At 46.9% G+C, this 142,660-nt stretch overlaps 1 protein-coding gene across 3 annotated transcripts; it reads left to right on the top strand.

Annotated features, from left to right (window-relative positions):
* Positions 1-247: 247 nt before the first annotated feature.
* On the top strand, positions 248-65,842 carry Dicer1 (dicer 1, ribonuclease III). Of its 3 annotated transcripts, XM_042692466.1 has the most exons (29): positions 256-452; positions 11,557-11,622; positions 12,437-12,537; positions 20,594-20,782; positions 21,385-21,547; positions 22,403-22,533; positions 23,525-23,659; positions 24,350-24,510; positions 28,259-28,427; positions 30,130-30,602; positions 36,046-36,178; positions 37,672-37,914; positions 38,645-38,799; positions 40,121-40,253; positions 41,335-41,410; positions 42,225-42,364; positions 43,947-44,126; positions 44,323-44,536; positions 44,722-44,875; positions 45,877-46,059; positions 46,278-46,383; positions 47,081-47,256; positions 48,435-49,221; positions 52,225-52,380; positions 56,040-56,928; positions 58,415-58,683; positions 60,829-60,991; positions 61,082-61,157; positions 61,513-65,842. In XM_042692466.1, exons 4-29 carry the CDS (start codon positions 20,639-20,641, stop codon positions 61,676-61,678), a joined length of 5,775 nt encoding a protein of 1,924 aa, XP_042548400.1. In that variant the 5' UTR covers positions 256-452; positions 11,557-11,622; positions 12,437-12,537; positions 20,594-20,638; the 3' UTR covers positions 61,679-65,842. The 3 variants fall into 3 exon arrangements, with proteins under 3 accessions (XP_042548402.1, XP_042548400.1, XP_042548401.1); XM_042692467.1 differs by lacking the exon at positions 12,437-12,537; XM_042692468.1 differs by lacking the exons at positions 11,557-11,622; positions 12,437-12,537 and having other exon boundaries at positions 248-452.
* The last annotated feature ends 76,818 nt before the right edge of the window (positions 65,843-142,660 follow it).

Below are 142,660 nucleotides of genomic sequence, written 5' to 3' on the forward strand. Positions count from 1 at the left end.
CCGGCCCACGCCCGCTGTGTCCCGGCTTCTCAGTGGCCAGCGGCCCGGGGTTAACCTTTCACCGCGGCGCGCTGTCCAATCGCAGGCCCGCTCTCATTCGGCCGCGGGGCGAGCGGAGCGTGGGGGCGCGGAGCGGCGTTGCGGCTCGGTAGGATTCTCCAAGCGCGTGTGCGCCGTCGCCGCGGGCCGAGCGCGGGCTGCGGGCAAGCCGGGCGCTGCGCAGACTCCGCAGGCGCCGGCGGGAGGGGTCGAGGCGCGGCGCGGCGCGGCGCGGGCTGCTCCCGGGCCCAGGTGAATGGAGTAACCTGACAGCGGGAGCGTGGCGACGGCGAGCGGCAGGAAATGGCGGCGGCGGCGGCGGCGCCGGGCGGCACCGGGAGGCCTGGGCTGTGACGCGCGCGCCGGAGCGGGGTCCGGATGGTTCTGGAAGGCCCGCGGCGCCCGTGCTGCAGGTGAGGTGGGCTCCCCGCGGGGCCGGCTTTGTGTCCGGGGCGGGGGCGGCTCCGCCTCCGTCTCCGCGAGAGGCCCGCGTGGGCGCCCGGGGTCGGGCTGCGCGGGGCCCGCCGCAGGCCGCGACGCGGACCTCGCACTCGCGGAGTCCCAGAGCCCCGGAGCGCGGATGGCGCGGCCTGCGGGCCGGGGCAGCGCCGCGCGGCCTGCGGACCGGGGCTGGCCGACCCCGGCTCCTCCGGTCCCGCCGTTCCCGGAGCGGGCGCCGGTGCCTCCCGCACCGAGGGAGCCGCGTCCGCACTGCCACCCCACCCCGACCGGACCCAGGGTTTTGACAGACCGGGCTCTGCGCACGAAGCTGGTGCCGAGCACCCGGCGTGCCCGCGCTGGACCGGAGTCCCCAGAGCGATCCGGGCCTGTGCCGGACCCCTGATCCGGGGGACCCAGTGGACACCTATGGGAGGCCGCGGCGGGCGCGGGGCAGGCGGCACGGCGCTGGCCTCAGGTCCCTCCCTGGAAGGACCGTGTGTTTATTGGCAGGTGACCAGATCTGGCCCCAGGGGGGGCGGGTGGCCGAGGCCATCTTTGCCCCTCCCCTCGGATGTTTTTGTGCGGGCGGGGGCGGGGGGAGAGGGAGCTTGAGAAAGAAGCCTTTCCCATGCTTTTGAATCTTGGGGGTAAAAGTCAGTGCGTTCTAGGTTAGCACGTTAGGAGAATGTGGACTGTCTGTCAGAGCGGAGCCGCAATCATATGTGCCTGCAGGACAGAGCTCGTATCTTGAAGATTTGCGAAAATTGGATGAGTTGGGGAGCTCCCGTCTGTGGTGGTTCAAGGGATAAGTTACAGTTCTCTGGATGGTCAGACTTTGAAAACCTTCATCTGATTACAGTGTATTTCTCAATCTTTACAGTTGTGGTTGGTAGTTGTCTTCTTGGAGCTCGTTTTCAGGTGTAGGAGACCATGAAGAGGGGCTCAATTAAGAGTCTGGCAACTTAGAAAAAAAAAGGTTTCAGAAAAACGAGCCTTTTAGGGGGGAATGATGCTAGGATTTGAACTCAGAGCCTCTTGCCTGCTAGTCAGGTGCCCCACCACTTGAGCCACCCCCTGTACCCCAAAGTGCTTTCTCTAAAAAAGGATTAAGTAAGCTGGAAATGTATTGGTATAAATATTAAATTCTGTAAGTAAAAAGAGCTCACATAACACTGAAAGATGAATTCTCTTAACATATAGTAACTTTTGACATTATTATTATTATTATTATTATTTGGGTCCTGTCGTGGGGCCTGAACTCTGGGCCTGGATGCACTCCCTCAGCTCTTCAGCTCAAGGCTAGCGTTCTACCACTTGAGCCACAGCGCCACTTCCAGCTTTTTTCTTTTTGCTTATGTGGTGCTGAGGAATCGAACCCAGGGCCTCAGGCATGCAAGGCAAGCGCTCTACCACTGAGCCACCTTCCCAGCCCAACATTATTAATGTTTGGAAACTGGGTCCTGGAATAGTCTGTTTTGCTCCCTTTGGCTCTCTGTATGTTGTAGACACAGTATACAGATACATATATCCATATATATATAATTACTTTTATACTTTATTTAGAGCACATTATGTAAAACTCAATAACAATATTGCTTTTAATGGGGTTGCCAGGTAATGCTGTTTATAGATTTACTTGTGGCACTGACATGTTTTAGGAAAAGCTGAATTAGTCCATTTTAATAAGAGCCTTGTTCTTGAAATGGTTTTTGTAAGAATTTCCTTCCCATGCCATCATCATTGTTGTAGATCAGGTCTGTGTAGATTGTTGTAGATTGTGCCTGTGGTTCTGCTGTTGTTGATTTTGATTGACTTGGCATTATGTGGTAGGCAGTGGAGCATTGCTTTCTAGGGAGCATAACACTGCATTAGGATGTTTTATTCTCTGCTTTTGTCTGTTTTGGAAGATGCTTGTTTCATTTGAGGAAGCAGGTATTCGTAGACAGTCTCTCTGTGATCTTAATGTGGTCACCTGAGCAGAGAGATAAGAGAAACAGTTGAGCGCTTCATTATTGTGTGCCAAGATGTGTCAGGCCCTTTATATGCATTCTTACTCCATTGTCTTCTAAATGTGACATACAAGTGAAGTAGGACACAGGGCTCATGGCCCTGAGTTGGGAATGTGTAGTGGCAGAGCCAGACTGAAGCATGGCTTGATTTCAGAGTCTTCCAGCATGGTCTTTGCACTGCGCGGTATCCCAGGGCAAACTGTGCCGTGTGTGAGTGTTCACTTCCCTGTCCAGCCTCAGGTGTTCTCATTGTGGCTTATCTGAATACTTCACGTTCTTTTTAGTATAGTAAAATATAAGCTATGACTTCAGCCATTTTACCTATAATACAGTACACTTAAAATGGAGTAAATTGACATCCTTTTTCTTCTTCCCTAATCAAAAGTCTACCCATTAACATTAAACTCCTCTGTCACTGCTCCACCCCTAGGCAACCTCCATTCTACTTCTCCATGAATCTTACTGCTCTGGCAATTTCATCTAAATGGAATCATACAGTAATTGTCCTTTCCTGCCCAACTTGCCTTCAGGGTTCGTTGGTTCATAGCATGTTACTTTCCCTCTTTTGAAGACTGAATGATATTCCATCTGATCACCAGTGTAGGATGACTTAAGAATTTTTAGCAATACATATTCTGTAGAAAGTGAACTTCAGATTTGATCCTTTCTTGGCCTACCACTGTGAGGAATGATATGTCCTCACCAGTCACATGATCACAAGGGTCTACAAACAATACTGTAGGGTATACTTGTAAGCTAGGGAGTTTGGTAGGATAAATTTATCACATACATTTTCTACTTAGTGTACTGTGGGCTTCTTGACTCCTGACTGGATGGAGAGGGAGGAGCTCCTGTATATGCCTTCTGTGTTTGTCATTCATTCATGTGTTGGTCTTGACTCCTTTGAACAGTACTACTGGGAATGTAGATACACAAATAGTATCCATTCTAGTCCCTGCTTCTCTTCTTTGGTGATAAGCCCCAAAGTGGTCAGATTGTTTCTTGATTATCAAAACACTGGAATGTTAAGTTTTCTCAGGATTCTTCTGGACTTTAGTGGTACAAATAGTTCCTATGTGTTTAAAAAAAAAAAGGCTAAACCCTTTTGAAAACTAGGAATTTCTCTTTAAAAAAAATTGGTCTTGGTTTCTATCACCTGTCTTGCTATGCATATGACTGAATTCATTCAGCCGCTTAAATGTAGAGTGATGTGCTCTGGTGAATGCCATAGGAAGGAACTAGTGAGATCTCTCTCTCTCTCTTTTTTTTTTTAAATAGGAGGTTGGAGCCACATGATTTATTTTACCTTTTCCTCTGCTTAGGGCAGTCCAGAGTTTAGCTTCTCCATATGCCAGCATGTGTACTATTCTACCTGATGGACAGGGCTCTCTGTAGGCCTTCTCATGTACAGTGTAATCTTCAGTTGGTAGCGTTACTTCCTTAATATTCTCCTTCCTAAACCTGTGAGGCTTGGACCTTTTCCTATTTGTTTTTTGACTCACTGACGTTTACCAAACCCAATTTTCACTTCTTAACAATCTCTGGTTAACATTAGAATCTCCTCTGCAGAGACAAGTGTTTAATACTTTATAACCTGAGAGAATCATGTTTTAGAAGACCACAAAAATACCAGTGAAGGTTGGTGGCATGAGGTGTGGAGGTTGAGAATTAGATGAGGAGCTTAGGGCAAGGATAACTCAGGGCCCACATATAATTAAACTCCCTTTTGTTTTAATTTGCCAAAGTGAAAGAGGAAATGAGACTAATTCTAATTGGCATTGATTAATGAAAGGAAGTGTACCAATTAAGAGGAAACATTTCTTTGTTAAGAATAATTGATGTAGTGTGCTTAAAATAATAGCAGTGTGGAAAATGTATGGTCATAGATGACAGAAATGCTTTTCACATATAGTTGTAAAGAAACTGGATAAAAGCTATAGGCATAATGAAAAAACATAATGGGGTAGAGTCTTTCAAATGGCTTATGAGAAGAAATACTTGAGCAAAACAACTTAAGGGAGAAGGGTTTATTTCAGTTAGGGTTTTAGTCCATACAGGGGAGGGTGGGGCAGAGCAGCCCAGCTCAAATCACTGGGGTTTGGGGGCAGAGGGATCCAGTCAAGGCGCTGTCAAGATGAGCCACAAGTAGGCACTGCTCAGCCAAGCTGTGATGCCAGAATAACCATCTATTGAGCAGTGAACTCCTGTGTAGACCGCGTGGGCTCTTTCAGGTAATGGGTGCCTTATGTGTTGGTCTAAACAGCAGGACTGCTTGGTGGGGCTGGTAATCCTGTAAATGAGAGAAGACAGAGAGGAGACATTATTTTTGAAGTATAGCAAATGAAATGGAAGTTTGGGAGTCATGTAAGAAAGCCATTGTTAAAATAAATTCCAAGTACAAAACTGCTTTCCCATTTACCTAAAGTTGTCGGTACTCAGCTAACCACCACTTATATACTATTGGAGTGTTTGCCACAAAACATTGTCTGAGAATGTCAGCATGACTGTTACCAGAAATAAAATGTGACAGGCTCCAGTTGGGCCTCAGGGTTTTGGGTTTCGAGGTTTGCAGTGACATTAGTGCTCTTGGCTGGGACAGGATAGAAGAATGAGAGTAGTGTTCCTGCGTATCCACTGCCAGGACAGTGCCTGGCCTACAGGATGGGCCTAGTATTGTTGGGCAAGTACATTAGTTAACTTTATAATGCTTTTTGAAGTTTTTGGAATCTTAACACAGTTGGGTGGAATAAAATTGCCTTCATATTAACATTTTTAGAAAGAGTATTACTACTCTAAGTAGCCACCTGGTCCTTCTTCATTTGGGATGTACATACGACTGCATAGAAGTGTTACAAAGAAAGAGGTGGTAAGAATCGCAGGGCACAGTTGCTGTAACAATTGGAGATGTATTGGTATTGTAGACTTTCCTGTTGTTCATATGGCCTACCCCTAATCTTTTTTTTTTTTTTTTTGGTGCCAGTCCTGGGGCTTGAACTCAGGGCCTGGGCACTGTCCCTGAGCTATCAGTATCCCTGAGGGGTAGGCTAGTGCTCCGCCACTTTGAGTCACAGCACCATTTTTGGCCTTTTGGTAGTTAATTGGAGATAAAAGTTTCAGAGACTTTCTTGCCCAGGCTGGCTTTGAACTGTGACCCTCAGATTTCAGCCTCCTGAGTAGCTAGGATTACAGGCGAGAGTCACTGGCTCCTGGCTTCCGGTTTCGTCTTAAGTGACAGCTCAGTATCACTTAAATATATTACAAAAGCAATTATGTCACAAAAGCATATCTGAAAAAGTTCTTTTGTGATTAGAAAAGTCAGTTAATTCATCTAGAATTTTGGAAAATGCTATCTTTGACTTATAATAAGAAGGAGCTCACTGGGGATGCAGTTTCGTGGTAGATCCTTGCCTAACCCCAGATTTGGATCCTAGCACTGCAAAAAAAATACAATTCCAGATGATCCAGAGGTGGAGGTTACTGATGGAGTGGAATCAATAGCATAAAATGAGCCAGGATTAAGATACTTCCATTCAAGTCGGGCCTAGTTGTGTCCATTGATACTCCTAGCACTTAGGAGGCTGAAGCTGGAAGATCACTAGTTCAAGACCAACTTAGGTTATGTAGTGAGATTCTGACTTGTCCCTCCCCCTGAAAAGAAATCTATGTTTTATTTTAGTTTGAATTTCAGTAAACTCAATTTATGATTAAGGACAACTTGCCCTGGACTTTTCTAGACTTGGTTTTAATTTTCTCAGAAGTATAATGAGAAAAATGTAGTAAGTCTTATATATCTTACGGTCAAAAATTTCTGGAATGCCCATATAGTCCAGGGACACCTGAGTGTGGACAGTCTGAGAGTGGAAACGTGCAGATGTCAATGCCTTTTCAAGCACTGAGGTTTGAAAATAGTGAGCAGGGTGGAGTCCTAACTTGTTCTGGGCAGGAAATGGGGGTAAGAACCCTGGGAAGTAAGGCTTGCATGGGGCGATCAGATCTGGGAGCAACAGGTGAATTTTCTGTCTTCACCTCTAGATCAGTGTAGTGTTTGTTGGCTTAGGAAAATCTGACAGAATCCTTCAAAACTTTCCACCTGGTCGGTATGTCAGAGGGACAGGAACCCACTGAGCGATGCATCGAGTAGGCACCTAGGATTGTCTATTTTATTTTGCCAGTCCTGCGGCTTGAACTCAGGGTCTGGACACTGAGCTTCTTTTGCTCAAGGCTTGCACTCTACCACTTGAGCCATAGTGCTACTTCTGGCTTTTTCTGTGTATGTGGTACTGGGGAGTCAAACCCAGGGCTTCATGCTTGCTAAACAAGCATTCTACCACTAAGCCACATTCCCAGCCTGGGAATGTGTATACTACTGTACTGCTACCATCCATTTTTTTCAGGGTTATGCCTATTGTATACCTATACATTAAAAGGGGGAATAAAAAAAAGGAGACTCTAAATTCTAATTCTTCATTTATGTGTGTTTTAGAATTCTCAAGTAATCTTAGCCCAGTCAGAATTGGAGAACTTTAAGGACAAGGCAGAATTCTTGGATAAAAATAACAGAACACCCTAAGGTGGCAAAGAAGTGCCATGTGGAGAGAGAAGTAACACTGAGTTGGATTTTGAGCAGGGGGAATGTCTGACCAATAGAAAGAGCAGAACTGATTTTGTACTGCTATTTAATATGTGCTCTTAGTCCAATCCTCTTCAATCAACTATGTGAAGGCATTGCAGAAGAGTGCTTTCTTTTGCCATATGTTTAGAAGACTGAAATTCCACTGACATATGACAGACCTCTGAAGGAGAGTTTACCAAGTTTATGTAAACCCCTAGCTTTCTGTTGCTGAATATTTGAGGGTTCTAGGACCGATGAGACCATTCTTGGGTTAGGAACTGGGACATGACGGCTGGGAAGGTGGCTCAGTGGTAGAGTGCTTACCTTGCATACATGAGGCCCTGGGTTCGATTCCTCAGCACTACATAAGCAAAAAGAAAAAAGCTGGAAGTGGCTCTGTGGCTCAAGTGGTAGAGCTCCAGCCTTGAGCTGAAGAGCTGAGGGACAGGGCCCAGGCCCAGAGTTCAGGCCCCACAACTGTCAAAAAAATACAAAAAAACAAAAAACCGAATTTGATATGTGATGTATTTTCAGATGACAAAGAAATGTTCTCAACTTTTAGCCCTAGAGAACACGCACGCGTGCACACACACACACACACACACACACACACACACACACACACTATACAAGTTGTGCTTTGTCTAAGTAACAAATGCTCTGGCAAAAATGCTTATGAACGGTCTATTGTAGTTTCAGCTGTATTTGTTTATCTATGTTATTTCTCTGTGTATATAATAACAATTTCTCTTAAAATAATACTTGTTATTTCACTGGAGGAAGAAGTTGTTATACAGACTGAGTTCAGGATCGTGCATTGATTTAGCTGTCAGGCCACCTTATTCTCTTACTCTGGAAATTTCTCAGCTTGTATCTTTTATAATGCTGACATTTTGGAAGCATTCAAGCCAACTGTTTTGTAAAATGAACCTTCAATTTGTTTTTTATGCTTCCTGTGGCAGGAAGGTTACATGAGATACATGCCAGTTTGTCTTAATACAGATGATCTTTGTTACTTTGATCTTAGAGTTTCCAGGATTTTCTACTGTGTAAAACAGTGGAAAAACACCAATTTTAACTATTCAGGTAATCTGTCCAGGGAGACTTTCAGAGGTGTGTAAGCTTTTTGTCATCTTTATTCAATAGTTTTGCTATCTGTTAATGACACTTACCTTAGTTACTAGTGTGATGGTGATTTTTTTCTGTCATTCTGGTTACATTTATTACACATTGAATGTTTTACCAGAAATAATTGATTTGGCAGTACTAGGATTTGAACTCAGGGTCTTGAGCCTGCTAGGCTGGGGTGATCCCATTGAGCCATGCTGGTTCTGCTGGTTACTTTTAGGGGATAAGTTATTTTTAGGGGAAAGTGTGCATGAGCTGTGATCAGCCTGCTTTAGGCCTCCTGTTCTAAAAGGGATCACAGGTGGGAGCCACTACCTCTAGCTTCTCTTCTATGGAGAATCTTTCATACGTTCTACTGGACTGGCCTGACCCCAGTTCCTCCCAATTTCAGTCTCTCTTGGGGGCACTGTGGTGTCCTGAGGAGGGCAGACATAGGGAGTGTGGCACAGCAGTTGTGAGGCTCTGCTGGCCCCCTTGCCTGGACTTGGAATGTTTAGGTGGTCTCTAGGTGGTTCTTGGATGATCAGTCCTTTGTTAGTATTTTTCTTATTACACTGTCTTAATGTACAGAAAATGGAATTCCTTTTGTAGATAATTGTTTGGTGTAAAAGATGAGCAAAGGATAATCACGACTTGAATAAAAATTTTACAACTTGTTGCTGAAGAGTGAGGTACAGAGACTTGGAATTGTGTTAACCCTAAAACCTACCATGAAAGCTGGTGATGTGTTAAGTACTTAACCTATCTCAAAACAAAACTGGCCAGTCTGTGTCATTGTGGGTCACTAGAGGAAGGAGGAGGGTGTTGGTGCTGTTTTCCTGTTGGGACATTTTTTTGTTGTTGTTGGTCATGGGCCTCAAACTCAAGGCCTGGGCACTGTGCCCGAGCTCTTTTGTTCAAGGCTAGCACTCTACCACTTTGAGCCACAATGATATTTCCAGTTTTCTGGTGGTTAATTGTAGACAAGAGTCTCATAGACTTTCCTGCCTGGGCTGGCTTTGAACTGTGATCCTCAAATCTCAGCCTCCTGAGTAGCTAAGATTACAGGTGTGAGCCATTAGTGCTGGGCTCATTTTTTTTATAAAGTAAATTTTTATTTATTTTGATAAAATAAAGTATCTCCATATGGAGATATTTTCCATGTGGAGATTTTGGTGGATGGAATTGGTTAAAATGGTATTTGACTTATGTTCGTTTTCACTTTTGGATAAATCTAATTTTAGGCATGATTATGTTGAAGTCTAAACATAATAACATTTATGTTACAGATTTGGAAAACCCCAGAAGTTTGTTGAGTTCATAGAGGAATGTGTGGACAGAAGGGCTTTGAATCGGTGGTTTACATGACAGATGTTGAATAATTTATCATTTAAAGGTTTAGGAGGGGAGCCTTCTTTTTAAATTTTCTTTTTTGGCTATATGGATTTGAACTCATACTTGCTTAGCAGGCACTATACCACTTGAGCCACTCTACCAACCTCAGGAAGTTTTTTTTTATTAACCCAGAATCATATCTCTATAAACCGTTGTCTTTACAAAGGTCACTCATAGCTTGGATTTTTATTTCTCAGTTCTAAAACTAATATATTTCTGAATTGTAGGATAATTTAAAATGTAGAAAGGTTTAAGGAAAATGAAATATTCAACACAGGAATCAGACATAAATTGGGTGAATAGTCCTCTACTTCCTCTATTACTGACCTTTTCTTTAGAATTGAACTAAGATACTGTCATGGTCTCACTGTAATAAAAAACATCCTGCTCTTTTCATGCTATAGCAGCAAGCTGGCACTGGGGCTAAGTCCTCCCTTGATGGCCTTTCCACTTCATTTTGAAAGGCTCTTTCAATTAACTCTTGCTGTGGTTGTAATCATTACATCCCCATTGTCAAGATACAATTGCTGACTTTCTCCAGTGGCAGGTTTTACGGTTTGGACTCAGGTGACAAATTAGGCCCCTCCTGTGCTAGTAAAGTGGGAAATGTGTATCACCTTCCTGGTACTTGAAGATACCTTCCTTCTAGAATTGTGAGATCAGAGCTTTACAGTTCTGCATACTGAAGTCAGGGAAGAAAAAATAAATTCTGGAAAAGGAAAAGGGAGTTTTCTTCCCCTTATTTCCAATAGGGAGAATTGTATTTTTATTTTTACTTTGTATTTGCCCTTCTGCCATATAGCCTGTCCATAGCCATGATGCCTTCAGTGACCTAGGCTTAGTCACAGTTAAAATAATGCTTTGGATCTCCCAGGACACTTTTGGTGTTAGGAACTTAAGCCCTTCAAAGATTTTTAGTTTTCCTTAGTAGGATGTTTGTTGGAGTTAAAACAGAGTGTTCATAGTGTGTGTGTGTGCGTGCGCGTGCGCATATGTGTTTCTCTCTTACCATGGGACTTTTTGAGGATAGGCTGAAATTGATCATATTACCTGGAAATTAATTACGTCAGAATCTGTCACATGCTGAAATGGATGAGGTTAGAAGTTCTGCTCATTCATTTTGAACATTCATACTAGGAAGCTGTCTGCTTTTCACTTCCACATTGGAAGGTTCTTGCTACTGGTCTTTAAAAGATACACAATACTACTTCATTTAGATGGTAAAGGAGTTGTCTGATGGCTTGTATTGAAACTTAGCCTAAAACTTAACATCAGGTAGGTAGCTTGTCTATTTCAGAGTTATCTTAAAGGATATGAAACAGGATCTCTCAGATTTGTAATTTAAGGCATGGTTATGAATAAAAGTTACAAAGTCATTTATTGGCTTTGTATTACCAACATAAATAAGCCATAGTTATAGTTACTGTGTTATCTTTCTGAGATATAAACTTTACTGCCTAGGGAAACAATTGGATAATTTTGCAATAGTTATCGGATAATCCAGAGTAAGACACTCTAGGCCATGTTCTTTGTTCTTACCAAAGGACAATACAAAATGAATTTAAGTCACGATGAGGTAGCTAATTTAGGAGATGCACACGGACATGCTGGGATATGGGAAGATGTGTCCTGTGAAGCATGGTGGCTTATGTACTGCAGTGTTTGCTGAGTAATTTTAAAGCCAAGAGTGTTTAATGCCAAGAGTTCTCCTGTGTATCTAACTGGATTGTACTAACAAGTTTTTTCCCTCAGTGTATTATGATGCAGTACTAGTTTTAAACAACAGCCCTTTCAGAAATGTACTATCTTCTTGTCCCCAGTTGCTAAATTATTTTATGAGATCTTAATCCTGATAAGGTGAATATGAAAGTTTGATTAAGTAGTCAATTTCTGAAGATTGGTTTTTAAAGAATGAATTATCTCTTCTAAAATATTCTCTCTGATTGTTTTTAGGTTACCTAGGGTATGAATTAATACAGACTTGGAAACTCTGAAAGAACTTAGAATCAGCATTTTGAGGTAAATATGTATATACTAAAGTAGTGTGAAGGATATCCCAGTCTGATCTGTTTAGATCATAGGAGAATACTTGGTATGTGAAGTGAGAATCTTCCATCTGTAATGATGTAAAGGTCTGGGAGTAGCCAGGTGAGAGGAGACCACTACCGATGTGTCCTCATGACTTCCAGTGAGCAGGGACACAAGTCTGCCTCATGGCTAACAGACCACTACTTTTCCATAGGAATATTCTATGATCTCACTCCCAATTGGATGCACTCCCAATTGGAATTTCTCCCCAACACTAACATTGTTAACTGTGTTCTTGAACTTCGTTAATTCATAAACTAATAATTCTATAAGAGAGCCTAATTTGTTTTTAACTTTGTTTTGGGAAATTGGGATTGCTGGTAGATTTCATGCATGTATGAGATTATTACAAGATTATTTGGATTTTCAGCCAAGTACCCCTACTGGTTACCTTCTTTATTTTATCTGTAAATGTAAATATAGGAATAATGCATAATACTTTAAACTTTTTCTATTTCTAAAGCTCAATAAAGTGTGATCTTTGAAAATGTACTATTTTGAGTTCTTTGTATTCGGTTTGAAATCCTCCCTTGATGGCTTGTCTGGCCTTCTCTGGATGGTAGGCTTGCTATTGTCGCCGCTTATTCTCTTGTTCTTTGTGTTAGTGTAAGATATGGTGTCTTTTGTTTAAAATTTGATACAAAATAATGGCCTTTTATTCAGCTATTCATCTCAGTGGGTTCTTTGGTGTGTGTATTGAGTTTACAGGAGTCTTATACTTGACTATTTTTGCATTTATTTTTAGAGCAGAAGCTTGGGCATGCTGTGATTTTCCAATAATCTGCTATCACAATGTCAAAATGCAGTTCAGACAACAGCAACACAGAGCCCTCAAACACTAAAACGGTAAAGCTGCGTTTTACCATGTGTAGAAGGAGAAAGAGAGTTTATTCATGTGTCTTATTTCTCTTTTTGTTTGTTTTGTCTTGTTTTTGTGGTACCCAGGACGCAAACCAGGGCCTTGCACATACTAGACAGTTGCTCTGTCATGTATTTCTGAGTGGACAGTCTGTGGAAGCTGTGAGACAGCTTCATCAGTTTCATGACTATAAATTACTTGACCAGAAACTTAAAACCTGCAATGGAAAAACAGTCACCAGGAGCGACTGCCAGAGCAGTTAACGACAGTCAGTTCATCTGTGAAACTGTAGAACTTTTACTACCAGCAGGAATTCAGAGCTTTTCACTAAGGCCATGTTAAAAGAGCTCTGTTAAAAGTTCCAAAAGAACGTGGAATTGGGAATATCATAAGCTTCTGTTTTTACATTATTAGATTACCTATTGATTTAAGCATTTTGAGTTTGCTTTCTCTTCATAGAAAGTATGTATACTGAGAAAGTATGTATACTGAAAATTAATTTAAATATTACAACCTTATGGAAAATAAAATTGGGAGGGTTAAACTGTTGTCTTTCATTTCCTTATAAAGAATCTTCTTTGCTCTACCTACCTGTCAGGACTGGTAGGAGGGAAGTAAAAGTATATTTCCAGACCAATTAGAAATACATATTGAGCTGTCTAGTGAGTCTGCACAGTACATTACTGTGTAGATACTCACTTATTGGGTTCATTTATATGTATATATTGAACATTACAATGGGAAGTTTGAGATAGAAGAATGAGATATATGTCTTTTTCTCTGGGAGTCTGTGTTCCAATAAAGCATGTATGTATGTGGGTCTGTGTGAGTATATGTAAAATGATGTAAATTATGGAAGACAACTAGAAGCTATTTCTGTCATTCAGGTGATGTTTTCTTTCCACATACCTGCTCCCCCCTCCCCTAGTACTGGAGTTTGAGTTACCATGCCTCCAGGTATAGTTTAGGTATATTTAAATAAAGTCCTGTGCGTTTTACTGGAAGTCAGCCTCAGATTGATCCTCCTACCTATATCTCCTATTTAGCTGGGATTACAGGTGTGCACCACTATATCTAGCTTGTTACTTGAGAGTTTTTGCTGACATTTTTTTGCCCAGACCCACCTCAAACCATGGTCTTCCTGTCTCCATCTTCCAACAAGGTTGGGTTGGCTTCATGAACCACTGCACTCAGCCTAAACCTGCATTTTTTGTTTATCATATTCTGACTGGTTCAGTATAATGGGTGATAGGCTAAATACAAGACGTAGCTCCTGTATTCAAGGATATCCTAGTGTAATGGATTGTTTTAAAGCAAGAGTAGAGATTTAAAAGAAATTATCTGAGTAAGAATTGTAAAATTGCAGACGTGTACTTGGGTTTACAGATTGGTGAATGGGATTGAGCACATAGGATTTAAAATATAGGCATCCAAAAAAAAAAAAAAAAATCGGGGCGCCGGTGGCTTATGCCTGTAATCCTAGCTACTCAGGAGGCTGAGATATGAGGATAGTGGTTCAAAGCCAGCCCAGGCAGGAAAGTCCATGAGATTCTTATCTCCAATAAACCACTAGAAAACCGGAAAGTGGCGCTGTGGCTCAAGCAGTAGAGCGCTCAGCTTGAGCTGAAGAGCCAAGCAAGGGTCAGCGCCCAAGCCCAGAGTTTAAGCCCCACGACCGACCAAAAAATAAAAAAAGTAAAAAAAATAAAATATAGGCATGAATATGTTTAGATAATCATTTAGGGAGTATTAGGCCTGTAGCTGGCAGAGATGATGTGTGATGTAGAGATGAATGGCGCTGTAGGAAGGATGGTCTGGTAAGCTGGGCAGATGATCTCAGGAGAGGATAGAGATTGCAGGGTTACATAATTGTGAGCAGGACATGATCATGTTTAAAGCTTCCTTTTTTTTTTTTTTTTGTTGTGGAGCTTGAACTCTGGGCTTGGGAGCTGTCCCTGTGCTCTTCAGCCCAAGGCGAGTGCTCTACCGCTTGAGGCACAGCACCATTTCCGGTTTTCTAGTGGTTTATTGAAGATAAGAGTCTCACAGACTTTCCTGCCCGGGTTGGCTTTGAACTGCGATCCTCAGATCTCAGCCTCCTGAGTAGCTAGGGTTACAGGTGTGAGCCACAGGTGCCAGGATGTTTAAAGCTTCTTTGGGACCATATGATCACAGATGAATGTGTTTGAGTTCCCAATTTTAATAGCACTCTGTTTAATAAATTACCTTGTAATAGTTTGTTTTACTGCTTATGCATTTTTTGAAAACCTGATAGAATCATTGCCTTTTTTTTTGGCCGGTGGTGGGGTTTGAACTCTGCCCAGGGGCTGTCCCTGAGTTCTTCAGCTCAAGTCAAGCACTCTACTGCTTGAGCCACAGCGCCACTTCTGGTTTTCTGGTGGTTTATTGGAGATAAGAATCTCATGAACTTTCCTGCCTGGGCTGGCTTTGTTTTTTTTTGTTTTGGGTCCGGTCATGGGGCCTGAACTCTGGGCCTGGGGGCTGTCCCTCAGCTCTTCAGCTCAAGGCTAGCACTCTACCACTTGAGCCACAGCGCCACTTCCGGCTTTTTTTAAATTTTTGCTTATGTGGTGCTGAGGAATTGAACCCAGGGCCTCAGGCATGCAAGGCAAGCGCTCTACCACTGAGCCACCTTCCCAGCCCCTGGGCTGGCTTTGAACTGTGATCTTCAGATCACAGCCTCCTGAATAGCTAGGATTACAGGTGCGAACCACCAGTGCCATCTTCATTGACTTTTTATTGTAATTTACATGTTTGCTTTCTGTTTTGCTACATTGATATTTCCTTTTACAACATTGTTTCTATTTCCTTTATGTAGAATCTAAATGCTGATAAATGTATACTTCCATTGTTGTTTGATGTTTCTTTCCAACACTTTCATTTTCAAATTGATTCTTAATAGCCAGCCACCTGCACTTTCCATCAAACTCTGCTGATTGTGGGCTAAGGAAATATATGTGAAATGTCTTGTTCCTAAGGGGGAGCGTGGGTGGAATGACTTGCATGTTTTGAGAGACAAGTAGTATAATCTGGGCAGTCAGTGAGTTAATTTGCACCCGTTCTTTTCTCAGGCTATGTGCCTGGGCAGTCAGTAAGATAACCTTCACTACTCCGATCTCAGGTCCTGTCCCTGCTGGCCTGCAGGCCCGCACCAGGACGGTCCTGCGTGGGTGAAGTTGGTGTTTGGGTTCTGCTGGGCCTGAGGAGCGGTGGGGCTCAAGGCTTGTTTACTTTTAGAATGTAGACCAGCTTCCCTGGGCCATCCTGTTTTCCTTTGTGCTCTTATTTTGTTTTCAAATTAGTCATTTTTCTCTTGTTTCACTAGCAAGGGAAAACTGTCCAGATTTCCCCCATTTATTTCTGAAATAAGCCTTTGCTCCTCTGCAGTTTAAAAAATGATTCACCTAACGCAGAAAGTGGGGGGCGGGGGAACAACCCTCATCGGCCGAATGGGCTTCCAGCTGTGCGGCGCTAGCTCTTAGGGTCATGCTGTGGGGCTTGCTTGTTATCTCTCTTTTTTTTTCTGTTCTGGTAGCTTTTGTTTTTGTCTTATCCCTGGCTTCTTTTTCTTTTTCTCTGTCCCTCTTTTCTTTCTTTCTTTCTTTTTCCTATTTGCCTCTTTCTTTTTTTTCCCCTTTTCTTCCTAAAACTTTTTACAGGAAGTGATAATGACAAAGTATCAATTGGAATACATTTGTTCTTGAGTTGCAGAAATTTCATCTTCAGTTAGCTTTGGTAATAAGGGAATTTATGAGCTCATGTCATTTTCAAGACCAATGTTATGCTGGACTTGGAGGTTGATCGATCCAGTAACCCAGTTTCTTTATTTATGTGTGCTATCTACTGTGCTAGTTTCATCCTAAGCCTGGGTCCTTTCATGATGGTAATTTCAACAGCAAAGGAGCTATTTCCTGACCCATGTTCATAAGGAAAGAAAGTTTGTTTTTTTTTTTTTTTCTCAACTGTCAAATGAAAATCCTGAGCATTTGGGATTAGCATGAGCCAGTTCCTCAAGCCAAGGGAGAGTCATGTACCCAGGGGCTTGGGTCTAGGTGATTGCAGATAGCAGAAAGCTAGAAACTGGGTCTAGTGGGTTGCTGTTGGACTGAGAATACACAGAGTGGGGAATTACTGTTACTTTGGAAGAAGTACAAAGTGAGTGTTTGAGGAAGCCACAAAATCAACTGATGTAGTGCCTGTGGATATGTAAGACATGAGTTCTTTTTCTCTCTTTCTTCCTTTCCCTTTCCCTTTCCTCCCTCCCCTCTCTCTTCCTTTTTTTTTTTTTTTGTGCCAGTCCTGGGACTTGAACTTAGGGCCTGAGTGCTGTCCCTGAGTTTTTGTGCTCAAGGCTTGCACTCTACCACTTGAGTTGCCTCTCCACTTCCAGCTTTTTGGTAGTTAATTGGAGTCTCACAGACTTTTCTGCCAGCAATGGCTTTGAACCACAATCCTCAGATCTTAGTTTTATGAATAGGTAGGATTACAGGTGTGAGCCACCAGTGCCCAGTGACAATAGTTATTTCAGTGATAATATGGATTTGAACAAGGGACTAACTAATTCTTTGTGAATAAGATCAGATCTCAGAGGAATACTGTTACTTGGAGGTTTAGTTCAGCATTATTCATAATAGCCAGGACATTGAAACAATAGCATGTCTTTATCAGCAGACAAGCACAGGAATAAAAGTGAAAAAAATATGTTGCAAGAATTAGAAAAGGACAACAAATGTGTGCTTTACCCATCAGCCTAATGTGCTTTTCCAGTGTCTGTCTCCCTATCTTCCGCTTCTCTCCCCTTTTCTCTTCTTCTCCTGGCTTATTCCTTCCTTCCCTTCTCTTCTGCCTCCACTTTTCTCTCTTGCTCTTAGTAATTCTTCATATAGGTTTTTTTTCCGAATAATTTGAGAGTAAGTTCCATAATTATGGCCCTTTATTTCCAAACATTCTAGGGTATATCTCCTAAGAATAAGTGTATTCTTTGACTTAGCTTCATTTCTATTACCAACACTGCTCTTACCAACAGGGATTTTTGTTTGAACATTCTCCCCCCCCCCTCCCCCCCCCCCCCGCCCCACCTCTGTACTGGGATTCAAATTCAGGGTCTTGCTAGGTAGCTGCCCTACCATTGGACCCATACCCCAGACCTAGTTTTAAAAATGCTTTCAATAATATCCTTTATGAATGAGATTGGTATCTAAGAAGTACTTGAGTTTGCATGTATAATGTAGCATTATTCACAATAGCCAAGATAATGAAACAACCAAAGTTTTTGTCAATAGACAGATGAACACACTCTGGAATATTGGTCCTGAAAAGGAAGGACATAGATTAGCATGGAAGTGAGATAAGCCAGACACAGAAAGACAAATACTGTAAGGTCTCACTCCCACGTGGAATCTAAAATGAGCATTCCTACCGACAGAGTAGAGTGACAGTTACAAGGGCAGGAGGTGGGGATGTGGGGTGATGTTGATCAAAGGTACAAAATTTGAGTTACATATGAATTAACTCCAGAGGTCTACCATATAACATGTGGGCCCTGCTTACTAATGCTGTGTGTGTCAGATACATGGATTCATTGCTCACACCACACCAGACAATGGAAGCTATATACAGAGATGTTTCCTGTGCATGTTTACATCAAAACACTGCTCTCTTCACCTTTAAGACAGTCAATGTCACCTTGAAAAAAGTCCTGTATGATGTTGTTCTCTTTTCCTGCAAAATCCAGACTGAGGTCAAGTATTAGGTTTAGTTCTCATGCTCATGCTTCTTAAGGCCTTTTTAAATTTGGAACATTTTCATCCTTTTTTGTTTGTTTGCACTTTATGATAGGGAACTTATAACAAAGACAGTCCCTCCTCTTTAAAACAATAGTATTTTCTTCTCTTTGATGTTGTAGACTATTTTTCTGAAATTAATTCTTATCCTAACCTGAGAAGAACAGGAGACAGTTGTAGGAGGGGGTGCTGCTGGTCCCTGGATGTACTGGGGCATAGCAAGTGGGCAGATGTGCTGCCATCTACATCACAGCCCTCTCTTCTCTCCTTTCTGTGCTCATTCCTCAGGGCTCAGGCTTCTACTCCATCATAGATCTGGTTTAAGCATGTGTGCTGAGTGAGAAATGAGGGGGTCAGGCCTGAGGGTGAACAGTTCCCGTCAGCGAGCAGCTGTGGTTGTGAAGAAGTAGATCAGCACCTTGAGAATGGTGCGGGGCGGCCAAGTCAGTGAATGGCTGACCCCCTTAGTCCTGGACCTTCAGGGCAGCCTGTTGACTGAACCTGAAGTCCACATGAACTAGACTTCTCCACAGAGCTTCCTGGCAGCTGTGCAGAGAGAAAAAGTAGCCAGTGCCATGAGCCCACCAGTCCTGAGAACCTGGGAAATGTGGGTGCCAGGTGTGGGGTGAAAGGCTTTGGTTCTGTTGAAATGAGCAGATTACTTCTCATGAGGAACATAGGTTCTTTGATCCAGGGAAAATAATGGCTCATTTCTCGTGAAGTATTCTGCCAGACTTTGTGTATATCCTTCCTTCCTCTGAGGAGGGCCACAAGAATAACCGTTGGCTGTCTGGCCGAGATGCTCAGTTGTGGGGGTGGAAGGAAGAGTCTGAGATGACCGCCTTGCTACAGCACTTGCTGGATTCTGCTTCAGTGAAGTGAGCTCTGGAATTGGTGGTGGACCTATGCATGAAGAAACTCCTTGGGACTGCTTGATGGATTAGAAGCAGCAACTTAACCCCATTTTGTGTCTGGTTGTAAATTTAACATGTCAGGAAGAGTCAGATCTTTTGGTTTTCAGGCAACAAAGAGCTGGATTTTTTCCAGAATAATGGCTGTATGCACTGCTAAGCTTTGAAGGGAGAAAATGTACATCTGAGAGGCAAGTAAGGGAAGCTGGTAACTAACTTTCTACTCAACTTTGAAGCCCTAGTCCTCTGTTCTGATTAGGCATTTTAAATTGAAAGACTCAATTTTTATTTTACTCTTTTGCAAAATGAAATTCATTTGTGGGGGGAAAAACCTGTGAACTACAGAGAAATGCTTAGATAATATGAAAAATTCCTTTTTTTTATTTTTTTAAATCAGTCTTGGGGCTTGAACTCATGCCTGGGACCTGTCTCTGAGCTTCTTTTGCTCCAGGCTGCCACTCTACTACTTGAGCCATGGCACCACTTCTGGCTTTTTCTGTTTATGTGGTACTAGAGAATTGAACCCAGGGCTTTATGCATGCTAGGCCAACTCTCGACCACTAAGCCACATTCCCAGTCTCCAAATTTTATTTTCTGAACAACCTGTTTTGTATATTTTACAATCAAAATAATAACTTAAGTAATTACACAACAATTTACATATCAAATTTTCATGTCAAAATAATTGGTGAGTTGTACAATTTGGTGGGTTGTCAATGTTCATATGGCCTTTGATGAAATTTCATAGGTTAGGTGCTCCAATCTTTCATTATGTATAGGTACCATGTTAAATGCTTTTATGTGTTGTGTCATTATCGATAATAATATAGAATTAACAAAAATATATGTATATATATATTTTGTATACTTATATATACATGCGTATTTAGGAAGGCATCTTATACAGGTTTTTAAAGGTGTTTTATGGACACTTCTGTCAGAAAATATAGATAGTTATTATAATCTTAATAGATTTAAAATATCCCATAATCTATTTAAAGTATACCATAATCTATTCAGCTGATTTTTCTTCATAGATTTTTTTTAGTTGTTTCTGAGTAATAATGCAGCAACATGTTTCATGTACATTCATCTTTGTGCAGTTGTCTGATTCATTTTTGTAGGCAAGATTTCAGGTGCACAATGACTGGCTAGATACCGTATTTTTTGGCTTTAAAGCAATCCTTTTAAATCAAGAGAAAGCTAGAGCAACTGTGAAGCATTTGAAAAACCCCTAGGAATGATATTCTGATGTTTTTCTTATTTCTGTGCTTTCTTTTGTTTTAACCCTGCATGGTTTTGTAATGGTATTCTTTTTCCCTTTGTAGTAAGCTGTGCTAGAACAAAAATGCAATGAAAGAAACACTGGATGAATGAAAAGCCCTGCTTTGCAACCCCTCAGCATGGCAGGCCTGCAGCTCATGACCCCTGCTTCCTCACCAATGGGTCCTTTCTTTGGACTGCCCTGGCAACAAGAAGCAATTCATGATAACATTTATACGCCAAGAAAATATCAGGTACTAATGAAAATACTAATACCGGAGCATTTTTCACTAAAACAGAATAAATAAGCATATAGTTGACTCGGCTTATAAAACCCATTTACTCTTTCCAGCCTCCCTCTTCGGTTTTCTCCTTCAAAATCTTAGTCTTAATAGTCCTTGTCTTTCCTAACATCTGCTGGGGAATTGATTTATTAGGTGTATTGTGATGCTCCTTATTTTTATCCTTTACTGTAAACCTGGCCGTCTTAACGTGCATTTGGGTGTGTCAGTTGCAGTGAGTCGGGTAGGACTTGGGTTTGCTTTGAAACTGTTCAGACATGATCTGGTAGAACCACAGTTGATGTGAGTTTAGTCCCTCCTGCTACAGCAGGAAGTCATTCTTAAGAAGAAAAACTTACAAATGCTGTTTCAAAATAACTGCATAGCTGCCACAGCAGGTATTTATTCCTCCGAGTGTTATTCTCCTGTAGGTGTAGAAAGTTGTTCTTTGTCTGTTTCTTCTCTGTTACTGGCTAAACATTTTAGAAAACATTGTAATTTCCTAATTTAAACCAAATCCCATGTCCTTGGTGTTGTACTTAGGTAAGACATATGTGTCTTCACTCTATCTCTAGGTTGAACTGCTCGAAGCAGCTCTGGACCACAATACCATCGTGTGTCTAAACACTGGCTCAGGGAAGACATTCATTGCAGTACTACTTACTAAAGAGCTGTCCTATCAGATCAGGGGAGACTTCAACCGAAAAGGAAAAAGGACTGTGTTCTTGGTCAACTCTGGTAATAAAAAATTATTTTATCAAATTCTGTGGAGGAAATTGGATGTGACTTTACACTTAAGCAGATTGGTTTTTTTTTAAATATTAAATCATGGAATGTAAAGAGAGTTGAAGCTCTGCTACTTAAAGTACCATTTTATTTCCTTATAGTACTTCTTCCCATCGTTCTGATTCTGTATTTCTCTCAAATGAGTTATGTTGACCTGAGTTAAGAGTCAAGTTTATTTTTGATTCTGTAGCTTCACATTGTCAGAAGGTACTTGATTTTGAGATAGATGCCTTTTGGATTTATGATTGTGCTGCTTCATTTGTTAAAAGGAAGTTAGGTATTTCTTAGATGTTAGATGCTGAGTGAAAGTTTACTGATTTTTTATAGATTTAGTATTATATTAAAAAAAAAAATAAAAAAACAAGCTGTGAGCCTAAGCTGTATGATTCTCAAATAACCATGGTCTCTTCTCCTTTCCTAAAGATTTTCTCAGCATGGCTCTGTGCTTTGTTATATGAGACTGTCTGATTTCATGGTGGATGGTGTGGTTTTATTGAAGGGATCAGGAGGGGTGGATCTGGACTGAGAGCATTCACCCAGAAGGGACGGTCTTAGTTGGAGCAAGCCTACTGGAAGGGGGCTAGGTAATATGAGGGTCTCTGGGATGAGTGACAGAAGGCACAGTGGCAAGTCTTAAGTACATCTTGGAGGCTGACATTGGAACTGTGACTTTAAATTGGCTATTTAAAGAGCTGGTGGTTAGATACAATAGTAATAAAGATGTTCATAGCTGTATTTAATCATTCATAGTGCAGAGCCAACGAGGTAAGATTTCTCATTTACATGAAATATTGTATTTGTAATCAGCAAACCAGGTTGCTCAGCAAGTGTCAGCTGTCAGAACTCACTCAGATCTCAAGGTTGGGGAATATTCAAACCTAGAAGTAAATGCATCTTGGACAAAAGAGAAATGGAATCAAGAGTTTGCTAAGCACCAGGTAAGGCTTGCAGAGAAATTCTGCTCTGTAACTCCTACAAGTCCTTGACTCAGTTATCTGAGTTGGGTTTGAAGATTTTCTTTTCTTGGTCTTTCTCAGTCTAAGAAGTAGCCTTTCTGTACTCTCTTACTGTAAGGTACATCTGAAAATGAATAGTTAGTCATTAGGAAGAAATGGCTTTCATTGATATTTATTTGCATGCAGAGTTGCTGGTATGGTGGTTAACGCCTATAATCCCAGCACTTAGGAACCGTTGACAGGTGCAGATCTCAAGTTCCAGGGCAGCCTGTGATCCACAATGAGACAGTGTCTCAAAAACAAAAACTAAACATACTTCCAACTTGCAAATAATCTGCTTTTAGAAAGTTTACTCTTCAGATAATATACCAAAGGAGAAGTTTGTTAGTTGAGTTCCTGGTTCCCTGTTACCTCCGTGTTTTCCTGTAGCCAGCATGTGTATGGTGCTGGGAAACAGAAAATGCTTAAAAGCTGCTTCTTAACTCACTTTTGCCTACCCATACTGCACCATGCTTCTCACATGCTGAGATGAACTCCTGTAAATAAAGCACTTAAATGTCCATAGAATGACAGGCTAGGAAAAGAACACGTTGTCTTCTAGAAAAGCTTGTCTATTCAATAGAGGGGAATAATTCAAAACTGTGTGAATTGTTTTATGATTTGGCTAAGTTGGCAGGTCCCATCGGTCAAAATACAGCTATTGAAAAACCTGAAGTCATTTTAGTAGCTTTATCATAAAGATATGGTCTCCTTTATCAAGAGTTTCTTTCTTATAATCTTTTCTCATGGTTTCTTAATTTATTTCTTGGTTCAAATTGTGTGAAGTTGTACACATATGAAGTCTTTGTTTTCATTGTGTCTGGTGAATTTCTTAATCTCACCTTTGATATGGTGGCTTAATTATCTGTTCTCATCTAAGTATATCCAGGCAGGGGCACGGCTTGTTTGTATACTGATGCCTACTTTTTTTTAGGTTCTCATAATGACATGCTATGTGGCTTTGAATGTTTTGAAAAATGGTTACTTGTCACTGTCAGACATTAACCTCTTGGTGTTTGATGAGTGTCATCTTGCAATTCTAGATCATCCGTACCGAGAAATCATGAAGGTAGGTTTTTTAGACATTTTCAGATTTAATATTTCACGATCAAATGACTGAATATATACAGATTTTCTTTAAGATATGAAAAATAAGCCAGGTACTGGTGGCTCATGCCTGTGATCCTAGCTACTCAGGAGGCTGAGATTTTAGGATCATGATTCAAAGCCACCCCAGGCAGAAAAGTCCATGAGATTCTTATCTCCATTACTCAGAAAAAGCTGAAAATGGCACTGTGGCTCAAATTGTAGAGCACTAGCCTTGAGCACAAAGAGGCTCAGAGACAGCACCTAGGCTCAGAGTCCAAGCCTTAGGACCAGCAAAAAAAACCCCAAAGATAAGAAAAATAATATTAGTTACCACTGTTAGAAACCTAATTCCAGAGTATAAATGAATGAATGAATTTTAATTTAATTAAGTAAATATTTATTTAAATGTACATTGTTTTTAAGCATTGTAATATAAATGAATTTGCATATAATAATGTTTTAGAATATCTAAATATGTCCATATGAAAAGCAGATTTTTAAACAGACTACAGAATTCTGTCATATTTTACTGCCCTTGCTTGTACTGATGTTTCCACTGAAGAAGCTGATTTTTAGTGTTTGTCAGTGGTTGTGGTATTTTTTAACATGTTAGCATTTCTAGTATGACCTTCAGAATGAAGTGTTCACTGTCAGTGTTTTATTATGTTAGCTCTGTGACAGTTGTCCATCATGCCCTCGCATTTTGGGGCTGACCGCCTCCATTTTAAATGGGAAATGTGACCCAGAGGAACTGGAAGAAAAGATTCAGAAACTGGAGAAAATTCTTAAGAGTAATGCTGAGACTGCAACTGACCTGGTGGTCTTAGACAGGTAAGTGCTTCTGATTGCTGGCTTTCTGAGCCTGCTTGTGCCCAAGTTACCCCGTCCAAGGTGTCTGCCCTAGTGCCTTGTGGGGAGGCCAGTTGAATTGAATTGAAGGATTGAGACAATTCCATAGAGAACAGATGGAGACGAAACCGGGTCTGTAGACCTCAGGAGTCCCACGTTAGGTTCAGCACTTACCCCCATATAAAGACAAGGTGAAGGGCAGAGAAAGGAAAGTTACTGCACAGCAGCGATGTAAAGACAGCGCTTTTAATACACTTTTAGCTGTCTTCCGAGGTACTGACATTGGCTTCAGGTTAAATCATGGGGACGGAGTCTGGGGCTGGGAAAGATGTTCAGAGTTAGCATGGTTTCCGTCACAGGATGGCAGTGGACTGCTAGCTTTGCCTTTGACTCTGAAGGCCTGGCGGGTGGTCTTTGGCCTTCTGGCTGGCTTCTTAAACAAGATAAAAAGAAGGCATTGCCCTTGAGTGGCACAGATGCTTCCGGTGAATCTCAGGTGTTCCTAAACCCCTGGATGGTTGTATTTTTATTTTTATTTTTTATTTTTTGGTACTGGGGATTGAACCTAGGATGTTGCACTTGCTAGGCAAGCACTGCCATGGAGCTGTGTCTCTGCTCTAAATATTAGCTCTGTGTGTGCGTGCGTGTGTGTGCACACACGCGTGCATGCATGGATGCTAGTAATGGGACTTACTTGAATTCAGGGCCTGGGCACTGTCCCTGAGCTCTTTTGATCAAGGCATGCATTCTCCACTTGAGCTACCCCTCCAGTTCCTAGATGGTTGCTTTGTGATGCAGCAGGGAGTGTGGTCAAGGTTCAAAGCCACAGATGCTAAGGAGGGGTGGACTGGGCACTCAGCTTTCAGTGAATTCACAGACCCAGCAAAAGCATCTCTTAGGTTGCCCCTTGTGGAGGCATCTCACCATGAGCCCTTGTATCGCCTCACAGTTAGTCAGTTCTTCCTTGTTCCTGGTGCTGCTGAGACCCCACACTTGTCTGCACTTTTCTTTTGTGCTGATGTGTGTTTGTGTGTTTTGTTATTATGACCTAGATGTCTCACACTATGCTAACTTACTTGGAAATTTTTGGAAACACTATTATAAATATAGGTTGTAGACTTCTGAGAAGTAGGTTCTTCTGATTTGTAGGTTTGGCTCTTTTGGAGGTTATGTTTTTGACCTTCAGTAATTTAGAGAAAAACATATGCACACAACCTTCTTGATTTGCTAAAGTTGGTGGAGGGGAGCCTATAGAAGGAAATAGCTAGTTACTTTTTTTTGCCAATCCTATGGCTTTAACTCAGGGCATGAGCTCTGTCCCTGAGCCTCCCTGTGCTCAAGTCTAATGCTCTACCACTTGAGCCACAGAGCCACGTCCAGCTTTTTCTGAGTAGTTTATTGGAGAATAGAGTCTCATGGACTTTCCTGCCCCGGCTGGCTTCAAACTGCGATCCTCAGATCTCAGCCTCTGAGTAGCTAGGATTATAGGTGTGAGCCACTGGCACCCAGGGAATCTAGTTAAATTTTTAAGCAGGGGCTGGGAAGGTAGTTCAGTGGTAGAGTGCTTGCCTTGCATGCATGAGGCCCTGGGTTCCATTCCTTAGCACCACATAAGCAGAAAAAACCGGAAGTGGAGCTGTGGCTCAAGTGGTAGACCGCTAGCCTTGAGCTGGAGAGCTGAGTGACAGCACCTGGGCCTAGAGTTCAGGCCCCATGACCAACAACAACAACAACAAAAAATTTAAGTAAATGTGACTAATTCAGCTCATATCAAAATAATCGTTATTCTAGTATGAGTTAAACAACTTTGTTTCCCACTGTGGTGGTTCTCAGGACCGCTGGAGTAAGTAGAAAAAAAACTGACTGCTTTAGGGAGTTTAATAAGGCATGCATTTTATATTAATAATCAAACTTAATAATCAGCTAATTAATGATCACTAATAATCAGGTGTGTGACCACGGTGAATCACTTCCCTAGGCCTGGAAAGTGGTACACAGTGGTTTCATAAGATTCCATGATACCAGTTGCATTGGAGCTATGGAAAATACTTTACAGTGTTCTGGCATTTAGTAGGAATTTGGGAAATGGTCTTTGTAGAGCAAGAAAAAGATAACATTTTGGGCTCCACCAGTTTCCAAAATCCAAATCTGTGACTCTTGGGTATATGAGTTTTGATTTTGCCTCTACTAGCTGTGATCTACACACATACATCTTACATGTTTTTTAGAAAGTTATGCTTGGGCTTTTATCTGACCCGAGATTGTGGTTTGGCTTATATGAACAGGAGCTTTGGGAGAAGTAGTTATTAGAGTATGCAAGTAATGACTTCTTAATAACTTATGGCTTAGCATTATCTAATTCTCCAATGTTTTAGAGAAGAACATTCTCTAGTTAAATGTAAATTCTGATCAGGGTTGAGAAAAGTGAGCACTGTAGTATTAAATATCATCGCTGTAGTTCTTTAAAATCATCACTGTGTTTTTAAGATATTGATGTGCCATTCTGGTAGTCATGTGATGTGATCCAAGGAGTGATATCACAAATGAACGAATTCTGTGGCAGTTTTCCTTACAAGGGTAATGAAAATAAAGTATACATTTGCAGGTGTTAAAACTTCAGATAGTGTGGAAGTAGATATGCTTTATGATAAAACTGGGAGAGTAATGAAACCTGTCCACACAGGCAGTTCTTTGAACATCAGCCTCATGATAAGCTTTTATTCCTTGTAACCTAACAGGTGAACATGGTATAGATAAAAACAGGTAGACTATTCTAGGAAGCCATGGGCTGACTCTGCCTTTTGGCTCAAATGGAGATACACATTGAAACTAGGTAGAAATGTAAAGGGATCAGAATGTTGTAGTGTGTGTGGATAGGTTACTGGGGCTTAAATTCAGGACCTGACACCTTCATTCAGCTTTCCCACTCAGGGCTGGCATTCTGTTTGACTCATATCTCCAGTTATAGCTCTTTGCTGGTTATTTGGAGATAACAGTCTTGGAGTTGTCTGTCGGGTCTGGCTATGAACCCCAGTCTTCAGATCTCAGCCTCCTGAGTAGTTAGGATTATAGGCATGAGTGACGGATGCCCAGCTCTCTGCTGTGAACTTAAAAAACAAAAACGAGGTGTCAGGGGAGGCAGTGGGTACAGTGGAGTTAGCTGATAGAGCCTTCCGAAAAAGATAGTCCCAAGCTTTGGTAGATAGAACCACTTAGTATGTTTGGACTCTCATTTCCTTCAGAAGCCTCCCTGTGTGAGGATTAAAGTTTGAGGCCATGTGAGGTTGCTGCTGTGGTTCTTGCAGTGTAGTAGATGCCCAATTTGTATTCCCACCTCCCTCTCCTGCTTGCCCTGGTTAGTGTTCTATCTCTTGAGCCACAGCTCCATTTCTGGCCTGTTGGTGGTTAATTGGAAATAGAAGAGTCTCATGGATTTTCCTGCCCAGACTGGCTTTGAACTGCGATCTTCAGATCTCAGCCTCTTGACCAGCTAGGATTACATGTATGAGCCATCAGTGCCTGGTTGTATTCTCCTCTTTGCCCTTTCTCTCCTAAATAGTACTTTATTGGCTTATGGAAAACAACAACATATTTTCTGTGGGGAAATTTAATAGTGCAGAAAAGTAATAAAGAAAACTCTAAAATTGGTAATATTTTGGAATATACTTGATTCTATTTTCTTTGCCTGTTCTTTGTTTTTTCACCATTGTGAGCCTGACAACACTTGCAGGTACACTTCCCAGCCATGTGAGATCGTGGTAGATTGCGGACCATTCACCGATCGAAGTGGGCTCTATGACAGACTGCTCAAGGAACTAGAAGAAGCACTTAATTTTATCAATGACTGTAATATATCTGTACATTCAAAAGAAAGAGATTCTACTTTAATTTCAAAACAGGTAAGCAATACAGAATGTCAACAATATTGTTTCTTTTTAATACTGAAATGAAATATGCTTCTAGTGATGCTATTTTTTATACATCTGATTGTCTCCTTGAACATCTTTCATTGAGAAGATCATATTAGGTTGAAGGTTGGGCTTACCTGTTTGATCTTACATTATTAAGAATAGGCCTCTTTGCAGGACTTAAGGACATGAGATAGGGGGTCAGTCATGGTTATATAAGTGTGAAGAGTAGGCCTGATGTTTACTGGCTTGTTTTTGGCCAAGTAAATTAGTTCTTGTCCAGACACTTGGAATAAATGAGCCTTTTGCCCTTTTCTGCTGTGTTTAACTGGACATGAGCCTGTTGTCCCTGTGGTACAGCTTAGAAGAAATCCTTTAAGGCAGCAGGGTCCCACCCTCTCAGCTTGTTAGAAATGCTAATCATGGGGCCCACTCCAACCTGATGAGTCAGAAGTTCTGGGGTGGGGTCTAAGGAGCCCTCAGTGATCTTTTTTTTTTTTTTTTTGGGTCCAGTAGTGGGGCCTGAACTCTGGGCCTGGGTGCTGTCCCTCAGCTCTTCAGCTCAAGGCTAGCGCTCTACCACTTGAGCCACAGCACCACTTCCGGCTTTTTTCTTTTTGCTTATGTGGTGCTGAGGAATTGAACCCAGGGCCTCGAGCATGCAAGGCAAGTGCTCTACCACTGAGCCACCTTCCCAGCCCCCTCAGTGATCTTGAAGGCACTGAGTCCTGAACCTCACTCTATGGGTGTGCATCCATGCTGAAGGCCGATGTTCTATACAGTCTTCATTTCTCCCATGCTTCTTATTCCTAGAGCAGCATGGCTGGACTTTTTCACCCTATTGTTTCTTGCTTGTTCCATACTTAACTCACTGTATCTTTCATTGCTATGCAGTTCCCCTGTTAAAACTTGGCTCTGATCTAAAGTTGTATGTGTGTGGGGGTAGGGCACTCTGGGTAGGTTCCAGGCTCAGAATCTGGTTTAGCTGATCTTTAAGGATGAGCCCCACCCTTGGGGTGGGCAGAGGACGGTGCTATGGTGGGTTTGGGGTACTCCAGTTACCTTTGCAACTGCTGGCAGGTATCCTTCCAGCATTCATCCAGCACTCATAGTATTTCCCTTCATAGTACTCACTGTGATAGAACATTTAAGACCAGATAGTGCAAGGAAAATTGTAGTGTCTTTAAAAAGAAGTTTTTTTTATTATTGTTATATTTGTTTATAAGGAGTCAAACCCAGGGCTTCTTGCCTGTGAGACAAGTATTCCACCAGTAAGCCACATTCCCAGCACCATGCGGTGCTCTTTTTGAAGGCCTAGAACTTCTAAAGTAAAAACTGCCTGCCCAGTTCTTTGAGTAATTTGACAGGAAGGGTAGGATTCAGTTGTGGTTCTAACTAATCAGAGATCTAATATTAACTTTACTAGATTTTATTAGCCTTATTAGCCTTGCATCTTGTAATGACTATTTCATTATTTTTGTTAGAAAAAGACCTAGTTCCAAGTATAGATCCATGGAACTGTAGAGAAAATCTGACTTTTTCCTGCAAAGCTGGAGACTGGACCTCACTGTTGGTAGTTATTGGTGGTGGAATTGATTTGGAAGGGGCATTTAGAATAGGAGTAGGAGTAAAAGCATATGGAGTGAGCTGGACCATCAGCTAGCACCTGGCTTTCCTCCACTTTTCTTTGTAGATACTGTCAGACTGCCGGGAAGTGCTGGTGGTGCTGGGACCCTGGTGTGCTGATAAAGTGGCTGGGATGATGGTAAGAGAGCTTCAGAAGTATATCAAACATGAACAGGAGGAGCTGCACCGGAAATTCTTGCTGTTTACAGACACTTTCCTGAGGAAAATCCATGCACTGTGTGAAGAGAGCTTCTCACCTGCTTCCCTTGACCTGAAATTCGTAACCCCTAAAGTAATAAAACTGCTTGAGATCTTGCGCAAATACAAACCATATGAGCGGCAGCAGTTTGAAAGTGTTGAGTGGTATAATAATAGGAATCAGGATAATTACGTTTCTTGGAGTGACTCTGAGGATGACGATGAAGATGAAGAAATTGAAGAAAAAGAAAAGCCAGAGACAAATTTTCCTTCTCCATTTACCAATATTCTCTGTGGAATTATTTTTGTGGAGAGAAGATATACAGCAGTTGTCTTAAACAGGTAAATGTCCGAGGTTAATGCCTGTTTGCACTGGAAATAAGGCAGCTTTTGTGTTGTGAAGCAGTAGGTCATAAAAGTCACTGTAGGGGGGCGTGTGCCCACGTCAGTGTCATTTACACAGTTCCTTCCTCAGTGAGGAAGGTGAGGCTGAGCACGGAGGCTTATGTCAGGGAGGCTTATTGAAACAGGTACTCTCCCTAAAGGCTTATTTTGACATGACTGACATTTTAATTCCTCTAAAATAGAGAACAAGTATAGAAAAATTAAGTTACATTCTAGTGAAGCATTGCTTGCTTTTTATTCTATCACATAATTCAAGTCAAGTATTTATTGGCCTTTATACGTTAGGCTTGTGCTATTAAGCATTCTACACAAAGCTTTTTCCTTATTAGGTACATTTTATCTGAGTATTGTAGCTCATTTTTTTCTGTGTTGCGATATTGAGTTATCTATATGTTTTTATTGTTGGGTTCCTGGCAGCAAAGTCCTAAAATCCTTACAATCTTTTAAGTGATGTTTTTTGTATGTTAATGAGTCAGTTTGTGGCTAGCAACTACTGGATTGCTTCTGGATCATTTGGTCACTGGGAATTCCAGGACAGAATTAGTGGAGGGGAGGAGGCTGAAGGTGAGTTGAGCATCAGAAGCCAATCTTGTCTTAATCAGTCATGCTTACTGAGGAAGCCCCCATAAATTACCCCACAGGACTGGGGTGGGGGTCACTCTGGCAACTTCATGAAACCTGACAAGTGGGTGTGGGAGGCCTGATTTCACTTGGGGTTTGCCATTGGCATCTGATGAACAAGCATGTCCAGGATGAGTGGCTGATGTAGCAGTTGACTCAAGGTGTAGTAGATTGAACATCTTAGTGACTGAGCCTTGTGGCCTTTGAGATCTCATAATCTCTCCATGTAGATAGCATTAGAATTGTTTAAGCTAGCAAACACCCACCAGGTATAGGCTTGTTTGCTTGCCTGCAGCAGGAAAATCCTGAGACCTTTCCAAGTCACAAGTCTTCTGAGGTGATTGTTGTGGTTCAAGTGCAGAGGAAAGAATTTCCAGCATACTTACTGTTGGATTCATGTTGTCAAGGCTGAATTGGAAAAAATTAGGAGCAACAAGGCTTGCAGTTGGCCTTGGTTCAGACTGTGTATTACCGTTTACTGAATGGGAAGGGAGAACGTTTGCAGCGGTGACAGTGAGTCCACATTGATTGTGGGCTCCAGCCCTACCTCATCTTCAGTGAAGGCTTATTTTTCTCTGATTGTAGTCCCATCCAAAGAGCTACACTTTCAGTATGTGGCAAATGATCACTTAATGTACGGTCCTTTGGGTTTGTGGGTTGGATGCTCTATTACTTTCTGCCAAGAAAGAGTCCATATTTTATATTTAAAGACGATGTACTTTTCAGTGAGATCCATTAATTGGCCAAAGTTGATCTCTAAGAGCCTTTTCTGAAAATAGCGATCTCTGAGGAAATTAAGCTTTGTTTCCTGAGGTAATTTCTTTTTCCTTAACTGCTTCTGAATGTTTAGTCGTTTTAACTTTTTTTTTTTTTTTAATAAATGGAAATTAGACTCAAGGGTAGTCGTCTGGCAGTTTTCAGTCTGGTAATTTTCATAGTCATTGAGCCTGAACCTTCCGACGACGATGATACAAAATAACGTCAGGTGTGGAATGACCTTCAAATCAAATTTGAGGTTGGAAGGGGACCCCAATGACTGTCTCGTCCAAGCCACTTAATTTTTATTTTTAAAAAAGAAATGCCATGAACAAAAAATGGTTTGCTCTGAGTTAAACTAGTAGTGAGTGGCAGGGATAATTCTAGTATCCCAACAACATCCTAACCCCCAGCGTCCACCTTCTGTTCTCACAGTGCCCCCTGGGCATCTCTGAGTGCCAAAGGCAGTGCTTTGCATTGGGAAGCACCAAGCGGAGGCCAGTAGCTCAGGGCAGCAGATGCATTGTTTCTTAGAACGAAGAAAGGCATTTCAGGGGTTGGAAATCTTGGCACACTTTGTACATCACACAATAACAAATTTTTTTTAAAACTGCACATTTCTAAGCCCAGTTATAGGCATAAAGGATGGCACAAATATTCAAATGTTAAGGGGTTTGGGAAGGATGAGAGTTGGTTTTCTTTCTTTCCTCCAGGTTTTTGAACGCTCCCCACCATTCTGGGGATTGATCTTTATGCATGTGGATGGAGAGTCGTGTCAGTTTTCATAGCAAGGTTATTAGCCCAAAAAGGTTTATCTAAAATCAATCAGCTACTTCCTATTGACTCTAAGGATCAGATTAATTGTGATCAGCTTTCATAAATGTGTCTGGCATTTAGTGTTCCAGAACGAATCTAGAGCGGTCTGAGGGTTGACTTTATGGGCAGCTAATTACACATACAATAGAAGTCCTGTTCCAGTAAGCTTTCTAATAAGCTTAGAAAAACTTCCTGAAATCCACATTCTTTCCTTCCCTCAGTTAAGGGGGCAGTTTTTTGAGGGTGTAAGCTGTACAGTGCATGGCTGTTCTCTCCTGATGAAATAAAGGATTGGCTTCGCGCGTGTGTGTGTGTGTGTGTGTGTGTGTGTGTGTGTGTGTGTGTGTGTGTGTGTGTGTGTGTGTGTGTGTGTGTGTGTGTGTGTGTGTGTGTGTGTGTTGTGTGGATTGTCTGCTTTTGTTTGCCACGCCATTCACCTCAAGGAGTTATTGGTTGCTCAGCTATGCTTCAGCACTGCCTGATACAGACAGAATGAGACACGTAAAGTCTGTGACCCAGCCAGATTTGCAGAAAAGGCTCCCAGACACTTTGTTTTATCACTGGGTGATTTATTAGTGGCGTATGATACCGATGTTGAGCTAGCCCAAGTTCACTTCCTGTCTCTATCTAAAAGATAGTCTTCTCCTAATAGCATTTTCTTCTGGAATAACTTGAGACTTTTGGAAAGCTGGTAAGATAGCCTAGCATTGCCACATGTCCTCCCCCAGCCTCCTTGGCTTATATCATGTCACTCTATGTGTCAGCTAAGAAAACTCAACATTGTTTAATGCAGGGACTACACTTCAGACCTTATGTTGATCTGCCGTTTTTTTTTTCCCTTCCTGTTTTCTAGTTGTTTTGGAAACAAGAGTCTTGCTATGTAGCCCAGGCTGGTCTTGAACTCACGAGCCTCCTGCTACAGCTCCCTTGTGCTAGGATTACCGTGCCTGATTCCACTGCCTTCCTCTTTTGTTTTTCCTGTCTGCTCTTTCATCCCAGGGATCATAGCTCCTTGCTCTCCTGTCCTCCATTTCCACTTATCTGTAAGAAGTTGTTGGTCTTTGCTTGGTTTTGATGAGCACTGATCTGAGCATTTCACATTTTTATAAAATTTTACAAAAATATTGATTTCTGATGCATGGGAACTTTCTTGTTTTTTAACTTGGTTGTCTATAGATAGGATAAGAAGCACTGTGCACTAGAATACAGGATAATTTACCAAATGGCTTGTTGTGGAACAACTCATATCAAGAGGTGAGATTTTCTTTGAGCCATTCCATGGTGGCAAGAAGGTGCTGATTTGTATTTGTTTTGTGAAACTCCTTGTGGGTGGCGGGTGCAGGTTTTACTCTCTCAAAGCCCATGGCTTTGTCTTGGGGCATGGCTGGGCATCCCCTAATCCATCCAGTAGGGAGACGGCTTTCCTCTAAGTGCTAGCGGGATGGGCGGCATTTGACGTCATCACCGCTGTGGTGTCTCTTCAGTCCTGCAGTTTTCACGCGGGACCCATGTTGTTCAGGAGAGACACGCCAGCACTAGAGCGCCCTTCCATTTCTCAGCTAGTTGGAATGACAAGATTGAACATTTTGGTGAAGTCTTTGCTTTGGTTACAAGTAATTTGAAATCTGTTTTAAAAAAAAAACAACCAAAACAACCAAAAGAACCTCTGTTACATTCAAATTTGGAAGTCCATGATGTTTCTAAGGTGATCTGTTACAGGTTTTAAGCATTAGGGTATATTATTTGTTTGCACGTAATTCTGTCATCTGTTATTGACACCACACATCCACTGTGATAATGAAACAGACCTGGGACATGAGGAACTTTCTGATTCTGACAGGGTGAGTACTCGCCAGCTATCCTGGACACACCAGTGTTCTACCGATTAAGGGCAGCAGAGACCTGGTGCTTTGATATTAGCCTGTTTCATGTATTCAAAAGGAAAAAGTGGTTTGACTTAAGAATGCAATTTTCCATTAGGAATTTATACGGTGTGGCGTGACTTCAGAGAAACCATGTGGGATCATTTAAGTCAGGTGTGGAACCATTTATCCTGTGTGCTGAGTTCTCCACTGAGGGGCTTTCCAAAATAGCTGTAATGGCAGCACTAACTGTTACCCTTCGGCCTCCGTGTAATGTGATCCTGTCCTGTAGCTCTTTTCCATGTCTCAGCCAGAAGGCCATGTTTGGTTTTCTGGCACCCTGGGTTAATACAGAGGAGCAGGCAGGAAGGGGCTGCAGCCCTGGGTAGCTTTTCTCATGACTGGATTGGTGGGAATTTTGTGACACTGTTGTGCTGAAATCTATACTCTGCTGAACTCTGGTTAGCAGCCTGGGGAGCAGAAAGTATTAGTACTGCACTTCTTTCCCAAGAGCTCTGTTTGTGTCCCATGATACAAGGTGCTGGGTGAGATGAGAGAAGCAGCTGTTTTTTGTTGGAAGCAGCTGGCCTGCTTTCTTCCCTGTGGAGGGTGGGAGGTGTTCTCTGGAGTATCAGGATCATCCCTCCTTTCTCTGTGTCACTGTGACCATGTGAGAGATTGTAGTAGCTGCTGAGGCCAAGGCGAGTGAGGACTGTGCTTTTAGCTCATAACATGGTCCCATCTTGGGCCACATTCCTAGGTCACCATTGCCACCTCAAGAGTTGGAAATAATGCAAACGTTTCACTGCTCAGTGTCAGTCAGCCTTATATTTGGCAGGGTAAGATCTGTTTGCCAAAACAGGGCTGCAATTTCTGGTGGAGCATGATAGGATTAAAATAAAAAAATAAAAAAGAGCCAGGCTCCAGTGGCTCACACCGGTAATCCAGCTACTCAGGAGGCTGAGGTCTGAGGATTACAGTTCTAAGCCAGCCCTGGCAGGAAAGTCTGTGAGACTCTTATCTCTAATAAACTACTAGAAAATCAGAAGTGGTGCTGTGGCTCAAGCGATAGAATGCTTGCCTTGAGCTGAAGCACTCAGGGACAGTGGCCAGGCCCAGAATCAAGCCCAACAACCGGAAAAAAAAAAAAAAAAGACCAAGACTTTTGTTAGGTATGAAGATATAGGTAAAATCAAAATAAAACCAATAAAAAAAAACCCCTACACTGTACATGTATTTGAATTTTAATAGAGACCTTAAAAACAGAAGTTTAAATGTTTTTCCTTTCACTCTATTTAACTTCCCAATGTGTATGATTTTCTTAGATTGATAAAGGAAGCTGGCAAACAGGATCCAGAGCTGGCTTATATCAGCAGCAACTTTATAACTGGACATGGCATTGGAAAGAATCAGCCTCGTAACAAACAGATGGAAGCAGAGTTCAGAAAACAGGAAGAGGTAACTCAATTCGCAGCGACTGGGATATCAGTCTTCTGAACATGAACTGACTAGCTGCCCAGAGGGACTGGACTCTACTCCCAGGGCCCTAGCAGTTAATCTCCTCCTCAGCCCTCCTCTCTCCTCCCCTCCCCTCCCTTCTTTCTTTTCCTCCTATCCCTCTCCTCTCCCTCCCTTCATCCTTTCCTCCCTCCATATAAGGTACTTGTTCATGTATAGATTGACTGTCTCATGAGGTGACTGCAGTTATATTAGCTCAGAATTAAAGTGGCTATTAAGTAAATGTACTTGGTGTGTAAACAATTGATTTCCCTGTGTCACACACAACTATATCTCATGGAAAAAAACAGGACTTTGTGGCTACAGATCAACAAGCTGAAATCTCTTAGAATATTCTTTTCTTTTTCTTTAAAGGTCCTCATTGGTTGGGTACTTTTTAAAAATACTATGTATTGTCTTTGTTTTTTGCGGGGGTCAGGTAGCAGAATTAGAATTGAAACTCAGAGTCCTGTTCTTCCTAGACAGATACTCTACCACTTGAGCCATGCCATCAGCCTTTTTTTCTTTATTTTTCCAATGAGGTCTCATATTTTTGTTAGTCCTTCTGTCCTTGTCTTCTAAGTAGCTGAGATTATAGATATGTACTCCCACACCTGGCTTATTGGTTGAGTTTTTCTTTTTCTTTTTGTATTAGGCTAGTGTTGACCTGCAATATTCCCAATCTCTGCCTCCCGAGTGGCTAGGATTAAAGGTGTGTGCCACAACACCTAGCCTTATTTTGCCATTTGCTTTTTAAGGTTTTATACATTATAGCATTATAAAGATGCTGAAAGGTAAAATAATGTTCTTACTTGCAAATAAAAACTGTCACTGAAAGTTTGTTATTTACCTTAAAATTGGCAAAATTAATTCCTGGTAAAGGAATTTTCCACAGTGTTTTGATAATAGCCCAGATTTGGGGTAAACTGCTCTAATAGATCTGACTATCTGAAGAAGTTTTCTGTATTTTGTGTAAAAAGCTTTCATTTTGTTTGAATTCTGGCTCCTTGAGAATTTCCCAAGGTTCCAGGAGTAAGCAAAGCTCTGCTTGTTATTTTTAATTCCACGTGCCTTCGGGATGCTAGTGACAGAGTTTAGCATCACTGGGGAACAGACCCCCAGGAGTGGCTGTTTGCTCACTTAGTTGGTTGGATGTTGTACAGCCCTTTGAGGCATGTGGCTTTCTGTGATGTGGGGTGGGACATGATTGCTCTGTAAAGTAGAGGTACTGGGGTTTCCCACACCTGTTGAGTTGAAGATTGCTGTCATTACATCACTTTCTTTCCTTGTGGCTATGTGCCTGTGTTTTGGTGATGCTCTCAATCTTCTCTAGGCTGACCTTAGAAATACAGCTAGGGTATGAGCCAGAAATGACCATTGTTAATAATTTTTATAATAATTTGTTTTCTTTGGCAGATTTCTTAGGATTGCTATTCTTGATTAATATTTTTCAGGTACTTAGGAAGTTTCGAGCACATGAGACCAACCTGCTTATTGCAACAAGTATTGTAGAAGAGGGTGTTGATATACCAAAATGCAACTTGGTGGTTCGTTTTGATTTGCCCACAGAGTATCGATCCTATGTTCAGTCTAAAGGAAGGGCAAGGGCCCCAATCTCTAATTACATAATGTTAGCAGACACAGACAAAATCAAAAGTTTTGAAGAAGACCTGAAAACCTACAAAGCAATTGAAAAGGTAAGATCTTCATTGTTGTTTGTGTGCATGGAAATAGATAGGAGCACTTTCCCTACAAAGGAATCCCAACAAGTGTGCATCACAGACTTTTATCAGGACACTGAAGTATGTCACAGAGCCCAGCACCAGTTATCAAAGTGCTTGCACCATTGGTACACTGGTGCACAGAGATTGCTGGGGAAGGGACCCTCAAGTGTGGACAGTAGAGTGTCTGTTGGTGGGATTGTATTGTAGAGGGAGTATGGTGACATCGTTATACTTGAGGGGGATGTGTGTGTGTGTGTGTGTGTGTGTGTGTGTGTGTGTGTGTGTGTGTGTGTGTGTGTGTGTGTGTGTGTGTGTGTGTGTGTGTGTGTGTGTGTGTGTGTGTGTGTGTGTGTGTGTGTGTGTGTGTAGGGCATTGTAGACCTTGGACTGTATGGGGGGGTGTCTCCACATGATGGGAGCTGGGACGATTCTGTGGTTGCAGTTTTCTGCAGCAGGTAACTTTGGAGTTCCAAAAGTGTGTTCAGGAGAGGTTGATATCATATCAAAAGAACCTTCATTTTTGGGGGGTTGGTCTCACCATGTAGACTTGAACTTACCATCCTCCTGCCTCAGTCTTCCCAGTGCTGAGATTACAGGTGTGCACCACCACCCCTAGCTGAAAGAGATTTTTTTTATAGGTACAGCTAATGTATGGCAAAGCAGGGATTTATTCTCATCCAAAGTTCTGTTTTCACACTTCCAGATTTTGAGAAACAAGTGTTCCAAGTCAGTGGATACTGGCGAGAATGACGTGGACCCCATTGTGGATGATGATGACATTTTCCCACCGTATGTGCTGAGGCCTGACGATGGGGGCCCGAGGGTCACAATCAATACAGCCATTGGGCATATCAATAGGTAAGGTAGCTGGAATTGGTGTGGAAATACTGGTATTGCAAAATTTGTCAGTGTTGTTGCTTACATTACACTGTCACCAGTCTTTTCATTTATGGCTCACAGTATTTTGATGAAAGAAAAGTGGCATTTTTCGTGAAACACAGCCTTTGTGTATAGCCAGTGTTCAGTATGTACAGTACTTTGTCAGTACTGACAAAGCTGACACAATGTACTCCTCCTCCTTTTAGAGTTATTTTTATAAATAACTTTTTTTCTGATTTCCCCCCCATGTTAGTTTTTTTATTTGCTCCATAAAATTTAGATAATACTATAATTTTCATTAGCAAATGAACTTTTGATCTTTTATTAGAAATAATCTTATTATAAATTAATTTGTATTTTTGATTATGTTCTAATTTATTTTGTTCTAACGTAACATTTCTCAGACATAAGAAAATACGTTTACCTATTTAGTTTACCTATCAGGATGGATTTCATTCATGGGCAAACTCATGGATTTTCTTTAACCTTGTCTCCCCTTACCCAGAGTTGCCATTCAGCTTTCACAGGCACATTCTTTGTAGCCAGTGCAGCCAGTCTAAAACCAGGACTCCCTGCTTTCCATCTCCTTGGTTTCCTTTAGCCAGGAGCCACTCTTCAGCCTTGACCTTGAAAGTTTTTTTTTTTTTAATTGTTTGTTTTAATTGGTTATTTTGAGATGGAATCTTGCTATGTGGACCAAGCTGGCCTCAAACTTGTGATCTTCCTACCTCCTCCTGAGTGCCAAGTTCACAAGAATGAATCACCAGACTCATTTGGCTCTGACTTGAAACTTGGCTGTGGTCTAGTTATTTTGTAGTCTGCCTCTCCACTGGAGTCTATAGGATGTTGTCCACATTATGTAAGTCCAGGTTGTATAGTTTGGGCCATTACCTGGCTGAGTGATGCTGTGTTCTGATCCTGTCTTACCGTGGGACTTATGCCCTTACATGTCACTTGAGTGAGGTCCAAAAATTTGCTGTTGTGAAGTGACCATTTCCTTACGCTTTAAGCAAAGACTGGGACTGTATAAGATTTATTGTTTCCCAGGGTGACTCCCTGGCCATGCAGCCATTGGTGGTTTGGTGGTTCTTACCTAACTGATGACTATTCTATATATATATATATATATATATGTATATGTATATATATATATATGTGTGTGTATATATAATTATTAAGGTGTTGTATAAAGGGGTTACCATTTCACTCGTCAGTCAAGTAATGAGTACATTTATTTTTTTTGGACACTGTCTCCCCTTCCTTCACTTGGATCCCGTATTTTTCTTTTTTTTCTTCATAGATACTGTGCTAGACTACCAAGTGATCCATTCACTCACCTAGCTCCCAAATGTAGAACCCAGGAGTTGCTCGATGGTACATTCTGCTCAACCCTTTATCTGCCCATTAACTCGCCCCTTCGCGCCTCCATTGTTGTAAGTGTGGAAAAGAAACAGTTGTGCATCTTAGTTTGTCACTTCTAGCTTGTTCTCATTTTTCTAGTACATGTAAGTTATAAAACTGATTGTGACATCCACTTTGAAAACTAGATTTTTATCTTGTAATCAGCTACATGTTCAGATTTTTAATGAACCATATAGTTGTCCCCCTCTTGGAATGGGCTGAATGACCTCTGACCTTCCCTTACTGAGTTGTGGCTTTAACACATACAGTGACATAAAATCATTACATATAGTTGAACTGTTCTCACTGTGTTACTGACAACTCAAATAACATTCTTTTTGTAGCTCTTATCCTTTCTTTGATCCCAGCACCAACCTGCAGGTTCTGTAGATGAGCAGTTTCTGCTCATAGAAAGCTGCTCAGTACTTGAGTCTGAGTTATAATTACATATCAGTGTAGCATCATCTTTTGTTGCATGTCTGTGGATTCATGAGAATAAAATTCTTTAAAATCGTACTGAAATATTTATCAAAATTGTAAACTCTTGTTTATAGTTTAGTTCTTTACTGGGCTGGATTTTTGTGTGTATATGCTGGACCTGTGGCTTGAGCTCAGGGCCTGGGCACACTATCCCTGCACTTCTTTTGCTCAAGGCTAATGCTCTCCCATTGAGCCATAGCTTCACTTTATCTTTTTGGTGGTTAATTAGAGATAAGATTCTCATGACTTTCTTGCCTGGACTGGTTTTGAACCTTGATCCTCAGATTTCAGCCTCCAGAGTAGCTAGGATTATAGGCATGAGCCACTGGTGCCCAGCTTCTGGGCAGGATTTTTAAAGATGATATCTCAGGGCTGAGGATATAGCTCATTGATTGAACACTTACCTAGCATGTTTGAAACCTTACTTCCACCCCAGCACCACCACAAAAAAGAAGGAAGACTATTTCAAATATGGAAGTTAGGCTTTTTAAAACCGTTTGCTGCTGTCATTTTTCAAAATCAGGATCTTGGTCTTATTAAATTGAACTTTAAAAACTCAGAAGTAGAGGCTCAGAGAGTGCATGCTGTGGTCATAAGCTGCAAGTATGTGATGGAAGGCTTTGTCGTTTTCAGGGCCCACCAATGAGCTGTGTACGATTGGCTGAAAGAGTTGTGGCTCTGATCTGCTGTGAAAAACTTCACAAAATTGGTAAGTAAATGGGGTTGGGAAACATTTGTGATAGAACTAAATTGGAAATGTAAAACAAAAAGTATCTCAAGGACTTCCCAGGTTCTGAGGGGTTTTGTGGACCTGGGAACTGCTGTTGTTGCTGTATAACTGTTGGGTCAGGTCTTAAATATTTCCATTTCCCTTCAGTGTATTTGTCAGGTTAGTCTCTAATAGTGCACGTGTGTGTATTGTGTGTGTGTGTGTGTGTGTGTGTGTGTGTGTGTGTGTGTGTGTGTGTGTGTGTGTGTATGTGTGTATGAGGCTTTTTTTCTGACCTGTTTAGAAGGGATGTATGCTGATATGCTCTCGAGTTGTTTTTTTTTTAATTTTTGAATCTTAGAATTTGCATTCCACTGGGCACTGGTAGCTCACGCTTATAATCTAGCTACTCAGGAGGCTAAGATCTAAGGATCGTGGTTTGAAGCCAGCTCAGGCAGGAAAGTCTGTGAGACTCCAATTAACCACCAGAAAACTGGAATTGGTGCTGTGGCTCAAAGTGGCAGAGCACCAGTGTTGAGCAAAAAGACCTCAGGGACAGTACTCAAGCCCTGAGTTCAAGCCCCATGACTGACAAAAAGAAGAAAAAAAATTGCATTCTTGCTCCTATTGACAGTATGAATGCCTGAGAAGAGTGTGTGGTGTTGCGTTGTAAATGTGTTTGCAGTATTGCAGGCAGAGTGCTGTAGCTTGCATGACTCTTCCCTGCTTCATAACTTGATGCTTTGTAGAGTACTTACTAATCTGAGAGGCAAAATAGGGTTGTTTATGTTAATTGTCATTCTATGTTTTTTAGGCGAGCTGGATGAACATTTAATGCCAGTTGGGAAAGAGACTGTTAAGTATGAAGAAGAGCTTGATTTGCACGACGAGGAAGAAACAAGTGTTCCTGGAAGACCAGGCTCCACCAAGCGGAGACAGTGCTACCCCAAAGCCGTTAGTATTGCTTAGAACTGAGTGCAAGTACAGCCTTTCTTTCTGCCTGGTGCTTTCTAGATTCCTGCCTGGACCCTCAGTCTGCTCTCCAGTTCACAGCCCCTCCCACATCTGCCCTTTTACTCACATGTCAAATCTCTCCCCCAGCCCCAGCCTGGCAAAGGGAGTCTTGGACTCGTGTATCAAATTCCACACAAAATAGATTTATTTCACTTGAGCAGATATTCCTTCTTCCATTCATTTTAGCAGTGGCTAGGGCAGGAGCACTTGTGTGGGTGTGGAAGGTGCTCCGGGTGGTGGGCATGGTAGGTAGAGCACGCACCATCCCCCTTTAGTGGGAGATAGGCATGGGCTGCAGGTCAGAACAACACCTCTGAATCTCACTTCAGTTCCAGTCATGCTTGGCTTAAGAATTTATTTTTAAACTATTTGTTAATATTTTCTACCAATAAGAACCCCAAAGGCAATATTTTGCCGTGTACTTAGCATAAATGTGGGGTTTTTGTCTTTTTCAGTTTTTCTTTTAAAATAATGCACCAGGCTAAGCATTTTCAGTATTCAAATCCTTCTGTCTTTCTCTCTCTCTTCCCCTCCCTCCCTCCCTTTCTTCCTCCCTCTCTCCTTCCTTCCTTCCTTCCTTCCTTCCTTCCTTCCTTTCTCTCTTCCCTCTCTCTCTGTCTCTGTCTGTCTGTCTGTCTGTCTGTCTGTTTCTCTCATTGCAGTATTGGGTTTGAATTTATGACCGTGTACCTGCTTGACCAGTTGCTCTACCATTTGCGCTGAGTCCCAAGCTCTTTGTTAAAAATACATATGTATCACTTTTTTTGGGTGAAATGCTTGTTTCCTTCCTATCCAGTGTTCTATTAGACTGATTTTTAAGGGACCAGCACCACTGATGCTAGCCAGTGTTGGGAGAAGCCCACTCTGCCCACCTCCTGCTCATACATTCTGGCTGTGCTGGTAGACTGTTAATCATAGCTGCCTCAGGCCCAGAGTTCTGGATGCTGTGATTTATCATTGCCTTTTAGAAACTGCAGGTCCCTAATCTGTAGGGTGTATTAGTATTGAGAGCTTAGAAACCATTCAAGACCATTTAACTACTCAGATAATGAGACAGTAATACTGATGGTTTTGGTTCAATGAAAGATAGTTTCATTAAAGTAACCACTTATCTCAGATACAGAGACATGCACAGACACACACCAGTCTGTCTTGTGGGATTGTGTATGTGCTGGAAAATATATGTAATGTCCACATATATGAAAAGGTGAAGAGATTATACAATATATTACAAATGATAGTGAGGTTCTCTTTGAGTGCTGTGATTTTTTAAATTGTCTATCTTTATATAAAGCCTGTTATTTTATAGTGAGTAAGTAAGTTAGAAGTCCAAGCAGAAGAATTTCCTAGTCAGAAGAAATAGGTGAAGTGAAGGTGAGAAACTCTGACTTCAGCAGCAGGTGGCAGAGTGATGTAATCGAGAGTTCTTCCCTGAGTACTTTCTTACCTTTTATATGCCTGGGAATAAATCGAGGCTATTTGTATTTGAGCACAATGCTTCATTGTTTCTTTCCAACTCTAGATTCCTGAGTGTTTGAGGGATAGTTACCCTAAACCTGATGAGCCCTGCTACCTGTATGTGATTGGAATGGTGTTAACTACCCCCTTACCCGATGAGCTCAACTTTAGAAGGCGGAAGCTCTATCCCCCAGAAGACACCACAAGATGTTTTGGGATACTGACTGCCAAGCCTATACCTCAGGTAGGCCTTGCCTGCTCACAGGGGCCTCTCACCTTAGTCTGTCACCTGAGTCAGTAGTAGAAAACAGCTTACTCTGTGCATTTGATCTCAGCCAAAAGGCCAAGGAGTGATCATCCTTGTCCTCTGAAGTTTACTGTGTTGGAATAAGATAAGATGCCAGTTGACTGACACCTGCTTTATTTTTCTTTTGACCCAGATTCCTCACTTTCCTGTGTATACACGCTCTGGAGAGGTGACCATATCAATCGAGCTGAAGAAGTCTGGTTTCACTCTGTCTCTCCAAATGCTTGAGCTTATCACAAGACTTCACCAGTATATATTCTCACATATTCTTCGGCTTGAAAAACCTGCACTCGAATTTAAGCCTACAGATGCCGACTCAGCATACTGTGTTCTACCTCTCAATGTCGGTAAGAAGGATCTGGCAGTACAGTGTCCCTTCACAGTAGCTACAGAGCAGAAGTCATTTTACGGTGTTTACTAGGAGAGCCTCCAACTGTGATAACTAAATCAGACATGTGTCAATGTACCCCAAATAGGAATCTTATCTGTATTATATTTTAACAAGTTAAAGAGTCTTTTTTTCCCCCCTAAGTTAATGACTCCAGCACTTTGGATATTGACTTTAAATTCATGGAAGATATTGAGAAATCTGAAGCTCGAATAGGCATTCCCAGTACAAAGTATTCAAAAGAGACACCTTTTGTTTTTAAATTGGAAGATTACCAAGATGCAGTTATCATTCCAAGGTAAGTATTTATTACCATGATTACCAAGATTATTATGTTGGTGCTATTGAGGCTTCAGTGCTTGCTAGACAGGTGCTCTACCACTTGAGCCACGCCTCTAGCCACCCACTCCAGGTAGGCATTTAAACAGGAAGGAACATGGTGTGTTTTCAAAGCTACTTTGTTGATGTGGGGCCGCATGAGCAGTGACGTCAGCATTGATAGTGTGGATAGGAAACATAGGTGTCTTTTCCATTGGGCTGTTCTCTGCGGTCACTCACCTAAGAAACAAACTCAGCACCCTGAAGGTAAAGGTCAGATCAGCTAAATAATACTCAGTCTTTCCTCTTAAAATCTCTTCCTTTTAATCCCCAAAATATTATTACAGAATTCACTTATGAATAATAATTTTGTTTCTTGAAGTTTCTATAAGGAATAATGTTATTGAGCTCAATGAGGATAATAATACTTATTTTGAAAAAAAATACACAATAAAATTTTTGAGTTTTGAGCCATAAAAAATAAAGTACTTTTCCAAGAATTAGAGTGCTGGGTACAGTTAGATATTTCTTCAATTATTTCAGACATTAATTATCACTAGACTATCATTGTCACAGATGCTTTAACATATTTTACGTGGCAAGTATTCAGCATCTCGTGTTTTGCATTAGTAACATTCAAAGTGTTTATTCAAATATTTGGAGATTCTTGGTCTTCTGTATTGTGTTGATGATCAGACATGTTAAAATACTAATTAGCTTTCATGTGTTAGCAAAGTATAAGTTTTTAGAAGAATAACAGAGTAGGGGAGAATGGTGAGTTAGTTTTTACCTGATAAATACAATTTTTATTGTCTCAGATACATTTAAAATACCACCTTTGGAATTAAAGTTTTTATTATTGCTGTTTATATTTAACCTCTTGTTAAATTCTCAATCATAATTTGTGTTTCCATTTTAAAACAGTTGTTTTGGGAAAAGCTGATTTAAAGGAAAAAGCAACCAATTGATTTTCTCTTTTAGATACCGCAATTTTGATCAGCCTCACCGATTTTATGTAGCTGATGTCTACACTGATCTTACCCCTCTCAGTAAATTTCCTTCCCCTGAATATGAAACATTTGCAGAATATTATAAAACAAAGTATAACCTTGACCTGACCAATCTCAACCAGCCACTGCTAGATGTAGACCACACATCTTCCAGGTAAGAGCTCCAGGAGTGCCATTTCCACTGTACTTGAAGTGTTCTTTGCAGAAGTGTTACTCTGTGCCCCTGTGCACTGGTGACATTAGAAGGCATTGGCACAAAACCTAGCCGAGGGAGTCAGCCAGTACCCTAGATGTGATTTGTAGGCACAGCTGGAAAACTACCATGACATATATATTTCCATCTGTTTGATGAATTCCTTTTGAATTTTGTAGACTTAATCTTTTGACACCTCGACATTTGAATCAGAAGGGAAAAGCACTTCCTCTAAGCAGTGCTGAAAAGAGGAAAGCCAAATGGGAAAGTCTGCAGAATAAACAGGTAATGAATTATTACTGGCATACTTTTTTTTTTTTTTGGTGCTGGTACTGGGGCTCAGGCATTGTCCTGCTGAGCCACATGTCAAGCCCTTTTTGTACTGGTTATTTTTATGTCCAATGCAGGCTAGGTGGTGATCTATTTTCAGCTGCTTTCCATAACTAGAACAAAAGATGCATGCCATTGGGCCCAGTGCTTGGTTGAGGAAGGGTCTCAGAAACTTCTCTGCCTAGGTTAGCCTCGAACTATGATCCTCCCCATGTCAGCTTCCCTAGTAGCTAGGATTATAGTGAGAGCCACTGGTGCTCAGCTTACTTATTAATTGAAGACTGTTTCAATGATACATTATCAGATTATCTGGGTGATTTATAATTTTTGGGAAGCCACCCAACCCTTAGACTTTATTTCATGCCATCTTCAGTAATTTTGAGAGTTTTGCTTTATCTGTGGACCATTGTTGTAATTACATTGTGAAATCTTCGTCATAAATCCTATTTAGACTTGAAGGATTCCATTTATACTTGAAAGATTACTGTTTTCAAATACTTTCTAAAATTAGCTTTTATAGCATTTATGATTTTTATCCTCATCCATGAGTGTGAAATAACCTTAATTTTCTTTTTTTAATTCTGTGACTGCACACTTGATCATGTATGTTTACATTTTGTATTGATCTACTCAGTTGTTTCCTTACTAACAGATCCTGGTTCCAGAACTCTGTGCTATACATCCAATTCCAGCATCACTGTGGAGAAAAGCAGTTTGTCTCCCCAGCATCCTTTACCGCCTTCACTGCCTTCTGACTGCAGAGGAGCTAAGAGCGCAGACAGCCAGCGATGCTGGTGTGGGAGTCAGATCCCTTCCTGCAGATTTTAGGTATGCAGATGCTGTAGTCAGAAAGAGCATGGGTTGTGAAGTCCTACGTGCAACAGAATGGAATCAACTTAAAATTTTATTTTTCTGTTGACTTAAATGACTGAAGGAAAACACAGATGTCTAATACACAGAAAATGCATTGTCTGGCATGGTAGGTAAATCACCAGCACTCTGGGTCACCGGGCCCTCCGTTCTTGAAGGTGAGAGGTAGGCAGAATTAATATCTTTTTTTCAGTGGTGACATTGAAATGGGAGTGCAAATAGTTAAGACTGCCTTTCTCTTCTTTTTTTTTTTTTTGGCCAGTCCTGGGGCACTTGAACTCAAGGCCTGGGCACTATCCCTGAGTTTCTTTTGTTCAAAGCTAACACTCCACCACTTGAGCCACAGTGCCACTTCTGGCTTTTTCTGTGTATGTGGTATTGAGGAATCAAACCCAGGGCAGGCTGGGATATAGCTCAGTGGCAGTGCACTTGCCTAGCAAATACAGCATCCTGGGTTCAATTCCAAGTACCAAAAAAGCAAAAGCAAAAAAAAAAAAAATGTTAAAAAAACATAAAAGTATATTGTGTGTACTTTTGTCTTCACTGTTTTCTTCCCATTAGTAGACTATTCTGGGAAGTTTTTTTGCTCATCCATTGAAATTAATTTCATTTACCCAATTGAAAAACCAGATGGCTCTCAGGATTGAAAGGACTTTGAGCACAATGTGAATACTGTTATTTGTACTTAATACAGTGTGAAACATCAGTTCAAATGATATTCCAGTGATATTCCTGTATTAACTCATTGACTTCTCAGGATGTTCTGGTGTGGTAGTTGCTGTTGGCTGCATTACACAAGCAGAGGCTGAGGCCAAGCAGCAACGAAAGTTGTCCAGAATTGCTTGGCTGATTGATCAGAGGCCTAGGTTCCACCATAAAGTCTGTGCCTCCGAGTCCTGCAGGCCACCTTCGCGCCTGATCTGCTGAACCACTGTGCTGTGCTCTGGGGCAGTCATTAAAGCAGCAACATCCTGCTTATTATAATTGACCTAGTGTAGAATTTCACATTATGTCCTATTCTGACTTGGAACTTGTTTCTCTTCTAAACTAGGGAGTATTTCTCATATCGTTGCTTTTTAGTTCAAAATGCTATCACTAGTCCTTTTGCAAAATTGTAAAAAAAAATGTCTTTGCAGGTATCCCAACTTAGATTTTGGGTGGAAAAAATCGATTGACAGCAAATCCTTCATCTCAATTTCTAACTCCTCTTCGGCTGAAAATGATCATTACTGTAAGCACAGCACAATTATAGTCCCTGGAAATGCTGCACATCAAGGTGCTAATAGAACCTCCTTAGAAAACCACGACCAAATGTCTGTGCCCTGCAGAACGCTACTCGGCGGGTCCCCTGGTAAGCTCCAGATTGAAGTCTCCACAGATCTGACAGCAATTAATGGTCTTTCTTACAATAAAAACCTTGCCAATGGCAGTTACGATTTAGCTAACAGAGACTTTTGCCAAGGAAATCAGCTGAATTACTACAAGCAGGAAATACCTGTACAACCAACTACCTCATATCCCATTCAGAATTTATACAATTATGAGAACCAGCCCAAGCCCAGCGATGAATGTCCTCTACTGAGTAATAAATACCTTGGTGGAGATGCTAACAAATCTACCTCAGATGGAAGTCCCGCAGTGGCCACGAGGCCTGGCGCTGCTACAGCCAGTGCTGTTGACACACTCAAGGACAGGATGGACCGCGAGCAGGGCCCACCTGCTGGGCTGTCCTCGAGGACGCTTGGCCCTAATCCTGGGCTCATTCTTCAGGCTTTGACTCTGTCAAATGCCAGTGATGGGTTCAACCTGGAGCGGCTTGAAATGCTTGGTGACTCTTTCTTAAAGCACGCCATCACCACCTATCTCTTTTGCACTTACCCTGACGCTCACGAGGGCCGCCTTTCATACATGAGGAGCAAAAAGGTAAGATGCGATGCTCTCTGCTTGAGCAGGGAATTGGTCTTTGGGCCTGAAAGTGGTTGGAAGGGTCAAGAAACTTCAGAAGATGGGGGGCAAGTGCCGCGCTGGACAGAGATTGCTCAGGCCACTCGGGCTGCCCCACCCTTCAACCAGACCAGCTGGAATTAAGCCGCCAGCAGGGGTCAGGTGCTTTCTGCTGATGACAGCTCAGGTTTGGGGGTTAGCTGATATATTTACAAGTATTCTTGTCTCACTGTAAATATTTGTGAACGTTTATTTTCAGCTTACTTATCAACAGATAAGTTCGAATAAACCTCACGGTACAAGCACTTGTGGCCCAGATCCTAGGCACAGAAGTTAATTGGGGGAGCGAGGAGGAGGAACAGGTAGACACAATAGTGAGATGCCATCTTTTCTGGCAGAACTCTGCCACATTCCAGGATTCCTGCAGGGCGGAGTCCCGGGCTTCAGAGACTGCAGGTACCCTCCAGTGTTGAGCAGAAGAAGCCACATTAAGAGCAGTTGCTGGTGGTTCCAAGGAAGGGTGTGCTTCTATACCTTGTGTGGGAGAATAATGAATAAAAGAGGTGCTAGAGCTCCCTTAGCCAACACTACCCACCCAGCATACAGAGGAAGGAGCATCACCCTAGAGTCAGAGAGGGCACTCATGAAGGACGGAAGTTTAGAGTCTTCTGTGTCCCCTACCCCCCACCCCACTGAGCAAAGGGAGCTGAACATAGGCTCTGAGTGGGGCCACACAGGGCTGTGTGGAGATAGAAAATAGCTGGGCAGAGGCTTGTGCCGGTGGGGCTGAGCCAGGGCCAGGCTGAGGACTTGCACCTAGTGCGAATGCTCTGGAACTCTTGAAGGATGTTTGAGCACAGAACTGTAAATATTAATGAGATGATCTCTTAAAATACTAGTCTGGTAGCAGACTAGCCATCAGAACACCCCAACCAAAGGCAGAAGCTGAATGTGAGTTCTGTGTGTGACCGCAGCAGACACCCTTGAGCTAACTGTTTGGAGAGATACATGCTTTCATTATCCCAGAGCAGAGATAGGGCACCAGGCTGGAGGCTGGCCTTGCCCTGCCCCAGGGCACGTGGCAAGCCAGGGGCAGAGCTGAGATCGAGCCCACACAGAGCTGCTTTGAGGAACTTGGTTTTCACTGTTCCCTTCTGATTCTGTCCAGCCCCAGGCATAGCTCGGGGCCCTGTACAAATGTCCTCTCAAGTCTTTCTCCCCGCTGGGCTCTGTGGGGGAGCTACCACAGTCCCATTTTGCACTAAGTGCGCTCAGCCCGTGGGAGGGCAGGCACTCTCACCCCAGAGAACCTGAGACAGACTGGGAATGCCCACGAATCTGTGTGGGCTGGAAAGCTGGGGACCGCAGCAGGAGTGGGAATGCAGGGAGTTATTTAAGGTTGGGGGTTGTAGACCTCTGGGAATATCATGTGGAGACGTTCAGGTAATTGTGAATTTAGGAGTCCAGTTTGGTTTTGGAAGATAGGTCTCCTTAACTTAAGTGAATGAGTTTTCACAGGGATGGTTACAGGAAGGAAGTACAAGGCTGAGCAGGAGTACAGCACTGTTCAGTAAGAATAGCCCATTTGGTTAGAAAGGCAGTAACTTCTACTGGCAAAGTGTGTCCACTCATCGGGTCAGCCCCCCCCCCCCCCCCCCCCACCGCGTTTCTGCAGAACACCTGTCCCTGCCTCCATTGCTGAGAAGGCCTGCTCCGAGGGCTCCTCCTTGGCGGGCTCTGGCCACACGCTGCCTGCTTCCCTTACTCTATGCTTTGCCCATGCCCAGCCCTGTCCACACTCATCTCTCTGCCTCCGCTGATACTCTTCTCTCACCTGCTCACCTGTTGGATTCTTTCTGCCTCCTGTGAGTTTTTGCCTGTTACCAAGACCCTCTCTGCCTGTTACCAAGACCCTTCACTCTCTGTTCTGCTCCATTTCCACCAGCTCTGGACATGCTTTCCTTCCTTAGGGTACTTTGTTCTCATAGCATAAGGGAGCCCAGCACTTACTTGTATCGGTTCCTCTGTAGGCAGCTAGGAGATTGCTTTAATCCTGAATGCTGGTTCCTACAGGCTCTTTTTCCGACAGTCTACTGTGTACTCCACGAGAACTGTTCTTCTGGCCTCTGACTGGTTCCTGCTGGGCTTCCTAGCCAAGGGCCTCCCCCAGGCAGGTACTTGGTCTGTAGCTGCTGAGTCACAGGGACAGAGCTCATGAATTCTTCAATAGCAAGTCTGAGAAAATGGAATTGAGGTCAACAGTTCTAGACCAGAGTCTCCAAGAAAAAAACTAGGGAAAACTACAAAGATTGGAGCAAATTAGGGAGGGGATAGAAAAGAAAATTGAAATTGACCAGAGGGTAAATAGTAAGACTGTTTCATTGATGTGAATAAACAAATGCTTTTTGTTAGCTTTTGTTCTATTTAAAAATGGTTGGACAACAATGTCATAAAAAGTTATCCAAAACAAAAGATAATTTTTGAGAGAATGTTATAATTAAAATTACATTTCTGTCTTAGATTCTAGGGAAATCAAAATTGTTTTAGCTCTGTGCATTGCCAATTTTTACTAGAAAATCTGTAACTAGCATTGATAGCATTTATAACTAGAAATTTGTAAGTAGAGATTATCCCTTTCATTGAGAATATTGTGACATCTCGATTTTATTGGTGTGGACTCTTCTTGTCTTCTTTGATAGTTCTAGTTAGCAGTTTGTATCATACATCATCAAGTTGTTTGCAAGCTCTGAAATGGAATTGTTCCTTTTAACTCATTTATTGTATGTCTGTGTATAATAGATTTTAATAGACTGCATTTTATATTCAGATACACCAGAGAATATAGAACATGGGAATTTGAAATTCTTATCCCATCATGCATGGCCGTTACAATGAAAAACATTTAGACTGTGCTAAGTGGCCCATGCGTGGTTTGCTAGACCATTTATGGCTAAGTGTCTTGTGCATTTTTTTCTGCTGAAGGTCAGCAACTGTAACCTGTATCGCCTTGGCAAGAAGAAGGGCCTGCCCAGCCGCATGGTGGTGTCCATATTTGACCCCCCCGTGAATTGGCTTCCCCCTGGCTATGTGGTAAATCAAGACAGAAGCAACTCCGATAAGTGGGGGAGAGATGAAATGGTAGGTTTTCCCTGGTTGCCTTGTAAGTCAAGACAAAAGGAATACAGATAAGTGGGGGAGAGATGAAATGGTAGGTTTTTGGGGGAGCTGAAGAATTTTGGTTGGTTTTTTGTTGTTGTTGGTGGTGGTGTTTTGTTTCTCTTCCATGGTATGTTTGCAATACAGAAGATAGTTGATATATTGAATAATTTCTTTGAATTGACTATCTTTACTTTGTATTTAGAGGATGATTTTGTTACCTTCCTTTTTCAGAGGCAGAAGATTTTATGTTTTGATTTAAAAAGAAAAGCTAACTCTCCCAGTTTCCTTTCTTTTCCTATTAGTTCTTTTGAACAAAATGCCTTTTCCCTGACCTGTGATTGCCATGCCATGGATGAAATAATTCATTTCAGTACCAGCTAAGCCTTTGCTAGCTCAGGGCTTTCTCAGGACTGTTTTCTTCTCCTGTGATCTAAAGAAATGCCACCGTCCCTAAGGTTGTAATCTGGTGGAAATAACTTCAGCCTTGCTAATAATGGCTTTGGAAGAGTATTAGCAGCCCTGCTTCCCTTTGTCTTGTTTGGAGGCCACCAGGGGGCAGCTGGGAGGCCTCGGCATAGCTGACCTCCTCCTGGCTGAGGCCGAGAGCTCCTGAGCCCCCCCCCCCTCACCGCCACAGCTATCCGGGCAGCTTTCTTTCCTGGGCTCACTTCATGAGTAACTGGCTTGTGATACTTCATTTTACTTCATTTCCAAAGAAATGTTGTATTTTCAAAATAGTATTTCTTTTGTTTCTGACATGCCTATCCTAGATAAATCTTAAATATTTACAGGGTTAACTTACTCCACAACTATGCTGATTTCTGCTTGTCAAGTGTTTTCCCTTGTTCTTGTTTGTTTTGTGTCTTTGCTTTTTTGTACTTGTTTGACAGTGCTTGGGTTTGAACTTGGGGGCCTGTACTACTTGAGCCTTACCTCTAGTCCTTTTCTGTTGTTGTTATTTGAGACTGAGTTCTATCGTGTAACTCTGACGTTGAACTCAAGATCCTCCTGCCTGAGTCTCCTGAGTGGATTATAGTTGTGCTCTACCATGCCTGGCTTGTTGGACATACAAATTCATATAGCATTTGACTTACCACATAAATGGAACTTACCTGGAAAAACATTAAGATAACAGTTAAAGGCAAGTTAGGTTGGAAAACTGACATTACCTACTGATTTAGAATACGTAGAATCTCCGAAAGCATGTCAATTTTGAACATTAGGAAACATGCTGTATTTTTTCTGAAGAAAAGCTCCAATGACAATAATAATAATCCTGGCTGGGAAAGTGGTCTAGTGGTAGAGTGCTTGCCTAGCATGCATGAACCCCTAGCTCAATTCCTCGGTACCACATAAACAAAAAAAGCCGTAAGTGGCAGTGTGGCTCAAGTGGTAGAGTACTAGCCTTGAGCCAAAGGAAGCTCAGGGACCGTGCCTAGGCTCTGAGTTCCAGCCCCAGGACTGGCAAAGAATAAAAAAGAAAAAAAAACAATCCTCTATAAATGTCGTTTCATGATATTATTGACTCTTCAAAAATATCACATAAAAGTGATATTACCATGTTGATTTGGTTTGGTTTGGTTTGGATTTGTAAAGATGCAACATAGAGTTCTTGTTTTCCTTAGTGTTCCTGCAACTTGGCACTTTGGTTCTTGGGACACATTGAAAACACTGCTCAGACTTTAACTTAGGGAGTCACAGGTTCTGCAGTAGCCATTTGCATTCTGTTTGAAACCATGATGACTTTTTGTTGTTGTTGTTGGTCCTGGGGCTTGAACTTAGCCTGGGCACTGTCTCTGAGCCTCTCTGTACTCAAGGCTAGCGCTCTACCACTTGAGCCACAGCACCACTTTTAGCTTTTCTGTTTATGATGGTGCTGAGGAATCGAACCCAGGGCCTCATGCATGCAAGTCAAGCACTCTACCACTGAGCCACCTTCCCAGCCCCTGCCATGGTGCTTTTGATCTGCCCTTCCTGTTCTCCCACCTGGCTTGTCCCTTTAGCAGACTGGTATCAGTGGTGGCACCTTGGCATGTGAAGGTCTCCTGGGAGAAAGGGTGGTGGTAACTCCATAGAACCTCATTTTGTGAGATTGAACCTACTCCTTAGTGGATGAAGATGCTGAAAATCAGGCTTTATTAGTCTTTTTGCCCATCGTCAGGCTGTTTATTTGTGATATAACTATTCTTTTGTGTTAGCATTAGCTTTTGGTAGCAACCTACTAGAGATTTTTTTTACAAGGATTTAAAACAAATTTTTATAAATTATTCAGCCTGAGGTTTTAAATTGCAACTTGTCCTGTTTGGTCCTAAGAACCAAACAATAGTCAAAACCATCTCATGTTACCTTGGAAAAATACAGAGGGTTGACAGGAAATAGTTCCTTGAGGTCTGCCACTGTAGTTTTTTTTAGTATTCCTCCTTATTTGTCAAAAGTTTCATTTTTAATTAAAAAACAGTGAGTGATACAGTTATATGTTTAGCCTCTCTGCTGTGATTTCTTTTCCTTTTCAAACAGATAGAGTGTTTCAATCTCTTTTGAATCTGGTTTAAAATTAGCTGTTTTTCTACTTTAAAAATGCTTGACAAAAAGTTTGAAAATATTTTTTTCTGAGTACTCCAGAAAGTTGTTATATACAGTTAAAATTGAAGCATACCCTCCTGCTTTTCTCCAAAAGTAAAGTGGTATTGTGTTCTGTTTGTGTGTGTGTATATGTGTGTGTATGTGTGTGTGTACACGCATGTGTGCTGATATGTTTACTGTGTAACAAGAATTGGGCTTCTTTTAGCATTACACAAAAATTCTACCTTTATTGTAACTTCCTCCATTATTGAGGTTGTCATTCACAAATAAGCTTTTGCCAAAGTAATTGGAATTAGCAAAGATCTTTTGACAGAAATTGAGTTGTTGTGTTTCATGTTAGTGTAAGTTTTCTCCTATTTTTGTCAGTTATGCTGTAATGTGTTACCCTGATCACTACAGCTCAAAGCAGAGGGAAAGAGTGATTTCTCAGTTCAATGTTCATTTTTATTTTTAAGCAAAACAGTTTAATCTTATGTTGTAGCAAATGTCTTGTGATTTGCAATGGAAATAGAGAGATAAAGCATCATAAAATCCTTCTGCACAATCTTAGTGTTATAAAGTTTTGAAGATAATTTCATCTGTTTTTATATTATATTCTTAATTGAAAATATAATGCTTTTTTACCTAGAATTTCATTCTATTCTCTTGGAAATCTTTTTGGAAGTCAGTTCACCGTGTTTTAGGAGATCGTGGGTGGGGGGCTTGTGCAGCCCTCGGTGCGCGGCCCTCAGTCAGCCTTCCCCAGAGACTTGCCCTCGTGGACGTTCATTTGAACTTTATGTCCTTGTTCAGGACTCGTAACTTACAGCTTTCTATTGCGTAAAGGTCATTTTATAACCTAGAAAATGAACATTCAAAGAACATGTTTTACTTTGTTTATATGATTAAATAACTTATTTTATGTTAATTGAAAACAAATGGCCATGATTTTAAAGTTGCCTTTCAGTATTTGTGGTTGTCATTTGAAATTATCCATAACCCTTGCTTTTATTGAGTTTCAAACCCTTTTAAAAACAGCAGCTATGTTTCCCCTCCTTCTTCATCCCCCGTTTCAGACAAAAGACCGCCTGCTGGCAAATGGCAAACTGGATGAGGACTGTGAGGAGGAGGAAGAGGAGGAGGAGGAAGAGGAAGAGGAAGAGGAGGAAGATTTGCCCTGGAGGGCTCCCAAGGAGGAGGCCGAGTATGAAGATGACTTCCTGGAGTACGATCAAGAGCACATTCAGTTTATAGACAACATGTTGATGGGGTCAGGAGCTTTTGTAAAGAAAATTTCTCTCTCTCCCTTTTCCACCACTGATTCTGCATATGAATGGAAAATGCCCAAAAAATCCTCCTTAGGTAATATGCCATTTGCACCGGACTTGGAGGATTTCGACTATAGCTCCTGGGATGCAATGTGCTATCTGGACCCCAGCAAAGTTGTTGAAGAGGACGACTTCGTGGTGGGGTTCTGGAATCCGTCCGAAGAGAACTGTGGGGTTGACACAGGGAAGCAGTCACTCTCCTACGACCTGCACACAGAGCAGTGCATTGCCGACAAGAGCATAGCAGACTGCGTGGAGGCCCTGCTGGGCTGCTACCTGACCAGCTGCGGGGAGAGGGCAGCACAGCTTTTCCTCTGCTCGCTGGGGCTGAAGGTGCTCCCGCTAATGAAAAGGACTGCCCGGGACCTCGGCGGCAGCCAACAAAGGAGCCCTTTAGGGAGCTCCGCCACAGCCCCAGCGGCCGGCCCCCGCTCTGCAGGACGGACCGGCCTGGAATACGGCTCCCTGAAGATCCCACCCAGGTGTATGTTTGACCACCCAGATGCAGATAAAACCCTCAACCACCTGATATCGGGCTTTGAGAACTTCGAGAAGAAGATCAGCTACAGATTCAAGAACAAGGCTTACCTTCTGCAGGCCTTCACACACGCCTCCTACCACTACAACACCATCACAGGTAAGGAGCCCACACCATGCCGGCCCTGACATGGAAACGCTGCCTGGTGCATAATTTGGGTCTTATAAAAAATGATCTATGCACGGGCAGTCTGAGTGCTTAATATGTGCGGTTGGGCGAGAGCTAGAGAAAAGAGAAAGATCTTTGTTTTCCTATCTTTTGGGGGAGGAAGAACTGCTTAGAAACTTGGACAGTAGTGATCTTGCATACTTTCCCTGATTTCATTTTATGTGCTGCATGGAGAAATTTAAGCCATAGCATTTCGTGTATTTACCGTCTGCTTCCACTCATGCTTTCTTCCTGCATATTCAGTGCTGCGTAGGGATCTTAATTGATCCTCGGCTTTCCTTTCCCTCCTAAATGTGTCAGAGGCCCTCTTGAGTTTTTTAACCTAAAGACAGGAAAGTTAGTAGACACGGTTTCACAGGAAAGCTGGCTCTGTTGTCATGTTTAGGTTTGTTGTGCTCTGTTTAATTCTTTTATTTAGTATGCTCCTAACCCATAAGGATTGCAAGAAGCACTCCACCCCCCAATTGAAGATTAGCTTCACCTTGTGACTCGGTTTTGTTTTCTCTACCTGGATGGTACATGCTTGAATCTAGAATGCCCAAACAAGTCCAGAGTTGTAGTTTCTGGAATAAAAGCAGTGTAGGCTAAGACGGTCTGTAAAGTTTGAAACCAAAAGAGAATGACTCTGATTCTGGTTAGGAAACTGGCTTACTGAGTAAAGGCTGCCTTTCTTTGGGGGGAAGAACAGGCACCCGGCTTCCATACTACTTTATACCCTCTGCTGGAGCCCTGAAGGCCAGCCTCTGCCTCCCTGTCTGCCTCAGTTTCCTCTTCTAATCACGGTGAGAAAACTAAGATGTTGCCTAGCTCTGAGAGTCTCTCACATCTTGACAGCCATTTTTGCCAAGGTCCTTGATCAGTTCTGCAACTCTTCTTTCTCAGTGACTTGGCTTGGATCAGAGTCAGTATTTCCAGCTTATGTTGAGAAGAGGGTACTCTTTTTCCAGCTGTCACTGTGTAACCTGTGTGGCCAGGTGTGGTGAGAAGAGGTGTCACTTATCCACACATTCCAGAATATGACAGTGTGCAGTGAGGGCAGGTGTGTGCGCCAGGTGTGTGTGCCACACATGGCGTAACTCAGGTGACAGTGCCCATGGGGCCCAGAGCCTGCCCGGCCAGCAGGGACCAGGGACAGTGTGCTCGAGATGGCACCTGGAAAATCATTTTTTTCCTAACAGGCATTTGAAACTTTTGACCCTCGTTTGTATGCATGTGTATGTGTATAATATGTGTGTATGTGCCTTAAGTTGACATTAAAACCTGATTTCCAGAGGCTTTAGTAAGCCGTTGAGTGTAATCTCATGGAGGAAGATGGGGTGTTTGATGATGACCCGAGGCAGCGTCTCTAGAGTGAGGCCAGGGTGCCGAGGGTGAGTGGTGTCACGCAGCCGCTGCTTCCTCTCTGCTCCTCGTGCAGATTGTTACCAGCGCTTAGAATTCCTGGGAGATGCGATTTTGGACTACCTCATAACCAAGCACCTTTATGAAGACCCTCGACAGCACTCCCCAGGGGTCCTGACCGACCTGCGCTCCGCTCTGGTCAACAACACCATCTTCGCATCGCTGGCTGTGAAGTATGACTACCACAAGTACTTCAAAGCTGTCTCCCCCGAGCTCTTCCACGTCATCGATGACTTCGTGCAGTTCCAGTTGGAGAAGAATGAGATGCAGGGCATGGATTCTGAGGTTAGTACTGTTTGAAAATACATCAAGGAAGCCATCCAGCCAGAAGTCCCAATCACTTGAGCTCTGGCTTCATGACTGACCCGAGGGGCCACTGAAGGCCAGGGCCAGGTGGCTGCAAGTCACACGCTTTCTCTAGAGAACAGAAAGGCCCTTCAGGAGCTCAGGTGGCCCTGAGACTTGCCTGCCCTCTCCATGACCACGAGGCCCTTCAGGCAGGAGGAGGAGTGGACTTTCCAGTTACTTCCTGTTCTTGGCCCTCAGTAAGATCCTAGGATTGAGTCAGCAAGCCACACAAGCGCACCTCCTTTCCACCCGTGGATAGGTCACTCCTCTTACAGCTTGGTGTGCCATCTCTCTGTGTTTTAATGGGTTCGAATACTGGCTGGTGTCACAGGTAAGCCTCACAAGAGTGTGTTCTGCTTTAATTGAAGTGGGGAGATCTCATTTTGAAACCAAACTTCTTCTAGGCACTGGTACTTGAGAGGCATCTCTTGAGACTTTGGCTGGAGGTTCTCTGGTGACCAGCCAGTGCCTACCTGTGTGCCCCCAGCTTCACAGGGAAGCTGTTGCTCAGGCCCTCATCTCCTCCACCTCAGTGCTCATGTGCCTTGGAGGCACTAGGAGAGCACTCATGTTGTTTGCTTGTTTCTGTAGATTTCTTTCAAAGAGTCAAAGGATTTGTTCCTGATTGTTCTTGCTTTCCTTTGTACCATCTCTCTAATTATCTCCAAGTGTTGTTGGAGTAGTAGAGTCCTTTGGCTTTTGTGGGTCTGGGACTTCAGCTGTGGGGCAGATAACACTGAAGGAAGTCTGTGCACAGCTCATGTTCCCACTTGTCGTGTGCTCTTCTCCACAGCCAGCGGTCAAGCCCGGGGAAACTCCACCTACACGACTTCCACTCCTGGGGTCAGGCTTTGGGACACGGACACCCAAGCTCTAGATGGGAGGGATGTGTTACAATTTAAGTTTTCTTTGGATGCCAGGGAGCATACTGATCCTGCTAGCTTTTGTTCATTTCTTCTCTTTGTTTGTATAAACATATGTGTAGAAGTTACAAAAACGTATGGGAATGTCGTGGTCTGGCTTTTCTAGTGCAGTATTTGATCTTGAGGAAGTCTTTCTCTCTTGCAGGCCTTCATGTCCTCAGCTGTGAAGTAAGAATAACACTTGCTAAGTTCTAGAATTCCTTTCTGTTCCCCAACCGTGAGATGTGAGCACTAAGTCAGTATTGCAAATCTATAGAACTTGGTGTGGCTAAGCAATTCATTTAAAGTTAATATGTCCCTCTATGTTCGGTATCCTTTTTCCCAAAGACTGTTTATTGAATTAGAAAATACAGGTAAACCAGAACATTAATTGAAGTTGTCAAATTATACTTCCTCAGAAATAAGCACAGTGAGCATTTGCGATGCACTGTTCCACTGTGAGGCATGGAGGGGAACTGTTGTGTCAGACGGTGGGTCTGTCCTCTTCCTGTGTGTGCTGGGCCGACAGGCATGACTGCTGGCATATGGTCGCTCCTATCGTGCGCCTCGTTTCTGTATATGCCCTTTATGGATGTCTTTGATTAGGGCTTTTAGTAAATATAGGTGTGCTGAATAGATTGATATATCCAGTTACTTTTCTAAGAGAAGTTTCCAGGGACAGAATTTCAGTATCAAAGAATGGTGGATTTTTAAAAGTGTTTTAATATATATAGATATACACATACGATTTTAGCCTATTCATTTGACTGTGCACTGTGCATCAGGACTTTATTATAGTGAACTTGTGTTAAATGATTTAATGAAAAGGAAGCCTGGAGGGAAACCCTTCCAGAAGGAACTTCCCTGTCAAAGTGGCAGAGCAGTGCCGTGCTGTTCTGGGGAGCCTCTGCCCCGTGTCGAGTACATTTGAAGAAGTGGTTTTCCACACATTGATTGACTATCTCCAATGGTGTTGTCCTGGCTTATGTTTTAATTTAGTAGCAAATTTTTTCCCCTTTGCTAGATGTAGACTACTAAATGGAGGTGGAGATTTTTTCTTCTTTGTGAATAGCAGGTGTGCCCTGGATTCTTTGTGTTGTTGCTCTTGTTGAAGAAATGATTCTTTTAAAAAATCATTAGAAATGGGCTCTGTGCTTACATGTCACGCTCTCTGTAACAGCTCAGGAGGTCCGAGGAGGACGAGGAGAAAGAAGAAGACATTGAAGTTCCAAAGGCCATGGGGGATATCTTCGAGTCCCTCGCTGGCGCCATCTACATGGACAGCGGCATGTCTCTGGAGACCGTGTGGCAGGTGTACTACCCCATGATGCGCCCGCTCATAGGTATGGCCGGCTCTGCTTGGGTGAGGCCAGACCAGCCTGCAAAAATACCCCAAGCCTGTGACTCAAGTCCCTCTTCCATTTTGATTACAGAAAAGTTTTCTGCAAATGTGCCTCGTTCTCCTGTGAGAGAATTGCTTGAAATGGAACCAGAAACCGCCAAATTTAGGTAAGGAGAAAATGTGGGGGAGGGGAGGGACGAGCTACCTAAAAGCAAGAAGTTCTCAAAGGTACCACCAAGCAGTGATTCTGAGAACTGTTTACACTGGGGCGCACTCTTATCCAGTTTCCACCCTCAGTCAGATTGACTGCTCTTTTTCTTCATTTTGTTTTCATAAAGGAAAGCTGAGTTTGGGATGAAACGGCGGCCCTGTGGGCAACGTGCTTTAGTACCAAGACCTGCTTCCTTTGTGCCGCGTCTGCTCAAACTTGGCACTCTCGGCCCAAGAGTGCCCGCACCACGCTGACTGACAATAATAATAAATACTTCTGCCTGCTAATTCAAGCTGTCTGGATTTTTACAGCCCGGCGGAGAGAACTTACGACGGGAAGGTCAGAGTCACCGTGGAAGTCGTAGGAAAGGGGAAATTTAAAGGTGTCGGCCGGAGTTACAGGATCGCCAAATCTGCTGCAGCGAGAAGAGCCCTCCGCAGCCTCAAAGCTAGCCAACCCCAGCTTCCCGGCAGCTGACCCGTCGTGAGCTTCGGAGCAAGAAGCAGGACTGAGGGGAGGGGTCCGCACCCCAGGGATGATTGCGCATTGGTCCTGAGCAGAATGAATCGAAGGCAGAATCTAAAGTTTGTTTGATAACAAGATAGATAACAGAATAAAAACATTTAACGTAATGTATAAAATTTTTGGAACTAATTGTAGTTTTAGTTTTTTGCGCAAACACAATCTTGTCTTCTTTCCTCACTTCTGCTTTGTTTAAATCACAAGAGTGCTTTAATGATGACATTTAGCTAGTGTTCTAAGTACTGATAGACCAGTTTCTTTTGTTGTTTTTTTTTTTTCGTTGTTTTGGGTTGGGTTTTTTTTGTGTGTGTGTTTGTTTGTGTGTGTGTGTGTGTGTGTGTGTGTGTGTTTTGCATCTGTTTCTGTCAGCTTTGCTTAGCGTTAGAAGACCTTGGAGCTCAACGCTCCTCTATCCTCCAGTCCCACAGAGCCCCAACCATGCTGAGCTTGTGCAGCGGTGGCCACTGAACCATCAGGAGCAAGACCGTGCCCGGGCCGCCTCTGTCCACCGGCTGTGCTCGGCCGGTTGCTGTGGCACTTAGTAATAATAAGGGACAGTTTAGCCACCATTGGCTGGCGCGTTGGTGAATCAATGCTGAGTTTCCAATGCCACATAGTCCTAAAAAGGTTCTTGCCTTAAAAGTGAAAACTTCATGGCTATTCTTCTTTAATTCTTATTATCTTTGGAACCAGTTGTTTTGTATCTCCTTGATTTGATTAGGTGTGAGATGCTGAGACCGAGATGGACAGCTCACCGTACACTTGTAACATACTGCAGGATCGTGCTAGAGTCTGTCACGTGTACCGAAGACATTTTAAAAAGCAGATACTGTAATAAAAAATTAATCTGGGCTAAATATTCTATTTTACAAAAAAAAAAAACCCTCCTGCTAGAGAATTCCACTGGTGGAATTTCTGTGGCAAAGAATTTTGCCTGTAGGCTGTTGCTCTAACAAGTACCCGTAGACATATGACCCCTCAGAATGCTGCAGACTTTCTATGGACCGCTGCTCACTTGGAAGCAGGGAGCCTGCTCCTGCCTGCTCTGGGAGCCCCTCCCCAGGCTCCCGCCAGGTTGCATGCGTACCTCCCCTAGCCAGGCCATGCTGTCAGCGACACGAACTTTAACCTTTGCCATAAACTGCCATTGTTTTGATACATCTGTGATTTTAGTCACTAACTTAAACTAGCTCATTATTTCCATCTTGGGAAAAAGGAAACAAAAATTAGGCTTTTGCCTAAGTTTCTTTAATTAGACTCATAGGCACTCTTCACTTAAATACCTCAGTTTTTCTTTCCTTTTTGCATGCATTTTTTCCCCCTGTTTGGTGCTATGTTTATGTATTATGCTTGAAATTTTATTTTATTTTTTGCACTGTAACTATAATACCTCTTAATTTACCTTTTAAAAAGCTATGGGTTGGTCTTGCACTCCCAGCATACCAGTGGAGGTTTGCTGCAATTTGCCCGGTTAATTATGCTTGAAGTGTAAGAAAGCTGAGCCCAGGAGCGAGTGCAGGGGCTGAGCACACGAGGCCTTCTTTGCCTGCATGTCCTTCTGGAGTTGAGATGAATGCTGCATTTCTGTTTTCAACTACAAGTGGCCTCTGTGCACCTGCAGAGAAATGCCTATGTGGATGCAGACTCGAGGCTGCCAGCTCCACCCTCCCCCCATACACACCCCCCTCCCCTGCACCCTGAAGGAGGGGGAGATGGAGCTTCTCGCTGGTTGTTTGGAGATCTCAATTACTGAATGATTTTTTAAGCAAATTAATAAGTGACTCATTTTTAAAATATTCTAATTTTGAACTTTAGATGTCTGTCTGAAATTTTTTTAAGCAACATTAACATGAGAGATCACAGCAAGTGAAAACCAAGCGATTCTTAACCTGCATAACTGTCTAATTGCACAGTGGCCGGACATCCTTGGTTTTGCTTCTGAGGGGAGGCTTATGGTCCCATCACAGGTCTCGATTTAGAAGCCCCCGGAGGCCAGGAGCCAAGGGCTTGGCATTGTGTCTGTACGTTTATCTCACTGGTTAGGGAGTCTCTTGCTTCTTGGCACCAAAATCAGATTGTTTCACAATTATGATTTCCAGCATGAGGAAAATGCCTCAATATATTTTGTAACCTTTAAGAAGATGTATTTTGTTGTTGTTGTTGTTGTTGTTAATATTAAGAAGTTCAGACTTGGATATGATTAGATTATCCATTCTCAGTGGTGCAAATTTCCTGCAACCATTCACAATGTCTTATCAGCCTCATGTTTTAGTTATTTCGTTGTTTTTATTTTGTCAGAGAAAAATAGCTGATACTAATTTGACTCACAGTTTGAAACATTCTCTGATCCCCTGGTGACCAAGTTAAAAAATAACAAGTTGCAGTTAGACATAGGAAATGGTTCTGAGCACATCGGTCGTGCTGAGTGTTAATGCTGTGGAGTTTTCCCTGGGTTTGTTTGTTGCAATGTTTTGCATCTGTCAAGAAAAAAAATTGCCCTTCTCTGTAGCCCTCCTTTAGGACTGTGTGTGATCCTCTCCCTCTCCTGCTCGGCTTGCCCGCTTTCCCAGTGTGAGGCAGAATGTAACACGGGGGCCAGCTGGTGGCGTGGCTGAGCCCCCGCCGGTGTGTAAGGACTGGCGAGGCACAACGTGGAAAAGCAATTGCAGAAATTCCTTGTGATGGTCGTGTGCAGCTTACTTGGCATGAACCTTCATTGTAAATGTCTTTTGTTTCTTTTATAACCTACTTTTCCGCAGTCCTAACTATGCTGCATTTGAAACCGCCTTTCCCCTCTGTTCTGTTCATGTAGCACAGGTCGGCATTGTTGCACTTGTACCACGCTTTACCTCATTTCAAGAAAAAAAAATTCTTATACCTGAGAGAGGGGAAAAATGTGGTTTGGCCTTGCTGCTGTTTTGATTTACCGAATTTGAAAAAGATAATTGTCATGCCTGCAATGTGTGTCATATACTTGCACAACTTAAATAGGTCATTTTTGTCTGTGGCATTTATACTGTTTGTGAAAATATGGCAGAGATTTGTTAACTGAATTCTTAATTATGTTTTTAAAATGTTAACATTTCTTTTACTTTATGTGAAGTGATTAAATTTAGAATGACCTCTCACACTCCTGTAATTATCCTCTAAATACTGATCCTTTTACTTTCTCAACAATAGCTTGTCCTCAGAGACAGGCAGACGCCCTGCCCTGAGTGGCGATGTGAGGGCGGCCCCTTCGTTCCGTTGGTTCGTTTCTAACAACCACTCCTCTGGCTGCCTGAAAGTCAGGGGAGGTCAGCGGTGAGGACGTCCAGCCCGGCCACGGCTCTCCTCCGGGCCTTGTTGATTTAAACTCCCCTTGCTGGGCTAGGGCATCCAATCCTTCTGCATAGAACTTGAGCCAGCAAGCCAGGACTTCGGCATCCTCATGTAGCTAAAGCTGTGTTTGAGTCCTAGGCCAGCTGGCGTTGTCTGTGGAGGAGGAACTCAGGCCGCAAGTGTCACCTCTGGTTATTTTAATGACATCTACTTAGGTATATTTTTCCAACTGCTTTTCTGGAGTTGAATTATTTCTAAATAAATTCCTTTATTTTCTATTGTACATGAGAAGTTTTAAAGATACGTTTAAGACCAAGAATAGTGAGATGATTTTTCTGCGAGTAATAAGATGTAGGAATTTGCATTGGGGCCATTGTCTTGTCCACCAGCCGTGAAGGTGATTTTTTCCCAAGCTAGCTTGTGAGTATTTTCTAACCACTGTTTGTTCTTGACGATTGAAATTCTGCAGATGCACTTGGTTCGGGGCGGTCGCAGGTTGCACAGCAAAAGTGCAGATGGAGATGGGCAGGGAGGAGGGGCTCTCTGCTCTGCTCTGCTCTGCTCTGCTCTGCTCTGCTCTGCTCTGCGCGGGGAAGGAAAGTGACTCAGATCACGAAACCCGCGCAGCACTGCTCCACTGTCACGGCCGCAGCTCACCCAGCCAGCACACGGGCAAGCTGCAGCCTGCACCTTAGGGGTCTCAGCCCCCTGAGCTGGGGGGCTTCTTGGGTTTTGGTTTTTGTTTTGTAATAACTGTAGCCAAGCAAATCTCCAATAAAGTATGGTCTGTTCACTTGATATGTACTTTTATCTTGTTTTGTCTTTAACCAAGTGGGCGGTAACATTTAAATCATGACAGCAAGAGCTGGCTCTAGAATGCTTTCATTCCGTGGGGAGGTGTGTGAGAATGGATGTTTTGGGGGGGCGGGGCTGGTATTGGTGTCTGGATGCAGCATGAATGCTTTTTGGCTGAATGCTTCCCCCCCCCCCCCCCCCCCGAGCTTTTTTGACTCTCTACCACTTTAACCTTAGCTCCACTTCCAACCTTTTGGTAGTTAATTGGGGCTAAGAATCTTGCCTGCCTTGGCTGGTTCTGATGGAGATCCTCAAGTCTCTGCTTCCTGAGTAGCTAGGATTCCAGGTGTAAGCCACCAGCACGTTATTTTAATAACATTTTGTTCCCCACTTCGGCCTCCCATCCACCTGTGGAGTCGCACGGGAGCAGCCATCTTTCTTGAGACTCAGGCAGCACCGGGGCGCGACCGCGGCCCAGCGCCGGGTGCCAGCTCCCTGGGCGGTGGATGATGGTGCTTATTTTGAATCTGTGGACGGAACATTTGTTTGAAGACTTTCAGGACACAGTTCCAGTATTGCTGCTTAAGAAAGAATTCTACTCTTTCAAGTTTTTCATCCACCCTTCTTTTCAACAGAGCACTCAGAGGAATCACTCCACTGAACTTTTAGAAGGAAAGAAATGTTAGTTCTTTGTAAGTGAAAGCAAATCCCTTCCTTTCCTCACAGTTGTTTCTAATGAAAGTGGGGAAATGGGCATGCCTTTTAATACTGCATATCTGGGCAAGGGCTGCATGCCTTTGTGTCACTGCCTAGTCTAGGCCAGGCCTTGGGGCCATGGCCTCTTGATACTACCATTGATCCCCACCTCCAAGGCCAGCAGTGACCAGCGTAGCCTGGTCTGGAATCAGTTTGCAGATTGGCTTGGGGTGTACCTTTTTGAAGAGTCCAGACGGAACTGGAAAGTTCCACAAATGCAGCGAGCTACGGCTTGTGATAATTAATGCCAGCTCAGGTGTGTGCTGTCAGTGGTCTCTGCAGAGACAGCCGCAGAAGTTCTGACCTCTCTGCGCTGCTACCAGTGACTTGTAGATCTCTTTCTATTTTGGTTTGTGGTAGATGTACATAAAAATGACCGATTTAACCATTCTGCAGCAAATTAAGTATACTCGCATTATTGTACAACGTTGCTACCCTCCAGCTCCAGGGTCTGTATCTTAAGCTGAAACTCAGTGGTCTTAAACTCTGAGCTGTTCATCCCTGCCCGCCCTCTGTCCTTCCCCCTCCCCCCTTCCCCTCCCTCACCTGCCGGTGTCTCTTCTGCTTCCCCGTGTACCTGTGGACGTGCGGCCCGACCGCGTCTATTTCTTCATGTCTGGTTTCTTTCATACAACCATCTTCAAGGTTCATTCATGTTGTAGCTTTTGTCAGAGTTCGCTTTTCAAGGCTGAGTGATATTCCACTGTAGGAGGATCCATCTGTTTGTCCATCTGTCCCTGGATATTCAGGTTGCTTCTGCATTTTGACCATTGAGTTGGACGCTGCTCTGGGCTTCCATGTGCAGAAGCTGTCCCATTCCCTGCTTTCAGTTCTCGGGCCTGTCTGCCCAGCCAGAAGTCGAATTGCTGGGTCACATGATGATTCCACCTTTGATTTGTGCGTGTACACGTGCATGCGCACTCGTGCGAACTCAGGGCCTGAAGTGCTATTCCTGAGCTTTTTTGTTCAAGGCTACTGCTCTACCACTTGAACCACAACTCACAGCTTTTTGGTAGTTCATTGGAAATAAGAGTCTCACAGACTTTTGGGTTGGCTTTGAATTGTGATGCTCAGCTTTCAGATTCCTGAGTAGGATTATAGGTTTGAACCACCGGTACCAGTTGCCTTTGATTTTCTTTTCTTTTTCTTTTTTTGCAGTCCTGGGCTTGAACTCTGGGCCTGGGCACTGTCCCTGAGCTCTTCAGCTCAAAGCAAGAGCTCTACCACTTGAGCCACAGCACCACTTCCAGTTAATTAGAGATAAGAGTCTCACAGACTTTCCTGCTGGCTTTGCACCATGAGCCTCAGATTTCAACCTTCTTAGTAGCTAGGATTACAGGTGTGAGCTACCAGCAACTGGCTGTCTTTGATTTTTAGAGGGGCTGCCATATAATTTTCCTTCTGCTGCACAATGTTACACTTCCGCTGACTTCACGTGCACTGGGAGGCTTTGATGGCAGCATCCTAATAGATGTTGTGTCCCATCTTGCTGACTTTGATTCGCATTCTCTAAGGATGAGGAATGCTGAGGGTCTTCTCCTTTCCAAACATGAGTCTTTTTTTGTTGTTGTTTTTTGTTTTGAAAACTGCCTAGTCTTTTACTCATTTCTCAATTGAATGTAAGATCTTATTTGGCACTCCAGCTGAACTGGAACTCGTTCTGTAGCCCTAACTGACCTTGCACCTGCAACCCTCGCACTTCAGCTTCTGGAGTGCAGGGATTACAGGTGTGCACCACCATGCCTGGCTAGTTTTAAGAGTTCTTTATATGGTCTTATCTTTACTGTTCTAGATAAACATTTATCAGATGCATCATTTGTAAGTATTTTCTCATTCTTTGGGTAGCCTTTAATAATTTATTTTTTGGTGCCAGTACTGGGGCTTGAACTCAAGGACTGGTACTGCCCCTTAGCTTTTTCATCCAAGACTGGCACTCAGCCACTTAAGCCATGGCTCTACTTCTGTTTTTGTTTTTGTTTGTGTGGGATTTTATTTTTGGGTGGTTGATTGGAGATAAGAGTCTCATGGGTTTACCTGCCCAGGCTGGCTTTGAACCATGATCCTCAGATCTCAGCCTCCTGAGTAGCTAGGGTTACAGCCATTAACCACCTGTGCCCAGCTAGCCTTCATAGTCTCTTGATAATGACATTTGATGTCCACAAGTTTTAATTTTGATAAAGCCTAGCTTATCATTTTATCTGTATTCTCCCCCCCCCCTCCAGAAATCATTGCAACATCCATTGTTTTGAAACTTTTCCAATGTTTTCTTCTGAGAGTTAGTTTCCACTTCTTTTGGGCCACTAATTCATTTGGAGTTGATTTTGTGTATGGGAAAAGCTAACAGCCCAATACTCATTTTTAAACTTCAGTATCCCATTCTCCCTAAACTAGTTTTTGGGCCTTTTTTTTTTTTTTTTCTGTGCTAGATTTGGGTTGAAACTCAGGGCCTGGGCATGAGTGTCCCTGAGGTCTTTTTACTCAAGGCCAGTGCTCTACCACTTGAGCCACAACTCCTCTTACGGCTTTTTTTAAAAATGGTGATTAATTGGAGATAAGAGTCTCATATACTTTCCTGCCCATTCTGGCTTTGAGCCGTGGCTCTCCAATCTCAGCCTCTAGGATTACAGACATGAGCCACTGGTGCCCAACTAGACCTTCTCATCTTTATAACATTCTCCTGTTAAACAGCCTCTACCCAAGCAGACAGCTTCCTCAGGGTCAACATTGGGTGTGATCAGCCATCATGGCTGCTACCACCCAGATGGGGGAAGCGGTGCACCCCTATGGGGCCATGTCACAGCCTCCGGGCTTTCCTGCTGCCAGTCTGTCCTTGCTTGGTTTGTACTCTGTAGCCAGAATGATCTGTAAAATAGATCTCATAGGAGTGTCAACCATGTGTGGTCTCGCCCTACATGTCCCCCGGCCTTCCTCGTGCGCTGGAGGCTCCTCAGCTTGGGGTTCACGCTGCGGACTCTTCTGCACCCAAAGTGTGCTCATCACTGCCTTGCCCCTGAGTGTGACTTTGGCAAGTTACGCACACTCGGTGCCGTCGGGAGAGTGGCAGTCCTGGGACCGTGAGGACGGTCTGAGGGAATGAGGGAGGGCGTTGAGCTTGGGCCTGGCATGCAGGGTTTTTTGATGGTGACCTCTGAGCACCACCCTTAGTGGTCAGCGTCTGCGGCCTCAGTGCTAGCACGCCATGTGCGGCGTTTACCCAGGCTGGAGGAATGCTCTGGCCACGGACCTGGGCCTGGCTCCTGCTGTGAGTCGGGGCTCTGGGCCCCGGTCACATTTCAGATGTTCCTTTGTCCGCCATGGCCAAGCCGGCCTGGAGCAGGAGGCTGAAAAGCATTCCTGTGGGTTCCGCGTGTGCCTGGGACCTGACCCAGCCAAGGGTGGGTGTTGGCCTAGAGTCAGCATTCACTTTTGGGGTGCTCATGTGCCCATCGCCCCTTTTACACACTTCTCCAAAACATAGCTGAGCTCCCTCCTGCCTGACACACTCCCTGGCCCAGGCGGTGCCTGTGGGTCACGTTGGATGACCCTCTGGGCCTCACATTCTGGGCCTCATGGTCCTGTCTGGATGCTTCCCTGTGCATTGGGTTTTTGTCTTTTGGGGGCTGAAACTAGAACCCAGGGCCTTGAGTGTGGTTAGCAGATCTGCATCCTCAGCTCTGTGTGTGTGTGTGTGTGTGTGTGTGTGTGTGTGTGTGTGTGTGAGATGGGGCTTGAACTAGGGCCTGGGTGCTGTCTCTGAGCTCTTTTGCTCAAAACTAACACTCTACCATTTTGAGCCACAGCAACACTTCTGGCTTTCTGGTGGTTAATTAGAGATGAGAATCTCATGGACTTTCCTGCTGGCTTTGAACTGTGATCCTCAGATCTCAGCCTCCTGAGTAGTTACTAGCTAGTCGTGAGCCAATGACTCCTTGGCTCTTTCTGTGTGTTCCCAAACCTGTGTCTCTTACCCCTTGGGGAGCAGTCCCAACCTTTGCACTGCTCAAATTAACCTTGTATGTTCCTGAGGCAGGGAGAAAGGACTTGGAGAATTAAAGCTCAATCTCCATAGTTCAGGAAGTAAACTCTGTGTGTGTGTGTGTGTGTGTGTGTGTGTGTGTGTGTGTGTGTTGTGTGTGCGCACATGCCCACTGATCTGATCCTGGCCTGGGCACTGGTCCTGAGCATCTTTTGCTCAAGGCTAGCTGCCACTTGAGCCGCAGTTCCATGTCTAGCTTTTTGCTAGTTAATTGGAGCAGACTTGAACTGGCGTAATCCTCAGATGTCAGCCTTCAGTAGTAGCTGAGATTACAGGCATGGTCACGGCACCCCAGCGGCCCCCATCAGGTGTTTGTGTTATTCCCTTATTGGGTATCAGAATCAAAGGCATTCTTGCAGTCCTTGCACTCTGCCTTGGGCACGCGAAGGGAGTGACACAGGTGTGAATTCTCAGGTTGCAACAACACTGAAAAGTCAGTTTTTCTGGAGCTTTATTGACACAAAACCAGACCTCAACTGAGCTGCGCCTGCTCACACCAGGCCTGCCCGTGCCTATGTGTGGGACACACGGCGGCAGTAGAACTTGGAAATCGGGCCTGGAAAACCCTGGCCTCAAGGATCGCAGGCGTGCACGTGTGGGCCACCGACAGCCCAGACTTCCTCGTGGGGGAGGAGCCAGGTCTGTGGTCCTTGTGTCACATGTCATTGACTCATGCGCAGTAGAGACTGGTTGCTTCTGGAGGGCGGGGGTGGGGGAGGTGTGCAAGTCATTTGGGGGAAGAAGGCTGGGCACAATGGCACGCCTCTAAGCATCTCTCCAGTAGACTGGCTCCAGGTGCTCCCTTTGGGGGAGGTTGTGGGAGGCAGGGAGAAGGGGCGTGGCAGGTGGAGCCCACAGAGCGGGGCGGGGCGGGGCCTGACCTCCAGGCCACTACTCTGAAGTTTGAGGGTTTTATTTTTATCTTATGATGATGGTTGTTGTCTGTCATGGAGCTTGAACTCAGGGCCTGGGCAGTGTTCCTGAGCTTTTCTGCTGAAGGCTACTTCTCAGTTCTTCACTACAGGAGAGCTGGAGGTGGAACCCACGGTCTCAGCACCCAACTCACCCCGGTCTGGAAAGGTAGGGTGCACCCAGTGGCCACTCAGAGCCGCCGGTTCAAGGCCAGTCTTGCTAAGTTAAGCCTTGACTAAACACCCTGCTGGGTTCAGCAAAAAGCAAGCGTTCTCTTTAATATCTGCTCCCGCTTCCTGCTCCCCCAGCCCCCGTGCAAGGAAAAGCCAAAGCCTTTACCTCCACGCAACATGCAGCATCTGCTGCGATGTGCGGCACCACAGCAGACACCCAGCCTTCTCAACAGCTCACCTGGCTGCCACCTCTTTGCCTTTCTACGTCTGAGCAGCTGGGACGGGAAGGATATGTCTTCCTCACCACCATCTTTGTGTGGCCAGGTCCCCGGTAGAAGTGGCCGCACCAGAGCCTCGGCCTGCATTGACCTCAGTGCTCTGTGTGGACCCTGATGTGTCTGGTGCTGATGGTTCCTGAGGGGGTGGGGGGGGAGGGGAGAAGAGCTGGGGGAGGCCCAGGACGGCCAGCAGACTGGTGGGCAAATCAAGTCCCGATTTTGCTTTAAGAAAAATCCCAGTGGATTCTATAAGGGGAGTGGGGGTGGAGCCCCTCTTCTGAATATTAGGGTGTTTCAGATTTGGGGGGAGAGGTGGGGGCGCACGGCAAGTCTGACACCACTGGGACGTGATGAGCAGAATTGAGAGGACCTAGTCCAGCAAAGTCTTTCTAAGAGACTTGGTTAGAATAGATTCTACATCTTGTAGTTGACAGTTCCCCTTTTTGCTTTGGCTGCTAGGCAGCTCAGTCCATCTTCCACCTCTGTGTGCAGGCCCTGTGGCTGCTGGGGACACCAGGTGAATAGCACATGATCCCGTTCTTTATAGGCAGACAGTATCCCACGGGGAAGTCGGGCCTCGGCCCAAGCACGAGATTAAAACCAAGTTTTATAGCAGGAGTTGTCTCGTTTTCTCCTTGTGCTGTCCCGTGACTCCGCCCTCTCCCCAACAGGCTCCTTGGAAACATGGGGTAGACCTCGGACCAGCTCCTCGGTCCAGAAGGTGCTTAGGAAACAGTAGCTATGTTGCTCCAGAAGGCTGCCCAAGGCCTGGGTGCACGCACAGCCGCGCTGCTCTTCGCCCTTGATTTGGCTGCTCCAGGCAGGAAGGGGACACGGGGGTCCAGCCCGGGTCACACACCGCCTTGTGCTGAGCACAGAGACAGCGGCCTGCTTCCCTGGGTTCGTTCGGGCCGGGCCCGGGCAGGCGTGCAGGGGCCAGCGGCGAAGGCTGCGCTGCGGGTCAGAGGTGGGGCTGAGTGTCCTGAGCAAGGGCTGCAAGGCCTGCGCGTTGGGTTTGGTGCGCTGGGTTAGATCTTGGATGTGTTTTTCTTTGGAGCTTATATTCCCTCCCTGTGGAGGAAAGGGTCGGGCCTACGTCTTCTAGACGGGCCACGGGGCCAGCTGGTGGCTGTGTTACAGATAGAACCTCTCCACTTGGCACAGCGGAAGCTGGCAGAGAGCAGTTTTGTTGACAGAGGGGAGGCTCTGTCAAGGCCTCCTCAGGCATCGGGACCACTGGGCCCCAGGGATTGGCCCAGGCCCTGGGGACAGCGGGTCCCCCGGGGGGGGGGGGTCCCAGGCATGTCCCCAGGGCGATCCCGCATGTCTGGGAGAGCTGCTCACTCTTCACCCCCATAACCTGCTCAGCGTCCGTACCCACAGTGGAGTTGGCCCTGAGGATCCACGAACACGGATAACTCACCATGCCGCAGCGCGTGACAGGTGAGGGTGGAAGTCACGGCCGTGCGGACTGTGTCTGGCCAAGGCTTCACGTCCTAAAGCTGGATTCACAGTGTTCACCCACTCACCTGCTCTGGTGAGGCCTCTCCCCGGGGGGCGTGGAGGGGGTGAGATTTGGTTCAGGGCATGTGTTTCCCCGAGAGGCAGACCTCCATCAGCAAGACTGGGGTTTGGAGATGGAGACGTGCTATCAAGACAATACACCAGGGAGACGCCACTGGATGACAGTAAGGACTTGACCACACACAAGCAGAAGGTTAGAAAGGAGCCTTCACCCGAGGGATGAGTTGAGCTGGGTTTCGTGTGATAAGTAGGAGTTCTTACGTGAGCTCACACTCTAGTAGCCACTTGGTGATTCACGGTCATGGGTCAGCAGATGTTGAATTGATCTGATTATCCTGAAGGAAAGAAGAAACGAAGGGTTAGGTGAAAGAGTCAGGCCCAGATGCATAAGAATAGGGCATTATTCTTCAAAGAAGCTTTTACAGTATTCCCTGCTTTGTCCCCCTTTGGCATCTGGCTGCCTGGAAGGGAAGAGGGGGTTCAGTTATCAGTGAGTCACAATGGAGCAGGATCTCTAAGGTAAGAATGGGGGCTGTGCCTTTTAGAGCTGTCATTCATGGGAGTAGAGGATGGGGCCCGGGCTGGGGACCCCTAGTGGAAGCAGCACCCCCAGCTGGGCAGCACATACCACGGTGGACAGAGAGAGGGTCCCCATCTTCCATGAGCTTTCAGATGACCCTGTGTTGGGCCATAGAGCTTGGCCACCAAGACACATTTGAAACAGCTGGGCTAGGAGCCAGCCGGGGCCACGCCCCCAAGCCAAGCCCCGCCCGCTCCCCTCCCTCGTAAGGGACTCATTCCAGCCAGGGTTTTGAGAACCTCGTTGTGAATTATGACGGGGTGCCCTGGTATTTGAGAGCCTCTGGAATCAAATATGAGCTATGACTCAAACGAGGCTCCATTTCATAGGGGATAAATCTTGGTCATGTACGTTTAATATAATTTGATGGTTGTAAATCCAGTGAATCTACTGCAGGAATTCGCTGGGCATTGCACGGGCGAAGTATTTAGTCAGGTGTTTTGAAAGGTTCAGCTTTTCTCCTAAGGTGCTAATTTTGACAGGCTTAAGGAGAGAAAGTCAGGCTGATGGAGCGCCCCTTCTGCTCGGGGACTTTACAAAAGTGCGTGTCCCATCCTGAAACGCAGACGTGACCCTGACAGCCGACTCGTGAGCCGGCAGACTCCAAGAATAACTTTGAGGATGAGAGAGAGAGAGGCTGGGTAAAAGCGAGCTTGGATGTGATGTTTAAACCATCCGCCTTCGGAAAGACTCCATACACCTGGCTGAGAAATCGTTACCATGTGAATATTGGGGTACGTGTATTTGGGGAGTCAAGGGATGCAACTCCATTGCTGGCGGGGGTACTCAGTTTCTGTTGTTCTGTCATGATCTAGCACCAGTAACGGCTTAGAACACACATGCATGGGCTTGCCGAGCCTCTATGGGATGTTGAGTCTGCGTGCAGCCTTGCAGGGGTCTTCCCTGAAAGTGTCCCCAGGGCTGAAACTTCATGGGGCTTGGGGGTCCTGTGGGGAAGGACCCCATGCCACGCATGCAGTTTCCAGGCCTGCTCAAGAGCTCCCTGCAATGCCCACTCTCTCCTCACCCCCACGAATGCACGGTCGGCTGACTCCTCCCACCTTTGCCCAGGGAGGAAGCCTGGGTGTATGCCCAGCCCCAGGTTGCATTCAAAGGGCAGAGTGTTTTGCACTGTGGCTGTGACTGAGGAGCTGGAATATTAAGGCATTTTTAGGATCTGCCTGGTTCACTTTTTTTTTTTTAATGTAGGTCCTGGGGCTTGAACTCAGGACCTTGGCACTGCCTCTTTATTTTTCCACTCAAGGCTGCCACTCTACCTCTTGAACCACAGCTCCATGTCTGGCTTTCTTGCTGGTTAATTGGAGATAAGTGTCTCATGTACTTTCCAGCCCTGGCAATTCTCAGATCTCAGTCACCCAAGTAGCTTGGATTATAGGCATGAGCCACCAGCACTGAGCAAACATTACTCTTGATGGCCATTCTAATTGCGGCCTGTCTGAGAGGGTTGTGGTTGTGGTTAGAAGTCTGCACCTGGGAGATGTGCTATGTGTCCTGGGCAGGCAGGCTGCATCTGGATGCACGAGTAAGATGCGAGGGCTTCCCACGGACTATATGGCGCGTGCAAGGCCCAATTCTCCATCCATCCCACAGCCAAAGTCTCTTCCAGGAGACTTTTCAGGTAATGGCTTCTTCACGGCCTCATGCTTTAGCAGGGGAGCAGGACACACTGCGTCTGACCTTTGACCTTGCTTATTTCTTCCTCTGTCCTTCAAGATCACAAAGACCTGAGAAGCCACACACACACCCTGCCTGCCCCCTGCCATATGAGGAGTTCCATTCTGGGGGAAGGAGTTTTCTCTCTCCTCCCTTCCTCAGTGATTCCCCAGTGGTTCCCTCCCATTTCACAATTAATACAGAGCCTCCGTGCAGACAGACAGGGACAATTTTTTAAACAGATGCTGCAGGTCACTGAGAAGTTTATTGGTCAAACAGCACTTGGAGCCCAGATAGCTGCTTTTGCCATTGCGACTGTAGGCGAACCCCGTGAGCGCGCCCTCCTGATTACAAATGCAGAGAAGGGGGGTGGCGGTCCTAATGTGGGGGTGGGGGGGAGGGGGGAGATCCATCTTATTTAAAAGTGTTTTAGCGTCACCAAACACATTGTGCTATCCTGAAGCAAGTTTGGGGAGGAAGGACACATTCAACTTGAGGTTTTTAATTTGTTTGAAGTATTTTGCTAAAACAGAATTATGTTGGAGTTTATATAAAAGTAGAGAAATGACATGAAAAGTTTTAACTTAAGCAGCAAAATATAGAGGCTAATCTTATTTAAAAGTAATATGTATGTCTTGATTGAGTGCCCAGATACACTCAATTGGGACTCCCCCCCTCCCTTTTCTTTCTTTCTTTTTTTTTTTCTTCTTCTTCTTCTTTTTTTTTTTTACTGAAATCAGGTCTAAGCTGTTACACTGAGTTAGAGCAAGCAGGTTTTTCCTGAGCTTATATTGCCAGACCTGCAATACTCTTGTGGCTGCATTTAATAAAGAAACGAAAGTCTTGAGTAAGGGGATATGATTTTTTATGACAGAAGGAATGCAAATAACTTTTGGTCTCATTGCCTTGACCGGGTTTGGTTTGATTTGATGGAGTTTAATAATGACTTATAACCTGTGCTGACAATCTGCAGACCCCGCACAACGTCATTTAACTCATTTATTCTGAATGCTGTAAAAACAAAGAGATGGCAAATAAATATATGGAAGGTTCATTGTTTGTCAGAGGGCCCAAGCCAAGAGTTTTCAGTGACCTTTTAAAATATGGTCCCAGGCTAGTACTAAAATGTCTGTCACTCAACACACACACTTGCAGGCTCTGGCCTCTTAACCCACTCAGCTTAGGGTTTTTTTTTTCTTTTCTTTTTTTTTTCTCTTTTTCTCCCCCAACCTCTTTCAAACGGCTGTATGAATTTCCAATCAGCTGCAGCGATTTAAGCGTTTGCATTGGAGGATTACTGTAAATTGCAGCCTGACAATTACAATACACAGGGCACTGGCGAGTTATTAATGGGCTCGCCTACTGATGGCCTATCAGCGCTCGCGCAGACCTGCCGAGCTGCAGCTTAATTGGATCCAGGGGTGGGATGGGATGGGAGGGGGTGGAGAAGCAGGCTTCCTGGGACTCTGCTCCACCCCCTTCCCAGAGGAAGATATCAATCGATTATGGATGGCTCCTGCCCGCTATGTCGAGTCTCTAATTCACCTCGGCCGTAATGACTTGTATTGGCTTAAGGAACTCAGTAGGATTTGACAGCATCGAGGCTCAGTGACAAAGACCAGCAGGTGACTTTAATTGCAGACTTCTATGGCAAGAGATTTTATGCAAGACAGACTAACGGTCTAGTGGGCAAAAAAAAAGAAAAAAGCTTGTTTCAAAAAAAAAATTCCATGGCAGTTCTAGAAGGAGCCATAGACCAGGCCCGCGCTGAACTACTTTCCTTTCCTTTCCTTTCTGTTTTTCACCCCTTCAGGGGTGGATCAAGAGGGAGACCCCTCTCCTACCCCCACTCCACCTCTCCACCCCTGGAATCTGCAGCCGTCTACCCTCTCTTGGGTTTCAATATTTATCTTTAGGGATGAATTATGTCCAGGCATAAATTATGTTTGACACATCTTGATGCTGGGGGGAAAAATTAAATTTTTCACTGCTCAGACAAACATTCTGCAGAACACAGCATGCTCGAGTATGTCCTGAGAGAGCTGAGCGTGCTGTTTAGTTTTACAAAAATCCAATGGACAGCCTGTCTGAAGCGGCCGAAGGGTTGGTGGATAATGATCAGCAAGCGAGTGAATGAAAAATAAAAAGCAGATAGGATCACAGACTTGAGCCCCCGAAAGGAGGAGGGTGAAGCTGAGTCTGGCCACAAAGTTCCCCACTGTTAGGCTCAGTTAGGAAACTTCCCAGGAGACCATTGTCTTTGGAGGACTGAGCAGGCTGCGGGAAGGGTGTCATCCAGGTGACCGGGGCAGCCAGTGTTTGCTGGGGATCCTGATGTGAGCTCTGTGCTAGGGCTGGGGAGGGACTGTGTCCTCTCTCCTCGCTTGGTGCGGCACCATGGACTCGCCCAGCTCACCCAGTTTCTCACCGTTATCCAAACATGACCACATCATAGTACTTCCTTGCTTCCAACTCCTCCCTATCCAGCCTTTAAGATTCTGTTTGGTCTCCTCCTCCAGGAAGTTTTCCAGTTCTTCCTCCTCCCATCTCTCCGCAATCCCTTAGACATTCTGATCTCAGAACCCCGCTCTCATTCATCTGCAAAGCGATGCTTGGCTATTCTGCATGGCCTCCAGAACACAGCTGAATCCCAAGAAAGTCATGGATGGAGAGTGATGATTCTGAATGGGGGGGGGCGGCAGTAGAGAGGCAGGTGGACACAGAGGTGGGCAGGACCCCCGGGCTGTTCCATGCAGAGCTCAGCCTCTGGAATCCAGCCCAGTACTGGGGGAGATGGATGGTGTAAGGGCTGGGCATGTTGCCCAGCACTGCTGCTTTGGGACAGGGGAGGCTCAGCCAGCTCCCCTCAGCCTAACAGCCTCGCCCAGGTCCCACAGTGCCCGCGGTGGGCAGATGGTTCAAACCTGGAAATGAAGCCGAACATCCGTAGCTCACGTCTGTGCAGCAGTCCTAGCTACTCTACTTTGGAGGCTGAGATCTGAGGATCACAGTTCAAAGCTAGCCTGAGCCCATGAGACTCTTCTCTACAATGAACCACCAAAAAAGCCAGGAATGGGGGTTGGAGGTATGGCTCAGTTGATAGCTCTCTAGCCAATGAGTGAAAGTGTCAGGTATCAAGTTCAAGCTGGATCTCAGACCAAGAAAAAAAAGGCAAAAGTGGAGCTGTGGTTCAAGTGGTAGAATGCCAGTCTTGAGCAGAAACAAACAAGCAAAGAAAACCAGAAAGCATTCAGGCCCTGAGTTTAAGACCCTGTCTGCATATAAAACAAAACCCAGCAATGAGCAAATCCTCCCAAGATCATGGCTTTGGGCTCTGCCTCTTATCTCCAGATGGCCTCCTCCTTCCTCTTGGCTGTCCAGTGCCTTCCTGGGAAGCCCTCCTGGATTCTGCATGTTGGTCTTCTCAGGCATTTCTTTCATGTTCCCGGGGTGAGCCACTGAGGCAGGTTCTGGGCCAGCGCTTGCTCAGCATTACCCAGGATGGCTGACTGACTGAATGACAGCACCACAGAGGTGTGTGGACACCGGGGAAGTGACGTTCGTGTGATGTGTTTGATGCTTGGAACTGCCTAACCATTGCCGATCAGGATCCATCAGGATCATGTGATCGCTAGCTGGCTACCGCAGGGCAGCTCATCTGCTTTCAAAGTCTGCGTTGGGGAGGAGGAGCTTCCTGCTGGGAAGGTGACCCCAGCCTAGTTGGGCAGGTCCTGAACCCTCAGACAACAGAAGGGCGGTTCCAGAAGAGTTTGATTAAAATAGGTGGGAGTTGGGGCTCCAATGAGGGGACTGAGAAAGAACCTGGGTTCTGAAGGGAACCTCTGGGATCCTTTGTTGTTGGTGGTGGTGGTTGTAGGACTTGAACTAGGAGCCTGGGCAATATCCCTGAGCTCTTCAGCTCAAGACAAGTGCTCTATCACTGTGAGCCATAGCACCACTTCTGGTTTTCTGGTGGTTTACTGGAGATGCAAGTCTCACAGACTTTCCTGCCCAGGCTGGTTTTGAACCTCGATCCTCAGATCTCGGCCTCCTGGGTAGCTAGGATGACAGGCGTGAGCCACCGGCACTTGGATTTGGGTATTTTTTATGAGAGGAAGGACATGAAGACTTGCAGTGTTCCTGGCTGTCCAGAGCCATCAGGATGCCCGCGGCACAGGGACCCTCATAAAGTGCTCTTCCCCTCCCCCTTGGCCAGGCCCAGGACCTGAGAGGAGATGGCGGATGTTAAGTATGGAATGACAGAGGCTTGGCAATGCACGAAGCTCATCCTAAACCCACTCGTCCCACCCTGCCCTCACATCCCAGCCAACCTCACGCCCCTCCCATTGCTCAGCAATGACTCCCGCTTGCCCCGCAGCCCTGTGTGGCTTCTGTCCTTCCTGTAGCCACCTGAGCCTTTCCTGGGTTCTTGCGTGGTAGCTCCATGGCTGGTCAGGCTGCCCCTCCCTCCGTCCAGCTGTCAGGGCTTATGCACAAGAGCCTGCTCAGACAGCCTCGGTCTGCTGCCCGGGGCTCCTGGGTGATCCCTGCCTCATGGCCTCAGGGCCCTTCGTTCTTGAGCGGCTGAGGAATGTGGGGCAGAAGGACAGGGTGGCAGCCATGTACACTGACACAGGTGCACCAAGCTTTGGAGATGGAAAACTGGCCTGGGATCTGACTGTGTGAGTGGGGGGGCCTTAGGGTCCTGATCACAAAGAAGACCCCAAGAGGGGCAGTGTGCATGCGGTCCCGCCAGCTGTGCCTCAGCCCAAAGCGAGACGAAGGGTGCATCTCAGGCTGTACCCCACTTTTATCGGGGTCAGCCTTGGATGAACTCTTCCTGAAAGCCTACCCTAGGGAACCAGGACACCAGGCTGCCCCCAAGCCACCAGGCAGGCTGGGAAATGGCAGCTGGGCCGAGGCCTGGCTGGGTCACTCACTCCATGACTGCACCGGGCTGCTGGCCGCCCCATCTTCGGCCCACCCTCCCCCCAGGGGCTCCACACAGCTTCACGAGGCCTGGGGGGGGGAAGAAGGGCTGGCCGGGTGGGGGCCTCTCTGCCTGGGACCTAAACCCAGACCCTTTGGTGGCTTGAGGTCATCTTCCTACCTCCTCACCCTGGAGAGGAGGGAAGGAGGGACAGGCCTTCCTCCCTGCTGGGAAGCTTGCTGAGGAGCTGGTCTGAATTTCCAGCTGCTCCCACATGCTGGGAGATGGGGTTCTTTGGGTCACCCCTGCACCTCTGGCACAGTGGATGTGTAGGGGCGGGGAGCTGGCTGGGAAAGAGATAAGTGGGGTACAGGGGTGTGTGAACAGGGGTAGGGTTGTGGGGGGCCCTGTGTTGGGTCTGTCCCTGCAGGCATCAGGTCTTAGTGCACCCTGTGCACACCGCACCCCCCCCCCCCCCGCAGCTTTTGCAGAGAAGCATATAGAAAAGGGAGTAACTATCAGGCTAGTCAGGGGCAGAGCCCTCCTCCTACAGTGGATGGGGATGCAGGCTAGACTTCAGGAAGGACCTTACCTGCCAGTCCCCCTTTCCCACCCGCTCCCCAGGGTCACCGCCTGCTTCTTGCTCAAGGCTGGGAATGATCCTGCACAAAGCCATCTTGCCCTCCCAGGCCATTGGGCCCACCTGGAGACTGAGGCCCAGAGAGGGGATGTGGGCTGTGCACCCCGCCCACCCCCTGGTGGCAGGGATGGAATAGCAGCTGCCCACCCAGGCCCCCGCAGACCCTGAGATCTTCCCCCTGTCCACTTTCTCCTCGCCTTCCACATCCATAGTTTTCTTCTCCAGGAACTTCACTGCTAAGCAAAATGAAGTAAGGACAGAGGAGAATTGAAAAGCTGTGCTGACTGTGCACCCATGACTTACGCCTGTGTAACTATAGCTACTTGGGAGGCTGAGGTCTGAGGATCAAGGTTCGAAGCCACACCAGGCAAAAAGTCCACAAAACTCTGTCTTCAATTAGCCAGCCAAAAAAGCTGGACTGGAAGTGTGGCTCAAGTGTCGAGGACCATCTCTGAGGAAAAAAGCCAAGCAAGAACACAAGGCTCTGAGTTCAAGCTCTGCTACTGGCACCAAAAGACATAAGAAATGCAGTGTGTTTGCATGAGAGGTGAGTAATGGTGGGAGACAGCCTGTGTGGTGGAGAAGAGGGGTACGAAAGGAGTATAAAGAGAGGGAGTCTACAGGGGAGGACAAGAAAGGACGTCTCTAAGAACCTGAGACCTGTGGTCTGGTAGTGGCTTGGGTGACCTAAATCTTTTCAAAACAAACAGAAGAATGATACAAACAAATTGATGATGATGATGATGATGATGATGATGATGGCGGCTGTGGTGGTGATAGTGATCGTGATGATGACGGTGGTAGTGGTGATCATGGTGATGTTAGTGGTGCTGATGGAGGTGGTGGTGATCATAGCGATGTAAGTGATGGTGTGGTGGTGGCGGTGATCACTGTAGTGATGATGGTGGTGACTATGGGATGGCGGTCTGTTGGTGATGATGATGTTGGTGATATTGGTAATTAAGATGGTGCTGGTGGTGGTGATCATGGTGGTAATGGTAATACCATGGTGAAAGTAGCATAACAATCGTCATGTTAACTTATGGTGTGGCCTTGAAGAGACCCTTTCTTTTCTTTCTTTTTCTTTTTTTTTTTTTTTGTCACTTGTGGGGCTTGAACTCTGGGCCTGGGCACTGTCCCTGAGTCTCTCTATACTCAAGGTTAGCACTCTACCACTTGAGCCACAGCACCACTTCCAGCTTTTTCTGTGTATGTGGTACTGAGGAATCGAACCCAGGGCTTCATGCATGCTAGGCAAGCGCTCTGCCACTAAGCCACCTTCCCAGCCCCAAAATCTAGACCCTCTGTGTGTGTGTGTGTGTGTGTGTGTGTGTGTGTGTGTGTGCGCGCGCGTGCTGATCATGGGGCCTGAACTCTGGGCGTGGGCGCTGTCCCTCAGCTCTTCAGCTCAAGGCTAGTGCTCTACCACTTGAGCCGCAGCGTCACTTCTGGCCTTTTCTGCTTATGTGGTGCTGAGGAATGGAACCAAGGCCTCGCTCTACCACTGAGCCACCTTCCCAGCCCAAATGCTTTATTTTCACCCAGTCAGTTTCTTCATTTGTAGACTAAAAAGGTTTTCATCTCTTCACTCTTCTACAGCCAGAGAAAGGATCAGAATGGTACAGGTAAAACAGGGATATGGTGCGTTGAGACACATGGGCAGAAAGGCAAAGCTGGTCCAATCCTGGGTCAGAGGAGCACTGGGGGCCATGACAGGGAAGGCGGTGGCCGTGGGGACCCCTGCCACCTCCTGACAGTCTCTCTCCTCTCTGCCCCTCAGCAGCCATGGGTGGAGTGGGTCTGCCTTCTTCCACAGCCCTGACTTCCAGCCTGGGAACTCTCACCTGCTAATCACATCTAGCCTGGCTCCACCCAGAATTTGCTCCTTGAACACCCCTGCCCGCCCCCTCAGGGTCGGGAGCAAATCGTTAAGTATCAGGTTTCCAGGCCCCTGGAGGATGAGAAGGTGCTAAGGAGAGGCCCAGCACCATCAGGTCAGGACCGGCTGGGTGTGGAGGGGGTGGGCACTGTGGGAGGGGCAGAGCAGGGCTCTGGGAAAGAGCTTAACCTCAGGGGCACCAATTAGTTGCCCTGTTTGGCTCCTAGAGCCAGACAGAGCAGTGGGGACCTGGGGGGAGACCCCAACTGTTGGGGCAGGATTAAGGCCAGAGAAATTATGCTGCACAGCACTACAAGTTCAGACTACACCGGCTGCTACAGCTTCTGAATGAGATTTTTGCATGGCTGGGGCAGGAATCAAATGGACGGTCATTATGATATGACTTTGCAGGCAGCAAAGCATTAAGAAAATGCAATTCATTCATGCATTTTTCTGTGTGTGTGTGTGTGTGTGTGTGTGTGTGTGTGTGTGTGTGTGTGTGTGTGTGTGTGTTCATCATGGGGTTGAACTCAGGGCCTGGGTGGTATCACTGGGCTTTTTCACTCAAGGCTATCACTCAAGGCTCTCACTTGAGCCACAGCTCTACTTCCAGCTATTTGGTGGTTAATTGGAGATAAGAGTCTCGAGGACTTTGCTGCCTGGGTTGGCTTTGAACTGTGATCCTCAGATGGCAGCCTCCCAAGTAGCTAGGATGACAGGTGTGAGCCACCGGTGCCTGGTTCCCAAAGGCTTTTAGCCAGCTTAAAGCTGCGCCTTGGAAGTAGAGCTGTGATTCTGGTGATAGACAGAGCACCAGCCTTGAGTGCAAAGCCAAAGGCCGGAAGGCTGTGCTTGTTTCCCCACTCATCTTCCCTTCCTCTTCCATCAGGTTCTTTCTCATTCCTCACCCTCTGAGCTCTGGTTGGGTCTGCTTCCTCCCAGCTCACCTGGGCTCACACCTGGGCTCACACCTGGGCTCACACCTGGGCTCACACCTGGGGCACTTTTCTTCCTCCTCACTCCTCCTTGCAGCGCCTGCCTCACTCAGCTGCTAGAAGATCTTTCCAAGATGCAGGTCAGCGCCTCACTCCCAGGATGGCCCTGGCGCCCCAGCTGGCTCCCTCCAGGGGACACACGTGGGGGAGGGAGCTCCCTGCAGGGACAAAGATGTGAACGGCAGGGTGTAGGAAGGACAGAGATCCGAGGCTGCTTCCTAGGCCATCGTCTCTCTCAGTGGGGAGGGAAGGCCCATGTGTGGACGTAGGAATGGAGTGCAGATTTGGCTCCAATGAACGTGAGCCTGGGGACCCTGCAGAATCTCCTTACACTGAGCCTCTGAGACTTAGGGCCGGTTCCCAGATGTAGAAGCAGCAGCAGCAGTATTTTCCTTTGGCTTCAGGTGTCCACCTGTACCCATGCTAGATGGAAAGGCCAGGCTCAAGATAGGGCCTGTGCTACTTGCTCTTCCCTGATTGGCCTCCCTGCACCCTTGATGGCATTTCCTGGGATCCTGACCCCCACCCCCAACCTGTTCACACCAAAGCCTGGTTTTAAAGTCAGCTCCTGGAGGGTCAAAAGCAGGGGCTGAAGCCATCAGAAGCCAGAAGCAACAGGGAAAACAAACATGATAACAATAAAAAAATAAAAATAGCTGCCTATCAGCCCAGCACGGCACACGAATCATTTTCCATGCTTTGTCTTCTCCCGATCCCATCACTTCCCCCAAACAGCAGGAGAAATTTACAGATGATGGAGGATGGAGGTGGAGAGAGGTTCCACCATTTGTTGGAGGCCTTGCAGCCAACCAGGGTGCGGGCTGTGTGCCGGCTCCTGAGGGACCGCTCAGCAAATCAGCTGCTTTAGCACACCGAGAGGAAAAGCACAGGGCAGGCTGCTGCCCGGGCGTCCTTGGCTGGGGCTGCTAAGGCATCTTAGGTGTCCAGCCTGGTTCCCTCATCCCACCGCTGTTTAGAAAACACTCTGCCCGAACAGCTGATCTTATGTCTTCTCACTTGCAAGATGCAGGGCTCCACTCCAGCCCCTCCGCAGCAGATAAGAAACAGAGCAGAAACGCAAGGAGAGCCTAAATGGTCCTGGTCCCAGGACAAGGGGTCACCTGGGGAGGGGCCAGATCACCCCCCATGGTGAAGCAATACCGAACTGGGCTTGGCTGCAGTGGTCTTCCAGGAGACAATGAATGTACTCCATGACCAGATCAGAGCTTATAAGGAAAGCTTACAATCTAGACTTTACATAAAGTATTCCATTTTAAAATATTGATTATTGGCATGTGCCGGAGGCTCATGCCTGTAACCCTAGCTGCTCAGGGGGCTGAGATCTGAGGATTACATTTGGAAGCCAGCCCAGGTAGGAAAGTCTATGAAACTTATCTCCCTTCCACCAGCACAAAGCTGGAAGTAGAGCTGTGGCTCAAATGGTAGAGCACTAGTGTTGAGCATAAAAGCTGAGACAGCGCCCAGGCCCTGTGTTCAAGTCCCAGTAGCAGCACCATATATGTATGTATATGCATATATAGGTATATATTTTAAAAATCCATTGGGAGGCTGGATTTTTTCCCCCCCACAGGTGTCCATTTGCTACCTGGCTGTAAGGAAAATCAGCAGAAGCCTTTTTTTTTTTTTGTCAGTCATGGGGCTTGAACTCTGGGCCTGCGTGCTGTCCCTGAGTTCATCAGCTCAAGGCTAGTGCTCTACCACTTGAGCCACAGTGCCAGTTTTCTGGTGGTTTATTGGAGATAAGAGTCTCACAGACTTTCCTGCCTAGGCTGGCTTTGAACCACGATCCTCAGATCTCAGCCTCCTGAGTAGCTAGGATGACAAGAGTGATCCACCGGTGCTCGGCTAAGCCAGAAGCTTTAAGGATGGATTTATTGCTGTCTTTCTGACTGGAAATCTGAGATGCTGTAGCTTCCATTACAGCAAGATGAAAGTGCTCAGGGAGTGACCGCAATGTGGGGAAACTGAGGCTGACAAGGGCAGGATGCCAGGGTCCTCCCCCTCCACAGACAGTGTCTGAACCAGAAGAGAACACACCCCTGCCCACTACCTCAGCCGGTGCCTACCCTGTTCTGGCTCTGGCCGTGTCCTGGGGGGCTCAGCCAGGCCGCCACTGTAGAATTCTCTCTAGCCGCTGTGGGTGGCTCAGCCCACGGCTTTGTTTTTAGGGTCTGGGGCTGTGGGTTTGCTGAGAACTGCCAAAGTCCCGGGTAAGTGGTGAGTCACCAGACTTCAGAAGGCTTCGAGTGTTTATTTAAAACCTTACAAACAGTTTACAGCCAATGGACCATGGTTTACAGGCCGGGAATTCACCCTGGATGGGCCTGAGGCCGCGGGGAGGCTGGCCCCCTGGCAGCCGTAGTCACTCGGGGGTGTTGGGATGTGTGTGGGGGGGTGCTGGCCCTTCCTTGGGGCTGTTCCATGGTGAGTTGGATTATCTCCCCTCACAAAAACGATGCCAAGTCCTCACCCTGGACCCCTGAGAGTATGAATTTGGAGTAAGGTTCTTTCAGATACAGTCAATTCATATGAGATCAGCCCCTCATCAAGCCGAAGCTCAACTGTGTTTGGCTGGTGTCCTTATTAAAAGGCACTTGAAGCAGAGCACTGGTGGCTCACACCTGTAATCCTAGCTACTTAGAAGGGTAAGATCTGATGATCGGGGTTCGAAGCCAGCCTGGGCTGGAAAGTTTATGAAACTCTTCTCTCCAGTTAACCACCAAAAAGCTGGAAGTGGACCTTTGGCTCAAGGAGTAGAGTGCCAGTCTTGAGCAAAAAAACTCAAGGACAGTGTCTAGGCCCTGAGTTCAAGCCCCAGTACTGGCAGGCAGGTAGTTGGGCCTGCATGCATGCACATACACGCATGCATGCATGCACACTCTCTCTCTCACACACACAAAGGCACACTTAGGCAGAGACACAGCAAGAAGATGCAGATAGAACCTAGACAGGAGGGGAAAGACCCAGCTAAACAGTGCCTTGGTTTGGAGCCTGAAGAAGTCAGAAGAGGACAGAGCCCCTCCCTTGGGACTGGCCTGGTCCAGCACACGGCTGCAGGTTAAACTTCTATTCTCCAGGATGGTGAGCACCACGGTGCTTCTTCTAGCCCGGGGCTGTACCTGGATGGGGTGGTTCACATCTCACCCAGGGCTCTCCAGCCACACCCTACTCACCCAGTATTCCCTGGGCCTGCCACCTGAATGTCCCTCTGGGACTCCCCTCATCACTGGTGCAGGGTCCATGAGCTCCTGTGGGGACCTGAGGGCCTAGAAGATTCCACGTTCCCATCCCATTGGACCAGGGTAGGTAGACATGCCTGATGATCCAGAGACCTGGTGATGAGCGGCTGGGAGAGGAAAGCTGCCTCACCCCCCAGGTGGACGCAGACAATGGGAAACGGCTGGGGGCGTGGCTTGTTCCTTGCCATTACAGGACTGGCACCTGTCACTCAGGGCCTGCTTCTTCTACACCTCGGCCCTCAGCTGGGGTTTCCACAGGAGCTGGGTGTCTGAGCAGGTGTGAGTGTTGTGTGCTAAGTAAGAGGAGAGGACATGGGGGCTTTGGGAGGCCCAAAGCTCATTCTCCTGCACTGTTTCCATTGTAGCCAGCCGTGCCTCGCAAAAGCCGTGGTACCCTCTTGAACCCTTCCTTCTTGATTCCGGTTACCAAGCCCCAGGGACTGCCACCAGAGAAGGACAAAGTCCCCCACCGTCCCCTGTCCTCTTGTCACGCCGGAAGCTTCTCACGGGCTCCTACTGCCCACAGAGGCTAGGATGCTTCATTAAGAACTTCATCTTCTCAGCTGTCACCATCTCAGCTTCTGCTTGACCCTACACTGTTCCTCCCCAACTCTTCATAGAAGGATCCACAACCTCAGCATGGTCTGATGTCCTGGAGTGAGATGTGGAACCCCTCCCTACCCCCCAAAATGCCTTCCCTGTTCACCCCCCCTCCACCTCTGTTCTTTTCTGAGGCTGTGCCTGGTGAGGGCCAGACAGGCTGTGAGCCAGGGCCCCGTGTCCCAGAATTGTCTTTGTGGTGGTTCATCCAAATGTTCACACATGTGGAGGCCCAGAAGGAAGGCCTAGAGCTGGGAAGACCTGAGGATGGAGGTCTCAGGCGGTGTGATGTCTCCGTGAGTGGATATCTCTGAGCACTGACCAGTGGGATCTTCTGTGAGACTTCTGGTGGGTGAACTGCAGCCTTATCTGTGTGCATCGGTGGCCATTCCCAAGCTTGTTTTCTGCTCTCTGGCCAGAAGGCTGCTGTTGAAGTACCTACTGGTCTCTGTCTATAGGGACAAATGCCACTTACCAGTCAGTCTTTATGGGCTCAAGAGGTGTGGTTTTGCATGCTGATAAAGACAATACAAGTGTTGCTGTTCTTTTCTTTTTTCTTTGTGCCAGTTCTGGGGCATGAACTCAGGGCCTGAGTGCTGTCTCTTAGCTTTTTCACTCAAGGCTGGTATTCTACCACTTGAGCTACAGCTCTACTTCTGGTGGTTTATTGGAGATAAGGTTCTTACAGACTTTCCTGCCAGGGCTGGCTTCAAACTGTGATCCTCAGGTCTCAGTTCCTGAGTAGCAGAGATTACAGAAGTGAGCCACTGGTGCCTGGCTTTGGTGCTTTCTGAATTTCAGCATGTCCACTCCTCTGTAATCCAGCCACTTTCTTTCTGTTGCTTTATTTTATTACAATTACTTGTTGTGATCATTACAGATATTAAGGTTCACGCATCTTTGAGGGACAGCTGGATGAATTTTTACATCTGTAAACACTCAGGTAACCATGCCCAGCTTGAGATGCCGGATGTTTCCAGCCCCCCCAGTGACTCCTCCTAGCCCCCATCCCTACAGCTCCACCCAGGGCAGCCACCCCCTGGCCTCTGTCACCCCAAGACTTTTGCCCATTCTCGAGCTGCACAGAAGTGGACTCACTCAGAGGTGCTCCTCTGCCTGATGTCATTCCTTCTCTGTATGAGGTCTATGAGAGCCTGGCAGAAGGTACCAGGTAGGGCTCCTCTTCCATCACCCGGACCTGCCATCTTACAGAGGACAGCAGTGGATGATGGACATGTCCAGGGTTGCGTGCATATTAAACGGTGGCTCTAGCAAGCCAGGCTTGTTTAGTTCCCGCCACCAACGGATTGGAAAATAGAGCTAGAAGGGGGAGGACCTCTGAGTCAGAGGAGGAACGGGGCCTGGACGACTCCAGCACTCCAGCAACTTCTCCAGACCTAATCCCGGCTTTCTCCCCTCCCAGGGGATGGGACGGGCTCCATGAAGATTAATGCAGGCTTAATAAATATCACTAGAGAGTGAGCAATGAAAGGCAGGCCTGGTGTGGCCTTCCCTCCCTCCTCTGCAGGAGGTGGGCAGGAGCTGTAGGCTCTGAGGTCGTGATTGCCCCCTGGTTTAGGTCCTGCCACCCTAGTGGGTGGGAGTGGGGTCTTTGCTGGGAGGGGGTGGGAGGAGCGGCTCTGAGTGGCTAAACCAGCCGGTGAGATGGAGCAGCTCCAAGGTGCATGCGCATGCTCACTGTGACAAATTAGCTTTGCCACTCAGAAGGTCAGACACCAAAATGTTTTCACAGGCAAAATGCTGCTCTCTCCCCGCTGGCCAGCCCCTGGGGACATGGACATGGGCCTTGGGACCATGAGCACTAGTAAGTGGTGGGGGCTTCAGGCAGAGGGGCCGATGAGGGAAGAGGGCCTGGCTGGAGTCAGATGTTTCAGGGACCTCAGGGGGGTGTGGGGGGGAGGCATGGAGGCACAGGGGGAGATGAGGATGGAAATCCAAAAGCCTCTGAGGAGAATGGGAGGTCCCTGCTCCCAGGAATGGGGGGATGTTCTCATGAGCATCCACCATGTGACCATCTATGATGCTGTGAGCTCCCACATCCCTCCTCCTACCCCCCAATGTGTGAGGCTGTCCTTCACAAGCACCACAGGCTGCATGGCTCAAACAGCACAGGTGTGAGTTTGTAAGTCCAAGATCAAGGTTATTGGCAAGCCTGGTTTCCTCTGAGGTGTCTGTCCTTGGCCCGCAGGAAGCTGTCTCCTCTCCCCATTTTCCTGTGGTCTTCTCTGTGTGTGTTTGTACCATAGTTCTTACTCCCCCCCCCACCTTCCACACACACACATCCTCTTTGTGAGCAGAGATACAGTAGACACTGTGATCCTCCTACCTCAGGCTCCTGAGTGCAGAACTTACAGGTGCACACTCCCACACCCGCAAGTCTGCTCTCCTTAGAAGGACACTAGTTCCACTGGATTAGGAGCCCACCCTGATGACCTCGGCTTACACGAGTCATCCTGTTACCGTCACATGCTAAGGAGCCAGGTAGCCCTCCACATGCAAGGCTGAGGGAGGCAATGCGACAGATAACACACAGAACTCGGTCTCCACTTACTTAGTCACCTCCCAGTGCATGACAGGCTCATGCTCCATCTCAGCACCAAACGCTTCTCTCCATCAGCCTGGAAAACAGAGCATTTTCCTTTCTGGTGTGAGCTCCAATCCCCGCAGGCACCTTCTCTGTGACAGGAGCCTGTTCCAAGACCCAGCCCCAGCCACATCGTGTGTCACCCTGCTGGTGGTAGCCTCCTGTAATCCAACACTTCTGAGTCAGACATGGCAGAATTAACAGCCCTCCACATGGTATAAACAGTCTCAATCAAGTGCCAGCGAAAGGGGATTGCCTTTTAAATAGGTCCTGACAGCCGTGGAAAATATTATGCCCAAATAGAATCCTTACATATGACAGACATTAATTCTTAAAGAACCCCTAAACGGGACCTCTGGATCGTTTGTAAGATTTTATTTTATTATGGGTTGGGTGCATTGAAGTAAGACTATAATCGTATTGTGCTCTGACCTCTGTTTTTATAGCTCTGTATAAACAGCAGTTACCATATTAGATGGAGAGATGTTTACGGATGGAGAAGTAAAAACACTTCCATTTACTGTGCTGTGGAAACTCGAAACCAGCCCCAGCCAGGCCTGGGGTTTGTACGTCAGAGGCCCTGTCCTGATGGGAGCAGACAGCTTGGACGGGTGGGGCTTGGGGTATGGCACAGGCCCTATACTCCTGTCCATTGGGGGAGCCTCTGCCCTCAGCCCCAGAATGCCAGGCTCTGCTGCCAACCTCCTTCCAGTGCTCTGGGATCCAGACTATGAGTAGACACGAACTAACGAGAAGGCTCCTGCCAGGAGCAATGGATTTTCTGTCTGGTGCTTCTGTTCTTCCAGGCAGGGGCCTGGGTGGGTTTTAGAGAAGCCAGATGTAAATTGTCCCTGGTTCTTCAGCTCCTGGGCACCCTAAGCAGCCCCCCCACACCCCCGCCTCTCCCCCCCTGACCCTTCCTTGGCTTTCACCTCTGGGGTGGGGGACGGGACCACCTGGGTCATTCGTTTCACTGAGGGCTAGATGATTGGGGAAAGCTCCTTCTCAGTCCCCCCTGTTCTTTCGGATTCGATGGCAGTTTCCTGGTGGTGGGCCTCACAGTCCCCTTCTCTCACAGCACAGGCTGCTCCATGGAGACCTGTGTGTCCTGGTGGGATGAGGTTTGTTTATGTCCCTAGACTCCAATGGCTCTCCAGCCACGGGAAGCTGGGAGAGTCTGTGGTTCCCACAGCAGATTCTGGCTCTGGGAGCGTGGCAGTGACATGCGTATTAGCTATGTCCTTGGATCACCTAGAAATGGCAACCCCCCCAAAAAAAATCAAAAATCAAACCTCTACTGGGAAATCGTTAAAAACAAAGGGCTTGTTAGCCAATTTAGAAGTTAGAATTGTCCCTGTCGAAGTGGTTGCTTGCCATCAGCACCTTCATTTTAAAGGTGGCCACCATTTTGTAAGAAAACCACTTTAATTCATGGTCTTTCTAGGGCCTGGAGGATGGCTCAAGTGGTGAGTACCTGCTGAGTAAGTGCCCCATTTCTGACCATATCCTGCTTTGGCTTGGTGTGGGTAGTGGCTGATTGCTCAGATAAACTATTCAAACTAGCCAATCACACAAGATTGTGAAGCCAAGTTCTGACCAATCAGAACAAAGGGCAGTAACGTGTTAGGGATAAAACCTGGTGGATCACCTGGCCAGCAGCACTTGCTTACTGGGCTTCTTGTCAGTGGCATGTCCTTCTACAGAAATAAACTTTGCCTTGCTGAGTTCCTTTCCAGTTGGTGTTCTTATTTCCATGTGGCAAAGTGATGTCGAGACCTGGGGCTTGAACTCTTGGCCTGGGCACTGTCCCTGAGCTTCTTATATTGAAGGGGAGTGCTTTGCCACTTGATTTACAGCACCATTTCCAGCTTTTTTCTGTGATTAATTGGAGATGAATCTCATGGGGACATTCTTGCCTAAGCATGAGCCACTGGCACCTGGCTTACTAAGACATTTTCTTTTCTTTTTTTTTTTGGGGGGGGGGTCTGATCGTGGGGCCTGAACTCTGGGCCTGGGCGCTGTCCCTCAGCTCTTCAGCTCCAGGCTAGCGCTCTACCACTTGAGCAACGGCACCACTTCTGGCTTTTTTTCTTTTTGCTTATGTGGTGCTGAGGAATCGAACCCAGGGCCTCATGCATGCAAGCGCTCTACCACTGAGCCACCTTCCCAGCCCTTACTAAAACATTTTCAACAGCAATTAATATTATCTTGTGTGTGGACACACAAACACACATACACATACACAAAAACAAGAACACATTACATAGTTTTAGACTTGTCAATTAATAGCTAACTTCCTTTTCCATAGGTGTTGATAAATATATTGTTGATGCTTCCTGAGCAAGCCTGGCTGATGTAACCTCTCAGTTCACGGCCAAGTCCAGCTTTGGGGGCGCTGTCCTCCTGCCCTGTGGTCTCAAGTCCCAATAGCAGAGCTCTGAACTCCTGCTCTATTCCCCTCTATCCTCATGCCGTCAGTCATGGCATTCTCAGCTTCGGAGGATGGCTCCCTGCCCTCCTTTCTTTGTGCCAGTACTGGGGCTTGAACACAGGGCCTTGTGCTTTTGCTTAGCTTTTTTTGCTCAAGTCTGGCACTCTACCACTTGAGCCACAGCTTCACTTCTGCCTTTTTGGTGCTAAGAGATAAGAGTCTCTCAGATTTGTCTGTCCAGGCTGGCTTCAGATGGAAACTGTCAAGTCTCAGCCTCCTGAGTAGCTAGGGTTATACGCATGAGCCACCTGCACCCAGCTGGCTCCTCTCTCCCCTTTCTTGCACCCCCCGCCCCATACACTTTAACTTTGCTGCCTCCCAACACTGAAGTGAAGATTTGCTTTGCATCTCTGCCCTTTGAGGGCAGCCCTGTGAGTCACTGGGTCCACAGCTGGGAACAGAGCCAGCCCCGTGTGGAAAGAGACAGACTGAATAAGAGAGATGTGTGGTTGGCAGACATTACCTGTGATCATGAGCCAGGGAGGAAGAGGGGCAGCAGAGTGCTTCCTCTGTGCTGGCTGTCAGGGCCCCTTTCCTGGGACAGCATTTCCCCCTATCCCCCCGCACTGGAGGGAAAGGGGAACACTTCCTCAGCCTCCAACCTGGAGGTTCCTGGGCCTCCATCCTGGAGACTTACAATCATTTTGTACCTCCAATACAAAATGTGTATGAGAAGAAGAGCAGACCTGAGGGCATCACCCCGACCGGAGCCTTGTGTTTATTACCACTGCACCTGGGCCTCCTGCCGTGGCTGTGAGGGCCGCAGGGCACCGCACAGCTGAAGACAATGAGCCCAGAGTTGGGAGATGCGGAACTTGGGCGCTGCCTCCAGGTGCAGCGCCTTCCACAGGCCAGGCCCGGGTTCTGGGCAGGTGTGGGGAGGGGAGGGGCCTCCCTTCTCTCAGGCTTATACCCGGCCTTACCCAGAGTGCACTTGGAGAAGAGAAGGGTCTTGTGGCTGCTGGCCTGGGGCATAGGGCAGGGAGGGGTGGGGGCACAGATGGCTTCTGGTAGGTCTGAACAGCAAAGTGAACCTCAACTCAACCCAGACAGACCTTCGGAGCAGGAGCCGTGCCCTGGAGGAAGGACTGGTCAAGAGCAGCGAATGCAGGAGGCCTCGGGAGACGTCTGAAACCCGCCGCTGGACCAGGGCTGGAGGGTCTGGGAGTCTGGGAGTCTTTTTATCCTCCCACCCATCAGGGTGGAGACCTTGGGCAAACTTACTATGGGGTGAGGGGGGCATTGCTCAGGGCATGGCTGAGGTTGGCTGATAAATGTCCTACAGAACACAGCACTGACCCCACACGAGAGCATTCTCTGGCTGGAAATGTCTGTAGTGGTCCAGGTCAATGTCAAGGTCAGAGGGCCGGGTGTCATCAGAGGTCAGGGCATCAGAGGCCGAGCGAAGGAACCTTAGAATCACACAATGAATCCAGGTACTCTACTGACTCCTCATCCAGCACTTGTTCCTCTGTATTGATTATTGATGATCAATTACCAATTGGTGATCAATTACCCAGTTCACTCTAGATGTTCCCCGGTGTCTGCCAGCCCTGGCCAGTGTAGGCAGCTGGTTCTCAGGGTCTAGCCAAGGGTTAAAACAACACGGAGCCTGCTGGAGCATAGACAATTGCTGCTCGCTGTGTGGCCACAGGCTGGGAGGGATTTTCTTCTTTTTTGTTTGCCGCGCCAGAACCTGGCCCAAACCCAAACCAGACTTGCCATCTTATCCCAGAGCCACGAAACCAAACAGGAATCCTGTGCATTGAACTGGTCTAACGCAAGCCCTGGCTGGCAACGTTTCCACCTGCAACCAGAGCCAGGATTGCTGTGGCCTGCGGCCCCACTGATGGGTGAAAAGCTCAGCCTCTCTGGGACAACGTGGTTCAATGGAAGGTTCTTCATCCCCAGGATGACTGGGGGTGGGTCTGCAAGGAGAGATTCCCATCTGGTCCTTTCCCCAGTACCTCTTTGGAGACCTAGAGCCGGGTGCCAGTCCTGGGGTGTGAATCGCACCTGATCACAGGAAGATTTTTTCTCTTCTTGCATACAAGTTTTCCCCCTCAAAATCTGGTGCAGCAGACTCCTGTCTCCAGGAGTTTATGGGACTGGATGGAGGCTCTGGCCATTGAAGTGGTCACCTGGGGCCAGGCTGAGAGACACTGCAGAGGGTCGAGCAGACATTGCCTGGTGCAGCACTGATGGAGGAAGGGAAGGGGGAGGCAGATGGGCTGAGCCCGGGTGGCATGTGGATTCTGCCTTGCTGGTTCTTTTGAAATAATGATAGGCTCAGAAGGAGTTGCAAAAATAGCACAGGGCAGAGCTGCGTGTCCTCCCCTCCCCCCCCCCCCCGCATCCCCCAGGGGTGACACCTTACGTAACCCAGCATATCCCCTAAATCAGAGCCTTATCCAGTGCCATAGCCTGTAATTAACCGACTGCAGCCTTGACTTGGATTTCAGCAGTTTCTACACGCGCCCATGTGGTTTCATGTTTGTGCATCTTTGTGTATCGTTCTCTGACATTCTATCCCATGTATAGATTTGGGTAACCACCACCACCAAGACACAGACCCTCTGGTCAAGATGAGGGCTCAGAGTGCTCCTCCACCCGGTCACTCCCTGCCCTCAGGCCTAACCCTGAACTGCTTAGCTTTTCTCCAGTGCTAAAACTGGGTGAGTTGGATAATGTTAAATAAATGGAAAAACTCAAAGTCACCACTTGACACTGAGTTAGTCCATTGGTGGAATTTCCTCGCTATTCATTCACATGGCTACACAAATCCATGGTTTGTTCTGTGTATGTGTGTGTGCGTATGTGTATGTGTGCGTGCACATGTACATGTGTGCCAGTACTAGTGCTTGAAGGCAGGGCCTGGGCATTGTCTCTGAGCTTTTTTTCACTCAGGGCTGGCGCTCTACCAATTGAGCCACCCCTCCACTTGCGGCTTCTTGGTGGTTAATTGGAGATAAGAGTCTTACAGACTTTCTTGCCTAGGCTGGCTTTGAACCATCATCCTCAGATTCTCAAGCCTTCAGAGCAGCTAGGGTTACAGGAGTGAGTCACCAGGGCCCAGAAGTTTGTCCCTTTTATTCCTGAGGAGTAAGTAGCCCATGGATATGTTGCCTGCACTTAACCCAAATTCCAGCCAAAATGACCAATGCTCCTCAGCAGACAGTGGCTGTGCAAGAGACTGACAAGGAATGGAGCCCATCCCTGTGGCACTGGGGTACTATTCCAGGCCCCCAGTTCACACACGCCCTCTGTACAGTTGTGGGCACCAACTCTGGCAGCACACACAACATGGACAACCTGACAGGAAACAGAGCAGACTGGAATCCAGCTGTCTGTGAACCTGGGGCTGGGGAGTGGGGGGAGGGAGCTGGGACCAATGTGCAGCAAGCAGGAAAACTTAGGCTCCCAACTTGTGGTAAGGGCTTGAAGGGAAGGAACAAGAGCAGGGTTCGAGCTGCAATGTCACTTTGGACCAGGAGCCCCAGGACCAGCATGTGCATTGGAAAGATGCTCACAGCTCTGCTGGATGGATGGACAGAGACATAAGTGTTGGGACAGGAAGTGAGGGACAGGAAGAGGGGGGAAGAGGGGATCATGGGGTCCTTGTGGGAAGAGGCTTTTGTCCCAAGGGCAAGGGGAAGCCATTGGAGCATTTTAAACAGAAAGGGGCATTTGTGGCTTGTGCTTAATAGTAGAGACTTGGACTGCAGGAGGAGCCTACTAGTGGCCCCTGACTAGCAGTGGAAATGGAAAGAAAAGCAGGAATGGCACTGATGTGGGCAGTGGGAAAGAGCCCTGGGCTGGGCTGCCTTGGGGGCATGCCTGGTACCTTCCCTGTAAGGGCTGCATGGGTGACAGAGTGGGCAGAACAGACTCTGGGGAGAAAGCTGAGTTGAAGTTCTGGCTCTACCCAGCTTCACCCCACTTTGCTTCTTCCTCAGGACCTGGGGGAGAGCCGCAGGGACCTAAGAGGACACTGAGGGCTTGATGTTCACAGTCCTCTCATGGGAGGTGAACGGAGTTTTATCTAGCTTGGTCAGTCCAGCACCAGGCACAGGGTTGGTGCTCTGAGCAGGCTTGTGAAGTTCTTCCTTTGGATGTCATGGAGTTTCCTAGAGCTATGTGGTGGGGCCGGGTAACCGTGGGGCTATGTTGTAAGGTGTGGCTGATGGCGCAGGGTGATGGCTGTGCTGTGGGGTGGTTCATGCTGAGATGCTCCCAGGGCCTGTAGATTTGCTGGCACCGGATTCTCAGAGTTTACTTTGGAAGGTTAAAAGGAAGGATCTCCAAAGAAGGGGGTCAGAACAGATGACTCTGAGCCCTCCAGGAGCAGAGACCTACCTATGCCCTTCCTTTGAGTTGGACATTCTTTCTCTTTTCTTTCTGCCCATTAACATCGTCAAAGTCAAGCAACGTAGTCCATCTGCGTGTATTTTGGCAGCCTAGGCTTTGGCTCCAAAAGCTGTTGTTAAATCGTTCGATTGATGGTGCTTTTGTCCCTAGGAGAAGCTGGCTGCCCCAGTTTCCGGTCCCCGGCTTCTGGTCCCCGTCAGTCTCGGGCTGTGATGGATTAAGTCATGGTGGATGAGGTTGGATGAGCCAGGCTGTCTGAGGGTTCCTGGGGTTCCCTGTGGTCTTTCTTGGCGGTCCAGAGCTTCTGAAAGTAGGTGGAGGTATTTTATTATTTGGTGGCGTGTAACTTCCTCCGCGCGGCCCCGTGGGGGTGATTACTGGTGAACTCAGACATTCATTGCCCGTCAGATATTACCCTCTGACAAGGCAAACCGCTCAGCCAGCATGTGCGTTGTAATCGAGGCTGTGGATGGTGGAAAGGAGACAGAAGTCAGATGTCCATGCTAAGGCAAGGGAGCCAAGGGAGGCCATGTCCCCCCACCTTGCGGTGGCCACGGTCACTTCCGGTCGCTGTTCCAGGCACTAGTAGGTCTAGGAGTGCTCACAGGTAGGCTGGTGACTGACAGCACTTTTTTATGTTGTTGGTCATGGGGTTTGAACTCAGGGCCCAGGTACGGTCCCTGAGCTTTTTCACTCAAGACTAGTGCTCTACCACATTGAGCCACAGTGCCACTTCTCCTTTTCTGGTGATTCATTGGATTTAAGAGTCTCATGGACTTTCTTGCCTAGGCTGGCTTTGAACCACGATCCTCAGATCTCAGCCTCCTGAGTAGCTAGGATTACAGGCGTGAGCCACTGGTACCCAGCCTGACAACACTCTTAAAGAGTGCCAAAGCCTGGTGCTGGTGGTTCGCACCTGTAACCCTGGCTATGGAGGAGGCTAAGATCTGAGGATCATGGTTCCAAGACAGCCTGGCAAGGAAACCTGCGAGTCTCTTATCTTCCAAACAATCACCAAAACATGGAAGTAAAGCTGTGGCTCAAGGGATAGAGTTGTAGCCTTGAGTGAAAACACAGAGACAGCACCCAGGTCCCGAGTTCAAGCCCTAGTACTGGCACAAGAAACAAAACAAAAGAAATAAAGGAAAAACAAGAATGCAGAGAACAGGACTGAGTGCTCGCCGAGTGATCAGCACTTTGACTAGCGTGGAGGGTTTGGGGTGGGTGGGGGCCTTCCGTCTGGACCCCTCCATGTGCCACTCAGGTCAGCTGTGTGGCATACCCCAAGTAGCCATGAACTCACCATGTGCTGATGCCCTGGCCTTATGTTCGTGGTTGGGGACACTGGCCCTTTCTTTTCCCCAAGGACAGCAGGGCCCGAGGTGGGTCTGTGTCCCGGGCTGTCCTTCTCTGTGCTGTCCTCTGGGACCTGCATTGGCCTCAGGGCATTGTCCTGGGGTGGAGTGGAGAGCTAAGGTGGAGGACGCAGTTGCTGGGGAACCCAGCCCCATGCAGAGCCACAGGACAGGAAAGGAACCCTGGTACAGGTAGTCAGGGTCTGAGAGACACTGCTACATTGCTCTTATTCTGTGAGAACCCAGGACAAGGACTTCTGCCCCGGCCTCAGCAAAGCTTAGCTTCCCCAGGCCCTGCTGGGATTGCTGTCAGCACACAAGGCATTGAACTGTGCTGTGGAGAGCCTTCCAGACTGTGCATGCACGGTTGTAGACTCTGGAGTCAGGAGCCTGGGCTCTGAAAGGCAGCTTGGGACGGCCATAGGGTGGGGGTTCTGGGGGAATGGCACGCAGGCGGTGGGCGCTCCTCCCTGTAGCCCATTTTCATCTGTTTTCCATCCCATGGTCTCGTTGGCTGCTCCCATGGTATTGACACTGACAGGACAGTGTTGGCCACTGTCTGCTCACCTGCCCTGGCTTCAGGCTTCATCTTGCTCCTCTCTGTGTGCCCTCTGGCTGGTGTTTGTGGATTACATTTTCTATGTATTTTCACACCCCCTGATCCTCTCTGATTTTAAGCCAGGCAGGGTAAATCGATTGCCTAACTCACACCCAGTGGTTGCCCCTTCCCTCTGTCACTCGGTGTGCAGAGTACAGGCCCCAGGTTGCAAGAACCAGGGCCAGGTAGACATAGGGTGGGGTAACCTCCATCTTCTCCCTGCCCCATGTCCTCTGTGGCCCTTCGTGCTAAATTCTGTCCTGTGTCCTGATCACACACCATCCCAGGCAATGCCCCACCCACTGCACATCCTTGTTCTTACCCTCCGCCCCCCTTCTGAATTCCTGCCCCAGGCTGGGCCAGATTTTCTTTCTTAGAATGTTTGTTTGATTTTTAACTTTGCCCTGTAAACACTGGAGGAGCCCTGGGACATGGAAGGCACCATCTAGAGAGAAGCAAAGAGTTTGTTCTGAGGACTGGAGATTTAGGCTGGGGATTGTTTTCCTGACAGAGTCTATTGCCCTTGGAGGAAAGGGAGGGCTGGGCTTAGCAGACGCTGAGTGCAGGCCGGAGAGCAGCGCGAGAGACCCAGCTCTGCACCCAGGATTCTCCTAAGGATGCTGGACAGCCCTTCTCCTTCCCAGGATGTGGTGGCAAAAGGCAGGAGTGGACCTGTGCTTCCCCAAGCAGCCCACAGCTCCATCCTGGATGCAGTGTTTAAGGAGAGGGCCCTTGGTTGGCCTGTTGGTCCCCACACTGCTCTCCCTCCCAAGGCCTCTCAGGGGTATCAGGGAAAGGTGGGGACAGAAGTAGAACTTGCCTGCATGTGTCTATGTCTCTGCTGGACCCTGTCCACTAGACATGACCTTGAGCTCCCAGCCAGATCTTCTCCCATGTTCCCTTCTGGTTGGTATTCATGTGCCCATACCAACCCCATGTCTGGACATATATCGTATCCACACATCCCAGGCCACCCAAGCACAGTTTCAGTACTTGTGTGCACTTGCGTGAATACACACACACACACACACACACACACACACACACACACCTTCGCTAACACTTTTTTCTTTCCTGGAAGTGTGGGCATCTGTGACAGTTAATTTTATGTGCTGACTTAACTAGGCTAGGGGGTGCCCAGGTTGTTGGTCAAACATTGTTTCAGGAAGAGATTGGCATTTGGGTCAGCAGATTGACTAAGAAGATCCACCCTCCCACAGGCATGTGGGCACTGCCCAATATGTGGAGGGCCAAGACAGTACAAAAAGGCAGAAGAAAGGAGAATTGTCTCTCTCCCTGGGCCAGGATACCTTCCTCCTCATGCTCTGACATTGAGTACCTGGTCCTTAAGCCTTCACACTTCAGAACTTACATTGGTGCCTCTCCTTTCTGTTTCCAGGACTTAGGTCCTTGGGCTGAATTATAGCACAGACTCTACTTGCTCTCCACACTGCAGATTGCAAATGGTAGGTCTTCCTAGCCTCCAGGGTTGCCAAAGCCATTTTCCCTAATCAAGCCATCTATGCTTAGATTACTGTCTTGCTGACAGCTGGTGCTCTACTACTTGAACCAGCCTCTGGTTCCCTATGGAGCATCTATAGTCAGGCTAACCTTATTTCATTGCACTTTGCAGATATAGTGTTTTCTACAGATGGAAGGCTTGCAGCAACCTTTGTTGAATAATTCTACTGGGCTACTCCCCCCCCCCACGCCCCCCAAAGCTAGGCCTCTTGTTGCAAATAGTTAGCTAATCTATGAATGCAAAGGGAAGGTTCTTAAAGGAACTTACTTGGAAGTGTCATCCCAGTAAACACAAATGACAAGAAAGTGGAAGAGCCTTCCTGTGGATATGGAGAAAGTTAGTGATTTTGAGAGATGAAACCCACCACAACTCCTTTAGCTCAAAGCTTACCAAGAGCAAGACTCTAGCTGTCTTCAATCCTGGAAGGCTGGAAGAGGCAATGCAGCTGCAGAAAAAGTGTGAAGTCAGCAGAGATTGACTCATGAATTTTAAGACTAGATGCCGACTCCCTAGCACGAAAGTTCAGGAGGATCAGGAGGTACACATGGAAAAAGAGGAGCAGCAGGTGCAGATGGAGAAGCCTGACAACTTACCCGAGGCTCCAGCTGAGGTCACAGGTGAGGAGGACGCAGCGTCTGTGGTGACCATGCCGCCCGGGGCCTTCGCGGCTGGAGAGAAGTCAAGGCCAGGGCCAGGGCGTCCGGGGACTTGAAGCGGAGCCGGTGCCCGCTTACAGTTCGGAACGTCCTGGGCTTTGCTGGTGTCCTGTGGACGGAAAAGCAGCCTGGCGACGGCACGCCTGGGCACAGCCTGGTTACTGACATGTTAATGTCCGTGTTGAGGCCGACTGCTCAGAACAAGGCTTCCGTGGGAGGCTGCCCCCAGGGACCAGGACCCCTGGGGGACGAGGGACCAGAGACGCAGCCCCGCGCTGCAGCCAGGGTCCGGAAGAGATCCACGCGCTGACAGCTGCCGTAGGCGGTGCTTCCCTCGGTGGATCTGGGCAAAGCAATTTGAGAACTTTATGGAAAGGATTCACTGTTCTAGATGCCACTAAAAACATTTATGAATCCTGGGGGGGGTGAGGTTTGGGAAGGGGTGGAGTTTGGGGGAGGGGTGGGGCTTGGGGAAGGGGTGGAGTTTGGGGAAGGGGTGGGGTTTGGGGAAGGGGTGGAGTTTGGGGGAGGGGTGGGGCTTGGGGAAGGGGTGGGGTTTGGGGAAGGGGTGGAGTTTGGGGAAGGGGTGGAGTTTGGGGAAGGGGTGGAGTTTGGGGAAGGGGTGGAGTTTGGGGAAGGGGTGGGGTTTGGAGGCGGGGGGCAGCCTTCAGCAGAGGAAGCCATTGTAGAGATGGCAGAATTTGCAGATGGAGAATTAGAGGTGAAGTCAAAGACCTGGTTCTCATTCCCGAGGACACTAGCCTGGATGGAAGGACAAGGCACATGGCCTCTTGAGATAGCGCCTGTTCCCAGTGCGCGAGTCTGTGGAAAGAAACAAAGGACTTGGGCATTCGGCAAGCTGAGCTGACTCCAGCACGGAACATTTTACTGCAGGGAAGATGCTATGAGACTGCATCACAAGTGCAGACAGAAAGGAAATCAGCCAGCAGGCAAACTTTATTCTTATTTTAGGAAACTACACAGCAACCTTGAGCAGCTACCACCTCTAACCAGACAGCATCTAGGCCAGCCCTACCCCAGCAAAACCAGTAGTTCCACTCAATGAAGGCTCAGGCCAGAACCAGCTTTTCTCTTGCCTTAAAGTTCTTTTTTTCCTCTTTCTTTCTTTGTGCCAGTACTGGGACTTGAACTCAGGGCTTTCTCCTTTTGTTTGGCTTAAAGTGTCATTCTACCACTTAACCCACACCATCACTTCTAGCTTTTTGCTGATTAACTAGAGAAAAGCCTTTCAGACTTGTCTGTCTGGGCTGGCTTGGAATTGTGATCCTCAGATCTCAGCTTCCTGAGTAACTGAGATTACAGGCTTAGCCACCTGGATGACCATAACATATTTGTAAATTAAGATCTGTCATTGTACAAAAAGAAATGGACTCATTACCTGACCTATCTAACTGTAACCCCTCTGTACATCACCTTTATAATAGCAATAATAAAATCACAAAAATAAATTAAGGTCTGTCTGTTTGTCAGACGTTATGCATATCTAACAGACTATAGTATAGTGCTAACGAACTGTGTATGTCCTGGGAAATGAGAAAATTCTTGTGACTTGGTATTCTCTTTCCTACCATAGTTGGGAATCTATCCTACAACATAGTAAAGCCTCGTGTTGGTTTCTGTCCCTCAGAACCCAGCCTGCCTTGGCTTACCTCCCTGTGAGGGCCGAGGGCCTTGAGGAGCATACCTTTGTCCCCTCCTGGCATCAGGAGTTCCTTTTGAGAACCTGCCCCCACCCCCTCCCCCATCTCAGTCCATAGGGCTGCCACCTCCACCAGGGAGCATTTCCTGCTCCTCTAGGTTGCCTCAGGGGTCTCCCCCATCCCGCCCCATATTCCTGTGCTCAGTTCTACGTACTGTTGATCACGTGTGCTGGGAGCATGCATACTTATGAAGTCATAACTCCCCCAGGGACAGAGACTGTGTAGTTATTTCTGTCTCCACCCCTCCAGCTGCCCACACTGGTACCATGGCAGATCCATTGTCCTTTCCCTGTACCCCTAGTTTCACCTGTGGCCAATGGGGTTCACAGAAACACCCCCACATTGTCTTCCTACCTGTTGTCTTCCTCCCCTACTGTTGTCTTCCTACCTGGGCTCCACGTGTAGCCTCAGTGGGCCAGGGTCCATCTCAGGCCCTGGTAGCTCTGCTGCTCTGCCTGAGGTTATTTTGAGATGTTGTTCCTAGCTGGTAATAGCCACTCAGGACTACGGACTTGTTTCTACCTGGGGCAAAGCCCCATCGCAGGGGGCCCATGGCGCCCCCCTCCCCCATCAGTGAGAAAGGCAGAAGTCTGTATTGGGTCAATGTTGAATTCCTTGCAAGTTTCCCAGAGTGCCCTGCTCCTCCAGAGCGCCCCCTCCAGACAGAGCTCAGCTGCCTGCAGAGTTGACCAGCTCATTAGCATTAGCTTCCCAGTCTCCTTATTCTTCCTGGGGACAATCTAAATAAACGATTGCACCCAAATTCTACACCCGAGAGTCAGTTTGGAGGAATGTAAATAGAGTCTGGAGGGTAAAACTAGACAGTCCCTCCAAAGAGTTTAGCAGCCTCCCTGACACAGAAGTCCCCATTAGCGTGGTCCTCGCCCAGGCAGGTCACCATGATCAAGGTTGTGTCTTCCCTTTAGGGTCTAACTCGATGCCAGATCTTATCCATCCATCCCTCTGCTTCTCCTGCTCAGAACGTGGCCAGCAGGCGCTCTGTATATTCATGTCCCCAATCAGCTGCCCATCAGATGTCTTGAGAATCTGTCCTCAGTCCCTCACACCTGCCAGGGGCCCCTGCGGCTGCAGCTGCTTTTCTGTCTTTGAACTGGGAGGTGGAGGCTCCAGTGTCCCCTCGGGAGCAAGTCCAGGAGAGGCAGCTCCTCCCTGGGGGCCGGGCCATCCCACCAGCAGGCAGATCCCCTCGGGAAGAGCCAGAGATTCGCAGAAGGCAGTCATTTTCTGGCCCAGATGGCTACACCCCAGATCCCCTCCCCCAGCAAGATGTGGGTCCCTCCTGCTCCATGCCCATTGATTAAAGCAAGCCTATTCAAAGCAATGCGTTCAGCCAAATCAAAGAGAAGACGAAGAATGCATAAAACCCCAGCAGTTTAAGTTTCATATTGGAATATCAAAGGAATATTGAAATATAGGAATATCAAATACCAATTCGTTTTTTTAATGTTTTGCATTTACAGACTCAATTTCAATAGGATAAAGCTCACTGTTAGAATATAAACTTCATTGATTTTTAAAGGAAACAGATTGGAAACCTGGGGCACAGATAGGTTCCCTCCCCCCTCTCCCCCAACACACACACTCCCTCTGGTGCCCCTTGGGAAAGGGAGGAGAGTGTAGGAGGCCAAGAGAAATCCCTAGGGATCCTGTAGGCTTCCAGTGTCTCAAACGTCACTAGGGGATGGGACACACACAGAGACAGGGGATAGCTCCTGCGTTCCAAACACTCGCTCATCCCCAAACAAGACTGACCTTTAATCTTGCTGGTTAGAATTTTCTAGAACCAACTATGCATCTACATTCCTGACTAGGTCTATGTGTAGGTCTGTCTACAGTCATCTGTCCTTGTCTGCGGGTTTTACATTCATAGACTCAACCAACCGCAGATCGAAAGTATTTAAAACATTTGCATTTGTTCTGAACATGCACAGATTTCTTTCTTGTCATTATTCCAAGCAAACTAGTACAGTATTTACCTAGAATCTCATTTGCATTACATTAAGTATTCTTTTTTTTCTTCTACTGGTTCGAAGGCTTGAACTCAGGGCCTGAGTTCAAGTTGTCCCAAAGTTGTCTCTTAGCTTTGTTGTTCAAGGCTAACACTACCATTTAAGTCACAGCTTCACTCCTGGCTTTTGTTTGTTTGTTTATTTTTTGGTGGTTAGTTGGAGATAAAGTCTCATAGACTTTCCTGCTCAGGCAGGCTTTGAACTGTGATCCTCAGTTCTTAGCCTCCTGAGTAGCTAGGATTACAGGTGTGAGAATCAGTGCTTGTCTGTGTAGGTATTCTTAGTAATGGAGAAACAATTTAAAGTATACAGAGGATTTGCTTGTAGTAAACACAATAACAAAAGACAAATCGGCTTTTAAAATGAAGAATTTAAATACATCTCTCCAAAGAAGATACGTGCATCTGCAGTCAGTAAGTGTGTGGAAGGCGCTGAGCCTACTTCTCTTCTGGAAAATGGGAAGCAGAATCCCAGTGCTTCCCAGGGAAGCCTTCTTGCCTGGCCCTTTGGAAACAGCCTGGCAGCATGTGGTTAAACAGTTACCCATAGAGCCACTGGTAATCCCGAGAGGAGAAAAACAGGTGTCTTCACTAGGCATGGGTGGCTCCTGCCTGTAATCCTAGATACTCAGGAGACTGAGATTTGAGGATCGCTGTTCAAAGTCAGCCTGAGCAGGAAGGTCCTTGAGATAAGAGTATCTCAATAAACTATCCCCCCCAAAATCCAGAAGTGTAGCTGTGGCTCAAGTGGTAGAGTGCTAGCCTTCACAAAAGTGCTCAAGGACAGCACCCAGACCCAGAATTCAAGCCCCAGGACTGGCACAAAGAATGAAGACATGTGCCCTATTTAGAAACTTATACATGGTAAAGCATAATGACCCCGAGGAGCCAAAAAGCACCCATCAACCCATGCATGGATGAAGAAAATGTGTTTTAGCCACACAGGAATATTAGTAGGTAGCCAAAAGGAATGACATGCTGGCGCCTGTTGCAATGTGGTAGTGCTGTGGAGGGAGGAGGGAGAGAGTCAGAGAAAGACAGACAGACAGACAGACACAGACACACACACACAGAAATTCCAAATTCCAGTTCTACAACGTACCTGGCTGTGAGCTTCCATGCTCACTTCTGCATGGCGGTGCCCTTGTGCATCGAGGGGCATGCAGGATCCAGAGAGAGAATAAAATCGTGGTGCCCAACACCACCCTGAGACCCCGTCTTCTCCAGACGCAGTGTTAGGCACCTGGGGTGCGCTGGTAGGGGGGACGGCTGTGGGTCTGTCCCACTCTCTTCCTTGGAGTTTCTGGAGGACAGGATGGCTCCCTGAACCCTGCACTGCCCACTGGTGCGCGCCCCGGGCCTGGCACGGAAATGGAGCTTGTTGAGTGTCCTGGGATTGGGCGAGCCTTGTGCTGGGACCCGCCGGCTGTGACCCCAGGACAAGTGTCCCCCCCCCCCCCGGGCAGAGGGAACCCCCAGTCCTAAACTTGAGGCCCTCCCACAGCTGGTAGGCGGGCCTGGGGTGGCTCAGACGCATGCCGGGTCCCAGGCTCGGGTGCACGCACGCGTGTGCGCTTCGGATTTGTTCTGCGCGGGTGGAAGCTGTGCTGTGGGTGGCGGGGCTCAGGCCCCACTGCTTCCTGGTGTGGTGACCGAGGCAGGCCACGTGCTGGAGCGGCTTCAGACGGCCCGGCCGCCGCCACTGTGGACCGGCAGAGCCGTGCCAAGGAATGTTCTGGACCGCAGGGGTTGCATCAGTCCTGGCCGCGGGCCTGGCCCGGCTTCCTGCCGCGGGGCGGTGATTGCCCAGGCAGCTGGCATCCAGAGCTCGGCCCGTGGGCCAGGACAGGGGTGTCCCTGCCCCCCCTCACGCGGCCGGGGCTGGAGAGGGGAGAGGAGGCGCCAGCGGCGGGCGTGGAGTTGGGGGACTGGGGCCCCACCTGGGTGCTGCTGGGTGCGGCTCCCTGGGGAGGGCGCGCTCCCCGGGCTGCCCCGGTGCCTGCCCCTCCGCCTCCGTCATCACCCACCGAGGCGCGCCCGGAGAGGGGCGCCTGCGCCGGCGTGGAGGCCGACCCCGCGCCCGCCTGGCCCTGCGCTTGCGCGGACCCCAGGATCCCGCTGCGCTGCGTCCGGGTAGACCTGACCGGCGGGTGATGACTTGTCTCTGTGATTGTCACAGACCCCCAGAGCCCTCATAGACCTCAGCTCTGTTCCTCCACATGCACGCACGTGCACACACACACACACATGCACACACATACATATGCATGAATGCACACACGCATGCACGCATGCTCATTCATACATGCACGTGCACAAATGCATGTACATGCATGCATACGTGCATTGCACGCAATGTACACATGCACACACACTCTTCCGTGGCCTATCAGTTCATGTCCGACTTTATCAGATAGCAGTTATGCATGAAAATTACGTATGAATTGTTCCCTCCTCGTCCTGTCTGCCGCTTCTTTCTTTATGCAGCCACGGCGTGTCCACTGGCTCTGCGCTTTCTTTCCAGACCGTCTGTGGTGCACATGTTGGGGGCTTGGTTCCAGGCTGGCACCTGGGGGAGGCGGGGCCTGGGGGAGGCGGGGCCTGGGGAGGCGGGGCTTGGGGGAGGCGGGCCTGGGGAGGCGGGGCCTGGGAGGCGGGGCCTGGGAGAAGTAAAGGTCATTGGGGGCGTGGCCTCCCAGAGGATGGCTGAGCTGTGTGATCATAAAGGTGATAAGCAATTCAGGCGCCAGTGGCTCAGCCTGTAATCCTAGCTTCTCAGGAGGCTGAGATCTGAGGATCATGGTTCAAAGCCAGCCTAGGCAGGAAAGTCTGTGAGACTCTTATCTCCAGTAAATCACTAGAAAGCCAGAAGTAGTGCTGTGGCTCAAGTGGTAGCGCTCTAGCCTTGAGCTGAAGAGCTCAGGGACAGTGCCCAGGCCCAGAGTTCAAGCCCCACGACAGACAAAAAATAAATAAATTAAAAAAATAAAGAAAGGTGATGTGCAGAGGAATTGCAGTTACATAAGTCAGGTAAAGAGTGCGCTTCTTGTTGGACAATGTCACCCCTTCCCTAGCTCTTTCCCAGTTTTTCCCTCCCACCCTCATTTGTAAGTTGTATAGTTAATTTTTCAATTCAGTGTTCATGAGTACCACTGCAGCATTTGTTCACCCTTTATTTTTTGTTCTCCCTCTGCTTCCTGGCCCCTGACTTAAGTGCTTTGGTTACCATTTGTTCCTCCCCCCCCTCCCCCCAATTCTCCAGAGGCCTAAGGCATAGGGGCCGCTCAATCTGGGAAGGAAGCTCCAGAAACAAGAGCTAAACAAAACATGCAATGAGTTCATTGTCTGTTTCACTCTCATGACAAAGCTTGGGGAACACACCCGTTCTGGGTGGAGGGGTTAGGGGAACATTCAAGAACTTTCTTCCAAGTACTTCATAGTGGTTTGCCCCTGGGAAAGAAAGTGGGTTTCAGTGAGTTTTCTAGTCACGTGGCTTGTGAATGCCACCAGGGTACCCGAGCCCAGGTGCCCGGCTTTGTGGTGGTGTCTGAGGGGGAGGCGGGCTCCCTGTTGGGGGAAACCAGTTAGTGGAGAGTGGGTTGTGTCTCCAGTCCCCTCAAATGCGTCCCGTACTGGCTGGTGTCGATGCTGTAGTAAACTTCCTTCCCCAAGTGGGGCTAGCACACTGCCAGCACTGAAACCAGACTCTTACAGAAGGCCTGGCTTCCATCCCAGCCTAGACACGCTCTTCCTTGCTCTTTCGGATCAGGAAAGCTGGCTGCCATGTTGTATGACTTCTCTGTGCAGAGGCTGAGAATTAAGAGACCAAGGAGAGCCCAGCCTGCATGGTGGCTTTGCCAGTGATCCCCTGCCCCCCACATTTGAGCCTCCACACAGGACAGCAACTGTGGTCATGTGTGGACTCCTGACTACAAAAACTGATGCGATAAATGTTTACTCTAACATGCTAGAGATTTTTTTTAAATTGTAGGCCAGTTTCTGCAGTTCAGAAGCTGAACTGCAGACATACTAAACAAAATGGTAGTGAAATCCAGAAATATATTAATACATGATTAAATGTAGATGGATTCCAGATATCTAGGGCAGAGTCAACGTTAGGAAATGTTCTGGGAAGTCTGGGTGTGGTGGCTCATGCCTTGTAACCCGAGCTACTCAGAAGGCAAAGATGGAGGTTTGAGTCCTGGGAGAAATATATGCAAGAATCCATCTCAATCAACAAACACCTAAGTGCAGTGGCACATGCCTGTCATCCCAGATCTTTGGAAAGAAGAAATAGAAGGCCTATGTTCTAGGCTAGCCCAAGCATAAGAACTAGGCCGTGGGGCTGGGAAGGTAGCTCAATGGTAGAGTGCTTGCCTCATATGCATGAGGCCCTGAGTTCAATTCCTCAGCACCAAATCAGCAGAAAAAGCTGGAAGTAGCACTGTGGCTCAAGTGGTAGAGCGCTAGCCTTGAGCTGAAGAGCTGAGGGACAGCACCAAGGCCCCAAGTTGAGACCCCAGGACCAACAACAACAACAACAAAAAAAACAGAACAAGGCCTTACCTGAATTATAAGCAAAGCACAAAGGATTAGAAGCATGGTTCAAATGGTAGATTGCCTGCCTACCAAGCCAAGGCCCCAAGTTCAAACCTGAGAAGAGAGTCTACTAGGAAAATTTGCCCTATTAATAGCTTGAAGGAGACAAATGGTGCAATTGGTACTGCTGCCCTTAGCCTTGAAGCGGCTGGTTATGGGGCCAAGTACCTGTGGCAAATGAGGTCCCAACTGTGAAACAGAAAAATCCAGAAAGAACCAGTTCAGAAGTGTTAAGTAAAATTTTCTTTCTGGGAAGTGTGATGATACCTTGTATTGCCCTGCTCTGTTCCTCCTGAGAAGCAAATTTGTCAGTGTGTCCACAAAGTATATAGTACCCACCCTGTAATAGCTCAGTAGTCATCACTCAGTGCTCATCACTTGGTTGTAATCACGTGGTACTCATCACTTAGTGATCATTACTCAGTGCTCATCACTTAGTTCTAATCAGTTAGTAGTCATCACTCTGTAGTCTTTCTTGTTACTAGTACTACTGTGGTTGTGTGCACGTACCCCTTATTTTATTTCACTATGGCCCCAAAGGGCTGATCCAGGAGCCCCAAGAAGATGATTCTCTTTCCTCAAAATGTCAATAGTAGCTGTGCCAGTGATTCACACCTGTAATCCCAGCTACTCAGGAAGCTGAGATCTAAGGATTGTGGTTTGATGCCAGCCTGGGCAGGAAAGTCCCTGAGACTGTTATCTCCAATTAACCACCAAAAATCTGGAAGTGGAGCTGTGGCTCAAAGTGGTAGAGTATAAAAGCACTCAGGGACCAGACCCTAAGTTCAAGCCCATTACTGACAAAAAAAAAAGTGAATAGTAGTATAATACTACAGCAGGATATTTACATCACTGTGTGTGTGTGTGTGTGTGTGTGTGTGTGGTACAGGTCTTTAAATTCCCACTTAGTAAGCACTAAGAGAAGGAGGAAGAGAAAGAGGAGACACGGTGATCCCCCCAACCTCTTTGCTTTCAGTCATTTTTCTGATAGGGCCTTGAACTTGTTTCCCAGAGTGGGCCTGGGACCTCAGCCCTCCTACCCATGTCTCCATTGTCATCAGAATTACACAGGTGTGGCCCATCACATGCAGGGTCTCACCAAGCCCTCAAGAGCAGCTTTCGTGACAGGTGTGAACTGCCCTCCTCAGCACCCAGCAAGATTATTTTCCAACAGGAGGAGAGAGAAAGCATCCATGTAACTGTATGACTGTATGTGGGTAAGATTGCTCTCGTTTCCTGCCTGCTGCTGTTGGTAATCTCTCACCTGGGCAGATTGATAAATTAAACTTCATCACACACACATATGTGTGTAGAGGTCAGGTTGCAGTATCCGTGGGAAGGGTTCAGCACTGACCAGGGCAAGCGTGTCTTTGGGGGTTTTGGAATACATCTGTGTGGAGAAGGGAAGTCTAGTACTTACAGAGAAAATCCCTGGGTTAAGTTCCAGGCGCGGCAGAAGCCCCTGGCAACTCTGAAGGGAATTTCCTGAAGTTGATGAAGAGCCTTGCTAAACCTGGCACTGAATTTTCTGATCAAGTGTTAAAAATGTTAAAAAATGTAATCAGAGCTATTGAGGAGGCTGAGATCCGAGGATCACAGTTTGAAGCCAGTCCAGGCAGGAAAGTCTGTGAGGCTCTTATCTCTAACCACAAAAAGCTGGATGTAGAGCTGTGGCTCAAGTGGTAGAGTGCTAGCCTTGAGCACGAAAAACTCAAGGACTGCACCCAAACCCTGAGTTCAAATCCCAGGACTGGTATGTACATGCATACACACACACACAAAATCAATAATATGACAAAAATGTTTGCTGCCAGAGCTTCTAGTTTCCATTTAACTGGAGATCCTGGACAAGAATGTAAGAAAAAGAACTAGAGATTGGAACTATCGGGAAGGCAGAAACAGGAGCACGGTTATCCACACATGGCATCCTTGATGGCAGGATGTCTGAGTTCATCAGAATGAACAGTTGAGCAGGGGGCCACATGCGCAGTCCCCATTTTGTGCTCCCCCCACCCCGCGGTCCCCCTTCCTGTGACTTCCAGTGGGATGGTACTTGGGAACGGGGCCTTGGAGGAGATTGTTGGGGTTACAGGATGCAAGGCCTCACCAGGACCAAACTGGGAGCCTTCTCTCCCCAGGACCATGACAAGAACAAAACAAAGCAAGACATTTCCTCCGTTGAAGCCACTGGGGGCAGCGGTATTCAAACTCCAATACACTAGGCATAAAAGTAGCATATGCAGACTGGCACCCGTGGTGCATGCCTGTAATCCTCAGATTCGGGAGTCTGAGATCTGGATGATCATCATTTGAGGCCAGGCTGGAAAGAAAGTTTCTTGGCCCTTATCTCCAATTCACCAGTGAAAAGTTGTCCTGGCAGCATGGCTCAAGTGGTAGAGCACCAGCAGAATAGGTAAACCAGGTGATCATAAGGCTTTGAGTTCAGACTCTAATACTGTCCCAAACAAGCACACACACTAAGAAACAGAGCACGCTACATGTTTCCAGTTTGTAGCATTACCTGCTGGAGTCAATGCTCAATAGTCTTGACTGAGTGGTGACTTAATCAATGCTGGTAGCATTACCTAGAGGCTGAGCAGCTGCCCCTGGGGAGGGGAGCCTACTCTGCTCAGCCGTAGGCTGGTGAGGAGGATCCTTCCAAGGGATTCCCTGAAGGTGACATGTGTATGCACACGGCTCTATCTGTTGTTGGATTGTCCTTAGCGCACCTATTCCACTGTGAGTGCTTCTACCGCATCTGCTGTTAACACAGTTTCTCTCGCTACATGAAGCAGAGCGGCCACGGATCACATTTGGCTGCCGTGTTTGTATTTTATCAGGCTTGAATGCCTTTTCTTTTGAAATTTTCTCTTTGGCTTCAAAGTTTTAAAAATAACCACCTTCTCAGATATTTAGTTCTATTTTTTTAAACTAAGCTTTGACGGCTCTTTTAATTTGTTTGTGCACAGCTTTTTTTTTTTTTTAATTGGAAGAAAACATCCTGTTAGGTCATATTCAACATTGTAGAAAATACTGGAAGAAGGAAAAAAATGTTCATATACACCGCCCCCATCAGAGCTATTATTTTTTGTTAGTCCTTTCATTGTTTTTTCCAACAGCTTATATATTTTACTATAGTTTACTCACAAGCAGAAATGACTTCTCAGTCTACTTTTCCCTTAACATACTAGCACAAGCATTTCCCACACTGCCTCAGCCTTCTTTTTGTTTTTTGTTTTTTGGTCAGTTGTAGAGCTTGAACTCTGGGCCTGGGCGCTGTCCCTGAACTCTTCAGCTCAAGGTGAGCGCTCTACCTCTTGAGCCACAGGACCGCTTCCTGTTTTCTAGTGTTTTATTGGAGATAAGAGTATCACAGACTTTCCTGCCTGGGCTGGCTGTGAACGGTGATCCTCAGATCTCAGCCTCCTGAGTAGCTAGGATGACAGGCGTGAGCCACTGGCGCCCAGTGCCTCAGCCTTCTTAAGAATACTTTTGATGGCTGTATAATATTTCACAGAGTGAATGGATGTACTACATACCTATGGCTTATTGACCACACCTTATTTTTGTCTGCTTACGCTGCTTTCCATTTTTCGCTGTTATGTTTTACACAGAAAGTCTTGTCGGTGTACTTCTTTATAGCAGAATCCCAGAGTTACATTCCTGGTAGAAAGCCTCCAATTCCCAGGAGGCAGACACAGTTGCTCTCTTCTTCCTCAGACTCCAGAGGAGGGCCGTCCTTAGTTTAAAGTTACCTTCCCACATCTCCCTGTGGTTGGAGAAGCCAACAGCGCCTGTAACTCTAGGACCAGGAAAACTGCTGCTTGAGCTTTCCAAAGGAGTGAGCTTGAGAGCAGGGCCTGGAAAAACAGAGAGCACTGCGCCACTGAGGTCATCTTGGGGCTGCACGCCAGCCCGGGACCTCTGGGTTCCTGGAATATCTCTATGTAGTCCGCTCTTCTTAAAGCTCTTCTAGAGTAGCATATCATAACCCTTCTGTTTCCCAGAAGGAGAGGAGCCTGGAGGCTGCTCTGGGGAGGGACACGGGTATGCTAAGCCTCCCTCAAGTTGTGTCAGGTGCCTGGCACCCCTGTGGCTGTGGCTGAATGTGTTTGGGCTTTCTCCAACTTGACCCAAGACTCCTATGTGGGACTTCAGGAAGAGTAGAACCTTTGTGAACCAGCTCAGAGCCCTGGGGAAGCTGTTCACCTTCCCACCCTAGGAAGGGACAGCTAAAAGGCATCTGGTGGGATGCACAGAATGAGCCCTCCCAGACATCAACTCTGCCAGGGCCCCATGTCTGGGGAAAAAGCTTCTGGAAGGTTCTGACTTGGACTTCTCAGCTTCCAGGGCTGTGAAGTAGAAACCTGAGTTGTGTCTAAATGATCCAGTCTGTAAATCCCCTGTGCCACCTGTGCCGGGCATCTCCATGGTAAGCATTGTTCTCATCACTTTGTAGATCAGGGAGTGGGGTGTGGGAAGCCCCCATGGTGTCCCCAGGTTTTCTGGGTGCTAAGCTTCAGGGCTAGGGCTCAAGTCCAGATCTTTTCAACCAAAAGCTCTGTGACTGTTTCAAGCCAGGCGCCGGTGGCTCACGCCTGTCATCCTAGCTACTCAGGAGGCTGAGATCTGAGGATCACAGCTCAAAGCCCGCCTGGGCAGGAAAGTCAGTGAGACTCTCATCTCCAGTTAACCACCCAAAAACTGGAAGTGGTGCTAGGGCTGAAGTGGTAGAGCTGAAGAGCTCAGGGACAGGGCCTCGGCCCAGAGTTCAAGCTCTATGACCGACAACAACAACAACAAAAAAGAACCCTGGCTAAGTAACTCAGGAAGAGAATTCAGCGATCCTGTCCATAAGGGGAATGCAGGCAGAACACAAACAAGAAATGCTGGTGCCTGCGCTGCTGGCGGGAATGGAAGCTGGTGCTCACGCCCTGGAAGTCAGTGCAGAGACTCCTCGAGAAACCGAAACTAGGGCCAGCATGTAGCACAGTGGTAACATTCTGCGTTCAATCCCCAGTACCAGCCTTCTGGGGTATGTATCTGAAGGAATGCAATCAAGATACGATAGAGGCACACTGCAGCAGTATCCACAGGAGCCAAGCGGTCGAAGCAGCCCGACGCCCTGCAGCTGGTGAAAATGGGTGCCTGTGTACAGAGGAATAGTACTCAGCCATAAAGAAGAACGAAACTTTGTCCTTTGCAGGGAAATGGATGGAACTGGATATCATCATATTAAGCAAATTCCATCAGAGGGCACATCTTTCTCCTCATGTGAAATCTTGTCCTAAAAAAATACATACACAGATCTATACATGCAAATGAATACACATAAGTACACGTCCATACACTCATGCATATATGTGGCTATTTACATATGCATGTACATGTGACTATATAACACATGACTGTAACTGTGAGACCACTGGGGGGGTTGTGGAGGGAAGAGGGGGCAGAGGATGGCAGAGAGTGAGCAGTATTGCAATGCCTCGTGTCTGTGTGTGAGGATGGCTGAAGGGGGTCACTGAGAGCTGCTGAATAATGGAGCAGAGAGGGAGACAAAGCAGGCACGGGAGGGGCTCATCTGGCGAAAACAGGGTGCACCCCCTTTCTACAATGATCACACACTGAAGGTGATGGATGACAGGAAGGTACATCAGGCTGGGGGGGAGGGCAGATAGAGAGGGGGGGAGGGCCAATGTGGTCAGAGCTCTCTGTCTGTCTGTCTGTCTGTCTGACTCTGTCTGTCTGTCTGTCTGTCTCTCTTCTCTCCCTTCCTTCCCTCCCTCAAGAACAGGAGAGGATGAGGGACCCTGATGCTCTCGGGAAACAACACTGTGAAGCCCTCCCATACATACAGGCTAGCAGAAATGATGAAAGGAAGAGAAGGAAGGAAAAAGGAAGGAAAGAAGGAGGAAGAGGAAAGAAGGGGGAGAAGGAAGGAGAATAAAAAGGAAGAAAAGCAAATGTAAGGGGGTAGGAAGGAGGAAGGAAAGAAGATAGGAGGAGGGAAAGAAGAAGAAAGGGAGGAGGGGGATGAAAGAAGGAAGGAAAGAAGGAGGGAAGGAGGGAAGAAGGAAGGAGAGTGCAGGGAAGGGCCTAGTGTCACGTCCTGAGTTCAAATCCTGAAACAGAAGGCAGGTGGCTGATGTCACTGAATCCATGCTCGCTCTCTTCTTCTGGGGACCCCACTCTGTATGAGGCTTTGTTCTGGGTGCTGGGGACCTAAGGTGGATAAATCAGCTCCTGTTCTGACGAGTCTGCCTGCAGTGAGACATAGTGGAAACACTCCTATCCATCACAGGACCAATCATGGAGCACTCAACGTGCTGAGCGCTGGACTCCTCCCAGTAGCTAACATGAGCCCAAAGATTCACCTTCTAGAGTTTCCCAAGACCCATCTTTCAGGTCATTTATTTTCCCTCAGCTGGCACAGTGCATGTGCCTCTCCCTGCCTGCCTCCCTCCCTCTCTCTCTCCCTTCCCGCCTCCCTCCTTTTCCCTGCCTCCCTTCTTTCCCCTTCCTACCTCCCTTTTTCTTTACTAGGGTTGAAACTCAAAGCCTTTCAATTCCTAAGCAGGTACTTTTCCACTTGAGCCACACCTCCATCCCTTTTTCCAAGTAGAGTCTCAAATTTATCGTTGGCCCAGCCTGGATTGTGATCCTCCTATTTACACCTTCCACCTAGCTGGATTGACAGGCACATGTGACATGCTAAGCCTTTGTGGATTGAGATGAGGCCTCATGAACTTTTTGCCCAGGCTAGTCTTGACCTATTCTCCCGATCAGTGCTTCCAGAGAAGCTAGATTACAGATGTGAGCCACTGTGCCTGGCCTCATTTTTTTTTTTTCATTTTGTGCATGATGTTACCGTTTTAAAATATGCCGTGCATGGGGGTACTGGTGGCTCACACCTGTAATCCTCACTACTCAGGAGGCTGAGCTCTGAGTGAGGAAAGCGGCTCGGGCATGGAAGTCTGTGGGACTCCCTCTCTAATTAGTTAGCAAAAAGCCTGAAGTAGAGGCATGGCTTGAGTGGAAGAACACTAGCCTGTGAGTGAAAAAGAGCTGAGTGGAAGCACAAAGCCCTGAGTTCAAGACTAGCACACACCCACATCCAGAGGCCTCCCCAGCCCTCCCCCTCCCCCATAGCACAGTGCTGAGACGCGGCTAGCATGCTGGGTCTGAACACGGCAGCCATGGGAAAGCAGTGTTTGAGTGCATCTTCAGCTGTCTTTAGGGGTGCAGACATTGGGTTCTGGTTAAACAGGGAGAGCTGGGTACAGGCTGCAAACCGGCAGAGTTAGAACAGCATCACAGGTGAGGCCTGGCTGACCTCCAGCTCAGCCTTTGTCCTTGGAGGCGTTCTGAAGAGCTGTTCTCACTGTATTATTGAACAGAACAGGAACGAACTAGTCTCTCGAGGCTTTGGCTGTTTCCTTAAAGATGAGAAGAAGAGGGCCTTGTCCGTTGGAGGGGCCGCCCACACGAGACGCGCCCACAGGAGATGACCATAGGAACCTGGTCTTTCCTGGAGCCCAAGCTGGTTGTACAGGGAAGGTAGCAGAGAGCGGCTCAGGTCGTCTGACTGGAAGGGAAACGTTTAGTTCATTCACAGGGTCCAGCGAAAGCATCTTTCCAGTTGCCTCTTACATGGATAAAGCCACGGCACATTTTCAATAAAGTGTCTGGAAGCAGGAGCTCCCCTAAAACCAGATTGCCTACTGACTCTTCAGCAAAACTGTGAGCAGAGGAAGCTAACCTGCTGTCTCTCCAGGGAGCTCCGTAGGGGGAACCCCCACAGGCAAGGGGGCACCGCTGCTAGCTTGTGCTTCTTGCTGTGATCTTGGAGGAACTGAGCACAGAGAAGTCATGCAGTCACTTCTTACACATTATTATGGGTGTGGTTTATTTATATATTTTTTTGGGGGGGGCTGGTCCTGGGGCTTGAACTCAGGGCCTGGGCGCTGTCCCTGAACTTTTGTGCTCAAGGCTGGTGCTCTACCACTTAAGCCATAGCTGTACTTCTGGCTCTGTGTGTGTGTGTGTGTGTGTGTGTAATTAGAGATAAAAAGCGTCATAGATTTTTCCTGCCCAGCTGGCTTTGAACCTCGATCTTCAGATCTCAGTCTCTAGAGTCTCCAGGATTACAGGTGTGAGCCTCTAAACTACTTCTCAGGAAGCCAAGCTATCCCTTGCCAGCCTGAACCTTGGGAAGGGCGGGTTTATTTTCTGTCTCGCACAGAATTGCCCATCCCCTCTGGCCCCTGCATTTTAATTGTCTCAGAAGGGTCTAGGGCCTGGGAGTGCAAACCTTCTTCACCCCTAACCTGGGCAGGGTACAAGGGTCCCCATTTCAAATTCTCCCACCCCTCCAACTTTTGAAGCTTAATAGCCTTAAAATCTTACAAGTTGTAAAAACAATTAGAGCAATAATCTTAAAAAGAAGCAGAGTGAGACCTTCAAAGGGATGTGAGCCGTTCACACTTCGTGGTTAAAGGCAGGGCCGCCAGAGCTGGCCGGGGCCTGAGGAAACGCAGAGGCGCCCTGTGAATTTCTTGATGCCATTTGGACAGACTGTTTATTTTCATGATTTCATGGAAGAATTTTAATTTAATGAGTGTTTTATACTCTAATGTAAAGCATCGTTCAAGCCCTGTAATTACTGTGTCAAAATCGGCTCCCTTACACACAGCAGCGGCTCAAAGGCCCAGGCTGTGCTTTGCATAGGAATCAGGCAGAGGAGAGAGGGGCTGCCAGGAGCTGTGGGGGTTTAATGGAATCGGAAATCAATGCTATGGAGGGCTGTGGGGGGTGAAGGGGCGTGGTGGAGCTAATCTTCCCGCCCTGCTTTTCCCCCAACCTGTGGCTCATATGCTGGAAATGATAGGCCAGGAGACAATCATCTTGAATCTTCTAATGTTCTTCGGCAAATCCTGTTTGTCTCGGGTGCCCTGGTAGAGAAAATGAGACACGGAATTCAACTCTACAACCTGTGGTGTTTTGTTTTTTTCTGGGCTAGTACTGGGGTTTGAACTCAGAGCCCGGGCACTGTGCCTTAGCTTTTTTTACTCAAGCTTAGTGCTCTACATCTTGACCCACAGCTCCGCGTCCAGCTTTTTGCTGATTAATTGGAGTTAAGAGTCTTGTGGACTTTCCTGCCCAGGCTGGCTTTGTACTATGATCCTCAGATCTCTGCCTCCTGAGTAGCTAGGATGATAATATGCACGTGTTTGGTTTTTCAGGATGACATTTTGCTTTGGGCTCTATCCAATGTACACCCCACAGCATTTTTGTTGTTTTTCCTCTCACATTTTGTTTGAGAGCATGGAAAAGACTTTGTACTGTCTGGAAGGGGAAATAGCAGCTGCCCTCGGCCCTCCAGGCCCAAGCTGAAAATTTCGCCAGCTGCAGTGACTTCTCCCTCTCTCTGTCTCTGTCTCTGTCTCTGTCTGCCACCTGCCCCTTCTCTCCACTCCCCGCTTCTGCTAGGGCGCACATTCTTCAGGCTTTTCCCAAATGGGGCTGGAGATCACCTTTCCAGATGTGGCCCAGCGCCTCATCTTTCATCCGGGCCCCTTCGGCCCTGAGCAGGGATTCCCCCCAAACAAGCCATTGGAACGTCTTCTCTGGGTGCTTTTTCATGTTAAGCTGCCTGGATTTTGTGCTCCTTGTTCCAAAGTCCAAGAATCCAGGGCTGCAATTTGATCCCTTGCGATTTCCATCCCGAGCAGAAGAGCTGGCCGCCGAGGAGACCGAGGCACGGGTCTGTTCACCTCGGGTGACCGTGCCTTTGCAGTGGGCAATGCAGGGTCACCAGGGGTCACCACCTTCCCTGGGGAGTGGTCACAGGGCTGGAGTGGGCTCAGGAAGGCCCAGCACATGGCTGGGGTTTTCCCTTGGGACTCTCTTGACTCCCTGCTCAAGATTTCTTCCAGTGAGGATAGCCAGATCTATTGGGGTGGGGGGACTTAGTTAACATTTAAATGTAGAGGCACAAAAGAGTAATTGTTAAGAATATCTGCACAATATTTGGGGCACACGTATACTAAAAAAAAAAAGCTTTGTGTCTGTCTGAAATTCAAATTTAACTGGGCCTCCTGTAGCTTATCCGGCTTCATCAAGGTGTAAATCCTCCAGGTACAAACTGATGCTCTGGCTCAATCCGCCAGCAGCAAAGTTTGTTTTGGATGATGGGCTTGGAATTTGAATTGGGGGATTTTTTTTTAATGGAGCATGCGCTCTGTGGCCTCCATGGTCTCTGCCAATCCATATATGATGCTGGCCGCTTCCAGGGTGACTCTGCTGGGTCTTCCCCGGCTCCCCCGCCCCAGCCTCTGAGTTGTGAACCCTCCTGGGTCACTATGGTGAACGTTGTTCCCCAGTGGACTAGGGCTGGATGATCCCATAGAAGTTTCCTGAAGTCCTGTTGTCAGTGAGCTCTTGAAGAAGCAAAGAAAATGTGGCCAGGACGACACTGTAAAGTCAGTGCCAGTGGCTCATGCCTATGATTCTAGCTACTCAGGAGGCTGGAGAAAGCCAGCCCAGGTAGGAAAGTCCATGACATTCTTATCTCCAATGAGCCACCAAAAAGTTGGAAGTGGAGCTGTGGCTCAAGTGGTAGAGCAATAGCCCTGAGCATAAAAGCTCAGGGATAAACCAGGTGCTGGTGACACTCATGCTGTAATCTTAACTACTCAGGAGGCTGAGATCTGAGGATTGTAATTCAAAGCCAGGTAGAGGAGGAAAGTCTGTGAAGCTCTTACCTCCAATCAACTACCAAAAAAAGCTGTGGCTCCACTGTGGTAGAGCACTAGCCTTAAGCACAAAAAGAAAAGAATCCCAGGGACAGTGCCCTGCCATGAATTCACACCCCAGGACTTGAACACACACACACACACATACACACACACGCACACACACACACGCACACACACACACACTCACGCACGCACGCACGCACGTACGTACACCATTCCATCCCAGCACCTGGGAAGTAGGTGTGGCCATCCTCACCTTTTCTGCTGAGGTCAAGGAGGTCCAGGAAGGATGAGCAATTGGTGGGATCACAGGTCTGGCTGCAGGGCTCTGAGCCAGGTCGCCCGGCTCCAGTGTCTCATCTTTCTACCCACCAGGAGTCTGACTTAAAATAACCTTGTTTATTTCCATGAGCAATATTTGCCGGGCGCCCTCCATGTTGCTGTTCTGGGTCAGTTACCTAGCTGGTGATTTTTTTTTTTTTTAAACTTCTTTCACTCTGACAAAGCTTCAAACTGAAGATCTTTGATGATTCTAATCCTGAACTACAGGATCAGGTCTTGGGTATCTTTTAAAATTTTAATTGTTAATATATTTAAGAATATCACATCTTAGTGGAAAATGTGCTCTTCTCATTTTGTGTCTTTGGTATGGCTAAATTGTCTGCTGGATTTCTTTCAAAGCAAAAAAAAAAAAAAAAAAAAAAGAAGCAGCCACGATTGCAATTCTTCTGCTGTAGTTGCTCTTTTTAACTCAATTACGTTTTGACAATTCGGAATGAAACTTGGGGGCATGTCTTTGTTTAAGCCGTGGGCCCTGCCTGGGAATAGTCAACTCAAGGTACATGGCTAGTGTCAGGACTAACAACCTTTGACAAGGGCATTTAGCGGTTGTAATTCAAATCTAATTCAGAACATCTTAGCACTGGACCTGTCAGGCCCTTGAAACACACTGAAACTCTAATACCAAGGGCAGTACGCCTGAAGCCAGCTCTGCAAGGCCTCGAGTTGATACGTCCACAGGAATAGTTACAATTAGGGATTCTTTCAAGCATACTAAACTAATTTACAGTACTCTGCAAAAGTGGGAAAAGGACCCGGGGCTTTAAAAAAAAGAAGAAGAAGAAGAGGGAAAAGAAAAAGAAAGAAAAAAAAATCCCGGGACTTCTAGATTTCAAATCCATAGCACATAAAAATACAATTAGAGATTGGGACAAAATAGCACACAGGAGGACTACATCTCACTACACTTTGGGTTTTGTGTGTGTACTTTTTTTTTTTTTTGCCCTTAAAAATAGATAAACTTTTTTTTAAAGCCCCCCAAATGCATGCGTGCAAGTAGTTAGAATATAGTGATAATAGTTGACTCCTAACCACTTGGGGAAAAACAAAACAAAACAAAACAAAAAAAACCTTGTCAAGTCTTATTAAGATCACGTTGTGGGTTTGTTGAACCTTAAATCGGCAACACGCCTATTTATTATTTGTGGATGCTGCCTGTAATCGAATCTGTCTTAATTGGGGGGTTCTTTCTTCTTGATGGGGTTCCCATATTGAGCCAATGTGGTCTGGATGGTTTGAGATGGAATGAGAAGCTGGGCTGGGAATTAAAAAAAAACGCTCGGGGGTGGCGAGGAGCATGCCCGCCCATTGGATGCAGACAGGATTAAAGCAGCTAACATGTAATTTTACCATCAAGAGGACCGGGGTGCGATCTGAAAGCAATGGGGTGATTCTAGGCAGCTGTGTGCTTTTAAGAAGCACTGCTTTCGTGGCGGGATGAAGGCTAATGGGAATGTTTGCAGACTTTGCTTTTATGATTTATCTACTTTTTATGCACGACAATATAGACCCTGCACTCCAGAGACTCATAAATGTGATTTTACTTCCCAAATTACAAAGCTAGTCAATTACTCAGGAATGAGTCATTCATTCAAAAGTGTCGGTAATGTGATGTGTTAACCATCAGGAAATTTTACACCAATTGGAATTATAAACACCAGATTTAACAAAAGAGAGAGAGAGAGAGAAAGAAAGAGAGAGAGGAAAAATTGAAAAGCAAAGACAAATCTTTGCTGGCAGTTAGCTCTATTTATTAATGGTGCCTCCCATTAAAAGCAAGTGAAAGAATGTAGACTTGAAGGAGGAGATGTAGGTGGATTTCTTCTCTTTTCTTTCCTGCTTTTCCACTTGCGCCGCAGAGCTGGAGTTCTGTGAATATACTCATCTGTGAGACTGAGCTGAGCTCCCTGCTTGGGGCAGAAGCCATGTGGACCAGCATGGGCAGAAGCATGGTCCCCACTTGAGTTCTTGAGGGCCCTTCTTTGTGGCTTCCTGAACCTCGGGCTGGCCCCATTGGCTCTGATACGATCCCAACTCCTCACCCTGTGGGCGAGCATCAGAGGAAAGAAACCAGAGTCTGGCACCAGCCAGGCAGCGACTCTGGAAAAGTTGAGCAGCTACAGTGATGGCGATGGAAGTGCAGAAGAGAAACCTTGGTGTCCTTGTCCCATAACTGCGCTCCCAGAACCCCAGGATGAGTCAGGACCAGAGAACCGTGATGACAGAGTTGAGCAGGGCCTTGGAGACCCTGTCACCCTCATGTCACCGTGGTCCTGGGGTTTGATTGCCCAATCCTGGACTCCCCAGAGACCCAGCACGGGCCTGGCTTTGATCTATTTCTGGCTTCAGTATTTCCAGATTTCTCTTGAAACAGCCTTCTGCATTAATTCCTGACTCGCAGCCTTCTTTCTCTCTTGCCATTTCCAAGGTCAGAAGTAGGGGTGGGGGGAGAGGGGAGGGGGAGGGAGAGAGATTGAGAGCCTGGCCGCCTTCAGTCTTTCGGTGATGGACCTGCTCACCTGTATCTTACAGGTATCATCAGGACCTGGGGAGCACAGGTCAGGTTAGTATAGGAGCAGCGTCCCCCAGGGGGCCACTTATCCCAGGACCCACTCAGAACCACATGGTCTTTATTACCTGTGTTCCTGCAGCCTTTCTTAGACCCTCAGCTTAGAGCAGAAGGTCCTTGGTTGACCATGTCATTTCAGGAGCTACTTTCCCTGTTCCTTCCGAGTTTCACAGAAGCAAAATCATTCTGTCTCTTTGATAGGAGCTCAGGGAGCGCACCAGGCAGGGGAGAGGTGGATCCTGGCAGACAGGCAGATTCTCAGGCCATGTGAGTGTCCATCTGCAGTCTTTCCTGCAGGGCAGCGGGGCTCTGAAACCTAGGTGTGTGCACAGCGCTCACTAGGGCAGTTGTAAAGTGCAGGCAATCCTGTTCTATTCTCTTTTAGCCTCTGGAAGCCAGCAGAGCTACGAGGTGGCTGGATGCTCGGTGAGTTGTGCTCACATAATTGTGAATGGAGTTGCTAGGTCAAGGTCTCTTGTACTGGAGCAGGAAGCCCATGCCTCACTCCACTCTCACTCCAGGGGGCGCTGTTCCACGAGCCCAGCTGGAGTGACAGGAAGAAATGGTTTTCTGTGTGGCAAGGAAGTATCAGTGTTCCGCACAGAAATAAAATAAAGTAAGAATGGCTGGTTATGCACAGCTGGGCACTAGTGGCTCGTGCTTGTAATCCTAGCAAATCAGGAGGCCGAGATTTGGAGGATTGTAGTTCAAGGCCAACTCAGGCAGAAAATTCCACGAGAGTCCATCTCTAAAATTACCAGCCAAGAGTAGTACTGGAGGTGTGGCTCAAGTGGTAGAACATCAGCAGAATAAGCAAGTCTTCAAACCCTAGTGCCATCAATCATGAATGAGTAAATAAATCCATACATTAATAAACAAAATGCCTAGCCCACCTTCATGTTTTCAAGAGAAGAAAAATCCAAGACCTGCCAGGCACTGAAGACTCGCACCTGTCATCCTAGCTACTCAGGAGGCTGAGGTCTGAGGATTGCAGTTTGAAGCCAGTCCAGGCAGGAAAGTCCGTGAGACTCTTATTTCCAATTAACCACTAAAAATCTGGAAGTGGAGCTGTGGTTGAAGTGGTAGAGCATCAGCATCAACTTAAGTGAAAAAGTTAGGCAACCGCTTAATGCTCTTGAGTTCAAGCTTTAGTACTGGTACACACACAATTGTTTTTTCATTCCCGGAGCTTGAACTCGGGGCCTAGGCAGTATGCCCGAGCTCCTTTGTGTTCAAGGTTAGTGCTCTACCACTTGAGCCACAGTGACACTTCTGGCTTTTTCTGTGATTAACTGGAGGTAAGAATCTCAGACTTTCCAAAACCAGCTTTACAATGTCGGTGTGGGGGGGGGGGAGGGGGGGAGGATTGGGTGGGGGGGAGGGAGGAGGCTGGGAAGGGAGGTGAAGGGTAAACAAAGGAGGAGGCTGCAATGCTTGGTAAGAAATGTATGCATTATCCTGCCCATGTAATTGTAACCCCTCTGTACAGTATGTTCTCAAATAAAATAAAATAAAATTAAAAAAAAAAAAAAAGAATCTCAGACTTTCTGCGGGGTCAGGCTTTGAGCCTAGATCCTCAGGTCTCAGCCTCCTGAGTAGCTAGGATGACAGGCGTGAGCCGCTGGCATCTGGCTCTTGCAATTTTCCCCCTATGAATAAATTATCATCATTGCAAGCATGCTGTGACAAGGGAGAGATGTGATGTAACTTATCAGCACAGGGACCTGCTGCTGAGAAATCACAGCCCATTCCCATGTGTAGCTCATGGACCCTGAGGCTAGATGGTGTCTGGCTCACCCCACTTCTAGAACCAGCTCCCCTAGTCCTTCTGGATTACTCCAGAGTGCTGGATATGTGGGGGCCACCTCCTCTGTGACTCAGGAAGGGTTTGGGCAGTGGCTTGAGCTGGTGGCTCCCCAGGGACCTGGCTTCAGGGACCCTGGTTGGGATGAGATGGAGGCATGTTGCTTTAAGTCTGCAGACCTTCTCAGAGTCTTGACACTAGTGTGTGCCACCAGTTTCCTGAACACAGGTGTGGAATGTGCAGTTTCCCAAACTCCTTCACAATGCTGCTTCTACGTCTCTTGCTTCCTGAGGAAGCTGCCTGGCATTCCACGGGCCCACATGGAGAAATGGGCCAGCATGATGCTTGAGAGAGGTCACAGGAGCATTTTATCAGGGCCTCTTCATTCCAGATAATGGTCATTTGGTTCCATGTGTTCAGAAGCAGGGAGGCATGGTGGGGCTGTCCCTAGACCTCCAGTCCCTTCCCATGGTGGTGGTACTATGAGAGGGCTCAAGAAGAACTGAGTTCTAATCCTGATACCCTACTGTGTGACTTTTGACCTATCACTTAACTTGTCTGAGCCTCATTGGTCTCATCTATGAACTGGGAATCATACCACTACTGCCTTGGTAGCTGAAGTTGAAATTCAAGGTGACAAAATCCTTAAAGCTTTTCTCTCTCTCTCTCTCTTTCTTTTTTCCTTCCTTCCTCTTTCCTTCTTTCTTTCTTTCTTTCTTTCTTTCTTTCTTTCTTTCTTTCTTTCTTTCTTTCTTTCTTTCTTTCTTTCTTTCTTTCTTTCTTCCTTCCTTCCTTCCTTTCTTCCTTTCTTTCTTGCTTGCTTGCTTGCTTGCGTTACTGGGTCTTGAACTCAGGGCTTGCACTCTCCCTTTGTTTTTCTGCCTCAAGGCTGATGATCTACCACTTGAGCACCCACTCCTGGCTTTTTTGGTTGGTTTCTTGGAGATAAGAATCTCACAGCCTTTCTTGCCCAGGCTGGCTTTCAACTGTGATCCTCAGATCTCAGCCTCTCGAGTAGCTAGAATCACTGGCATGAGCCATCAGCACTCAGTAAAGCTTTTAGTATGGGGCTGCTTATCTATGGGAATGTGTGAGGTTAGTCAGCTCCTACAACTGGTTGTCCCTGGCTTCTTGGCTGCTGCCCTGGGGGTCAGCCCCTGGCCATTGTTGGGGGCAGGCACCTCCGTCACCGGGAGGCTTCCTGACTCCTTGGGCTGGCAATAGTTTGAGGCTCGTGGGGTCTGCCAATTTCAAGCAAATCCCTGAATTCCAGAGCTTCTCTATTTGGAATCCAAAGGATTCCTTTTACAGAAGCAAAAGCCAACTTCTATTTTCACTGTAACAAAAACAGATTTAAAAGTAAGCCTACCAGCTGGGTGCTGGTGGCTCACGCCTGTAATCCTAGCTACTCAGGAGGCTGAGATCTAAGGATTGTGGCTTGATGCCAGCCTGGGCAGACATGTAAATGAGACTTTTATCTCCAATAAAACTACTCAGAAAAAGCTGGAAGTGGTGCAGTGGTTCAAGTGGTAGAGCTCTAGCCTTGAGCACAAAGAGGCTCAGGGACAGAGCCCAGGTCCTGAGTTCAAGCTGAAGGACTGGAAAAAAAAAAGCCTGCTTACTTATCCATAGGAAATACTTGGAGAAATAGCAATTCCGGTGCACATTTGTGTAGCTATAGTCCCAGGAATCCACACCATTGGCTTTTCTGTCTCTAGAACTTCATTTAAAAAGGAAGTCAGAGCCTGGCTCCAGTGGCTCATGCCTGTAATTCTAGATACTCAGAAGGCTGAGCTCTGAGGATCATGGTTCAAAACCAGCCTGGGTAAGAAAGTCTATGAGACTCTTATCTCCGGTTAACCTCTAAGAAGCCAGAAGTGAAGCTGTGGCTCAAGTGGTAAAGCACCAGCCTTGAGTGAAAAAGCTCAGAGACATTACCCAGGCCTTGAGTTCATGCTCTAGTACCAGTACACACACACACACACACACACACACACACACACACACACACACACACACACACACACACACACACACACGTTCAGAAGTGGCAGGACTCAGAGACATATCCAGTTTTCTCTCAACTGAGTTTCTTTTCTAGAACACCACAGTGGACAGGGAACACTTGTCTCATGAGCCAGAGTGGAAAACAACGCTCACAGGCCTAGAAAACCCAAAGAGTATGCTCTCAAACATGTGCGTTCTACTTGCTCAGAACTCATAGGTTGAAGATTACAGAGCTTGTGTGAAAAGATGTCTACTCTTCCCCTCTATCCTGAGCTCCACAGGCCCCATAGGGACAGTCAGTTACCAGTTAGTCACACCCCTGGCCCCGTTGGCTCTGGTTATTTTGAGATAGGGTCTTGATCTTTGCCCAGCCTTGCCTGGATTAAGATCCTCCTTGCTACACGCTCCAATACCCAGCTTCTTATTTCCTCTGTTTTGAGATGGGGCCTTGAAGCCCTTCCCCCTCTCCTCTCCCTCCCCCCCCCCCCCCCCCCCGACCAGGCTGGTCTGAAACTGTAATTCTCTGGGTCTCAGCCCCCCCTAGTAGCTGGTATTATAGGTGAGAGCCAACAGTGCCCCAGCTCTGAAGGCTTTTTTTCAAGGCTTGCCTGGTATCTTCCTGAATTTGAGGATTATCTCTTGTTCTAACATATCTATTTGTACGATGAAGCCTGTTAGAATTGCTTTAAGAATGGGGAGTAGACTAGTGTAAAGTGATAGATGAGGTTGGAAATGTCAAGATTAAACTCCCCTTGTACAATTATACATGTTATTACAAATAAATACAATACATCAGGCTGGGAAGGTGGCTTAGTGATAGAGTGCTTACCTAGCATGCATGAAACCTGGGTTCAATTCCTCAGTACCACATAAACAGAAAAAGCTGGAAGTGACACTGTAGTTCAAGAGCTAGAGTAATATCCTTGAGTACAAGAAGCTCAGGGGCAGTGCCCAGGCCCTGAGTTCAAATCCCACGACTGGCAAAAAAAATACAATACATCTACTTGCGTTTAATAACAGAATAACAGATATCATTGCATTCTAAGTACCAGACTCTGGTTAAAGCTTTTCAGATATATGCTCTACTGTTACTGGTATTTGCAAGATGAGAACAGAGAGGCTCAGAGAAATTGGGAAAGTCAGAAAATCCACAGCAGAGTGGGGTGCTAAGCTAAGTACTCCAGCTGCAGTGGGCATGCAAGCCGTTTTCCTAGGTGTCATAACAAGGCCACAAAGTCTCTGCCTTAGATTATGGAAACTGAAGGCAGAGGTCTGATGGCCGCTTCCTCTGAGCTCTGTATAGAACCTTGAGATGTGTGTGTGTGTGTGTGTGTGTGTATGTGTGTGCACGCACGTATGCGTGCATGTGTGCTGGTACTGGGGCTTGAACTTGGAACCTGGATGCTATCCCTTGGCTTTTTTTGCTCAAGGCTGCCACTCTACCACTTGAGCCAATGGTTACAGCTACTGAGCCTTGGGCTGTGTCTCACTGCAAGTCCCGGGCCTCTGCCTCCAAGCCAGCGGCAGCCAGGCACTGAGCGGCCTCAGACGTCAGAGCTGTGACTTACGCATGTATAGAAACGGCATTATCGTGGTTTTATATAATCACTAACTTCAGTGGCTTGCAGAGGGCATCGCTTGCTTACTAGAAAGGAAAAGGAAAGAGCCCTTGGGGTGTGTGGTGTTTTCCTTGGCCTCTTCCACGGAGGAGGCTGCGCAGGAGCACGTGGATTGGAAGGCTTCTAGAAGAGGGCTTGGAAACCGGCCTCTCTCCTGAGCAGTCATCTTACAAAGTTGCTAGGGATGTTTCAGTAGGTGTAGCCACTTCCAAAATGTCATCTTGGGCCTTTGGTTTCCTACCCCCAATTTCCTGCATGCCAACTTCACCTCCCTGCAATCGAGAACTCTGGGGACCCAGGACAGGAAACAACCAACTCAGCTGGGGGGGGGGGCGGGAGGTCCCAGCGGCAGGCTTCTTCCAGGATGCTTCCTTAGGAAGAGGGAGCAATGGACGCCAATCAGTGCTGGGGAGGGGCCACCCAGAGAGCAGGTGCAAGGTCAAAGGCCATGGGTGGAGTCTCCTGAAAGGGGCAAGGGCGGGGTCAGCAGCCTGGAGTCTCTGGGATTTTATTGTGTGGGGAACCCGATGTACCTTCTGCCCCGCAGGCTCTGGATTCCTCCTTCCGGCTCTTCACGGTCCCTCCCTCCTAAGCAGGGCATCGGAAGTCCCAGCTGGGAGTGGCAGAGTATGAAGACTGTGATCCGCCCATGACTGGTCTGGCAGACCGTGGTCTCCATCCTAGGGCTGCGCTGACTCTAGGCCCTGTGGATGAGAGCTTATTTCGAAAAGGGGTCACTTGCTGGTATAAGTAAGAATATTACATTGTGTCAGCCTGGGTGACCCCCAAATCCAGTGACCAGCATGTTTATAAGGCCCCCGGACAGGAGAGAAGGTGGGGACAGAGGAGGCCAGGCTACCAAGGAGGCAGGGACCAAGCTGACTCTGAACCTCTATCCTCAGATCTCAGCCTCCTGAGTAGCTAGGATGATAGTCGTGAGCCACCGGTGTGGTTTTAAGATGCCAAGTTTGCTGTCCTGTGCTACACGGCAGTCCTAGGAAATGAAGCCCATGACTACGGGGTCTCAGCTCTGTGTCTGTGGCCCCAAAATTTGCTGCTGGGCTTCAACAAGTTCTCTTCTGAATTTCATTGCTTCACTGCCAGACCACCGTTCCCCACATCCCTCCTACCGTTCCTCATACCCCTTCTTCCATCCCCCACCCCCCTCCCTCCTTCACCCCTTCCTCTGTCCCCCACACCCCTCCCACCATGTGGGCTATGCCAGTGTGACAGGCAGACCTCCTCCCTCCCCGCTCCCTGCCCCGCTCCCTGCCCCTCATCTCCCTGTCCCCACACACAGTTATTCCTACTGTTGATCTGCGCCAACCTATCATCAAAGAATTACCAGGAAACCTGGTATAATTCAACAAAACCAGTACTTCCTTTGTTTCCAAGGATTGTGGGGAGAGACTCACCACCCACCCTGACACTGCAGGGCTCAGCAGAGAATCTGAGGGGGAAAGAGGGTTCACTGTGACCGCCTTTAGGCAGAAGAGACCCTGGAGACTCAGACTCACGGGCACCTGTCACAGAGGCTGGCGTCCAGCCAGCACACTGCACGCGTGACAGTCACCTGGGGGAAGACGTTCAATGCTGACACACTGGGCACTAGGAGCTCACACCCGTATTCCTAGCTACTGAGGAGGATCATGGTTCAAAGCCAGCCAGGGCAGGAAAATCTATGAGACTCTTATCTCCAATTAACTACCAAAAAGCTGGAAGTGGAGCCATGGCTCACGTCAGATGCCACCTTGAGGCATGCTCACCGTGCCCTGGTGTGTGTGTGTGTGCGTGCGTGTGTGTGTGCGTGCGTGTGTGTGTGTGCGCGTGGGTGTATGTGTGTGTGCGTGCGTGTGCGCGCGCGCGTGTGTGTGTGTGCGTGGGTGTATGTGTGCGTGCGTGTGCGTGTGTGCATGTGTGTGTGCGTGCGTGTATGTGCGTGTGTGTGCACGCACGTGTGTGTGTGCGTGTGCGTGTGCGTGTGTGTGTGTGTGCGTGCACGTGTGTGTGTGCGTGTGTGTGTGTGTGTGTGGTTCACTCCTCCCCATTGGGGTGCAGAAACTTGGGTTTCATTTCCAGGGAGAGGGTGGATGGCTGGGGAAGCCCAGCTCTGTGGAAGGCTGTTGATAGGCACTGGTGTTGGACAATGCCTGAGGAGTTCTGACTTTTGCAAACAAGATTGAATACTCATGCGGGGAAAACGTGAAGCGGTGCGGCGGTGCCAGTGCAGGGCTGCAAACAGCACAAAACGCCATGTCTGGGTTCCAGACACAGCTCTGCCACACACTTGATCTCCAAGAAGGCCAAGTCTGGCTTTTCTTATACTTGAGATGAGCAGTTGCTCCAGACTCGTGCTTTCCAACATTTGGTTATGCCATGCTAGTGGGATACGAGATTTTTGTTTTGTTTTGTTTTTAGTCCATGGACAAGTATTTTGCAAATGGCAATAAATAGCCTGGCACTGGTGGCTCATGCCTGTCATCCTAGCCACTCAGGAGGCTGAGATCTGAGGATCGTGGTTTAAAGCCAGAAGTAGAGCCGAGTGCCACAAATTTTAAAAGGAGGGAACTTCTAAAGTAAGTGAATAATAAATGCTATTTGTGGGAAACTTGCACAGGAATAAATGATGCTGCAAAAACTGTTTTAAAAAGTTAATGTCAAATTTTAGAGGAAGACATTTTACACCAAGCACAGCTAACCAATAGAAGTTGTGCAGCTGTGCAGCGACCCCCGTGGGTCAGGGTGGACGTAGTTCTCTTGTGAACTCTTCAAGGAGGCATGTCTGTCTGTTCACGGACTTTGTAATTTTTTATTGCAAATGAATCTCTCACAGAAGTCATCATTTATAGGTCTGCCCTGCATTCCTGATTGCTGTCGTCTCTGCATATGCTCTTTGAAAGTTTGTTTGCTTTTACACTAGGAGTGTGAATGTGTGTGTGTGTGTGTGTGTGTGTGTGTGCCCCTATGCCCCAGTATTCCAGTATTAGGGCTTGAACCCAAAACCAGAAGACTGTCCCTTAGCTTTTGTGCACAAGGCTGGTACTCCACCACTTGAGCCACTTCTAGTTTAAATGGAGATAAGAATTGGTTAATGGGAGGTAAGAATTTCATGGACTTTCCTACCCAGACTGGCTATGAACTGTGATCCTCTGATCCCAGCCTCCTGAGTAGCAGCTAGGATTACAAGTATGAGCGGCCAGCATCTGGCTCCATGCTGGTGGCTTTGCAGAAATTATTTAGCCTCTCTGAACTATGAGCCGGCACAAGGTGAGATATAGCATAAGTATGATGGTGGGGCATGTGAGTGGTTTCCCAAAGGAAATGCAGAGACTGTGGGCCCTGGGTAGGTTAGTGGATTTTCCAGAGGGGGAGGGGAGGGGTGGGAACAGTTGCACGCTAAGAACAGCAATCAGGGAGGAGAGGGAGAGGGAGGGGGTGTTTGAGGAGATGGGAGTGACAGAAAGGCCTTCCGGGATAGGAGAATTGAAGAAAGGAGCCATAGCAGGGTGGCAAAGGAGCCTGCCTGAGGGTTGGGGTCATGGGCTCAGCCAACACACAAGTGCTTGTCTGTGTGTCATAGGTGGTTACAGTTCATGAAATCTTAATATACATGTGTCATCTGTCCTGGTGACAGACTATAGAAGGGAATTCCCTACCCATTTCACAGATGAGTAAACTAAGCCTTCCAGAGGGAAATAGCTTATCCAGGATCATGGTTAGCAAACAGGGCATCCAGGAGACGAAGCCAAGACTGGCCCCAAAACGCACCTTTAATCCTTCTAGGATACTCTGATGACTGCTGCAAGCCTGTTTAGGGAGCTCAAAAGCGATTCTTACATTCTTACGTATATTCAGCGGGGAACTGCTGTGTGGTATCTAACCCAAGCTGTCTGATTCTGTCTCTAATTTGGCTGCAAAGTTAACAGTAGCTTCAGTCAAGTCAGGTCCTCTTGGTGGGCCTTGATTTCCCTCTATAAAAGTAGCCTTTCCCCTCCCCCTATTCTCTTCCAGATCTGTAAGAATATGGTGGGGTAAGACCCAGCCTCCTGGAACATTCAGGAACTGGGCCTGGTATGGACTCCAGCTCCTTGATGTGAACAGGGCAGATACCCACCAGTTTTCTGAATCTGGAACCGATCGAAAGCACAGATGGTAGAGGGCAAATCTTGGGGTGCACTGGACAGAGCAGCCATCCAGGAAGCTGCTGGCCACCTCACAGACCAGCGAGCCTGGCAGAGGAGGAGGAGGAAGAGGAGGAGGAGGAGGAGGAGAGGACGGAGGAGGAGGAGGGCACTTGCTGTCACTCTCCCCTGTAATTGCCATGGGCTCTTTGTTATTAAACAGGCCAGCCCCAAACAAAAGGGACACTGTTTCTTTTATGAGTAATGTACTAACTCAGCCCTGAAAAAGAAAAAAAAGCAAAAGTTCAAGTCCAGTGTAGGGACTGAGACAGCATAAGATTTATGACGAAGGCTACAGAAATTATTCCACCTTCACAGTGCTTATAATTGTCTAATTATTTACAGCTGTTTCCAATTGGGCTCCGGTTGTTAATTAAGGGGTGCGAGTCTTCCCCTTGCCAGGCACCACAGTGGAGTCAGGGGGGCCAGGGAAGGCCTCTGCCTTGCTGGAAGGAGCCTCCGCGGTGACTCCTTTAGTCCCTGACCCTCACGGTAAGTCAGGGACTGCCACACAGGTGACAGGGACAGACCTGATTCCTCCACCTCCTCTGCTCTCCTTGGGTCCCCTTGGGCACCACAGGAAGATGCCAGCCTGGCGGAGAGGAGGGCAGGCCATGCCCCTCACTCCCATTTCCCTTCTGGACACCTGGCATCCCCTCCATGTTTCCCCTTCTTACTCTGCTTTGCTTTTGAGCCAAGTCATTATGCTCACTACTGGCCAGTGTTCAGGGCACAGAGCCAAGCAGTGGAGTGGTAGCCATGAGTACGCAGTGTTCTGCTCCCCGCTATGTGGTAAGCTGTGAATTCTAGGATCCTCAGTCACTGCTGACTTCTGAGTGCCTAGCAGAGGGGTTGGCATGCAGTAGGCGCTCAATAAATACATTCTAGCCAGGTGCACTGGTGGCTGACACCTGTAATTCTAGCTACTCAGGAGGCTGAGATCTGAGGATTGCTGTTTGTAGCCAGCCAGAGAGGGAAAGTCTGTGTGATTCTTATCTCCAATAAACCACTCAGAAAAAGCTGGAAGTGGTGTTGTGGCTTAAAGTGGTAGAGTAAGCTGCACCTGGGACCTGAATTCAAGCCACGTGACCAGTACATAAATGCTGAATAAATCAATAGATCATAGAAAATTCTGGCTAGAAGGGACTTTAATGACAAGTATGAATATCCCTTTGATTAAAAAAAATGTAGATCATACCTATAATCCTAGGAGGTAGAGCCTGAGAATTACAGTTCAAAGACAGCCAGGGTAGGAAAATCTGTGAGTCTCTTATCCCCATTTAATGATCAAAAAGCCAAAAGTGGAGGTGTGGCTCAAGTGGTAGAGCACCAGCCTTGAGTAAAAAGCTGAGGGGTAGGCAGCACACAGGCCCTGAGTTCAGGCCCCAGGACTGACCCAGCCAGCCCCCACATCTCCCTGAAACAAACAAGACATTTAAGTGTCCCTCCCTCCCTCCCTCCCTCCCTCCCTTCCTTCCTTCCTTCCTTCCTTTCTGCCAGTCCTGGGGTTTGGTCTCAGGGCCTGAGCTCCGGTGCTCCTCTGAGCTTTTGTACTTAAGGCTAGTACTCTACCACTTGAGCTACACCTCTATTTTTGACTTTTTGTGGTTAATTGGAGATGAGAGTCTCATAGACATTTCTGCCTAGTCTGGTTTTGAACTAGATATTCAACCTCCTGAGAAGCTAGGAATATAGGCATGAGCCATTGGTGTCAAGCTAAGACATTTGAATCTTTATTTTTACTATTTAAAATTATTATAAAGGTGGTATACAGAGGGGTTACAGTTACGTAATCCAGGCAATGAGTGCATTTCTTTTTGGACAGTCACTCCTTCCCTCGTTCTCTCCAGTTTCTCCCTCCCGTCCCCACCCACGCATTGTATGGTTTATTTTCAACATAGTGCCTAATGAGTCCCACTGCTGCATTTGTTCACCCTTTGTCCCTTCATTTCTGTGTGCCCCCTGGCCCTCCCAAAGTCAGAAAAACAAAGACAAAACTAACAATAAAACAGCAACAAAGAAAAACCTCTTGTTTCCATTTCCTGAGGTTCATTTTGATAAAAAAATAATAATAATAATGGTTGTGGGGCTTGAACTCAGGGCCTGGGCGCTGTCCCTGAACTCTTTAGCTCAAGGCTAGCGCTCTACCACTTTGAGCCACAGCTCCACTTCTGGTCCTTGAGTGGTTAATTGGAGGTAAGCATCTCATGGGGAGTTTTCTGCCTGGACTGGCTTGGACTCCAGTCCTCAGATCTCAGCCTCCTGAATAGTTAGGATTACAGGTATGAGCCACTGGTACCCAATGATCAATCTTATTTTATATGATCTGATGCATGTAAGTATTGTGTCTTTAACCTGAAGACAGGCACTGAAGCCTCAGAATTTACCACAGAGGCATAGAAATGCCAGCAGCACAACAGCTCTGTCCTGAAGACCAGAGCACAGAGTTCACAGAGTCCCTGGGTGCTGGGAAGTGAAGGGAGGGACCTTAGAATGAGGTAACTTAGAAAGAAGGAGGCTCAAATCTGTTATCTGAAATCTCTCATGGGCCACTGGGCCATTTCTGCACAGGCCTGGCTGCCAGAGTCTTGCTAAAAGATAAAAGAAATGAACTGAGACTTGAGCTGCCGCCTAAAAGACAGTTTTCAGTTTGTATCTGACTCTGTGAAAATGACCTGATAAGCCAAACAGGAAATCAGCACAGAGTTCAGTTATAACACATGACAGGCATGCTGTCTAGAATGCAGTCCAAAATTACTTGACACACACACAAACAGGGGAACAGGACGAAGCATAGTCCCAATGTGGCAGACCGGGGTTTTTATAGCAGCCATTATAAACTCAAGGATGTAAAGGGAAATGTGTACTTAATGGACAGGAGAAAAGAGGACACACAGCAGGAAATAAGCTGGGAGACCTGAAGAGCATCATGTCTGAAATTGTGGGGATAGTAGCTCTGAGGGTTGTCCTTGACTCTAACTTGACTGTCTTGGAAGACACACGAGATCAGGAAAGAACACCTCGGGTGCCATCCACAGGCTGTGCCAGTGTCTCTTAATGTCTTTCTCCGTCACTGTCCCCCCCCCCCCCCCCGTGCCTATCTCTGGCTTTCTCAATGCAATGTCTGTCTCTGTCTCTTTCTGTGTCTATCGGTCTCTCTCAGAGTCTGTCTCCATCTCTGTCTGTCTGTCTGTCTGTCTCTGCCACCATCTCTCTCACTGCAAGCCCCTCAGTGAGGTTGTGGGGCTGGAACTCTGCTAACCGCATCTCTGTTTTAGATTTTAACTGTTAGCTGGGCGTTGGTGGCTCACACCTGTAATCCTAGCTACTCAGGAGGCTGAGATCTGAGGATCCTGATTTAAAGCCAGGCCAGGCAGGAAAACCTTCAAGACTCTAATCTCCAATTAACTACCAAAAAGCCAGAAATGGAGCTGTAGCTCAATGTAGTACAGGGCTAGCCTTGAGCTCAGAAGCTCTGGGACAGTGCTGGTCATGAGGTCAAGCTTTAGGACCAGCACCAAAAATAAATAAATAAATAACCAATTGTTAGAAGTACCATCATAAAACAACCCCAAACATCTAGACCATCCTGAGTAGCAAATATTGACGCTCATTTTTCCTCCGACCAAACTAGACATGGAAGGAACTAGATATGGACTGCTCATGGACGGACTGTTTCCTCTGAGGTTTTTCTTTCTACCCCATTGCTGCTGAAAGCTTAGCTGGTGTTTTAGCGACAAGCCGGATGTGTACAGCTCACCTTGGGGCAGCCTCTGCAGCCAGGTCAAAGGCCAGGGGACCATGTCCTCCCCTGTCCCTCCTCCCAAGAAGCAGCTGGGGCCTGGGAAGAGGAAAGATAGAAAGATCTCTTCCCAGCATCCTCCTTGGTCTTCCAGTCACCATCAGGGGATAGAGGCCCTGACACACAGCAGGTGCTGGGAAGAGGAAATGGATGGATGAACGAGGCCTTCTCTGGCCTCTGTGTCACTTAGTTACTCACTTATTTACCTACTGGGAAGTATTTATAAGGTCCCTTCCATGTGCAGCCCGGGTCCTAGGGTGGCCAAGACCGAGCCCCTTCCCTGACGACCCAAGGGGGAAGTTGTGGCTCACATTTTGTTTTTTGGGGGGAGTTGTCTAGCTTCAGATTGGGCAACTCTAAGATTCCGTAGCCCTGTCCTGTTCAAAGTAGGTGTTATTCTAAGATTAGTCTAAGATTCTATGACTCCACCTCTGCCCTCCCACCCTCGACATCTGCCTCTATTTTGGATCCTCTATTGGCGAAGTTATCTAAATCACCATCTTCCCAGTTCATTGCGTGGTGACTGTGTATCAAGCGTCGATGAAGAGGTCACCTCTAAGAAATTTGTAGATTCAGTTCAAGGTCAATTGAAGCTAACTATATTAAAAGCCAGATCTTATCTCTGCCCATGAAATATTAGCCATTCTTTTTTGGGGTGGGGTGGGGGGGGAGAGAAAGAAAGAACGAAAAAAAGAAAACCTTAGAGAATGAGGCCAAAATAGTTGACATAATGAAAAAAGAGACTGCACCGCCCTGTGGATGCACGAGGCTCACGTGGGTCCCTAATTGTGAACAGGAGGAAACTCCAGGGTCAGGCGGAGGGTACGTTGTATGCGGATGCACACAGGGGGACAGCTCCACAGCTCTTCCCCCCCACCCCCCCAGCTGAAAGGAAGGCCGGGCGACCACATAGGAAGGAGGTCCATGACAGCCACCATGGCCACAAAGCTGAGGCGCAGACACTGTGGCCTGGGCTCCCATCTCCACGCGTGGCTCCAACACCCAGACTGCAGCTTGGCAGAGTCCAGTGCTGTGGTGGGCACACGGGTCTGTTTCTTCAGGTTACGAAGTAAGTCTGTGCACCGGCCATTTCTCATAGCGTTTTGTTTGGCTCCAAGTACTGAAGTCTGAGAAGTCTAATACACAGAGGCTGCATGTGGAAGACAAAGAAAAAAGGAAAGAGGAAAGAGAAAAGAAAAGAAAGAGGAAAGAAAAAGGAAGAAAAAAGGAAAGGGAAAGAGAAGAGACAGAGAGGAAGAAAAACATCATTTGATCCAGTATCCACTCTCTAGCCAGGTGCTGGTGGCTTACGCCTGGAATCCTAGCTACTCAGAAGGCTGAGATCTGAGGATTATGGTTCAAAGTCAGCTGAGGCAGATGCCTGTGAGACTTTTATCACCAGTTAATCATCAAAAAACCAAAAGTGGAGCTGTGGCTCAATTAATAGAGCATTAGCTTTGAGCAAAAACCAAACCAAACAAACAAAAATGCACAGGGCCAGTCTCAGTCCCTGAATTCAAGTCCTGTGAACAGCATTAAAAGAAAAAAGTAAAAGTAAAAATAAAAAAGAAACCCCTCTCATGATAATTGACCCATTCCAGTGATAATAGCATTAATCCCCCTCCTAACCACTTCTAAATGTCCTTTCTCTGAACACTTGCACTGGGGCTGAGGTGTCAGGATGTGTTCACCACAGTCAAGGTGTTGAGTAGAATTCCTGGGGCTAGATTCAAACTTCCCCCTCCCTCCTCTTCCCTGCCTCCAGTGCAGGTAGGAACTGCCGCTTCTCTCTGAGTCTTTCTTCAGAAGTTAAAGATGTGGAGTCTGTGAGCCCCAAGTTACATTGTCTCAATCCCCAGGGCTGTTCATGGTGGTTCCTTTAGGTGAATGTTATTAATTATACAAATCATATGAGGCACCTGTGGCTATGGACGAGCTGTAGAGCAGACTGAAGTCTATCCTGAGTATCTCTAGCTGCCGTCCAGACCCTGGTCCTTCTCCCCAGAGAAAGCTCTAATCGGCTGTCTGTGTGTTCACACCACCAGGGCACTGTACAACTCAGCTCTCCACGTGGATGCTGGGGTGCTTTGGGTTTTGTTTATTATTCTATACTTTCTGCCCTAGAGTGCAGAGCACATGGGCAGCAAAGATGGTGCTGAGAGGGAGTTGAGTGGGCAGAGCCCAATTTACTGTAGAGCACATGGGCAGCAAAGATGGCGCTGGGAGAGAGTAGAGTGGGCAGAGCCCAACTTGCCTTACATTCAGTGCCTAACCGGCTGGTGAAGGCTTAGGTGCATGATAGGGTGTGACCTTGACAGTGATTGGTTCCTCTTCCTCTCTTGCCATGCCACCCGCCCTTTTTGGCTTTAAAAAGGGCTGCTCTCTGTTAATAAAGAGTTTTCTACCTGCTGGATTTGGCTCCCCGCTGTGTCTGATTGTCTCCTGGGCTGAGGGAGGCTGGGGAATGGGGTGAGCGCCGCACTTACCTTTCCTCGGACCCTGTCCGTCTTTCGTGCGACAGATGAAGACCCAACATCAGAGATCTTCCTGTGTCATTATTTCTTCTTACTGGCAATAATTCAGTTATTCTCAACATTTTAAATAATTACTCTGTAATTATCTGCAAACACTTAGTCTATTTTGCCAATCCCTGGATTTGGATATTAATTTTTTCTTTCTCTTCTACTGGATTTTGTTTGATTGCTGATTTTTTTTAACGTTCCGTTTTATTGTTTGGTGGTACTAGGGTTTAAACTTGGGACCTCACGCTTACTTGGTTGGCACTCATCATTTGAGCCATGCCTCTAACCCAGGTTATTTTTCCTGGTTATTTTGTAAATCGAGACTTTTCTGCCTGGGCTGGCTTCAAATCTCAATCCTCTAGATCTCAGCCTCCTGTATAGCTAGGATTACAGATGTGACCCACTGGCACCCTGCTTGATTATTTGTTCTGTGGTACTGGGGATTGAATCCCAGGACTTTGTGCATGTCTAAACAAGCTCTCCAGCACTGATCTCTACTTCCAACCTTGGCTGGCCTTGAACTCACCGTCTTGCTATCTTTGTCTCCGGAAAGTTGAGATCATTGGTATGTGCTTGGCCCTCTTTGTGCTTGGACACAAAATAATTATACCTACACGCGGGGTAGTGTGTGACTGGCGGCTATGTCCTAATCCCACTTCATACATTCTATAGAAGCTGCATTAAGGATTCAGTCACCCTAGCCAGGCATAGAATACAACAAGCCATCTTACCAATGAGCAGAATACAGTGGCATGTTCTAAGAGCCACCTGTGGGCCAGGGCCACACCAGAACATCAGCAGTACAGGCCACTTGACTCCTCTACTACTTCCCAAGTCCAGGCCGGAAGTCGGGAGCCACAGATTCCTCATTTCTAAGACCGGGACAACAACACTGGACTGTGGCCCTTCATGGAGGGCAGCCCCAATTTCCATAATGGCGTTTTTTATTTTTTACAATCTCAGCTTCTGGTAACGAGTGATCACCTGGGGCTTGGCAATCTTCGTGGGACATATATGGGTGTAAGGATAAAAGATGGCCTCACAGGAGCATGCTGCTCCATCTACACACTCCCCCACCATCCTACACATACTGTGGAAGAGTTGGATAATTTCCAGGAGTTGTGCATTTCCTCTTGTTTCTTATATTGTATCCCTCACTGGCTAGAACCCTAACATCATTGAATCTGGCCAGTTCCCCTACTTCCTGTAGGATACTGCTTCTTCCCTAATATTTGGGGGCACAGGGTGCCCGCGTGTCTACAAGACCCCATTCACTTGGCTCCTTGTGGGAAGAGAGAAATATACATGCCCTTTAAAAGACAACAGCAGAGCACACCTCAGATCAAAGGAAGAGGCTTGGGGGTGTAGGCACCAGTCTGAGCCCTGCCTCTTTAGAATGTGTAACTTCACAGTGATTACAAGGGCGAGATGACCGGTTAGGGGTCCGATGAAAGGCTGCAAGGCCTCCAGTGCCCTGCGCTCTCAGATGCTGGTCGGAAGGCCAGTGGAATTAGCACTGCGGATGCTGGCTGCATTTGACCTGTTTATTTCCCACGTTTCCAGGTAATGCTACGTATGATGTGCGGTCCTGCTTTTGTCTCCAACAGTGAAAAATGTGTGTTTTCCAGCACAAGTGAGGGCGAGCAGCAGCAACCCCTGGTCTGTGCTCTGATCCAGCTGAGCCCAGGTGCCATCAATTCCAGCTGCTCCCTCCTCTTCCTCTCTGTGCATGTGCCACCACTGGACCGGTGTCTTTGTCTTTGTTTGTTTGTTTTGCCAGTCATGGGGCTATAATTCAGGGCCTGAGTTTTTTTCTTTTCAGTCAAGGGTGGTGCTCTACTACTTGATCCATACCTCCACTTCCAGTTCTTATTTGTTTGTTTGCAGTGGTTAATATAAGAGTCTCACAGATTTTCTTACCCACGCTGGCTTTGAACTGTGATCCTCAGAGTTCAGCCTCTTGAGTAGCTAGGATTACACATATGTACCACCAGTGCCTGGCTGGGTCCTTGTCTTGAGACTGAACTGGTCAGGCTTCTGGAAGCAGATGTCTGATACCCAGCCCTGAAGCAGAGGCTGCCACTGGAATTAGACCACTATGACTCCTCTGTCTCTCTCTGTCTACTTGTCTATCTCTCTTTCTCTTTATCTCTCCTTCTTTGACTTTCCCTCTTCTCAGCTTTATTATTCCTTGGCAACAGAGACAGTCAGGGACAGTAGACAGCAGCCCTAACATCTGTACTTCTAATTCTTGGACTCCAGAAAACAGGGCTACTCCTTCCCTAGCAACAGACTCAGAAATCTCAGGGCAGCACTCTGATTGGTTGCACTGAAGTCCCATGTGTTCTTTTGAGCCAATCATTGGGCTCAAAGAGAAGAAGCACTGTGATTGGTCAGGCCTTGGTCACATGCCCACAAAGATAAGAAAGTTGCACCTTCCTTTGCACCTTCATTTCCACCTTGTGTGTGCTCCAAACTCCTGTGATCCTAGACGTCCAAACACAGAAAGACTCTCTTTCCTACTGACCCAATCTTACCGTCAGAATAAAGAGGAGGAGGAAGAGCAAGTCATTTATTGGCATCTTGCTTTCATGTAAATCTCACAAGTAATCCAAGAAGCAGATGTGATTGTGCCCCTTTTACAGGTGGGCAACTGAGGACCAGAGAGGCTGGATTGACTTCTCCTGCTCAATCCATCCAAAGCTTGACTCAAAGGGGGTGAAGAGGCCCCCTTCCTTGCTTTACAGCATCGGTCTCTAAGCCTTTTTCGACATGAATACACATGGAGAAGAAGATCTGAGCTCTTGCAGGGGCAAGTCCCTGATTAGGCTGGAAGGCCACCCCTGTGGTGGCGGTCTCCCAAGGGCTGGGGCTTCACTGTGCTCTCCTTAACATGACCTAATGCTTCCAGGGCATTCTCTTGGTGCCAAGTAGCTTATGCTCATTAAGAGCACTATACACAGGACGGGGGACCCCGTCTCATTCTATTATCTGGGATAGGTAAAGCGGCCAGTGTTCCACACATGCTCACACACAT

The sequence above is a fragment of the Dipodomys spectabilis genome, unplaced genomic scaffold, assembly GCF_019054845.1.
Source record: "Dipodomys spectabilis isolate Male_0828 unplaced genomic scaffold, ASM1905484v1 ptg000157l, whole genome shotgun sequence".
NCBI lineage: Eukaryota > Metazoa > Chordata > Mammalia > Rodentia > Heteromyidae > Dipodomys > Dipodomys spectabilis.

Excerpts from the sequence above, each read along its gene's own strand:
- Dicer1 (XM_042692468.1), top strand. The coding sequence starts at position 20,639 with ATGAAAAGCCCTGCTTTGCAACCCCTCAGCATGGCAGGCCTGCAGCTC. Across the intron at positions 24,511-28,258 it reads GACCTGGTGGTCTTAGACAG|GTACACTTCCCAGCCATGTG; the intron begins GTAAGTGCTTCT and ends CAACACTTGCAG. Across the intron at positions 44,876-45,876 it reads GATGCAGTTATCATTCCAAG|ATACCGCAATTTTGATCAGC; the intron begins GTAAGTATTTAT and ends TTTCTCTTTTAG.